At 31.6% G+C, this 136144-nt stretch overlaps 3 protein-coding genes and 1 long non-coding RNA gene across 5 annotated transcripts; 2 read left to right on the forward strand and 2 right to left on the reverse strand.

Moving 5' to 3' along the window:
• Positions 1-31415: 31415 nt before the first annotated feature.
• On the reverse strand, positions 31416-43178 carry LOC127734761 (uncharacterized). Its single transcript, XM_052244771.1, has 6 exons — positions 42998-43178; positions 40075-40301; positions 39339-39535; positions 38678-38781; positions 36878-37001; positions 31416-34922 (listed from the first exon to the last, which is right to left on the reverse strand). Exons 1-6 carry the CDS (start codon positions 43144-43146, stop codon positions 34857-34859), a joined length of 867 nt encoding a protein of 288 aa, XP_052100731.1. The 5' UTR covers positions 43147-43178; the 3' UTR covers positions 31416-34856.
• LOC127734760 (protein rolling stone-like) lies at positions 42804-63400 on the forward strand. Of its 2 annotated transcripts, none has more exons than XM_052244770.1 (5): positions 42804-42902; positions 54855-55071; positions 55858-56077; positions 59188-59292; positions 59891-63400. In XM_052244770.1, the coding sequence occupies exons 2-5, from the start codon at positions 54868-54870 to the stop codon at positions 60271-60273; spliced, it is 912 nt and encodes a 303-aa protein (XP_052100730.1). In that variant the 5' UTR covers positions 42804-42902; positions 54855-54867; the 3' UTR covers positions 60274-63400. The 2 variants fall into 2 exon arrangements, with proteins under 2 accessions (XP_052100730.1, XP_052100729.1); XM_052244769.1 differs by lacking the exon at positions 42804-42902 and adding an exon at positions 53160-53362.
• A 13154-nt stretch (positions 63401-76554) lies between these two features.
• LOC127734762 (uncharacterized) lies at positions 76555-94780 on the reverse strand. The gene is made up of 5 exons (XM_052244772.1): positions 94601-94780; positions 89531-89636; positions 85135-85238; positions 79701-79899; positions 76555-76922 (listed from the first exon to the last, which is right to left on the reverse strand). The coding sequence occupies exons 1-5, from the start codon at positions 94726-94728 to the stop codon at positions 76848-76850; spliced, it is 612 nt and encodes a 203-aa protein (XP_052100732.1). The 5' UTR covers positions 94729-94780; the 3' UTR covers positions 76555-76847.
• Positions 94781-119896: 25116 nt separating this feature from the next.
• Positions 119897-123146, forward strand: LOC127734766 (uncharacterized). The gene is made up of 4 exons (XR_007997746.1): positions 119897-120861; positions 121234-121303; positions 121577-121638; positions 123016-123146. It is a non-coding gene; the product is annotated as an uncharacterized LOC127734766 (long non-coding RNA).
• The last annotated feature ends 12998 nt before the right edge of the window (positions 123147-136144 follow it).

The following is a 136144-nucleotide window of genomic DNA, read 5'->3' on the forward strand; positions in this document are numbered from 1 at the left end:
AACATTTTAAAATTGGTGAAGAACTTGTCTGTGAACTTGATCATGCAAAACAGCAATCAAATAAAAGGGTTTCTTTGTTGTGTACCAAGTATATTTGACATTTTCGCTCTCTTTTTTCTTTTTTCTGTTTTTCTGCTTCTTCAACAGGGACGTCAGAAAGAAACAATCAATTAAACAATCTAATTTAATGGGTAATATCCATCCTCACACTTCTACCAGTGAGCGTATCTTTAGTTTGGCTGCATCATTTTTCCATGTAGACTGCTTCCAAATAATAAAACCAGATAATCTCCAGAAAACTTCAGCATGATATCTCAAAGTCCCCTTCTACAGGCATAGGCAGGAAGCCTGTAGCAGTCGTAGGTCGCTTGCGAACATCTTTTTGCCGCCCGTCCTCGCGAGTCAGCGACGGAGGCCATCTCGACATCGATGACTGTCGTCCCGTTTGGAGGTAACCAGCTAATTAAAGGAAACACCACAAACAGCAAAATTACTTAATATTACTTACATTGCCTACATTTCTTCCAGTCCTTCAATTTCTGTTGGTTCTTCTCGCCATCCTTGGTATAATTGGAAATAAAAGAAAGTCATTATTATTCAGAATCTACACAAATCACAAACTTTTTATATACAATTTTTTTAAACATTTTAAAATTGGTGAAGAACTTGTCTGTGAACTTGATCATGCAAAACAGCAATCAAATAAAAGGGTTTCTTTGTTGTGTACCAAGTATATTTGACATTTTCGCTCTCTTTTTTCTTTTTTCTGTTTTTCTGCTTCTTCAACAGGGACGTCAGAAAGAAACAATCAATTAAACAATCTAATTTAATGGGTAATATCCATCCTCACACTTCTACCAGTGAGCGTATCTTTAGTTTGGCTGCATCATTTTTCCATGTAGACTGCTTCCAAATAATAAAACCAGATAATCTCCAGAAAACTTCAGCATGATATCTCAAAGTCCCCTTCTACAGGCATAGGCAGGAAGCCTGTAGCAGTCGTAGGTCGCTTGCGAACATCTTTTTGCCGCCCGTCCTCGCGAGTCAGCGACGGAGGCCATCTCGACATCGATGACTGTCGTCCCGTTTGGAGGTAACCAGCTAATTAAAGGAAACACCACAAACAGCAAAATTACTTAATATTACTTACATTGCCTACATTTCTTCCAGTCCTTCAATTTCTGTTGGTTCTTCTCGCCATCCTTGGTATAATTGGCAATAAAAGAAAGTCATTATTATTCAGAAGCTACACAAATCACAAACTTTTTATATACAATTTTTTTAAACATTTTAAAATTGGTGAAGAACTTGTCTGTGAACTTGATCATGCAAAACAGCAATCAAATAAAAGGGTTTCTTTGTTGTGTACCATTAGTATATTTGACATTTTCGCTCTCTTTTTTCTTTTTTCTGTTTTTCTGCTTCTTCAACAGGGACGTCAGAAAGAAACAATCAATTAAACAATCTAATTTAATGGGTAATATCCATCCTCACACTTCTACCAGTGAGCGTATCTTTAGTTTGGCTGCATCATTTTTCCATGTAGACTGCTTCCAAATAATAAAACCAGATAATCTCCAGAAAACTTCAGCATGATATCTCAAAGTCCCCTTCTACAGGCATAGGCAGGAAGCCTGTAGCAGTCGTAGGTCGCTTGCGAACATCTTTTTGCCGCCCGTCCTCGCGAGTCAGCGACGGAGGCCATCTCGACATCGATGACTGTCGTCCCGTTTGGAGGTAACCAGCTAATTAAAGGAAACACCACAAACAGCAAAATTACTTAATATTACTTACATTGCCTACATTTCTTCCAGTCCTTCAATTTCTGTTGGTTCTTCTCGCCATCCTTGGTATAATTGGCAATAAAAGAAAGTCATTATTATTCAGAAGCTACACAAATCACAAACTTTTTATATACAATTTTTTTAAACATTTTAAAATTGGTGAAGAACTTGTCTGTGAACTTGATCATGCAAAACAGCAATCAAATAAAAGGGTTTCTTTGTTGTGTACCATTAGTATATTTGACATTTTCGCTCTCTTTTTTCTTTTTTCTGTTTTTCTGCTTCTTCAACAGGGACGTCAGAAAGAAACAATCAATTAAACAATCTAATTTAATGGGTAATATCCATCCTCACACTTCTACCAGTGAGCGTATCTTTAGTTTGGCTGCATCATTTTTCCATGTAGACTGCTTCCAAATAATAAAACCAGATAATCTCCAGAAAACTTCAGCATGATATCTCAAAGTCCCCTTCTACAGGCATAGGCAGGAAGCCTGTAGCAGTCGTAGGTCGCTTGCGAACATCTTTTTGCCGCCCGTCCTCGCGAGTCAGCGACGGAGGCCATCTGGACATCGATGACTGTCGTCCCGTTTGGAGGTAACCAGCTAATTAAAGGAAACACCACAAACAGCAAAATTACTTAATATTACTTACATTGCCTACATTTCTTCCAGTCCTTCAATTTCTGTTGGTTCTTCTCGCCATCCTTGGTATAATTGGAAATAAAAGAAAGTCATTATTATTCAGAATCTACACAAATCACAAACTTTTTATATACAATTTTTTTAAACATTTTAAAATTGGTGAAGAACTTGTCTGTGAACTTGATCATGCAAAACAGCAATCAAATAAAAGGGTTTCTTTGTTGTGTACCAAGTATATTTGACATTTTCGCTCTCTTTTTTCTTTTTTCTGTTTTTCTGCTTCTTCAACAGGGACGTCAGAAAGAAACAATCAATTAAACAATCTAATTTAATGGGTAATATCCATCCTCACACTTCTACCAGTGAGCGTATCTTTAGTTTGGCTGCATCATTTTTCCATGTAGACTGCTTCCAAATAATAAAACCAGATAATCTCCAGAAAACTTCAGCATGATATCTCAAAGTCCCCTTCTACAGGCATAGGCAGGAAGCCTGTAGCAGTCGTAGGTCGCTTGCGAACATCTTTTTGCCGCCCGTCCTCGCGAGTCAGCGACGGAGGCCATCTCGACATCGATGACTGTTGTCCCGTTTGGAGGTAACCAGCTAATTAAAGGAAACACCACAAACAGCAAAATTACTTAATATTACTTACATTGCCTACATTTCTTCCAGTCCTTCAATTTCTGTTGGTTCTTCTCGCCATCCTTGGTATAATTGGAAATAAAAGAAAGTCATTATTATTCAGAATCTACACAAATCACAAACTTTTTATATACAATTTTTTTAAACATTTTAAAATTGGTGAAGAACTTGTCTGTGAACTTGATCATGCAAAACAGCAATCAAATAAAAGGGTTTCTTTGTTGTGTACCAAGTATATTTGACATTTTCGCTCTCTTTTTTCTTTTTTCTGTTTTTCTGCTTCTTCAACAGGGACGTCAGAAAGAAACAATCAATTAAACAATCTAATTTAATGGGTAATATCCATCCTCACACTTCTACCAGTGAGCGTATCTTTAGTTTGGCTGCATCATTTTTCCATGTAGACTGCTTCCAAATAATAAAACCAGATAATCTCCAGAAAACTTCAGCATGATATCTCAAAGTCCCCTTCTACAGGCATAGGCAGGAAGCCTGTAGCAGTCGTAGGTCGCTTGCGAACATCTTTTTGCCGCCCGTCCTCGCGAGTCAGCGACGGAGGCCATCTCGACATCGATGACTGTCGTCCCGTTTGGAGGTAACCAGCTAATTAAAGGAAACACCACAAACAGCAAAATTACTTAATATTACTTACATTGCCTACATTTCTTCCAGTCCTTCAATTTCTGTTGGTTCTTCTCGCCATCCTTGGTATAATTGGCAATAAAAGAAAGTCATTATTATTCAGAAGCTACACAAATCACAAACTTTTTATATACAATTTTTTTAAACATTTTAAAATTGGTGAAGAACTTGTCTGTGAACTTGATCATGCAAAACAGCAATCAAATAAAAGGGTTTCTTTGTTGTGTACCAAGTATATTTGACATTTTCGCTCTCTTTTTTCTTTTTTCTGTTTTTCTGCTTCTTCAACAGGGACGTCAGAAAGAAACAATCAATTAAACAATCTAATTTAATGGGTAATATCCATCCTCACACTTCTACCAGTGAGCGTATCTTTAGTTTGGCTGCATCATTTTTCCATGTAGACTGCTTCCAAATAATAAAACCAGATAATCTCCAGAAAACTTCAGCATGATATCTCAAAGTCCCCTTCTACAGGCATAGGCAGGAAGCCTGTAGCAGTCGTAGGTCGCTTGCGAACATCTTTTTGCCGCCCGTCCTCGCGAGTCAGCGACGGAGGCCATCTCGACATCGATGACTGTCGTCCCGTTTGGAGGTAACCAGCTAATTAAAGGAAACACCACAAACAGCAAAATTACTTAATATTACTTACATTGCCTACATTTCTTCCAGTCCTTCAATTTCTGTTGGTTCTTCTCGCCATCCTTGGTATAATTGGCAATAAAAGAAAGTCATTATTATTCAGAAGCTACACAAATCACAAACTTTTTATATACAATTTTTTTAAACATTTTAAAATTGGTGAAGAACTTGTCTGTGAACTTGATCATGCAAAACAGCAATCAAATAAAAGGGTTTCTTTGTTGTGTACCAAGTATATTTGACATTTTCGCTCTCTTTTTTCTTTTTTCTGTTTTTCTGCTTCTTCAACAGGGACGTCAGAAAGAAACAATCAATTAAACAATCTAATTTAATGGGTAATATCCATCCTCACACTTCTACCAGTGAGCGTATCTTTAGTTTGGCTGCATCATTTTTCCATGTAGACTGCTTCCAAATAATAAAACCAGATAATCTCCAGAAAACTTCAGCATGATATCTCAAAGTCCCCTTCTACAGGCATAGGCAGGAAGCCTGTAGCAGTCGTAGGTCGCTTGCGAACATCTTTTTGCCGCCCGTCCTCGCGAGTCAGCGACGGAGGCCATCTCGACATCGATGACTGTCGTCCCGTTTGGAGGTAACCAGCTAATTAAAGGAAACACCACAAACAGCAAAATTACTTAATATTACTTACATTGCCTACATTTCTTCCAGTCCTTCAATTTCTGTTGGTTCTTCTCGCCATCCTTGGTATAATTGGAAATAAAAGAAAGTCATTATTATTCAGAATCTACACAAATCACAAACTTTTTATATACAATTTTTTTAAACATTTTAAAATTGGTGAAGAACTTGTCTGTGAACTTGATCATGCAAAACAGCAATCAAATAAAAGGGTTTCTTTGTTGTGTACCAAGTATATTTGACATTTTCGCTCTCTTTTTTCTTTTTTCTGTTTTTCTGCTTCTTCAACAGGGACGTCAGAAAGAAACAATCAATTAAACAATCTAATTTAATGGGTAATATCCATCCTCACACTTCTACCAGTGAGCGTATCTTTAGTTTGGCTGCATCATTTTTCCATGTAGACTGCTTCCAAATAATAAAACCAGATAATCTCCAGAAAACTTCAGCATGATATCTCAAAGTCCCCTTCTACAGGCATAGGCAGGAAGCCTGTAGCAGTCGTAGGTCGCTTGCGAACATCTTTTTGCCGCCCGTCCTCGCGAGTCAGCGACGGAGGCCATCTCGACATCGATGACTGTCGTCCCGTTTGGAGGTAACCAGCTAATTAAAGGAAACACCACAAACAGCAAAATTACTTAATATTACTTACATTGCCTACATTTCTTCCAGTCCTTCAATTTCTGTTGGTTCTTCTCGCCATCCTTGGTATAATTGGCAATAAAAGAAAGTCATTATTATTCAGAAGCTACACAAATCACAAACTTTTTATATACAATTTTTTTAAACATTTTAAAATTGGTGAAGAACTTGTCTGTGAACTTGATCATGCAAAACAGCAATCAAATAAAAGGGTTTCTTTGTTGTGTACCATTAGTATATTTGACATTTTCGCTCTCTTTTTTCTTTTTTCTGTTTTTCTGCTTCTTCAACAGGGACGTCAGAAAGAAACAATCAATTAAACAATCTAATTTAATGGGTAATATCCATCCTCACACTTCTACCAGTGAGCGTATCTTTAGTTTGGCTGCATCATTTTTCCATGTAGACTGCTTCCAAATAATAAAACCAGATAATCTCCAGAAAACTTCAGCATGATATCTCAAAGTCCCCTTCTACAGGCATAGGCAGGAAGCCTGTAGCAGTCGTAGGTCGCTTGCGAACATCTTTTTGCCGCCCGTCCTCGCGAGTCAGCGACGGAGGCCATCTCGACATCGATGACTGTCGTCCCGTTTGGAGGTAACCAGCTAATTAAAGGAAACACCACAAACAGCAAAATTACTTAATATTACTTACATTGCCTACATTTCTTCCAGTCCTTCAATTTCTGTTGGTTCTTCTCGCCATCCTTGGTATAATTGGCAATAAAAGAAAGTCATTATTATTCAGAAGCTACACAAATCACAAACTTTTTATATACAATTTTTTTAAACATTTTAAAATTGGTGAAGAACTTGTCTGTGAACTTGATCATGCAAAACAGCAATCAAATAAAAGGGTTTCTTTGTTGTGTACCATTAGTATATTTGACATTTTCGCTCTCTTTTTTCTTTTTTCTGTTTTTCTGCTTCTTCAACAGGGACGTCAGAAAGAAACAATCAATTAAACAATCTAATTTAATGGGTAATATCCATCCTCACACTTCTACCAGTGAGCGTATCTTTAGTTTGGCTGCATCATTTTTCCATGTAGACTGCTTCCAAATAATAAAACCAGATAATCTCCAGAAAACTTCAGCATGATATCTCAAAGTCCCCTTCTACAGGCATAGGCAGGAAGCCTGTAGCAGTCGTAGGTCGCTTGCGAACATCTTTTTGCCGCCCGTCCTCGCGAGTCAGCGACGGAGGCCATCTCGACATCGATGACTGTCGTCCCGTTTGGAGGTAACCAGCTAATTAAAGGAAACACCACAAACAGCAAAATTACTTAATATTACTTACATTGCCTACATTTCTTCCAGTCCTTCAATTTCTGTTGGTTCTTCTCGCCATCCTTGGTATAATTGGAAATAAAAGAAAGTCATTATTATTCAGAATCTACACAAATCACAAACTTTTTATATACAATTTTTTTAAACATTTTAAAATTGGTGAAGAACTTGTCTGTGAACTTGATCATGCAAAACAGCAATCAAATAAAAGGGTTTCTTTGTTGTGTACCAAGTATATTTGACATTTTCGCTCTCTTTTTTCTTTTTTCTGTTTTTCTGCTTCTTCAACAGGGACGTCAGAAAGAAACAATCAATTAAACAATCTAATTTAATGGGTAATATCCATCCTCACACTTCTACCAGTGAGCGTATCTTTAGTTTGGCTGCATCATTTTTCCATGTAGACTGCTTCCAAATAATAAAACCAGATAATCTCCAGAAAACTTCAGCATGATATCTCAAAGTCCCCTTCTACAGGCATAGGCAGGAAGCCTGTAGCAGTCGTAGGTCGCTTGCGAACATCTTTTTGCCGCCCGTCCTCGCGAGTCAGCGACGGAGGCCATCTCGACATCGATGACTGTCGTCCCGTTTGGAGGTAACCTGCTAATTAAAGGAAACACCACAAACAGCAAAATTACTTAATATTACTTACATTGCCTACATTTCTTCCAGTCCTTCAATTTCTGTTGGTTCTTCTCGCCATCCTTGGTATAATTGGAAATAAAAGAAAGTCATTATTATTCAGAATCTACACAAATCACAAACTTTTTATATACAATTTTTTTAAACATTTTAAAATTGGTGAAGAACTTGTCTGTGAACTTGATCATGCAAAACAGCAATCAAATAAAAGGGTTTCTTTGTTGTGTACCAAGTATATTTGACATTTTCGCTCTCTTTTTTCTTTTTTCTGTTTTTCTGCTTCTTCAACAGGGACGTCAGAAAGAAACAATCAATTAAACAATCTAATTTAATGGGTAATATCCATCCTCACACTTCTACCAGTGAGCGTATCTTTAGTTTGGCTGCATCATTTTTCCATGTAGACTGCTTCCAAATAATAAAACCAGATAATCTCCAGAAAACTTCAGCATGATATCTCAAAGTCCCCTTCTACAGGCATAGGCAGGAAGCCTGTAGCAGTCGTAGGTCGCTTGCGAACATCTTTTTGCCGCCCGTCCTCGCGAGTCAGCGACGGAGGCCATCTCGACATCGATGACTGTCGTCCCGTTTGGAGGTAACCTGCTAATTAAAGGAAACACCACAAACAGCAAAATTACTTAATATTACTTACATTGCCTACATTTCTTCCAGTCCTTCAATTTCTGTTGGTTCTTCTCGCCATCCTTGGTATAATTGGAAATAAAAGAAAGTCATTATTATTCAGAATCTACACAAATCACAAACTTTTTATATACAATTTTTTTAAACATTTTAAAATTGGTGAAGAACTTGTCTGTGAACTTGATCATGCAAAACAGCAATCAAATAAAAGGGTTTCTTTGTTGTGTACCAAGTATATTTGACATTTTCGCTCTCTTTTTTCTTTTTTCTGTTTTTCTGCTTCTTCAAAAGGGACGTCAGAAAGAAACAATCAATTAAACAATCTAATTTAATGGGTAATATCCATCCTCACACTTCTACCAGTGAGCGTATCTTTAGTTTGGCTGCATCATTTTTCCATGTAGACTGCTTCCAAATAATAAAACCAGATAATCTCCAGAAAACTTCAGCATGATATCTCAAAGTCCCCTTCTACAGGCATAGGCAGGAAGCCTGTAGCAGTCGTAGGTCGCTTGCGAACATCTTTTTGCCGCCCGTCCTCGCGAGTCAGCGACGGAGGCCATCTCGACATCGATGACTGTCGTCCCGTTTGGAGGTAACCAGCTATTTAAAGGAAACACCACAAACAGCAAAATTACTTAATATTACTTACATTGCCTACATTTCTTCCAGTCCTTCAATTTCTGTTGGTTCTTCTCGCCATCCTTGGTATAATTGGAAATAAAAGAAAGTCATTATTATTCAGAATCTACACAAATCACAAACTTTTTATATACAATTTTTTTAAACATTTTAAAATTGGTGAAGAACTTGTCTGTGAACTTGATCATGCAAAACAGCAATCAAATAAAAGGGTTTCTTTGTTGTATACCAAGTATATTTGACATCTTCCCTCTCTTTTTTCTTTTTTCTGTTTTTCTGCTTCTTCAACAGGGACGTCAGAAAGAAACAATCAATTAAACAATCTAATTTAATGGGTAATATCCATCCTCACACTTCTACCAGTGAGCGTATCTTTAGTTTGGCTGCATCATTTTTCCATGTAGACTGCTTCCAAATAATAAAACCAGATAATCTCCAGAAAACTTCAGCATGATATCTCAAAGTCCCCTTCTACAGGCATAGGCAGGAAGCCTGTAGCAGTCGTAGGTCGCTTGCGAACATCTTTTTGCCGCCCGTCCTTGCGAGTCAGCGACGGAGGCCATCTCGACATCGATGACTGTCGTCCTGTTTGGAGGTAACCAGCTAATTAAAGGAAACACCACAAACAGCAAAATTACTTAATATTACTTACATTGCCTACATTTCTTCCAGTCCTTCAATTTCTGTTGGTTCTTCTCGCCATCCTTGGTATAATTGGAAATAAAAGAAAGTCATTATTATTCAGAATCTACACAAATCACAAACTTTTTATATACAATTTTTTTAAACATTTTAAAATTGGTGAAGAACTTGTCTGTGAACTTGATCATGCAAAACAGCAATCAAATAAAAGGGTTTCTTTGTTGTGTACCAAGTATATTTGACATTTTCGATCTCTTTTTTCTTTTTTCTGTTTTTCTGCTTCTTCAACGGGGACTTCAGAAAGAAACAATCAATTAAACAATCTAATTTAATGGGTAATATCCATCCTCACACTTCTACCAGTGAGCGTATCTTTAGTTTGGCTGCATCATTTTTCCATGTAGACTGCTTCCAAATAATAAAACCAGATAATCTCCAGAAAACTTCAGCATGATATCTCAAAGTCCCCTTCTACAGGCATAGGCAGGAAGCCTGTAGCAGTCGTAGGTCGCTTGCGAACACTTTTTTGCCGCCCGTCCTCGCGAGTTAGCGACGGAGGCCATCTCGACATCGATGACTGTGTCCCGTTTGGAGGTAACCAGCTAATTAAAGGAAACACCACAAACAGCAAAATTACTTAATATTACTTACATTGCCTACATTTCTTCCAGTCCTTCAATTTCTGTTGGTTCTTCTCGCCATCCTTGGTATAATTGGAAATAAAAGAAAGTCATTATTATTCAGAATCTACACAAATCACAAATTTTTTGTTATTTTTTTTTTAAAATCCACCATATAGATTAGAGTTAAAGTTCTAGTTAGATATACACACTTTAGTTGAGTAGTATTTGAGAAAAGATTGAGGATGAAACATTTTATTTACTTCATTCAACATATTGAAAAACAATATATAGAAAAACAGGAAGTTGGCGAATGAGAGATCTATAACATGCTCACAGGTAATACTAGTCACTGTTGAACTGCAGACCAAATATGAATTCATTCTGTTCAGTATCTTTTGAGACTGATTTTACAAAACAAGTAAAATTATTGAATTGACATTTCTTAAATATTTTATACTTTCAAGTTGAACATTTTTTAATAATATTTTACAACATTTTGACAATGATTGGTTCTTTTTCAGTTGCTCTGGTACTTTTCAAATGTTAACCAGTGAACAAACAGATTACTGATTCAATAAAAAGTTATACTGAAAAAAAAAGTACTCCAACTGTTAAACGTGAAAGTTCTTTAAAGCAAGACTATAATGTACTCAGTATATGATAATAGAAAATGAAAGGATTGAGTAAATGTACATGGGACAAAATCGCACACAATACATAGGAAACATAGAAAATTATCAATGAACACGGCTTTTATTCCTGTTCTTCATCTTGACAGTTGATGTAGGGTCTTCAACAATGAACAAATCATTCATACCCTACAACAAGGTCAAGACGGCCCCTAGCGTCGACTTAAGCGGTACTATTGATAAAAATAAACCAGTACTTTTAGTAACATTCCAAATATCTGAATTGAAAAATAATTATCTCTCCTAAGTAAGTCTAACATATCATCCTCAAGTTTGGCTACAAAAATTGTTTGGTTCCTTAATTTATGCAAAACAATGAAAATCTTTGAAAAAAAATATGTTTATAGTTGCACAAACCCTTTAAGCTTTGCTATCAATATTAAAAAATTTAATGATCGAAACCTTTGATATTGAACTTAAATGTTGTTAACACATAAAATATGTTTGAAACAAACTCATTTATACTCAAGATGTCTACAGTCAAAGTCTGAGTCAGATTTTTTAATGAACCGAATAGTTCAATGCAACTAACAAACATCATGTGATTTCAGTCTGCAACCTCACTCAAAAGGTGCTACCACTGATGGACCTTCTTACTGTGGTCATTAGTGACACATCATTTATATATGTTGTCAAAAGTCTTCGTGTTTCAGTAAAGGTGCAGTGTTTTGTGTGGTCGTCTTGAGAAGAAATGAGTAGTATACAAATCTTTTAAAATAAAAGTCCTTCTTTGAAAGTATGAATATAAGGACATTATATTATAAGCAAGATGTTATATGATGTAGGATACATTTGGACATGTTATTGCTGTAATAGGGGGTCTCCATGCTGTTACTCATAATGATTTGTGTTTAACAATGACATCCTACATCATATACTTCGTGTTTTGGAAAAATGCAAACAAAATCTTTCATTGATGTAAGCATATGGCTAAGGATAATGCAATCATTTCAATTTCTGTTTTTTCTTTAGTTATGCTATTGATAAGGAAATTAATGCCAAGGACTCGCATAAAAGAAACAATTTGAGAAAGCGAATAATAATGTCATATAGATTTTTGTTTAAAAAATGAAGAATTAAAAAAGGTATTCACATGATATGTGAGCAGTGCAATCAGATAGAAATCTACCTCATGCAAGTGCATGACTGTATACATATACATGTACATGTGTAAGACTGATGGATTTTGGAACATTCAAATACGAAATAAAAGATGACTTTTGGTTTGTTTTGTAGAGTTCTTACACCAACTAAATTTTTAAACAGTTACAGACTTTAGTAGAGATTTTTTTAACCCAAAATAAGTTAACAGATGTATTGATATATTCATTTGCATAAGGTTGTTTTCTATCCAACGCAGTTCATGTTTTATAATTCATTTTAATAAAAATATAAATGAAAAAATGAAAAATAAAATTCAAATGAAAACGAACAAATTGGTTTTCCCGTTTGAATGGTTTTACACTAGTAATTTTTTGGGACCCTTTATAGCTTACTGTTCGGTGTGAGCCAAGGCTCCGTGTTGAAGACCGTACTGTGACCTATAATGGTTTACTTTTATAAATTTTGACTTGGATGGAGAGTTGTCTCTTTGGCACTCATACCACATCTCCTTATATCTAAAAACTTTAAATAGGGGTTAGAAAATTGACACAACTTAGAAATAAGATTGGGAGACAGGCAGCAATAATTTGCTTCACTGTAAGACATGTAAGATAAGTATTACTGGAAATTCAGAAATTATTGCAAGGCTTTTATTAATGTGAACAATGCGACTGGGTGAGTATCACAATAATAAGAACTCACATTCTGATATCTGATACATAAATCTGTATGCTGTTTTTCATGGAATCGCAATAATTAATCTTGCATTTTTGTCCATTCTTCAAAAATCACAATAATAATTACACGCAATAATTTCTGAATTTACAGTACCAAAAATTTCAATTGAAATACAAGTTTACTAATTAATCTGGAAGAATCAATCTGTTTATCACACATAAATAAAAATAAACATCATGTGGTCAGAGTTATCTCCCATTCATTAAATGTCAATTTGTAAAAAATTTAAAGTACCTTAGAAACTGGAAAAGAAACAATCTGAAATATCATAGGCCAATGAGAAGGTTTCTTATTAGATGATATTAAAATAAAGAGCTGTGCCATGAGCGCATTGATACGCCCGTTGGTTTTTCAAGGAATAAAATTCCATTACTCCTCAATGTCATATCAGAAATTTATAAAAAACTAAAGGGAGCTTATTCTAATAGATATAAACCAGTCACCAAAGTTTCATGATATCTGCTCAAAGCATTTTGAGTTATTGTCCGAAAATTGGAAAATCCCCCTTTTCTATGAATAAAATCTCATATCTCATGTAAAATCTAAAATTTATAAAAATCGAAAGGGAGCTTATGTCAATAGTTATAAACAATTCACAAAAGTTTCATGAGAATTGGTTTAAGTGATTTTGAGTTATTGTCGACATGTTGGTGACGGATGGACAGACAACAGTTTACCATAATATGTCCCTTAAACGGGCATATAAAAATCATGTGATAATTTTTTTTAATTTTTGTACAAGATAATTTTATTTCTTGATAAATATTTGCCATTTTTGTATTTACTTGAAGTATCGCCACAAAAAATTACTTACCAAGTTCAATTATAACCGTATTCTTACCATACCTCTCAGAAACTGCAAGAGCAGTGTAACTCATGTACAAACATTGCTTACTCTTTATGTCTGTTTTCCCACAATTTTGGGTTTCTCTGAATAAAAATATTGGTTTTACAGTTAATGTTTAAAACTGTGACAATTTTATATTATTTTTCAACTAAATTATTTTTTTCTACAACAAGAGTGCACACGCTGAAATGTCTCGCCTTCTTTACTAATCATTGATATTATGTTGATAGTCCTAAATATAAAGCTTTATTACAACTGTCACATAAACTTAACATTAACCAAGTAAACTAAACATTGACCAATGAACCATGAAAATGAGGTCAAGGTCAGATGAACCATGCTAGGCAGGCATGTACAGCTAACAATTCTTCCATACAACAAATATAGTTGACCTATTGCTTATAGTTTAAGAAAAACAGACCAAAACACAAAAACTTAACACTGAGCAATGAACCTTGAAAATGAGGTCAAGGTAAAACAAAACCTGTGTGACTGACAAATAGATCATAAAATATTTCCATACACCAAATATAGTTGAACTATTGCATATAGTATTAGAAAAAAAGACCAAAACTCAAAAACTTAACTTTGACCACTGAACCATGAAAATGAGGTCAAGGTCAGATGACACCTGCCAGCTAGACATGTACACCTTACAATCATTCCATACACCAAATAAAGTAGACCTATTGCATACAGTATAAGAAAAACAGACCAAAACACAAAAACTTAACTATAACCACTGAACCATGAAAATGAGGTCAAGGTCAGATGACACCTGCCAGTTGGACATGTACACCTTACAGTCCTTCCATACACCGAATATACTAGACCTATTGCCTATAGTATCTGAGATATGGACTTGACCACCAAAACTTAACCTTGTTCACTGATCCATGAAATGAGGTCGAGGTCAAGTGATAACTGTTTGACGGGCATGAGGACCTTGCAAGGTACGCACATACCAAATATAGTTATCCTATTTCTTATAATAAGAGAGAATTTAACATTACAAAAAATCTTAACTTTTTTTTCAAGTAGTCACTGAACCATGAAAATGAGGTCAATGACATTGGACATGTGACTGACGGAAACTTCGTAACATGAGGCATCCATATACAAAGTATGAAGCATCCAGACCTTCCACCTTCTAAAATATAAAGCTTTTAAGAAGTTAGCTAAGGCCGCCGCCGCCGGATCACTATCCCTATGTCGCAGGCTTGACAAAAATGACAAGTTTATATGTTTTATTCAACTTTTTTTTTAAGAATATTATCCAGTTTAACAAAGACACTGATGAGTCATCATCACCACATCTTCATTGATCAGTAAACATCACCTGACAGTGTGCAAGAGGTTGTAGGTTCAATTCCCAACAAGGTCAAATGACAATTTCAGTGATAAAAAAATAGTTGTTTGGAGTCAGAATGTTTCTGGTTATGGTGTCCGAGATCTTCCTTCAGACTTTTGACTTGTGAACTTAGCATGCCAAAGGTCAATTGTGAGTCTAGTACATGCAGGTTTACTTAACATGTTCTTGTCCTGAATATGTTTGTAATATTTGCCACTGGATACAAACACCAATCCCTATATGTTTCACCTAATTTCTAATGATTGATTAAACACTTATATTTAAAGCCACTTTCAGCACGCTTGGCTACATCTCTGGCCTGTTTTTAATGGTAGAGAAATCCAAAGTTCCGCTGCCCCTACTTTCTGATATTTTTATATCTCATGAAAACAAAATTGCTGACTATACCTGTATTAACTGGAGCTACAATTGGGCAAGTTTCTTTGCTGTTTCTCAGCTATCCTTTTCACTAAGGCTACTATGGGGGAAGTTGTTATATTGTCACTCAGCTATCCTATTTGCCAGGCTTTCACTGGGGGAAATACCATTACTCCATACTTCCTAGATACATCAAAACACATTTATGTAAGATGACCGCAAGTCTCATAAACTTAGAATCCAAAAATTGAAATGAGATGTAAATCATAAAAGTCAGTGAAGTTGAAAATTAAGTTAGAATGATCTGTTTGAGGAGGAAATATTTTACTCACCTCACTGCATTTCAATACATTACATTTTGGGGTGAAGCTACATGAACCTATGTTAAAAGGTTTTCAATTGGTTTAAATTGGGCAAAAACAACAAATGGGAAAAAAATCCCCAAATAGTAAATAATTTCCTCAAATGGAAGATACTTTGAAAGTATCAACCTACTTTCTTATTTCAAAAGGTATACATTCATGTCTCATATCTTTTCATTTATTTTTATATAAAAATTTGCAGCAGTCTTTAGGATCTAGTAATTACCATTTGTATTGATCAGTTGATTATAAAAAAAAATTATTCAACAGTAGAGTGGAGTAGGGTCATTTCTGTGTTCTTTTAATTTTTTACACTAATCAATTTACACTTTAAAATTACAGTATTCATACCGGTCTACTCGATTCGCATATTCGCTCATTTAAATATGTCAACTTTTATTGGCCAGGAGGATTTTGGACTTAAAATGAATATCCTGCCTGGACTGGTAACAAAAAATACATAATCTAGACATAAACAGGAGGCATATGAATATTTTGCCGAACAAAATACAAACAAGAAAACACTTTTGAACAAAAAGCCCAGCAACAGGGGAAAATGAAGATTCCGTCCGAGAAAAAATTCCCTCGCCAGAAAACCAAATGGTCTCCCCAAAAAATATATTTAAAAGTGTTCTTTACATATATAGTCTTCATGCGTTTTTAACTCGTTCTCGACATTCAAGCTGAACATTCATGATGTGTAATTTATTAATAAAAATTAAATTACAGTTACATGGCCATGGTTGTGGTGTCAATAAAGAAAGAATAACTATAAAGACTGACCTGACTCAAGTTATACGTCCTTGCCTGACTGATAATATATGGAATTTCCAACCATAAAGTCAAAATATTAAATAGGTGTTAATTTTTAAAAACCAGTTCAGTGTTAGGTGTTAAAGTCAAAATCATGACTTCCCTCGTATGAAAAATTCGAACAATAGAATTTACCCGCCAAAAAATTAACCAATAAATTGATAGCGGCTTAATGAACCGTGAATCGGAAAATAAAGACGTACGGTGAAATCAAAACTTCTAGATTTCCTGACGTCAGAATATATTTGCATTGTAATTTCCCAAATAGAAGGTAAACATGGCCTTGAAAAACTGACCAATCGACTCAATGAACTACAATGCATTGTGGGCTACTACGAGTTTACTACCACTTAAAAACACGTGGAATTAGTGGGAAAACTGTCAACTAATATAGTGTCTGGGATTCTCATAATAAATGTTTTTGTTCTGCGAATGTAAATGTGTTTAATTTAAAATATATAACATAATCTTCAATTTGCATGCTAAGATTAAAAAAAATATTGTTTACTGGCTTCACGATTCGACTTTCTTTTTCGCCTTGTAAAAGTAGTTGAACAGGTTTTGTCTATTGTTATGCATGATTGTACCTGTGCATTAATTTCAATTGAAACAGTGAAATTCAAATGAAGTGACCGGTCCACTATCCAGTATAACAATCATTTGAGCTCAAAACGGGTTGAAGGAATGGGTTACACGTCTATCTATATATATATGCTATAATATTGGATTTTTCGTATCCTATATAATGCCATTTCAAAAACATTGCTGCTTCGAAATGCACAAAGAACATGGCATTGAAACACTGCTTAATTTCAAGCATGTTCCCGTTGTGGCATTATTGCCCCGGCAATATGGATGTAACGATAGACGCAGACTTATATCTGCACTGGATGTGTAAACTTTTTTTCAGGACCTGATCTAAAAATAAGTACATCATATTCAGTTTCTCAAAAAATTGTGTTGTAAAAAGCGGGAACGGTAAATAGCTTAACATATTTTGTATACTTTGTCCATCGGTGAAGTCCGTCTAGCGCGTCTGTTGCTAATTTTATCCCAACATATATAATAGGTATTTTTATTTTGGCTGCTGTCCTATTGACTTTCGTGCAATATCTTCAATCATTTAAGGATCATACTTGGTGCCATGTTGCCCATTTAGGTTTTCTAAAACGTGCTTTGTATATAGAAATTAGAAGATGAGGTATGAGTGCCAAATGAGACATCTCTCCATCCAAGACACAATCTAGAAAAGTAAGCTATCATAGGTTACAGTACGACCTTCAACGCTGAAAAAGTAAGCTATAAAGGGACCAAAAATGACTAGTGTAAAACAATTCAAAAGAAAAAAAACAACTACCTAATTTATATACATAACGAGAAGAAAAAGTTTATTGGTCGTTTTTATAGTCTTTATAGTAAATGATGGTTTGACCATGGAAGTATATATGTCAATATAATACTTCCATGGTTTGACTTATATTGTTTAGCATTATTAACCAATATATAATTGTATTATTTATAAATAAAACTGCACCTTTTTCAGTAAAAGCCAAACCAGTCCATTACAGACTTACACCTGGCCATTATGAATGAGCCGGTATAACTTCTGATCGAACAGGGCCATTATGGATTTTCAGTTGTTATCCATTTAAATACATATTATGTATCCAATAAATGAGACAAATATAATAGGTTTAGATCCAACGCTGCAATTTTCACAAAACATATCAAAGTTCACGTCCTTGTCGCACATAACCATGGATAGCATCATAAATGATTTTATTAAGATTGGCAAATATCCGAGTTCGTTAAAAATATCAAAAATTCCATTATCTACACTGGGACTACATTAGAAGAAAACGAACTTTGCAAAGACGAAAACAAAACGAAACTACACTGAGCTGCTTGCAATGATCTGAGACTAAGCAATGATTGAGGAAAATATTGCTTCATTGCCTTCAGAACACAGGGAACAGTTTGAAACAGAAAAAAAGTCCAAAAAACTGAAATATGCCAAAAAATACTTATAGATTTTGTTAACATTGTCAGACAAGAATAAAGAAATGTCTTGAGCAGTTTTGATGAAATATGTTAGATGATATAGGTTTGATACATGTTCTGTACCTGTCAAATTCTAAATATAAAAATATTACACAGTATTCTATAGTGAATATCTCTTTTCAAGATAATGGAAAACCAATCTTTCTGAAAGTTGTTTGTATATAAAAATAAGGAGATGTGGTACTATCTACCAAAGTTCAAATGAAGTGGATGTAAGCAATTATAGGCAACTGTAAGGCCGTCAATAATGAGAAAAACCATACCGTATAGTCGGGTATAAATGGCCCCGAATGATGATTACACGTGTTTGTTTCTTAAAGACAAATTAATAAACACTTACCCGTCCTCGATTTAAATGACTTTTTAATAAAAAAAAAAAAGAAGGTACAATATCATAACATCAATTTTGTGAAAAGCTGGGAAATTTTAGTGACCCCAACAGATATTTGACACACTCTAAGTCTTCCCCTTTTTTACGAACCCAAAATTCAAAGATCCTTTATTTTTTTAACTATCTGAATGAAAGTTTATCTTGTGGGTTATTGCTTTTTTCACTGTTGTTACGTTGCTGTCTCGTGGACGAATGTCTGAAATCTTCGTGTAATCATCAATCATATTAATGGCTATATTTTGGGTAATTCAAACACTCTTTTCTTCGAATAGAAACATACCTTCGTTAATCTGAGCATGGAACGAATACTTTATATCACGGACTATAAATGTGGATACAAAAAAAGGAAAAACTAAGCGAAATTGTTTATCCCGCAATGCATGAAAAAATGTATTGTATTTCAGTAAATAACACGTGTTCTCGGTTGATCGTAAACACGTAGTATAGTCCATCATGCATTGTTACTCATTAAGTGGATTGGTCAAAAACCCATGTAAAAAAAATTGCGTCATACGTAAATAAACAACAATTACATGTGCGAGTACATAAGTATGATAATTTATGCATATCCATATAAGGTAGTGTTCCCGACCTGTTAAACTGGGACTTAATATTGATCCCTAGACTAAAACAAAAGACAAAATCAGTCCGTCAATAGTCTAGGTCCATGTCAATTTGTTAAAAAAAGGGGGCGGGGGGGGGGGGGGTATTCAGCTGCCGCGTAGACAGGTGCGGTTCCAGGATTTGGAAAATGGGACCCCTGGCAATCCAATGTTGGGAGTGATACATTTACATGTAGAAAGAGTATATATGCATTTATGTGAAAAAATGTGAAACATATCAAGGAAAAAAAGAGTTAATTAATGACAAAACGGAAAACAGATGTAACAATTAAACAGCAAATAACGACAACCATCCAGACTTGCGACAAGCACATGAAGATTTGGCATGTGAGCGCTCAACCTCTCTCTAACTTGGAAAATGGTATATTCACCAGTGCGCCAATAAAAAAAGTATACAAACATTGTGAAACATTAGTCCGAGTTAAAAGAACCAACCATTCATTATTTTTTGGGGTTGATTGTTACTTTTGTTTTAGACGGGAAGTAAGATCGTTTTATATTAGAGTCGAGAACAAATGTTGTCCTAAGTCTCCCCATCACTAAAAAAGACGAATAAATGAATGGTCGGTGCATTCAAATATGTTCTCTATGTTATTCAAATATAAGGTCAATGTACCTACATTGTTATATTGTTAGTAGTGCAAATGAAGTTTACACTCATTAAAATATTTAAAAGTATGTCATTGTAATAATCCTGAAATATTTTCCGCTCATACTTTTTAGGGATAAATAATTGTAAGGTTATCATCAGTCAATGTACATTTGAGGCATACTAACAAATAACTAAGCCTCAATGTCGGAGCAGTACAAAACAAATAGTCCAAGGTCAGTAGTAGAGAATACCATACCGATATTTTGACTCTCCTCTCTAAATTATTAGCTGTCTTTTATATCTGTGTTCAAATTAGGGGTCATCCTGGTGGTACTCCAAGCTTGAAATCCCCAGTCCCCTGTTTGTATGCATCTGTATTTAAAGAGAGGCGAAACGGGTACCGAAGGGACATTCAGACTCATAAGTGGAAAATAAACTGATAACGTCATGGATAAAAAAGAAAAAGACAAACAGATAAACAACAATACAAAAAACACACAACATAGAAGACTAAAGACGTTACGCACGATATTGCGTCTCAAATGGTAACGTCATTTTTTTAACGTTTTACGGCGATTAATGATTATCATGATTATATTGGGAATATTTTTTTTATTTCGCTTGCAATTTCTGTTTTGCACATCAATATTGATACTTCTTAATGTTTGGTTGTACTGAATATGCATGAAATATTTCCCACTGAAAGTAACGTAAGCAACAAACAACAAAATATATCGTATTTGGGTAATGCATAAGTCTATATGAAAAAGAAGATATATACGGTATGATGAGTGTCAATGAGACAACTCTCTACCAGAGACCAATTGACATAAAACGTATTAAAATGCAATGTTTCCCCATTTTGATCCGAAAAGGAAGAAGATATATATTTTGATTTAATTAAAAAATGTTTGTCGGGAATAACAAGTTAAACGGGTCTTGCTTATAAAATTCACTGTACTTTCTTTAATAACGGAACAATTAGATTAAGAGATGAAACGATTGTCAGAAAAAAGGTTAATTCTATTCATCTCATATGTTTACAAGCCTTGTATGATATGGAGAGGTATATATAGCCACGCTTCAGGTCCAATTTTATTTTTACTTTCAAGTTCTCTACATATGAATCTTATTGCAAAGAAATAAAAAAAATCGCAGTTTTACGCTCCCCAAATTTGAAAATTTGAAAAAGATTATTTTTTATCCTCTCGTAATACACAAATTTTTCATAACTAAAGAACCTCATCTAAACGAACAACCCCAGCCATCGGATTTTTTTTTATACTTTGTGGTCTTTTTAATAGTATCTGACTATCAAGAAAATTCTATCTGAGGAAATATATACAGATGATCCACCATAAATAGCGTCCCGAATTTACAACGTTCAAAACGTATGAAAATCGTCCAGTGGACAAACTTGCAAGACATTTCATTTCTTTGAAAACGAAGTTGTTTTGACTACGCAAATTATCAAAAAGTATGTAGCTGTGTTGTAGAGTTAAAGTACAATCACGGAAAAGCACTATTTAGCATACAACAAATCTAAATTTTCAATAAATAACGTCGCCAATGACAGTTTATTTGTAAAAAGCGGCGAAATCCGACATTGGACATCTTTCAAGACATTTGCCAGAAGCCGTTGCCTTTTTATATGTGGTGGAAGTGCTGCAAAAATTCGATTTTGATATGGTCTATACATGTATTTATGTGAGCATAATTTACACAAACGAAATTTCATATAATCTTACATTTTGAAACCTATAAATTTTGATAACTTAAGATTTTCCTAAATCTGACCATAATGAACACTATTTGTTTTTGCCAAAGAATAAGTAAACGTTGGTTGTTACAGGAACGCATATTCAGTAATATTGTAATACTTTATATATAAAGCATATCATTCATTCGAATTTTCGCGGATATAACACTGTTTTGAAGAACACAAACACCCCTGCTAATTTAAAAGTTATTATGCGTATAGTCTGTTACGTCTGACACGCATATTTTGGACGTTTTGTCAATATGTTGTCCTTATTTTAGACTATTGTAAAATATGATAAAACAGTTTGTAGTTTTTTTTGGAATAGTTTTTACTAGTCTAGTCTATGGATAAAAATTTATATAACTTCACTGTTATGATTTTATAGAAAAGCTGTTTATTAGTGTGGACTGGTTGATTACACGGTATTGACGCAATAACGTGCGTAACGTCTAAAGACTGAGCAAAACGAACCCCACCAAAATTTTGGGGTAATCTCAGGTGCTCCGGAAGGGTAAGCAGATCCTAAATTATATTAAATACGCCTACCTATTAGTCCATGTGTTGCTGTTTGCTGTTTATCTTTTTTTGTTTTTACCGGATTAGTCGTTATTAAGAAAGTAGGTAATTAAGTGACATCTGATAACAGGGTATCCCAGTTATCTGTTTTTCTGCTTGAAGCTAATCTTTCAAAGTCATTCTATCACCGAATTTCTGCTTACCATGAGCAACATGACGTGCCACTCAGGGGTGGGGGGTGGGGTGTTTCCAATCATATGTCCCCATTCAAAAGCATTGATCGTCAAAAAAGGAGGGTTTTCCCGAGACACTATTTAAGTTGCGTTTTTGTCTCCCAGTATTATCCTGCGTTTACAAAACCTTAATTAAGAAAAAATTCTTCGTTTGTTAAAATTGAATAAAATTTGGTTGGTAGATTGCTCCATAAAGATGTTTACACAAGTAGTAAACGCTAACTAGCTTCACAGTAGGTATGGTGTCCGGTTGAGATTGTGTTTTTTTGATTGAATCGTTCCACTTTTCGAAAGCAGACCTTGTTTTCGAGAGAAATTACATATGATAAAATCAATTTACTTTTATTCCGCAAGTATATCACTTTTATTCAATACTCCCCAACTTATTTTCAATAATATTCAAGTTTTAAACATTAACTACGCATAATTGTCTTCTCTTTCATTTGAAAATAACGAAAATAGTACTAATATGGTACAAATTAAATCCTTGTCAATTACAAAAAGATAAGAAGACACATGCTGTAAATTGTTAATTTTTCAAATCATAGTTCGATAGTCCGAACTCACAGGCACTTGTCTCAGATTTTTTTTTCCCTATATACCTTAATATAATATTAAGGTATATAGGGAAAAAAATCTGAGACAAGTGCCTGTGTCCGAACTTAGCAGCTTTTGAATAACTGCAATAAAAGCGCTGTCTCTTTAATATATTGGTAATTCTCTAGTATTTGATGATAGTTTTGTCTTGTGAACTTCCTCTTCTAAATGAATGAGATATTTAATAAGATATCCAGTGGCTGAGCAACAAAAAAATAACCGCTGGGTAGCTTTCCGATGGATATAAAAATAAGTAGATGACGTATGATTGCCAATGAGACAACTATCCACCAAAATGAAGTGGATGTAAGCAATTATATATATATAGGCAACCGTACGACCTTCAACAATGAGAAAACACCATATCGTATAGTCAGCTATACTGAAAGGCTCCAACATGAAAAATATGAAACAATTCAATTGAGAAAACTAACGGCCAAATTTATAACAAAACAATTTACGAACAAATATGACCGACATGAACCAACGACAACCACTGAACTACAGGCTCCTGGCTTGGGACAGGCACATAAAGGATGTGGCGGGGCTAAACATGTTTGTGAGCGCTCAACCCTCCTCTAACCTGGGACAGTGGTAAAACAGCACAACTTAAAAACAAACTATAAAAATCAGTTGAAAAAGGCTAAACTCATCAGACCGATACAAAGCAGAACAATCAAACAGAAACACAGACACGACGTGGCAGGGTATTTATCCATCCCTCATCCCTAACAACAAAAAGGACACTTAAGTACAGAGCTGAGAGTACTCGCAGTTACTGGCTGTTTATCCATTGGATAGGCTATCCAGTAGATAACTTTATCCAACGTTTTGAGCAACTCAGTCCGGAGCTACAGACGACGTACGACGATGACGGACGCCAAGTGATGGCAAAAGCCGAAAAGGCCAGGTGAGCTAAAATGTCCGAGTTCCGTACAATGCATTGTTGTTGATGATGCAATTTTGATGGAATATTACAAATTTCCTATTTTTGTCAAATTTTGCATTCAATGACATCATTGGCCAATACAAAAAAAATCATTCAAATGGTTTTGGTTTAAAATAATAATCGTCCTATTCCTTTTTAAAATAATCTTCAATTGGCCATATAATGTGTGAGAACAATTGGGCATTTATGAGTACTATATAATGCAACGTACAAGTAAAAAGATAAGAAAGAACTTTATTAAGATTTTAGAACTTTTTGAAATTCGCCTTATTAGTGTGAATTAAATTCATTGCGGAATTAATCTTAGTCCATAAATATTTTCAGTCACAGAAGCACTTCGTAATCAGGTTGCCTGAAGAGGAGAACAATTTAAGACAGAGAGTTTTTTGTCACAGATATCAATACTGATATATCATAAAGTAAAACAAATAAATATATGAGGGTCTGGGTGGTTGTTTACAAAAAAGGGAATAATGGGCGAAAAAATAAAGAATCGAGAAAAATGGACTCAAAAAATAAAGAATAGAGAATAATGGGGTGCTAAAATATAAAGAATAGAGAATAATGGGCAAAAAAAATATCAAGAATAGAGAAAAATAGTCTAAAAATTAAAAGAATGCAGAAATGAAGAACCCCACATCCAGACCATCATAAATATATGTACATGCATCAAGTTACGTTGAGAACCATATTGCAAACAATAAGCATGCATAAAACAGTCCCTATTATCAAAAGCCGATCAATTTGAAGAGATAAATGGTCCGTGTATAATGTAAAGGAAAGGTCACATGATGAATGGTTGGTTGCGTGAACCCCTGAGGGTTCACGCATATTTATTAGTTAGAAATATAGTCTATGGAGGAATATTCGGAAGCTAAATTATTCTTCATTCGGAACACTTATTCATCTTATCTGTATTAGCCTCCTGCAATTAAGAGCACCTCCATACGGGTGTATCTGCGATATTTTAAAAAACGTCGCAATAAAGAAATTGTCACAAATCGCTTATTCTCTTATCTGATATATGATAATAAACTAAATGTATCTATAGATCACTTTCAAACATGTATGTTAAAGCTATATTTATGCATCATAAGTGTTTACTTGAGCAAAGTTGACAGTTGCAACGTTTGATAAACAAGTGAAAGTTAAATGGTCAAGATTTAACGACCTATGGTATCGAACATCAGTGCCAGATATAAATGGTGTTGTGGTTTCTACATAATGAGTTCTAGTAGGCTTTGGGATTTGTTGATTTGTAACAATAAATTTTATGCACATGTCATTTTGACAAATCAGATAAACAAAAATGTCCGTTTAAAAAACTGAAAATAAAACAAATAAAATAAAGACTGTTTGTTACGAAAGCCTATTAGGGTCACAAAAAAAATATTTTTATCTCGTAATTACGAGAAAACTATCGCGTAATTACGAGATAATCATTGTTTTATCTCGTAATTACGAGATAATTATCGCGTAATTACGAGATAAGATTTTTATCTCATAATTACGAGATAATCATAGTTTTATCGCGTAATTACGAGTAAACTATCGCGTAATTACGAGATAAGAAGTTTTTTATCTCGTAATTACGAGATTATTATCTCGTAATTACGAGATAATTATCGCGTAATTACGAGATAACTATCGCGTAATTACGAGATAACTATCGCGTAATTACGAGATAACTATCGCGTAATTACGAGACAACTATCTCGTAATTACGAGATAAAAATTCATTTGGCCAAGTAGATTAAGAGGAGAAAGATTTTTGTAAAAGATTAAAAAAATTTACTTAATTGCAGAAATGACTTTAAAGGGCAATAACTCCTTAAGGGGTCAATTGACAATTTGGTCATTTGACTTATTTGTAGATCTTACTTGGCTAAACATTTTTGTTCCTTCAGTTTATATCTTTCTATTATAATATTCAAGATAATAACCAAAAACTGAAAAATAATCATTACCAATTCAGGGGCAGCATCCCAACAACGGGAAGTGTGATTCGTCTGAAAATTTTTACCCTGTCATATTTGCTCTAAATGCTTTAGTTTCAGAGATATAAACCATAAACTACATTTTAGTTTTCTCGTAATTACGAGATAATTTTCTCGTAATTACGCGATAGTTATCTCGTAATTACGCGATAATTATCTCGTAATTACGCGATAGTTTTCTCGTAATTACGAGATATTTATCTCGTAATTACGAGATAAATATATTTTTTTTTTGTGACCCTAATAGGCTTTCGTAGTTTGTTAATATTCCAAGGAAATAATCATATTCTTAATAATAAAAAATATATTATATACTTTTTTAAATAAGGAAAAAGATTTAACAATTGCATGACGTTAATCTTTCATGAGTCTTCAAAAAATATGTTAGGCAAAAGAAAAAAAATACAAATACACAAAACAATTTATAACTCTAGATTTTTACACTGAATAAGCATACAATGGATTCTGTAAACATTGGAAAGTTAGAAAGAGTGTATTTGATCTTACGTTCGGGTATTTGTTTAAGCAATTATTTATCAATATAAGAATTAAGATTGAAAATACATAATATACTGAGACCAACATTTTTTTAATAAATATATCTGAATTTATGAAATTGTGTTTTAAAATTAAAAATTATTATGAAATGCGGTTCCTTCAACCAACATACGTAATAAATCTCAAGACTTTAAACCGTTTTTGCTACTAAATAAATTTTTGTTGCCTATAATTCAGAATTTTATCAGTGTTTCGGGATTTTTTGCTTAAAATTGTTTAAGCATGGGTCCCTTTTCAAAAGTCTCCCAACTACTACCTCGCAAGGTATTCTTGTTGGCATGCGTTTATATGCTTTTTTGACCTCGTGTGACTCAATTTTATTAATGAAATCTTTTGTATCTCGAATGTAAAAGTTAAGCCTCTTCAATAATGGTTTTATAATTCGATCAAGAAATCTCTCAATGCGTCTCGTGGGAGAGTTACACTTATTGATAATTGGTCGGTAAGGCACATTTAATGTCTCCTACTATCTGACCAGTTCGCAATGCCTCATTAATTATGTCTAGATTTATTTAATGAATTTTTGAAAGAAGGTACATGTGTCCATGTTTTGAATCATTGTCATTCTTTAAAAATACGTCTGAGAATCCATTTCTTTTTATGCCCCCTACGTAGCGGTGGGGGGCATTACGTTTTACCCTTAACTGAGTTGGTTTCCGTTCTCTAACTTAAGTTTGCCTCAAACAAATGTTATGAAAGTTATACACAATGCTTATTACCACAAAATACAGATCAAGTTTGAAATTGGTGGCGTCACTTTAACCGTTCTAGAGTTATGCCCCTTTTCAAATGAAAATTGCTGATTTTTTCATTTCCGTTCTCTAACTTTAGTTTTCCTCAACCAAATGGTATGAGACTAAAACACAATGCTTATTACCACAAAACACAGATCAAGTTCGAATTTTGGTTGTGTAACGTTTACTGTTCTAGAGTTATGCCCCTTTACAAACATAAAAGTTTCCATTCTCTTACTTAAGTTTGCCTCAACCATATATTATGAAACTTATATACAATACCTATTACCACAAAAGTCAGTTCAACTACAAATTTGGGTAGTGACATTTTTACCGTTCTTCAGTTATGTCCCTTTAAAAATTTATATGATATGCATGCAGGGGCATCATGTGTGTCCCATGGACACATTCCCTTTATATTTTCATCTTACTTTATAATTAACACCACTCTCATATTGTCGTGATTTACAATAATTTAAAAAGAAAATATCATCTTCCACACACATGGCCATGAAAGCACTGAGATATAATTTTTAATTTAGTTGAATTAATAAATAGCATAAAAAAGTTCTATGGTTCACGTATTGTCTTTTTTTTTTTAAAAAGCAACTTGTTTAAACTTCAGATAATTAAGACCAAGAGAGGGAGACTTCTAGTCGAGATTGCAATGTTCTGAAAGCAAGGATTTGAAGTTATTTTGTGCAGGATAACATGAAACTCTGTAAATCTTTGTCTGTCTGAAAAACTTAACAGGACACGGGATGGCTCCATAAAAGTTTTTAAAATGTGTATTGCCGTTTATCCGAAGAGGCTTCAGTTTTGTTGCAGTGTGCACATGGAGTAATGTTTTGAAGTAAATAGTGATTTCTTGATCATTAGCAATGCACGTGTGTGTTCGTTACTTCTGTGCAGGGTTGTTGCTAGGAAAAGACTGAATACGCAGATGCATAGAAGTTGCCAAATCAATTGCTACCGGTGGACTATTGTAGATGTTAAGCCAGGAGACAATGATATTAAATTAAATCAAGCATATTTTGTTTGCAATGTCAATTAAAGGATACACGTAATTTACATAGGTACTTGGAGACAGGACATTTTTTTAGACCTCCCCCTTTTTTCCAAAATCCGTCATTTTGTTGTTTTCTATTGATTTCAATTATTTTCGCCTTCTTCTGTATTATATGAAAATAAATATACTAGAAATAACTTGTATTTGCTATTTACTATTAATTCCAGGTTTACTATACACAGCGGTCACTGATATAAACTGAAAATAGCCAAATATGATTTGCAAAATGTGTCAGATATGCAAAAGTCGGAAAGCATCAAGTCCACTCCTTATAGGAGTTATTTCCCTTGAAAGATGATTCTTACCCACTTCTGAATTTTTTTCTGAAAACTATACTAAATAGAAACTGTAATTAGAAAAAAAGATCAGCAATACAAAATCAATTTGTTGGAACCCCCCCTTTTTTTTGACGATCAATGCTTTTGGATGGGGACATATGGTTGGAACCCCCTTTTAAAAATGACTGGATCCGCCCCTAAAACCATACTTTTAACCCATTTTTTGTCAGTATTGCCTGGGACTATTATACTCACAGGTATTGCTTATTATTAAAAAAAAAAAAATAATTGATACGGAAACTTGGACCAGCAAAAATAAGAATATTTTGGCCAAATTTCCATTCAACACAACGGTGAGCAATACAGGCGCATTGGAGCCGATGGTTTGATTTTATCATTCAAATTCAGATATGAACAAAAGATTTTTTATTTAATGTGGCTAAATAAATATTTTGGGTAAGGCTATGGCTTTAATCTAATTTTGATGGAAAAATGGAAGAAGATACTGACTTACTTCTAGACAACAAGAACATAGAAGGTCCTTTATTTTTAGCTCACCTGGCCCAAACGTCGTCGTCTGTGAACTTTTACAAAAATCTCTCTGAAACTACTGGACCAAATTTAACCAAACTTGGCCACAATCATCATTGGGGTATCTAGTTAAAAAAATGTGTTTGATGACCCTGTCGCCAACCAAGGATGGCTAAAAATAGAGCATAGGGGTAAAATGCAAGTTTTGTCTATTATTTTGAAAATCATTATGAATAGAGAAAATCTGACTGGGCAAAAATGTTCAGATTGTTGAGCTTTACCAATTGTTCATGGATCTCAAAACTGTCAGGTGACTTCTTATAGGAGTTATTGCCCTTAAGGATGTTCCCTACTCTGTTTCAAAATATCAAGCTTTTTAAAAGACTGTTATAAAATGATAGTATATAAATAAAGGAACTAAAAAAGCAGAAAAAAATGAAGGGTCCATGTGCTTGTTTTCGAGATATAAGCCATTGAAAATTTGGCGGGAAATGATTCTCTCTAGATTTTTCATACATTCAACATTGGTACCTTTTTTCAATCAAAAACTATGAAAAAATAACAAGGATTTTATAAGATTTTCAAAGATGGCATTTTAAACTATATGTAATCAAATTATGGGAAAAAAAGTAGGGTTTAGTGGGCAAAAAATTTTAATGGCACTACATGGATAAAACTAGAGGATTCCGAATATCTGGCAAAAATTCAAAAACAAGAGGAGCAAATATCCTTAAATGACAAATTTTACCAATTTTTATCATTTTTGCCTTTTATGTTGAAAACTATTATAGATAGAGAGAAACTTTAAGTTGCAAAAGTGATCAGCATGACAAGATCTACAAATAAGTATGCATGATCGAAATCGTCATTCGACTTCTAATTAGAGTTATTGCCCTTTGATGACGATTTTTACCAATTTTTTTGCGGTTTTGCCTTATATCTTAAAAATTATAACAGATAGATAGAAACTTTAAATAAACAATGATCAGCAAGACAAGACAGCCGACAACGAAGACCTACATTTCAGACAAATGGAGGAAATTTTCCGACAACTTCTTATTGGAGTAATTGCCCTTTAATGACAATTTTTACCATTTTTTTTGCGTTTTGCCTTAAAGGATGAAAATTATAATAGATAAATAGAAACTTTAAATAACAAAAATGATCAGCAAGGCAAGATTCACAAACAAGTGAAATTTTGCTGATATAGTTAGTAGACTGTCACTCTTCATAGGAGTGATTGTCCTTAAATGAGGATTTTTAACCCTCTTTTCTGTTTTGAGCAAAAACTAAAGAAGATGCTAGAGAGAATATAAACAGACAAAATGATAAGCAATACAAGATCAACAAAAAAAAAATTTTTGTCATGAATTCTATTCTTGTCTACAATGTTGAAGAGTCCATTGTTGATAATGCACATAGACCTAGGTGAACGACACAGGTTCTTTAGAGCCTCTAGTTTTTCTTCTCTACTCCCACGCCACTGTTGGGTGTTGATGCCAGCTCTTGCAAGTTTGGTAGTCCCCGTTAAATTTATTCAAATAGTATGTTGACACATGTTGAACTTCAGATTTCTTATCTGGTTATATTGTATTGGTTGGTTGATGTCCCATTGACATATATCCCACCTCTTTAATGAAAATGACACTTTTACATATCAGAAAATTCTTCAAATACAAAGCCAAGAAGCTTATCAAACAATACAAAGTGTATCAAGTTCAAGATGATGATTCAAAAGTGTGTTACTTTGTAACTGTATGCATTTTTCAAAGATGGACAGAAGTTAAAATATAGAAAAATAAACAGATTTTTTTTAATGAAAAAAAAAACCAAATATTTTGCCATGTACATTATTCTTTTTTAGCCAAATAGCAAAAATTCTAGACAATTTTTAAGACTTTACATGAATTTCAGAAGAACACTATTGATAGCTATCCCGTCGTAAATAATTAACACAAAGTTAACACTTTATTTTTTGGTTTTTGGTAAGTCACTCAAACTTTCAACAGATGCTTCATCTTTTTACTGTTATTTATGTTTGTTCCATGAATTTTGCATAAATATGTACTTTTTATACTTATGAACCTGGAAAAAGAAATATAATTGAAACTAAAGTAAACAACTATCAGCATTTATTTATTTATTTAAAATAAACTTTTGTATGTAGTGTATAAATAAAAACAAAAAAACATATATATCTATAGACATTACATTGTACTCCAGGAGAGCTGAAACTGTTTCTGGTGAGTTTACTGTTGTGTGATTCTAAGCTTATAATGTTGCTTTCAGATAGACATATACAATAAAATAAAATGCCGATTAGTATTGACTTGATGCATCTTATATCTCACATGTTATTTCGTTTAATAAGTACCTTTACATAGGGACTTCAAATATGAACCCAAATATAATTAGATTAGAATAACAGTTTTAGAAAATTTCAAAATTAATTGCCAGAAATCTCAATCCATAGCCTCAAATTTGTAAACAAAAATATTAAGGTCACTTTTTTATTTATTTGCTTCATATATATGACTCAAAATACAACATATTTATAAAAAAAAAGATAATAATAACAAAACAATGTAAAACTGTCTCAACTCTCCTTGCATATTTCAAGGTCTATAACAGCACTTTCATATCAAATAAAAATATATTATCAGTATAGTAGAAAACAATAAGAAACCAGTGAAGTTACATAAGCAGACATTTGTAATTCGCCGTTTCAGAATCTTATTGAATTCTGGGTAATATTTTCAAAACTGTACAAAAAGGCTGTGATTGGCTTACAACATCCCAAACCATTGTTGTTTTCATTTTGGGGTACGAAACAATGATTCTGAAATGGTGAATTTTAGAACTTTTAAAGGCATATAAAAAAAAATGTTCTATGCAGTAATGCCTTGCAACTACTTAAAATATATTGCAGAACAGTAACAACTGTTGTATAACCTACTTCTTCAAGATTTTTGCAAGGCTCTGCACTTTCCTTTCATATAGTTTTTTTTGTTAAATTTTTATTTATGAAACACTTTTTTTTCAACAAGTATATCTAATCTTATTTCCCGAGACCACTCTATACAGTAGTTTAATCAGATAGGTTCTTCAACAAATCGTTTTTTTTATTTCTTGATAAAATTAGCCAAACTATAAAGAAAATATATCATAGAAAAAATTTTTTTTTCTGTTCTTTGAAATCACTACCGGTACTCTGCATGACGTCATATGTGAAATTTATAGAAAAGATACTCTTAAAGTACCGTGTTTTCTTACATGCAGAGAAATTAAACCAATAATGGTAATAGTGTGAGGAGTTGGTTTTTTGGTATTCTTGCAAATGCATCACCCATACAAAACAGTTTAGAATAATTTTTATTTTTTACTATCAAACACTAATAGTAACATATATATAAATATGTTATTAAAATAAACATTATACAAAACATTTAGAAATGAGATATTAGCAAATTAAAAAAAATCAATTACATTTGCTAATTTGAGTTTATGAATGAAATTGGAATGTTTATCAGATTCGAATGAGGAAAATATTTCCAAGGCAAGAGATTCATTTTATGCTTAATTCAAATTTATTTACCAATTTATTGATACCAGTACCATTATCAAAATAAGGAGAGGTGGTTTTGTACATTTTGTATTTCAAAGCAGTCAATAAATATCATAAAGGGATATTCATTCTCAGCAGCCAACCGTTTTTTTTTTTGTGTTTTTTTTTTAAATTGGAATGAGCTTACAATTTTTTCCAAATGCATATTATTGATTTTGGTACTGAAATTCTTTCTTTTATAAATTGAAAAAAAAAAGTATCAGTTTTACATATATATAAATATTATGCAATTGGTTTACTGTTTTTTGTTATAATATGATCGTTGCTATAATCTTCTTTTAACAAATCAATGAAATATTAGTAGATCTTAGATTCAATCTGATAAAGTACTCATTATTTCTATGAAAACACATGAAAACTTCAAATAAAAGTTAAAGAAATAAAACTTGGGAATACCAATATTCTACCATTGATTTTTTTATGTATCTTCTTTATTTGCTGCAGTATTTTGGATATTTCAGAGAAAAGTAATTTAAATACATCTTGAAATTCCATGTTATACAAACTTTTACTTTTGTCTTTTTTGTTTTAAAATAAAATAATTTACAAATAATGGGGATACTTCAATTTGGAGTAAGACCTTTAATGATAAGAATAAAACAAATTCATAAATAATACATAAATAAAATGGTAACCAAATGACCTCTAGAAGTAAACATAAGGTTATCAACAATAGAAAAAATTATTAGATTATATTCTAACTTCTCGCAGCAATAACAAATAGAGCAGATACATATCCTCTTTTCTAAAACACATTCTGAATTATCAAGGAGATTAGCACATATTCCCCAGAATAAATCATATAGCTCAGGTTTCATGTACTTTTGTCTTTAGATGATGGGGTTTTTATCTAATTCAAAACTTTTAACATGTTCCCTGAAGTCAGTATCCCCTCTCAAGTAACTGGTCAAGATTGGATAAAATTTTCTTTCAGATGTCCACAATATTACCTCCCCTTTGTAACTTGGTTTAGGAAAATAATAAGTCTTTAATTAATGCACAAAAAAAATCCAACCCAAATAAGAAATAATCTTATTGGTTAGCCAATAAATATGCAAAGTCTCCTATGGTCCCTTTTAGAATTAAAATACCAAATAGTTTCATTTACACATCTTGGAACATTTGGCTTAACCATTGTTGAACAGTATGGTCATGCATCAACTTTTTTCTTTAGTTCAAAAACTTGCAATAAGTATTAAAGGGATCAGAATCAAAACAATTTCCCCCCATTCTAATGTGATCACACATGACCAAATGCAAAGGACAATTGTTAAATTGCATCAATTTATAAAAATCATAGATTGAAGGGTTCAGTTTGGTAGAAATTTGCCTTCGAAAGTACAAAATTCTACTTTTTTTAGTGAAAAACGAGGAATTTATGACATAAGAATGCTCTGAAAACTATCAGAAATATTCTCTGTGCTTTTTATAAACAGTCTGACAATCTTACAACAGTTGTTCAACTGTCAAAGTAGATCTGGTGGTTGAATTAAGCTGAAAATAAAATACATTTATGTATTGCATTTTTGTTGGCCCTCATGATCAGTACATACAAGTTAAATAGTTTCTAATCACTTGTTTAAGTTGAACAGAATTAAATACAACATGTATTCAAATGTTCTCAAAGAAATAATTTTAAGTATGTTAAGTGTAAGCAAATAAATTTTTTTAACATTTTTTCATAATTCTATTCCTTTGGTTAACAGATGCACTTCCAAATAATGTTAAATATAGGATTATTTGAATTGAATTTAAAAATGCATCATAAAATACGCCATAAACTTTAAGAGGGATAGCCTCACTAAATCATCCTCTAGTAATAGTTTTAAACAAAAGATGTTTTGTTGATGGTAGTTTTTTCTATTCTTTCAAATCAAATGACGTGTTATCTGTACATCTAGTTAACCATTTAATTTCTAGATCCTGTGTTCTGTCATTTTTTCATATACCATCGTAAGTCCTGGTCATATCAGTCTTGCCACATTTTAGGGTAAAGGCAATACCATCCTATAAAAGAACATATGAAATCTTACTCAGATATGATCACATTTTTTGTATTTCATAATTGACTTTTTAAAATCAAGGAACAGTATCCCCATCCCTAAGCAATCTATACATTTTTCCAATACTTGCATTTATTTTCTCAGAAATTCACAACAAAAACTATGTTACACACATCTAGAAAAATATTATGCATTAAAAAATGCAGTGGTATTGGAAGATTAATAAAGGCAATACAGTTGAACATTTGATTTTGACAATATGAAACTCTCTTTCAACATCAATATAAACGATTCATTGAAATTTGTCCAAGCCGACCAATAGCAGTATGACAAAGGGAAAATGTCCCTTTTTTCATGTAAAAAATTTCATTTGTCTTGTCTGAAATCACATAATATTCAACTGAATAAAAAACGACCTTATAGCCCTTTGATTCCATAAAAATTTCATCAAAAGATGTTTTAATTATTTCTGTAATGTTAGGACATGCAAACAAATGAACATCAGAATACCTTGTTAAGTTATTTAAAGACGACTCTAGAAATATAAAAGGCTTGATCAGAAATTGCTTACATCCACTTCATTTGAACTTTAGTGGATAGTTGTCTCATTGGCAATCATACAACATCTCCTTATTTTAATATTGAAAATATGTCTGCTCTATGTTAGGAATAATGTCAGTGGTTGTCTTTATTTCTATCTAAGTGAATTTTGTCCTTCACATATGGTGACTTCACTTGTTTTTACTTGAAATTTTGTCAAAAACATTACCGTTGGTACTCGAGTAAAAGTCGATCCGACTACAAGTCGGATGCCCTTTTTAGCTTAAAAATCTAAGGATTTAGTCTTGACCCTCATATAAGTCGATCATGTTTTTTTTCTTTTTACCAGCAGCAGACTGTTACTGACCATCGGTAATATCAATGCAAAATCCAGGAATTATATTCATTTTGTGATCCATTCATGAAAGAATGTTTGTTTGTTTAAATTTAAAAGATGTTCATCATGACAATTAATATTGTTGTTAATAATAAAGATGTATTCATTTCTTGTTTTGTTCACTGTTTGATTTAGCCATGTGTTGTTTACGTAATGCATCAATGATTTTGTAGAATGTGACTAACCACCTATTGTTAGAGAAAACCTGAATAAATTAAAAGTCAAACAACACTTGATGAAAATGTTTTTCACAGAATTAATGCATAGTTCAGTAATGAGCACACTTCATAATTCTTTTTAAATTGTTATGATTAAATGATTAAAAAAATCAAGCGAAGCTAATTAACTAATTAAAAGAATTCCAACTCTTTAGTATCGCCTATTTACATGTCACTGATATTTTCCACACCTATAGTGAATACAACTCTTTTATTAGTAAAATATGGAGAAACAAGAATGTGTCCATAGTACACAGATGCACCACTCGCACTATCATTTTCAATGTTCAGTGGACCGTGAAATTGGGGTCAAAACTCTAATTTTGCATTAAAATTAGAAAGATCATATCATAGGGAACATGTGTACTAAGTTTCAAGTTGATTGGACTTCAACTTCATCAAAAACTTCCTTGACTAAAAACTTTAACCTGAAGCAGGACAGACAGACGGACAAACGAACGGACGCACAGACCAGAAAACATAATGCCCCTACTACTATCGTAGGTGGGGCATAAACAAATTTTGCTCTGGATACTGTCTTTTGATTATAAAGTAGCATCTGTCCAAGTTTTTCAAATAATTCAATGAAGGCTTGATAAAGTTATTGATGTCTTAAAATCTTTAACCACAGACTGAATCTAAATGTTGACGCCGTTAAAGACGACAGAAAGTAGGATGTCTTGCTTCAGCAATTTCCGTTGCAAACTGGCCAAAAACCAATGACTGAACCTAAATGTTGACAACATAGAAAGAATGAAGAATTTTTCTTTGCAGACAAGATGAAAAGAAATATAAAATACTAACTGTTATCAGAACAGGTAAATCTATCCAAAATTCGGAATGTGGCAGTACTTCTGGGCCTCTGAATCCGTAACAAAATTTAAATGTACAGCCAAATAAAAAGTATGTTGACACAACAACTACAAATCTGAAAAAGAAACAAACATTAATGATTGTCTGATTGCCCATGACAAGTGAAAGTAAATGTAAAAAATATAAGTTGAAAACATGGAAAAATACCGAATCTAGCCTCAAGTAATTCTCTTTTTATCAAAAAATCATCGTTCATCTCAATCAGCCTTGACAATATCGTCTATTTCACTGAATTTTTGTATACTCAGTATTTTTCCTGTCTAACCAAAGCCAATTCAATACTGTTGGCTAATAAGAGTATGATTCAGTTCTTGATGCACATTTTTTTATCGACCATTCATATGAGACCTAGCTATTTAAGGATCTATTAAAGAATGCACAACACAATAATATAAAACTGAGATCATCATAATATCATCGATGTTGAAATCTCAAACAAATACAAAATTCAGGAAATTAAAAAAATATATAAAAAAAGTTTAATAAGGCCTTCTCCTGCTCAGTCACTAATTTATTTCTATAGTTATTTGTGGATAAAAACGTGTCCACATTCTGTTTTCTTATGCAGTATTATGCATATCAAAACCAAATCAGTATAGATCCCAAACTCAAGACGGACTTGACAGCTTACACTGGGGGAATTTTTCAGTGGTACAGTCAAATCTGCCTTAATGGTCACTTCGTTTCAGCGGTCACCTGCCTCTAACAGTCACTTTCAAACCCTCCCAAACGTTTTCTCTATATAATTTAACTCGTTTCAGCCGTCACCTGTCTAAGGCAGTCAGCAGTCACCTAATTTTCACCCGAAATCGTCAAATCAACTTTTAACAATGGTCACTTTCTGGTTTTAAACAACAAAAATATAATCATGACGAAAATATGTGTGTTCAGTATCGAGGTCAAAATGAGAATTAGAACCCGTTTGCAACTGATATCGCACATTAGGAGGTGAATTAGTGAAATTCTGGTGTTCCACTCTGTTCAAGTTCCACTGAAAACTGCATCATCGACTTATTGATCCTCGAATATAACTATTTCAAATGTTTTCTTAAAATTTAGAGCGCTGGAATCCGCCATTTTTTATTTGTCTTCTTACACTAACGATACAAAACAATTTGCCCCGATCCCGGCCATGTGCGATGCCAGAATCAGATTTTTTTTTGGAACCTCATTCAAAAGGTCACCTCTCTAAATTGAGCGGTCACTTTTGATACTTCCCATGAGTGACTGCTAAATATAGGTTTGACTGTATTCAGAAATGAAAACCTGAACTCTACAAAATTAATTTGCATCCATCATGACAGAAATTTCGTTAGCAAGTACAAAATTGACAAGTGGTTTTCTCTTTCGGACAAATAAATATCATGGTCTATTGACCAAATTTTTGAAAGTGGCAAATTGTTAAAAAAGTTAAAGTCGAACCCTGCTTAGTTTATGTTTTTGAAAGTGAAACCCAGAAAGCCACTTTGATCAAAATTTAATATCAGGTTCACAACTCCTGTAGAAGAATCTTCAATTTTCGATGAATGCTGAAAAAATATTTTTTGCATATTAAGCAAATTATCAAAGTGTGACATGGATGATGACAGAAGTTATCCAAATGCAACATTACAGCTTTGGTGGGAGGAGACACAATAAATATAACAGCTATGATATCAGATGTCATCCCTATGTGTTTCTACATCTTCTATGGCAGGCAAACCATAAACATTACAGGGATCTTAGACTTACATAATAATTAAGATAGACCCTAGACTTAGACTGTTATCTTCTGGTACTGGTTGTGGTGGCGCTATGGCTGTACAGGCTCCTTCATACTGAACATGTACAGTAAACTGAAAAAGAAGTGTATTGGAAATGCTTTTTTTATTTCAATGGTTGTTCATTTCACAAGATAAAATCTACTATTTAAATGAAATTTTTAACTTTTGATTCCAATTTTGTCTAATATTAGTGTGATTGAAATACTATGCTTTAATAAGAAAAACCTTCACTTAAAGGTTTCCAATAAAGAAATAAAGGTGCTATACAGAAATCACAAAATTATACAATATTTGAAAATGTCTCATTCCAAAATAAAATAGTTCTGACAACTTTTCTTAGTTTCCAATGAAAAAAATCATTGAAGGCATGTATGAGTATAAATCTACATTCAAATTAAACAGATCTCTGACATGAAATGGAAACTCTATCCATGAACCAATACAGTTTTGATAGACATTTTAAATAGTCTGTTCAATTCCAGATGTAAAGATTTTTTGAATGGAAATTAATTGCTCTACTTGGTTCTTGAATACAAGATTGAAAATATCATACAGTAAAAGGTAAACAAATTTATATGTATATGTTTGAATGTGTTTGTGTTATATCAGAAATAAAATTTATACAATACCTTGCATTTACTTTCATCAAAAGTAACATTAGTTATATAGTTAGAAGGCAGTGATGCTGTTTTACCGGGATCTACTGTTTTCCATTTCATATTTCTATTGCATTGGAAATACACCTCTGACTGTAGCACACATATAGTCTTGTTATCTTTCATGGTGTAGTTTGCCCCACTGTCAAAATTTGCTTTAAAGTCAGTACCTAAAAATCAATCAAATTCATAACATATTACATTGACATTTAAATTGAAAATGTGTCCATAATTTCATGATTAAGATAAAGTAGTGAACATATCCCTTGCAGAAAACTGAATCTTTACAGATGATTAGACTCAGGGCTACCAAAAAAAATAACAAAAATTCAACTGTACAAACCCTTATGAAACAGATTTGACTAAGATTAATGTAAAATTTATTACCAAATTATTGGTATCACATGTTAGTTTTGCCAACAAATTTAAAAAGATTTAAGTATGTTAAGGTTCCATTTTTATGTTACCAACTAATGATTCCACATCTGTTTTCTGACAAGATTTGACTACAAATAGATATACATGTATAATATTTTGGATTGTCACTGGAAAACCAACGGTAATAGATAAGCCGAGATATTTTCTTGGAATAGGCCATCTATGGATCTTTTTTTCTACTGTAATTTTGAAAGAGTGCAACGAATTTACTTCTTTATGATTTTTATCAATAAATAAAAAAGATTTGTATAAATCAAATACAGTAATTTACCTGTCTTTCCTTTTATTGTTGAATAGGGGTTTTTGTTAGGTATTTTCCCTACACTGTAATTTTTCGTTATTTTTGCTCCAGTTCCATTGTAAGTCTGCACACATATACTAGAACTATTTCCACATTCCATACTAGTTTGTAGTCCATGACAGAATCCCATGAATACAGTACAGTTTCTATATGGATTCCAACCAATGCCTTCTTTCTGTGATGTAAAGGACCAGTAACTAAAACATATTAAAATTTTAAAACTTTGGCACAGAGAATTTTAGATATAATGATAAGTGATAACTGAACCTACCAAGTTTGAATTAAGCCTACCAAAGAATTGTCCAATAAAAGAACTGGCGTATAGCATAAAATGTACATGTACTGTAAAATTTATAATGAAAAGTACATTCAGATATGTACCATTTTTATAAAAAAAAATATAGTCAGTTATGATGTTATCAAAAATGCCTTTTAAACCAATTTCTCATGCATTGCAGTGGGTATTATTTGGTTCAAATCTTTTCATATTCTTTTCCTTTTGAGAGCTAATTGTGGTGGTTTATGTTTTTGGGATAGTATACAATATTTTTTTAAATGACTTTAGTATATGTTTTGAAAAATCCACAGCTTGACCTTCAGAAACACCAATGAAGTCTTCATCAATCATGTTATCAATGCCATACACATCTTTAAGTTTTCATGAAAAAAACATAAGAAGAAAAGCAAGTTGTTGCATTTCCAACAAGAAATAATTGTAACAGGATGCTGTTACAAAGTCTCCCAAACATATCCCCATAAGTATAAACCTCTTAGACTCTCCCTATTGAATAAATTGAAAAAAAAGTTCAAGGTCATAATTGACCATTGACCTTTTGACCTTTCAGTAGGCCATATGTTTCAATGGTCATTAATGAAGAACCCCATGTGTCTATCACTAACTGTTCTCAGGTTATAAAGAAGAATAAGAAGAAGAACTTTGATTGGAAGACTTAATTACATAACTTTACAAATAACAATTTTAGATTTTTTCATAATAAATTATGTACTCTGGATTTCACCCACATCACCAGAATTTGAATCTCTTATAAGGATTCCTAGCTAGCTGTATTGGCTATTAAATTCTGCATCACAAAAAATTTTCAGGAAAATATATTTTTTCTGTATACTTTTACAAAATGATTTGATAGAAAAGAATTATGATTTGTTTAATTCGGCTTTGAATAGAATAATGATAAAAATAATTTTTAAACTCCATAAACAATTAAGTCTTTGGGGGATGACCATTTGCTATTCCTGGGGAGGAGGATTTTATACGGATCGACTATTCATTTTCATGTAGATCAGCAGCTAAGCATGCTTATTTTTTCTGCAGCTTTACTGAGCCATAATTTATTTTCACTATCATACAAAATTATATCCTGCATTTTGTGCCCGCCCCCCAGAAAATGAAATGGTCATTCCCTTAAATGCCATTTTAAATTGCTTAAAATTATTTTTGACTAGTTGGCTACAAATACCTGAATCGAGTGCAAGACTTTAGCTAAAATTTTAATATATATCTATTCAAAAAATGTTGGCTTTGGCAAGTATATTTGATTATAGAGCTGCTTTGGCACAAAACATACAAAAGTTTTGTTTAATATCTTAATACAAGGATCTATTCTCATAATAAATAAATTACTTCTATTATAAAATAACGTCAAATAACTGATGCTTTGTTTTATTTCTTAACAATTGTAGAATATTTTGTTATATTAAAGTCCATGTATTGTAGAAATGGATGTCTGTGATATATTTTAATAGCTCATCTTTAAAATTTGACTTTTTTGGGACATTGCATGCTAAGTACTTCATGAGATTTTACTTTTTTCACTGGAAACTTTATCTGTTGACATATATAATGTGATTGTTTTATAAAAATTTAATAAATTTAGTTATGTTGAGAGATGCACATTATGGCAAAATTTAAAATTACAAATTGTTTTGTCTCTTAGAAAGCGTGTAAGCTAGATTTCTGAAGTCCGGAAATAATTACGAACTTTTGAAATATAAAAATAAGATGTGCACTGAACACTGGTATGAATTCCAATGAGACAACTGAGACTCCATCAGAGACCAAATGACATCAAACTTAAAAGTTTACAACTATAGGTCACCATTATAACTCTTTAATATTTAACTCTTTGAAGGCTATTTAAGTATTTTACTTTTCTACGGAAGGCCTTCCTAAAAACGCCTTACAGCAAAAATATTAAAATAGCCTTTTAAGACATCATACTTTTTTGGACTAAGATTTCTGTTGCTTTTTCGCAAAATGGGTGCAAATTGGATATTTGTTTTGGTGCAAATTGGGTACTGAGAGAATACTACACAGTGATCATGTTATACCTTTTTTTTCGCTTTAGATACTTCCGAGGCGTCCAGCAATAAAATATTAAAAAACCGCACACGACGTGATAACTTTTTGGACTAATACTATCTTTCATTTTAATACCTTTGCAAAACATGAAATGAATTTATAACCTGCTTTAAAATGTAATTTTTCAGTTCATGTTTTGTTATGGTAATTTTCCTTGAAATTTTCTTGCAAATTTATTGTTAAAAATAACACAGGAATGTTCAAGGGAGGAAGATTAAGTGTATGTAGGAGAACAATGCTTAAATCAGAAAAAAAACTCCCTCCCCCTTTTCAACTGCAATATTAAAGGGAGATAACGTTTTCATCAATGTGTAGTCATGTGATTTCTAAATGAGGTCATAATGGAGTCAGCGAAATTGTAAACAGAGGAAAAAAGTAGTGTAGAAACCTGAAGTCGTATATTTTGCTCAAGATAAAGGTAATGCCTCATATTCAAGTACGTTTTTAAAAATAGAAAACAAGGAAACTGAAACCATATGAAAATATTTAAGATTGCTGTGATTGTTCGCCTACCATTGTGATAGATTCCCAACTTTAAAATTGGAAAACGTATCATTTGGACAATTGTCACAGTTTGAAGGTTTTGTCACAAAAGAAATAAGCAGCATTGCTCCTAAAAGATTCATAAAACACTTGGAAAACATTTTCATTGTCGCCACCATTTTTTATCATGTGACGTCTCGTGGTAGTTTTATATAGCGGGAAATTTAAAAAGGAATAAAAAGAAAAATTGTGTTTTAATTTTGAAGCTATTTGAACTTTGTAAAAAGATCTAATAAATCATAATGTCCATTTAAACATTCATTGTTTTTGATGCAATAATACAACTATTTTACCTTCTGTTGTCAACATCTCCACTTTATAAAGCCATTAAAGGTGATGGCCATTTGATGAACTAAGATTTCTGTTGCTATTTCTGTTGGTATTCGGGGTGGGACTAAAAAAAATAGAAATGACCACAATAACAACAAATAAAAGCCTTATTCTGAAAGGAGACTTTCACTGATTTTGGTTAATGACAAAATTAGGGGATGGAAGGATACAGAGCCAGAGGCGGATTTAAGGGGGGGGGGCCCTTTTGAGGGAAAAATTTTGTTGATTATTTAAGGAATCACTGAAGCATGAATGAAGTGGGCCCCCTCTTAGGCAGTCAGTGCCCCCCCCTTATGAAAATTTCTGGATCCGCCACTGGGATATAATTGTTCCTCCTGAAAATACTACCAGAAGTTCCTCTAAAATTTGAAAAAAAAGTGTATTTTGAAAAAGTCAAATTTAATAAAACTATAATTATTTATAAAAACATCAAAAAACACAATACTTCTGAACAACATATAAAAAATGCAATTTTAATGATCGATGTCAAACAAAAATATTTTCAAATATTATTTGATCCTAGGTTGTGCATTATTTTGCCTATCCTGTTACCATTTACATGATTTACATAAGAATTCTTTTACTATAGTATAAGGTATGGACAAAATTTTAAGCAGCAAGATTGTTTTTCATGAACAATGAAGTGGTTTTCAAGAAAAAATAACTTCTATATATTTTCTTTCTGTGTATTGATACAAATGTAGATTGTCAGTTAATTTTTCCATGTTCATGTTGTACCGAAAAAAGCCTCTTAAACTTAGCGTGAAAATGTTGTAAAAATAACTACCAGCCAGGTGAGTCTAAGCATAGATATAATAGCCATAGATAAAGTACTGAACCCACATCAAAAGCAGATGATATTTGCCGAAATTTTTTCACCCTCTTATTATATACATGTCACGCTTGGTGTTAATTAGCCTTCATTGGCAATTGCCGTCTATCGATATCTAATAAATTGTGAATTGGGAGAGTAATATGTCATTCTTCGGACAAGTTCGGTAGTTATCGTTATCTTCCGGTACATCATTTTTTTTTTTGAATGTTTATATACGTGCTTAAAATACAAGTCAAGGTGATCGATGTATAATTACATTGTTCTTATAAGTCCTGAATATTCATCAAATATTTTCCACCGAACGTTGTGAAATCAACGATCATATAATAAATCACAGTAATAGAAAATACACAACTAGTTTCATACCAAACCAAAGAAGTTATAAAAATAAAGTACACAAAAAGTACGTTGACAACTAAACGGGCAGACTTACGGAGGGTTATATAGCCGTATTTATAGTACGAATAACACCCCTAACACAATTCTAAGAAGGATATATATTGTTTACTTCAAAAATGAAATCGACAATCAGATTAAACCATCCGCTATTTAATTGCAAAACAAGCAACAACAAAAATGTAAGCGGAAAAGTATTATATATATAAAAGAAAAAAAATCAGAGACATAATAATTGTGCTATTTCCCAATTATTTAATGTATTCAGTATGTCCACCACTTACGTTTTCTTCACCAAACGGCGTTTTAAAATTTATAATGTATTCATTTTTTTCTCTTTATTTTTCAAAAACTTCGTGTTACCGTTACGACAGAAAGTTTCAACACTTTTTTTGTGTTCTAAAATATAATAATTTCTTTTTTCTGGTCTAAAATGTGATTATACTGTTTTGAATCTCGATAAAAAAGAATTGTCTTTAACTCGCCATAGAAAAATTCGACCAGGTTCAACCTCTTAACCACGTATACCATCAGTAGTTGATATGTCTCCTCTTGTCAATCATACAGGTCTTATTTCCCGAGTGCAACCGATGCAAGTGCTATGGCAATTTAATTTTACGTGCCTGTTAAGTCCATTTTCCATAATTTCTCTATTCTATTATTTCAACAACAGCATAACCTTTTTATTTGTTGACCGATTTCTCCAAATAAATTACAATCCGAACAGTTTTTACAACCAGACGCTTTTCATTGCTACCGCCTCACAGCATATTTTTACTTGAGACAGGTAACGCATATTAATTATCAGCTGATAAGACGCGTGCCCGATAATTTAAATATAATTATGATAAGAAATTAGTCTATTGGGAGGATGTCGGCAGATATCATCTACACCACTTCACGCCGTGCCGTGCGTTTGATATTTCAAAGGAAACTACATGGGGCTCAGTGTGATATATTCTGAGTACTTTATCTATTGCTATTATATCTATGGTCTAAGATACCGAATCATAATATTCAGTATTTTTTAACTCTTTCTAATAAACCCAACATCAAATACATCGTACACTTCCCTCACATATTGATTTACTGTTGTCATTATGTTGTTGGTAACAGGAAAGTACCTTTAGGATATATACATGTATATACAAATGTATACATGATATACATGTACACTATATCACTTAATGAAGTTCTATCCTGTAACTTGTATTTTCTGTCCTGTTACCAATATTAAAGCAGTATTTTGTATTGTGTGTGCCAAATTGCAGGGATAAAGATGTTGTATTGGTAGCCATTAAATTAGTTCAAATAGTCAAACATTTTCAAAGATCTTCCTAAATAAAATATATTTTTATACACCATTTGAAGAAGTTTCAAAAAAATATAGTCTTTCCCAAGACAGTAACCTTAATCATAGTAACCATGGTAAGAGGATAGATTATAAGTACTTAACAAAAAAGACACATCTCTATATTTTTAACCATTTTGCAGATTCCAAGGCAATCCCAAAAATTAAAAAATATAATTTGAAATATGTAGTAACCTGATACTGTACACACATATATTTTGCTAAAAAAAAGAAATTGGATTGATTAGACTTTCATGAAATAGATGTACCAATAGTGACCATTTATTAATTTATACTGATCTACAAACTCGTAAATAAAAAAAACTTTATTATAACACTTAAAACACCTTTTTAGCTCACCTGACCTGAAAGGTCAAGTGAGCTTTTCTCATCACTTTGCGTCCGTCGTCCGTAAACTTTTACAAAAATCTTCTCCTCTGAAACTACTGGGCCAAATTTGACCAAACTTGGCCACAATCATCATTGGGGTATCTAGTTAAAAAAATTTGTCCGGTGACCTGGCCAACCAACCAAGATGGCCGCCATGGCTAAAAATAGAACATAGGGGTAAAATGTAGATTTTGGCTTATATCTCTGATACCAAAGCATTTAGAGCAAATCTGACATGGGTAAAATTGTTTATCAGGTCAAGATCTATCTGCCCTGAAATTTTCAGATGAATCGGATAACCCGTTGTTGGGTTGCTGCCCTTGAATTGGTAATTTTAAGGAAATTTTGCCGTTTTTGGTTATTATCTTGAATATTATTATAGATAGAGATAAACTGTAAACAGCAATAATGTTCAGCAAAGTAAGATCTACAAATAAGTCAACTTGACCAAAATGGTCAGTTGACCCCTTAAGGAGTTATTGCCCTTTATAGTCAATTTTTAACCATTTTTCGTAAATTTTTGTAATCTTTTACAAAAATCTTCTCCTCTGAAACTACTAAGACAAATTTAACCAAACTTGTCCACAATCATCATTAGGGTATCTAGTTTAAAAAATGTGTCCGCTGACCCCGCCCGCGAACCAAGATGGCCGACATGGCTAAATACAGTACATAGGGTAAAATGCAGTTTTTGGCTAATATCTCTGAAACCAAAGCATTGATAGCAAATCTGACTAGATAAAATTGGTCATTAGGTCAAGATCTATCTGCCCTGAAATTTTCAGACCAATCAGGCAACACGTTGTTGGGTTGCTGCCCTTGAATTGGTAATTTTAAGAAAATTTTGCAGCTTTTGGTTATTATCTTGAATATTATTATAGATAGAGGTAAACTGTAAACAGCAATAATGTACAGCAAAGTAAGATCTACAAATAAGTCAACATGACCAAAATTGTCAATTGACCCCTTAAGGAGTAATTGCCCTTTATAGTCAATTTTTTACAATTTTCATAAATTTTTGTAAATTTTTACAAAATATTTTCCACTGTAACTACTGGGCCAAGTTCATTATAGATAGAGATAATAGTAAGGAGCAAGAATGTTCAGTAAAGTAAGATCTACAAACACAATTTTGTCATGAATCCATCTGTGTCCTTTGTTTAATATGCACATAGACCAAGGTGAGCGACACAGGTTCTTTAGAGCCTCTAGTTTCATTAAAATTAAAATGTTACGATAGGTTTCTGAAATTTTTCTTTATTAAATTGAACCACCTGTTTCTGTTTAAATTAAAATTCTATGTCATTTATTTTGTCGGTAACAAATAATAGCATTCTGGGCATATTATTTTTGCTGGGAAAAATATTACATATAATATGTAATATTTTTCCCAGCAAAAATCATATGCCAGAATGTTTCTTCCTGGCATTTTGAACTTGTATTCCATGACATTTGCATCCCAGTCGATATCAACAGATCTAAAGAATCTTAACTGTCAGCACAGGCACTTGTCTCTGAAATTTTTCTTTCCTATATACCTTAATATAACATGTTATATTAAAGTATATAGGTATTTTTTTTCAAAGACAAGTGCCTGTGACTGTCAGGCAGTAATGTGTTCAGCAAGTAGTTCTTAAGGAAAAAAAACACCAGTGTAAAATTTCAAAATTGTGGTTAAAACATTTTATTTTTAAAAATGAGAAACCACTGTTTTTTTTTACTAGGATTTCTAATTAGTTGGTATCAATAGATATTACTCCCAGTATGTAGGTATAATTTGCTATTCTAAACGGTTAACTTCATCCTGTGTCAAAAACTAATGGTTGCCCACCATTTACAAAACGTCAAAAATATTTTGTGGATGGATTTTACCAAAACTTTATAATTTATAAAGAACAGATCATGAATTAATTCCTGGTGTAAAACAATTACCCATGAACATGATAGTTGCTTACAATGTAGGATGTACATGTGTTGTAGCGGGGCCCCTGATGAAATGTCAGTTTTCTAGTCTTTAAGATATCTTACCGGTATATGTTTATTAGATATATTTATAAATGTGAATTATATTAGATTAGATATTTATTGTATTGTCTGTTTTATTTAAATCAGTGGAGATAAAAAAATAAATAGCATTTTTATATGATAGCATAAAATTTTCGTTCGTTTATTGCTATCTCATCGTCGTCGTCGTCCGAAGACATTTGGTTTCTGGACAATAACTTAAGTATAAGTGAATGGAATTCTATGAAATTTAAACACAAGGTTTAATACCACAAAAGGAAGGTTGGGATTGATTTTGGGGGTTATGGTCCCCGGTGCATTACATTTGCGCGCATTACCATTGCGTTTGTGCGCAGCTTTTGATTACATTTGCGCGCATTTATTTGACAGGTAAACTTAGGTAAACTCAGGTAAATACTGGTAAATACAGGTAATGATATTTATTTATTAATTTATTCAATTATTTACAAGTACAAGTACCCCTTCTGTAAGTACAGATAAAAATGTTAAAACATAGCTAATCTAAACAGTAAAAGTACTGATAGTACATGACTTTACATGTTGTTACATGCCGAAAATTTGAAGCCAATTGCTTTGAGAAATGAAAGTCTGTTAACTTCTACATCCTGGTATTTTCTGAATTGCTCCATCAAATAATCTGTTTTCTCTTTTTCACTTCTACGCACTACTGCTGGTGTATCAAGCCCTCTTAGTTTGATGTATGTGGTGGTCTGGAATTTTAGAATAGTGTCAAGAAACACAAAAATACATGGATGTGCAGAATAAAATGGCTCATTGTAGTGAGCATGAAATGATTATGGGCCATTTGTAGTACGCCTGGATTCTGCTGATGGTAGTGATGCCCAAAGACTTGGGGAATGTAAATTTCTACTAGATAATCTGCAAACTTCACACAACGCTGATCATTTGGAACATCTTCAAACATTTCCTTTTTTAAGAAATGCCAAACTAAAGAATTTCTTCAAACACAATCCAATTTCACATTCTTTGTTCTTATATTAAACACTTAGAATTCAATATGAAAAATATATAACTTGAATTAACAAATATTTTTAAAATTAATAACCTACATACCCGGTAGTCATATTTATTATGAAAATTAACAAATTATAGTAATATTTATATTTTTATATTATTCATATGTATATTACCTTTATTTTTACCCGAGTTTACCTGTAAAATAAATGCAGAGCAAATGTAATCAAAAGCTGTGTGCAAACGTAAAAAATATTAATCCCCAAATGCACACAAACGTAATGCGCCCATGGTCCCAACTGTTTAGGAATTGGGGGCCAAAAAGGGGCAAAAAAAAACATTTTACTAGTTTCTGGACAATAACTTGTGTAACAGTGAATGGATTTCTCTGAAATTGTACCACAAGTTTCCATACCACAAAGGGAAGGTTAGGATTGATTTTGAGGGTTATGGCCCAAACCGTTCAGGAATTAGGGGCTAAAAAGGGGGGGAAACAAGGTTTTCTTGGTTAATGGACAATTACTTAAGTACTGGTCTATGGATCTCTATGAAATTGAACCACAAGGTTCCTTACCACAAAGGGAAGGTTGGGTTTGACTTTGGGGGTTATGGCTCAAACCCTTTAGGAATAAGGGGCAAAAAGGGGGGGGGGGGAGGTTTTTCTGGTTTTTGAACAAATACTTAAGTATTAGTCACTGTATCTCTATGAAATTATACCAGGAGGTTCATTACCACACATGGAAGGTTGGGGTCAATATTGGGGGTCATGGCTATAATTGTTAAGAAACTAGATGCCAAATAGGGGCCAAAAAACAAGACTTTTCTAATACTGTCTAAGCTGGTTCTAACATAAATTATTTTTGATCTATATAAAGAAACAACAAATACTTATGTGGCAGGAGATACACACCAAACAGGGTAAATTTTTATATATATAGTCTGTAAACTGATTTACCAAGTATTGCGCAACAGCAAGAAATCTTCAATTGAAAATAAATACAAATCGTTTAACCATTTTCAATGAGGACTAATTTAAAGTCTTGAATTGTTGAGGGTTCTTACCATGTATTACTATTTGGATATTGGGGCCCCGTTTTTAAATAGGTCTACATTGAGGTCCAAAGGGTCCAAAATTAGACTTTGTTTGATTTCATCAGAAATTCTTTTGGTTCTATGATATGCTGAATCTAACTGTGCATTCAGATTTTTAATTTTGGGCCCTGTTTTAAATTAGTCCATATTAAGGTCCAAAGGGTCCAAAAATTAAACTTTGTCTCACCTAGTTAAATCATTCTGAACTAAGTGTGCACAGTAGTATGTAATAACTAGGTAAGACTAGGTAAGACATGTGCAGTACTGATAAATACGTAAAATAATATACAAACTAGCCGACATTGCGAAGGCTTTATATCCAGGTGAAACGTGCACTAATAATAAATATGTAGAATAAATTTAGAAAAATGAATATTTTAATCAACAAAAATATATACTCCCTAAAACCTCATTATATATTCAAACGCCTGTGGCAGTAGCAAACGTACAATATGTCAATACACACTTAATTAAGCTACGCCTCCATAGCATATTCATCATTACATGTTCAAAGGGAAATAACACAAATTTAATAATACAAAGCAGACCTCGCCAACTACACAAAAAATAAATATGTTTCTCCCTAAAGTAGTTTTGATTGTTTAAAGCTAATCGACTTTAAAAAATTCACTGCAATTATGTCATCCTATGATACCACTTTTTAAAATAATTCTACAAACAAAAAAACATATTGTAATTATTATTAAACATTTTTAAATGCCAACTATTAAATAAGAATTAAAATCTAATAAACCACAGTTCCCATAATTCAAAATATAGTGCATTACAGATAGCAGTTACCCCACCACCCCCTCTTTTTAACAGGTTGATACATGCTAAGAAAAATACAGATAAAATATTTCTATCTTATTTCCTCTCTTCATTCATTTTCAGTTCACTTCTACTTATTAAACTATATATATATATGTCATTAGATTTTTGATTGCTGAATCTAAACATGTATTTAGATTTTGGATATTAAACCATAAAAGGTTAATGTCCATTTTCAAATTTTTAAATTCTCAGACCACATTCATTCTGTATCAAAAACCTATGCTGTGTCAAATATTTAATCACAATTCAAATTCAAAACTGTATCAAGCTTGAATGTTGTGTCCATACTTGCACCAACTGTTCAGGGTTCGACCACTGCGGTCGTATCAAGCTACTCCAGGCGGGGTGCACATTTTTTTGGTATAGAATTGTCCAAAAAAATTTCACTCACTTCACTGACACTAATTCTTCCATTTGAAGCAATTATGAACCCCTGTTCTTTAAATTTCCTCCTTGAATGTATCACCTTTAAGCATTGCATGGTAAATGTATATTGTTTCCTTCTCTGTATCTTTGTCTAATTTAAATGGTTCCTGGACTTAATATTATCATTAAGTCCCAAAATGATTTTATAGAATACATTTTTTCCCTCTATCTAACTAATTATGAAGTCAAAAATATGTCTTAAAGGTATAATGCGGATTCATTTATTTTATGGGTATCAATTTTCGTTGAATGAGAAAAAAATGTATGTTCATGGATATTTGAATGAAATTTGCTGATTTGTCAAAGTCTGCAAACAAACCTTTAGAAAAATTGTACTTTGATTTACATTTGAAATGGTGGCTCACTATTACCCATGAAAATGGTATTCAAGGAATAATAATGAATCCACAGTTTAAGACACCTTGAATGTTGAAAAAAAAACATAGGTACTTGGGGACAGGACAATTTTTTTTTAGCTTCACCCTTTTTCCCAAAATCTTATATATCAGTGACTGCTGTGGATAGTAAATTTGGAATTGATAGAAAATTGCAAATACAAGTTATTTCTAGTATATTTATGTTCATTTGATACAGAAAAACACAAAAAATAATTGAAATTAATAGAAAAAAAAATAAAATAACAGATTTTGGAAAAAGGGGGAAGCTAAAAGAATTTGTCCTGTCCCCAAGTACCTATGGAAAAAATATGATGTGTCATACCATGGAAGTATCATATTGTCAATATCATACTTCCATGGTCATACTGATATCATCTGTCCAGATTGAATTTATAATATGGTGACTTCCAGCATAAAAGACAAATGTGTTATCTATAGATGATTTATCCTTTTAAATTACTACCCTTTGAATTAAATTTAACTAAATGTACATATATTATTTTAACTTAACATTAAAATCTAAACATCTATAATTTTCGATGACCATAAAGAATGTTGAGAAACACTAGACGAAAAGATAAATCCTCTGTTATGTTGAGCACTCATTTGTTGTGTTAACAAAATTTTTAAAAAAATGTAATAAATTGGAATTAGGTTTAATGTACATGATGTATAGAATGATGTAAACTTGTGATTTGTTTAAATATGAACTTTGATCGTCTATTATAACAAGTATTACTTATAATAAACTTTAACTTTAGTTACTTCCTAGATTCCAGAAACATGATTAAACTGTATATATAGTCTTTAATAAACAGTCTAAAGTATGATATTTCTCTAATATATATTAAATAAAACAATACTTATATGTTAAATTTAAGTATGCAATAATATAAGTTTACATTTGTATTTAATTCCCTGTGAAATTGTATCAATATTTATTGATCTTTCAATAAACTGCTAGCATTTCATATCATATGAAATAGTAATTACCTAGACTGTTATTTAAAATTAGGCTATATGCTTCAGTACATTAACTTCAAAATATTTACCTGATCTTGTCATTGTTAACTATTTAAGTAAAAAGGTTATTTAAAAGTTATTCAGTGATGGCATTACCACATTAATGTAACAGATCTGGAATTACCGTAATGTGAAAAATACACATGCTTGTCTGACTAAATGAATTAAAGAGGAACCAGAATTTTTGCTGCAATATATTGGTACAATACTACATAGATACCATACATATAATATTTTAAGAAAGATTTGTAAATATAAAGGTAGGTGAAAATTTGTGTACTAAAATATAATTGAATTTTTATATGCAGTATAAATATTTGCATTTTTAAAGTTGTGCTTTTAGAGACATAAAATTTAGGTATTCCAGATAAAAGAAATTATTAATTTTGGACATATTTTTGTAAGAATTATAACATGGTATAAAGTTTTGCCATAGAGAAAAATGTAAAATCACAAAAATACTGAACTCCCAAGGAAATTTAAAAAGGATAGTCCCTAATCAAATGGCAAAATCAAAAGCTCAAACACATCAAACGAATGGATAACAACTGTCATATTCCTGACTTGGTACAGGCATTTTCTTATGTAGAAAATGGTGGATTAAACCTGGTTTTAAAGCTAGCTAGAGACATTTAATAAATTTATCTTGGTCTTGTCTTGGAATATATATTGCCAAGGGAAATTTAACAACCATCAGTCAATCTTAACTTTTGTTTTAGTAAAAAGCTAGTAGCTATGGTAGCCTGATTAACAGTCTTCTACTGCATGTTTTTAGCCATCATCCTTCCTGTCAGTTATAACTTATATATCATGGTTATGAAAGTTATCAATAAAACATCAGTTTTGATGTGTACATTTCAGCCTAATACTTGAAATATTTAGCGATCATACTTTATTACACATTTAACCTTTTGAAACTTGTTTTATAAATTACTACATACATCTGTGTATATCTAAATATATACATGTACATGTATATGGTATATTAAAGTTAAGTATTTTTGAAACACACAATAGACTCATGTTTAGCCATTATGAATTTTGTCAGTTGCATGAAAAGTTCAGATGTCCGAAGTTTACTTTATGTTAAGTAATAATTTTCTTAACCTTTGATATTCATTTTATCCATCATGTTGATAGATACAAGTACTTTAACACATGGTGAAGTCTGTTATTGCATTGAATATTCCATACACATTACACAAACATGAAAAGGAAGTTTGTAGGAAATAATCGTAATTAAGATCTTAGATTTTTACACTGAAATTGTGCAGTTTTTATTAATTTGAAAGTTTGCTTATACAACAAGGAAGATTTTAGTTTGAAGTTAGCAAATAAGGAACTTATTGATAGTTCCTTGTTTCAGAATCTGATGCATTCTGGGTAATACTTTCAATAACTTACACCAAAACGTTGTGATTGGCTGACATTGTCTTAAACAATGGAATTTCAACCAACAATGAGTAATTTTCTTGTTTTAACACACTAAAATGGTGAAAAAAAATAGAAATATAAATATGTTTGCACTAATGCCTGTGGCTTGAAGACATATATGTTTATAAACATGATATATATATACAATGACCTATATTTTGTAATTATTATCAAATATTTTCGGACAGCTAAGTTTTCTGTGTTAGCGCAGGGTGTCTTTGAGTTTAAACTTTGGCCAAGGACAAGCTATTTTTTTCAGAAAGAAGGAAGTTCAGTAGTACATACATATTGTTACGATTTCTTATTCCTTCATTTTAGTTGAAATAACAGTATGTTCAAGATAACAGCCAAGTTTGTTCAGGCAACCCATGGGGGTGTACGGACCCTACAGAGAGGAATGCAGACCTACACAAGATATGCTTACTATTCATTGAATGATCGTAAAGGAACACAAGATGGGTCCATGTCTCAGAAACCATACCAGCCACGGTACAGTTTGGATTACGACAGACCAGAAGATTTTGTTAAATCTCAGGTAAAACAGACAGGTTGCTGTATTTATCAATGTAATACTTAACAGTCATCAAATTTAGCTGTGTTCTTCAGGCATTTGGCCGGCAAAAGTCTGTCCAGTCCGGTCAAAATTGGAATATTTTCAAGTAGACAAATAAATGATTTGAAGCTTCCAAATCAGTTTACATAAAAAATCTTATGAGGAGGACTGTATTTGATTTGAACAAGTATGAATAAAAGGTGATTTAGGGTACATACATTAATGAGACAGTGACCCAAAAAACAAAAAAATATGTATAGAGGGCCAAGTGCCACTGATTACATTTGTATTCCTCATTTATCCTTATTTTCTTATTATAGACTAAATGAAAGTTTGAGCTTCTTTGTCACGCCTAATTTGATGAAAACCAGTATATTTTGAAAACAAATAAAAAACAATTAGCCATTTATCATGTGTATTGTATCAAGATGTCTTTATTGTTGGAAAAGTAAAATACTTCACACTATGCCTGCCTTATTTTTTATACAAAAAAAAGATATTCTTTCTTTTTCATCTAAATAATATGAATTTTTCTTCTTCATCTCAAGTACTGTGTGAAATGTCCTACGAAGCTTTTAAAAGCCTTAATTCATGCACACTTATTTCAATAAAATAAAAAAAATCCTAGAAAATACTGCATGTACTTTTCCAACTTGAAAAAAAAGAAAAATGAGATGAAAATGGAATAATCATGGATATAAATTGAGCATGAGCCTGACCAAAAAATATAATGAGGATTATTTTTGAAGTTTTTTGTTTTCTTTACAGTGGTGCAAAAATCAAAATGACTCTGTCAACTATGCAATCTACAGAACGTTAGTGGCCTTGTACTTCCTGTTTGTGGTGATGTACTCGGCAATAGTTGGAACTCTCAAGATGAAGATGTTTATAATGTTAACTTACTGGTCTCTATATACCCTAACAGCATGCCAAGTCCTTAGGGCAGTAAATGTGTGGCATTACATCTCTCTGAAAAAGCAGAAGAAAGGTAATATTATACATTTATTTCCCGTGCCAGAGGGAGATTTGAAGATTTGTTCACCCAAGAATGTTCATATTTCACAAGGGCTCTGCCCGAGGGAAATATGATTTTTCGAGGGTGAGCAAATCTTCATATCTCCCGAGGCAAAGGGAAATGAATGTTTTATTCCACTGACTATGCTTTGTTTACTATCAATACATTAAATATTATTTTGCATACATTTTTTTCTTATCCGCTTGTCAGTTTTGTAAGTCAAACTAAACACGACATACCCATTGATAAACAGTAAGGATCAAAATTTAATTATAAGTCTTTTTGTTTTATCGTCTGAAACAAATTTGAAAATGATAATGATTTTTGCTATCGCTATTTTAAGAACAATAAGAAGTTCAAAACGTTATGTACATTAACCGTGCGTAACGTCGCACGAAGTAATCCCGACATTTCAGAGGGGAATATGATCCTCAGAATGGAATATGAAGATTTGTTCAATGACACGTGGGATAGTCTCAACCAATCAAATATTGATTAAACTACCAATATGTTTAAACAGTGGAATAATACCAATAATAATACTGTCGATTCATTTATTTTCATGGGTACCAATTTTGATGGATTGTGGAAAAATTGTGTATTTTATTTTTAGTGAATATTTGATTTCATGGTTTTGCCAAAGTCTGCATGCACACAAGCCTTTAGGAAATTTTTACACGTTGTACTTTGATTCACCTTTATCCACGAAATCCATGAAATTGGTATCTCACAAATAATACTGTAAGTTCAGAAATTATTGTGTGCATTTATTATCGCGATTTTTTTTAGAATGGATAAAAAAGTTGAGATTCATTATTGCGATTTCAGGAAACATTGCAAACAGATATATTCTATCAGATATTAAAATGCGAGTTTTTATTATTGCGATGCTTACTCAGTCGCATTAATAAAAACCTTGCAATAATTTCTGAATTTACAATAATGAATCTGTTCCGGACCATATGAGTATTTGGACCATATGAGTATTATACTCGTTTGGTTATTAATGGGCCGGACCATACAAGTATTTAGACCATATAAGTATTCTTCAAATAAATTCCTACTTCCTTCGCAGGAGCACATAGCTTATTCTACGAACCAAAAACGGCACAAGTTACTAACTGAATTCCTTTATCTTTTCATATTGTTTGAATCTTGGTGTATCTGTTACATGTATCTTGCCTTCGCTAGAATGAATCTAGAGTGTTTTATCTTGTCAACATTTTTGTTCCTAAGTGAAACCACAGACGTTTTGGGCAGGGACATTTTTAAAAAAATATTTTTTAGTGTTAAAATTATTATTTCAGAAACAAAATTTCTTCTATTCTCAACTTATTTTCTTCAATTATTGTGTTCTTTCTCATATTCATACGGTTTTTCTTTTCTTTTAAGATTGTATAAAAAGAAACAAGAATGCATTAAACAGATAAAACAATTTGAAATATCAAAGAAATTTTGATTTAATAAAAACACCAAAAGAAAATAAAAAAAAAAAAAAAAAGAAATCAGTGTCCAATGTCCAAAGTTTCTGTGAGTTAAGCAATTGACCTCTTGTTTAACAGTTAATTTAGATATTTCTTGAAGTTATTTTCATAAGTCGACATATTGCGTTTCGTACAAATTTATGGACAAATCATTAATGACCTTGTAAAAATTATTTTACTATAATTCTAACTTGAAAGTAAAATTCACTTTATTTCATTTATCATGTAATAATGATTAAAATATGATTGAATAAGTAAAAATTTCATATTTAGACACTCTTAATTTATGGGACACCTTTTCATTGTTTATCGTGTTCATTAAACGGACCATACGCGTATGGTCGGACCATATGAGTATATACCCATATGGTCATGACCATACACATATGGTCCAAATACTCATATGGTCCGGAACAAATCCACTGCAGACACAAACTTGAAAAGAACTTAACATGTCTGAGGTAAAAAGAGCTTTGAAATTTATCTTTATCAACATGATCAAAGTTACTACAAAGTTTTTAAAAATCTTAGTATGTTTTATGCCAGTTATTGTCATAGGTAACAAAATAATGAATTCAATATGATTTGTGATATATACCAATTTTTGTGATTTATATGAGGGTGTGGATGGGGGTTTGCAGAATAGAGAATAATGGGGAAAAAATATAAAGAATAGAGAAAAATGAACCAAAAAAGAAAGAATAGAGAATAATGAGGTGCTTAAATATAAAGAACAGAGAAAACTGGGCAAAAAGTATTAAGAATAGAGAAAAATGGCCTAAAAAATTAAAGAATACAGAAATGAAGGACCCATGATGTTACATAGTTAATTCATCATCACACTCTATGGTCTTCAGGGAGATAAAGTCTCAGTGTGATTTTGTAATTGATAACATGTGAACTGTTTTAATAAATAATTTAATGCTAAAATTTATGTGCAAATTTATTAGCTCTAATGAATTCCAGTATCATTGTTTATTGTGATAAAGTGTAGATTCAGTACATTAATCCTATTCTGATATGAGTTAAATTTTAAATCTTTCCATTACGCTCAATATATTTCATCATTGTTCAATTCTTTTTCTTATTTATACAGTAACACTGTATTTTTTATATATTTAAACCGCACACTAGCTGGGGTATATAGTTTTTGACCTATCCAACTGTCATCTTGGTGTCTGGATGGTATCAAATACTTTATATCAGATTCCAACTTTACATTGATATATGGTTAAAAATAATGAAAGGAAGATCTTTATTGGTGTTGAGGTCACAAGGGTCAGGGGTCAAGGTCATAGTTGCTAATAAAATAGACAGTGATTTTGTGCAGGAAAGTTGTTTCTGGATGCTTAATCAAATGCTATATATTGGATTTCAACCTTACCATGGAATATGGTCACATAAAATGAGAGGAAGATCCCTATTGATGTTGAGGTCATTACCTCTTAGGTCAAGGTCATAATTACTAAAATAAACTCAAAAATATGAAGCCATACATTACATAATAAGCAAAAAAAAAAGATGACCCTCATCTTGCTAGATTGTTGTCTCATGGATATATAACCAGAATTAATAGATACTTTCATGTTTATTTTCCAGAATTGCAGATGATAAAAAGATTGAAGTGGCAGTGGACTTTGTATAACATCTCAGTAGGTACAGCACCAATAGTAGCTACATTATATTGGGGTATAGCTTATGATGGTGAGTTGGATTCATCAAGTCTTTTCATAAAATATGATATAAAAAATTAAATGTGATTTCAGAACTAATGGTTATTGGCAAAAGTTTTTTTGTTAAAATTCAATTTAACATAGATATACATCTGCAGTGTCAGTTTGCTCAGAAAAAAAATGTCTTTGCTAATCCATGCGCAAGACAAGGAAATTATGACAAAACATTTAAAGGCAGCTGGAGGTTCTAAAATGAAATCAAATATAAAAACATAAAAACTTGGTCAAAATGTAGTTTTTGTCTCCCCTGTGACGAAAGTCAGCGACACTGTTGTCTGCAGTGTCAACAATTGTTAAGTTTTCTCCTTAAGTCAGTTTGATAGGAACTACTTGTGATATTTTTTACATATCAGTATGACGACTATTTGCTCTGCCCCCTAGTTTTTTTCTGAATTTTTGCCGACAAGCGGGACATATATCTGTGTCAACAGATTATAACAGGAAGTACATGCACATCCCCTAAAAATACCCTCCAAAAAACGAACAAATTTACTTTAAAAAAAAAAAGCAGTAACCATTTTCATGATATAACGAGTTAAACATTCATGTATAATTTTCTGTTCTTTCAGGATCTGGATATAATTTCATCAATGTAAACACACATGGAGTCAATGCTGCATTTATCCTGTTAGATACATTCATAACCAGAATGCCTGTCAGACTACTCCATGTTTACCAGAGTTGGTTGTTTGGGTTTACTTACATAATATTTACCATAATTTACTGGTTCTTCGGAGGATTAAACCAGTTTGGTCAACCATTTATTTACTCTGTTCTAAATTATGGGCGGTCACCGAAAACAGCATTAATATATATAATGGCTATAGGTTTTATAGTTTGTCCATTAATACACAGCTTTGTATTTTTTCTGTACAGATTCAGGGTGTTTATTCATAGATATTTGACCACTATGGATAAAAGAGAAGCACTCGTTCATAACAGGGAAAAATAGACTTCAGTATTATATATTATATTTTTTTCTAGTTTGTCTTTCACACGTATATTTCTATAATGCTCAAATTGGAGCTATGCAATTGCTCATATTGAAGCTACATACTTGCCTTAGCTATTATTTTATTTGTTTTTGTTTAGTCAATATAAATGTTATTGTTCATGTTCATCTAAAGACATGTTTAAAAATCAAATGAATTGAATCATTGTAGAATTAGAAGATCTGTTTAATATAGTGGTTTGCTGTGAGTAAGGAGTAATTTTTGGTTCGTTTAGGGATGGAAAATCCAATTCATTTTTGTGTTAACATTTTCATTACAATAATTGTAGCCATTTTCAGCTGCAGTATAAAAACACTATATTAGGTCAATGTCAGAAAAAATATCAACTTTTTTGTATTTGTCACAAAACAGTTAGGGGCTCAGTAAACCTTCCCAAGATTCTGAGTCTCATACAAAAATTTTTATATATTTTTAACATTGACCTAAATTTTATATTTATTTTTCACTTCATGCTAAGGTTGCATTACATAGTAATTCATCCGTCAGTCCCTTTGTTTTTCCTTGGTACATACATCACAGATATTTTTCTATCTCTTGGTTTCTCAGTTGAATCTCGTTATTTATTTATTTTTTTCATATTAAGAACAAGAGATTTTTTTTTCATAAGACCAAGAGTGTTTTTCATAAGAAGTTTATCATTTTGTCATGCATGAACTATTGTAATAAGTATGCCATTGTTTTTATTGAAATTCCAAAATATGTATGCTCAGTATAATTTTGTGTTATGTATTGTGCCAATTTCTACCAATATACCAGAATTCTGTTGAATTATTTTTGTTTTTCTAAACTTCAAAAAATAACTTCTGTCTACTACAGGTAATTAAATAAAAACAAAAATAAGTACCTCTTCAATGTCTATTTCTGAAAAAACAGCACATATTAATTTTGCACTTAACCAATGGCCTTATAAAGTTAGACTGTTTAAACTATATGTTTTGCAATAACTAAGCTGGTCTTTTTTTTATATACAATTCAATGCAATTTATGTAGTTGTCATTCCTGTGTATGAAATTTTTATATTATAGTATTGTCTGTTATATTTTACCATTATTTTTTTTATACATAGGTATGTAGTATGATGTGTAAAAATGATAATCTTATTTTGCTTATACTAGAAGGTCTTCTCGCAAAAAAACTCATGACAATAATGATCACAGGTTATATACTCTTTTGTCAAGAATTTACAGCAATTATTCCCTGGCTTATATATTTTTTTATGAAAAGATTAATAAATTTTATATTTAGAAAGGAAATATGCTAAAGTCTAAAATAAGTTTGAAACTAGAGTTCCTGGACATAATAAAAAATTATTATTGAATAGACATCCATGAAATTGAGGATACAAGAGTGATTTGAATGATGTTTTTTTTTAACAATATTCATTTTGACAAGAAATAAGTGATAATTACTGTTGAAGGAATTCGATAAAACAGCTTTCATCAAATGCAAGAAGGGAGATAACTCTTTTCTGAACTTTATTGAAATGGATGCTTAAAAATCCATGAATTGCTAATTTTGAATTAAAAATAATGGTCATCTGTGAGGGAACCATGATCCCCAAGTGCAATTGGCCAATGGAAATATAGTTTGGCACTGCAACAAACTTTCTGTGCATAATATTTTTTCAATCAAATATTTGTTTCTGAACAATAGCTTCATGTTTGTGCAAGAAATAAATTTGATTAAATTAAAACTTATGTAAATCTTTATCAAACTGCTCCTACAATAATAATAATAATACTTTATTCAGAAGCAATACAGCTTATCGAACATACATTTTTACATCAAATTTTAAATGCATCAGTGTAATATTAATAACAATAATTATACAAAATACACATATGGCGGAGAATGACAATAAATTCATATGATAAATAAGGAATAAAACTACAAAATGTATGTATTACAGATTTTTTCGATGTTGAACAAAAATTTACATAAATTATTAAGTTCTTTCACATTGTGAACTGATAACAACTGTATAAGTTTAAAAGTTGATGGTTTTTGCCAATAATATTTCTTTAATATATTGTTTTCTTATATCACTATATCTATTACATTCTAAAATAAAATGGTATTCGTCTTCAACAATATTGCTATTGCACATAGTCTATTTTCTCTATCTACATTGTAATATTTGCCTATCTCAATATTGAGGCTATGGGCAGAGATACGATATTTATATATATAAGGTTTATATATTTGATTAACAGGTCTACAAAGATTAGACTTAAATTTGAAGATTGAACAAAACTAGTGATCTGGTTTATTTATTGATTTCTGAAGCAAGCTGAACAGAATGAATGACCTTTTAGTTGACATAGTCAGATGATACTGTTTTTTCATTCCTGGTTATTTTTATATATAAGTATTGTTTATTTATGGTTTGACCAAGATATTCATATTTGGGATGGCTGTTTAATATATATATAGAGCTCATTATAGAAATGTTTTGCCAAAATCAAATGTTATTGAATTTTTTTCAAATTAATCATGGTGCTGTGTTTTTTAAAAGAACTAAACTTCTCATGTTGAATCATTTTTATTTCCCTGTTCATCATATTTGGCATGCATTGTTTTGACTCATTAGATTTCATTCAAGATTTTTCATCTTTCGTGTATTGCTGATTTATAACACGCAAGTTTTTGTACATTTCCTACTATTAATGCACTGATTTAAAGGAAATATGATATACATGTTATTTTTTAACCCTTTTTGCTTAATACAACAAAAGTTTGTCATAGATCTTGAAGGTGTTTTTTTTACAATGGGATGAAGTTACTTGTAATTTTATAAATTCAAAATCATTAACAAGCAATGAAAACTTATAAGTATTGTACAAGTTGCAAAACTGTTTTTCTTTATTATAAAGCATTTGTAGTTAGTAGTAAGAGTACATTCCTGTATTTTTGCAGTTTTATAAATTAAACTTTACACAGATCATTCATGCTTCCATATTTCTAAATAAATATAAAATCATTTTGCATAATGAACAAAATTTCATTTGTGATGGCCATTATAAAAATGTGATATTTAGGAATCAATTAAAATGAGATATTTTGTGATTGTTTGTTTTTTCTTTTGAATATTAATAAAAGAAGATGTGGGGTATAGATTATTGAGATAGCAACCCAATGACAAAAATAACCAAAAGACATCAAGAGGGCAACATGGTCTTTAATAATTACAGTAAACATTGAGATATGACATAAAAACAATTGCTGACGAGGTTCCTGACTTGGGACAGGCACATGAAAGGTGGTAGGACAAAACTTTAACTAGAGGCTCTAAAGACTGTGTTGCTTACCTAGGTCTACAAGCATCTAAAACAATGGAGTCTCTCCAAAATTGTAGACTAGAAAAGAAATCATGACAAAAATCTTGTTATGGCCCCGCAATAAACTTGTCAGGCTATATAGTTTTACTTTTATCTGTTCCGTCATTCTGTCATTCCGTAACAAACAGGTATACAAACTTTTTTCTAAACACCTTCACATATTGAGCTGAATTTTAGTATATGAGTCTACTATGATGAGTAACAGATTGAATTTACATTTGGTTCCGCTCTGCTGATTTTTGCCAAAATTACAGGCTTTGGACTTTGAAAATTTCATAAAAAAAGCAGTTATAGGGACTTTCTTATACCGCCGCAAAAAATTTTGCGTTCGTATTATGGTATGGCGATGTCTGCGTCGTCGTCCGAAAATATTTTGTTTCGCAGACAATAACTTGAGTATAAGTATTTGGATCTCTATGAAATTTTAGCAAAAGGTTCCATACCACAATAGGAAGGTTGGGGTTCCTTTGGGGGATTATTGTCATAGCTGTTTAGTAATAAGGGACCAAAAACAAGCATTTTCTTGTCGTCCGAAGACATTTTGGTTCACAGACAATAACTTGAGTATAAGTGTATGGATCTTTGTGAAATTGTAGCACAAGGTTCCATACCTCAATAGGAAGGTTGGGATTGATTTTGGAGGTTATTGTCATAGCTGTTAAGTAATTAAGGGCCAAAAAGGGGCAAAAAACAATATTTTTTATTGTAGTCCGAAGACATTTTAGTTCGTAGACAATAACTTGAGTATAAGAGTGTGGATCTGTATGAAATTTATGCACAAGGTTCCATACCACAATAGGAAGGTTAGGATTGATTTTGGGGGTTATTGTTGTAGCTGCTAAGTAATTAAGTGCCAAAAACATGCATTTTTCTGGTTTGCAGACAATAACTTGAGTTTAAGTGTATGGATCGCTATGAAATTTTAGCACAAGTTTCCATACCACAATAGGAAGGTTGGGATTGATTTTGGTAGTTATTTTCGAAGCTGTTTAGTAATTAGGGGCCAAAAACAAGCATTTTTCTTGTTTCAGGACATTAACATGTGTATAAGTATGGATCTCTATGAAATTTTGCCACAAGGTTCCATATGAAAATGGGCCAAAAAAAAACTAGGATTTTCTGGTTTCTAGACAATAAGTTGAGTATAAGTGTATGGATTTTTTTTAATGCTCCTGTCGTAGCGGAGGGGGCATTAAGTTTTACCCTTGTCTGTCTGTACGTCCCATAATTGGTTTCCATTCTCTAACTTTAGTTTGCCTCAACCAAATAATATGAAACTTATACACAAAACACAGATCAAGTTTGAATTTTGGTGGTGTCACTTTTACCATTCTAGAGTTCTGCCCCTTTCCAAATGGAAAAATTGCAAAATTTTTCGTTTCTGTTCTCTAACTTTAGTTTGCCTTAATCAAATGTTATGAAACTTATACGCAATGCTAATTACCACAAAATACAGATCAAGATTGAATTTTGGTGGGGTCACTCTAACCGTTCTAGAGTTATGCACCTTCATAAATGGAAAAATTGCAAAATTTTTAGTTTCCGTTCACTAACTTAAGTTGCCTCAACCAAATGTTATGAAACTTATACACAATGCTTTTAACCACAAAACACAGATCAAGTTGAATTTTGGTAGCCTCACTTTAATCTACTAATATTTCATTGATTTGTTAAAACAAGATTATAGCAACATTCATATTGTAAAAAAAAAACAGTAAACAAATTGCATAATATTTATATATATGTAAAACTGATACTTTTTTTTTCAATTTATAAGAGGAAGATTTTCAGTACCAAAATCAATAATATGCATTTGGAAAAAAATTGTAAGCTCATTCCAATTTAAAAAAAAAAACAGTTGGCTGAGAATGAATATCCCTGTATGATATTTATTGACTGCTTTGAAATACAAAATGTACAATACCACCTCTCCTTATATTGATAATGGTACTGGTATCAATAAATTGGTAAATAAATTTGAAGTAAGCATAGAATGAATCTCTTGCCCTGGAAATATTTTCCTCATTGAAATCTGATAAACATTCCAATTTCATTCATAAACTCAAATTAGCAAATGTAATTGATTTTTATGCCCCCACCGTAGCGGAGGGGGCATTAAGTTTTACCCTTGTCCTTCTGTACATACGTCAGTCTGTCCGTACGTCCCAAAATTGGTTTCCATTCTCTAACTCTAGTTTGCCTCAACCAAATGTTATGAAACTTATACACAATGCTTATTACCACAAAACACAGATCAAGTTTGAAATTTGGTGGTGTCACTTTTACCGTTCTAGAGTTATGCCCCTCTACAAATGGAAATATTGCTGAATTTTTCATTTCCGTTCTCTAACTTTAGTTTGCCTCAACCAAATGTTATGAAACCTCTGCACAATGCTAATTACCACAAAACACAGATCAAGTTCCAATTTTGGTGGCGTCGCATTCACCGTAGAGTTATGCCCTTTTGCAAATGGAAAAATTGCTAAATTTTTCATTTCCGTTCTATAACTCAACTCAACTAAGTGTTATGAAACGTATACACAATGCTTATTACCACAAAACTCAGATCAAGTACAAATTTGGGTAACATCACTTTTACAGATTTTGAGTTATGTCCCTTTATAACATTATATGCAAGCGGGGGCATCTTCGTGTCCCATGGACACATTTCCCATTTATTTAATTGTGCCACAAGGTTTTATGCCATAAAAGGAAGGTTGGGATTGATTTTGGGGGTTATGACCCTAAACAGTTTAGAAAAAAGGGCCCAAAAACAAGACTTTTGTAATACTTTGTATTAATTGCTTATTTCTTGACAATTTTAATGGGGTTTAATTCAAAGTCTTGAATTGGTGGGGTTCTTTAATATGCTGAATCTAACCCTGTATTTAGAAATTGGATTTTGGGCCGTTTGTGAATTGGTCCATATTAAGGTCTAAAAGGGTCCCATTATCAAATTGGTCCACAGGGTCCAAAATTAAACTTTGTTCATAAAAAAATTGAATTCTTGGGGTTCTTTGATATGCTGATTCCAACCATGTATTTAGATTTGGATATTGGACCATAATTGGTAAATGTCCAATTTTAAAATTATTTAAGTACTTAGACCACATACACCACCATGGCCAAAAGAAAGAAAAAGACAAACAACAGTACACAAAACAACATAGAAAACCAAAGACTGAGCAACACGAACCCCACCAAAAACTGGGGGTAATCTCAGGTGCTTTGGAAGGGTATGCAGATCCTGCTCCACATGTGGCACCCGTTGTGTTGCTCATGTAAGTACAAATCCGGTGATATGTCTAATTTTGTAGGTCACATTCGGGGGGAGGGGACAAGATTGTAGTTACGACTTGTGGTGTCATCCGTAAAATTTACGAAGGGATGATTTCAACTTCACCACTTTGAACTATTGGTTTAATAGCTTCCTTGTGAGCAGAAACCCTCTATCAAGGAAATCATGATAGGAAACACAAGCTCTGGAATATTGTATCCAACTGGGAGATATATACTCCAAATGCACTTGCTGCTAGAATGTTGCTACATAGAAATGGAAAGTTCACAATTGGGAAGCTGAAATCATCTCTTTTGTCGTGAAGTTTTGTTTTCAACTGACTCTCATTGTCAATTTCTAGATGTAAGTCAAGATATGACACAGACTTAACTGTATCTGTTGTATCTTTTATTTCAAGTTCGATAGGATAGATGCGTTCAACATAGGTCACCAAATTTCGAATTAGTTATTGAGAGAACATTATCTATATAGCGGAAAGTGAAATTAAAGGATACTGCTTACTTCTTTTCTTTCTTACTAAGAAGTTCCTGTATGAAGTGATATGAATAAAGGAACAAGTCGACAAGAAGAGGAACACAGTTGGTTCCCATGGAAATGCCGATTGTTTGTTGAAAAACACAAATATGTTGTCAATCTTGAAAACCTTAGCTCATATTGTCCATTAAAAATAAATATAACATCATATGATTATTTAATTTAAGAGAAGAAGTATGGTTTGAAATTTACTGTTCATTATTAGATTATAAAATGGTTAAATAGAGCTATAAATCTGTCATCCCATGCTGATACAAGGACAGATAAATTAACTTACCGGTAATAAACAAATGTTTAAAACAAAAACCTGAGTTTGTTAATATGGAGAGATGATTTTGTCCAGTTTCTGATATTACCACTCCAGGACAGGAACAATGAAGTTAATTAAAATTTTGTTTATTTCAACATTTTAATAACTATATAAATCATGGATGTTGAATATTAAAATGAATAAAGGAAAGTTTGTGATGTATTAATTCCCTACACATTAGCTAATGTGTGTATTTATTTGAATGTTTTGTAATTCTTTGTTTGTTATATTTCAATGTATTTCATTAGGGCCTCAGGAAAGATTAGTTTTACAGCTAACTGTGTAACCCTCTTTAAATAAAGAATTATTTTTACATGTATTAGTATTATTATATTAAAAAAATTGAAAAATTTTATTTTTCTTCCTATGAAAACTACACACAATTTGTATTACATATTTACATTTGTAATTATAACAAGGAATTAATTAAATCTAGAATAATCTTGAATTCTTGAAAATTGATAAGAAATATTTGATGAAGATTAACCCAATCTAGGAGGGTTAGCCATGCATGCATGGCTAGGGGGGTAAGTTAGTTCATACTGAAATATCAGTGAAAGTAAAATTAACCTTAGCCATGCACGCATGACTAACCCTCTTTAGTAAGGTTAGTTTTCATCATACATTTCTTATTAATTTTGCAGAATTCAAAACTATTCCAGATTCAAATAATTCCTTGTTTTAACTAAATACTCTCATTTATGAATATGGATAAGTGTAGTGTATTTACTATTAATTCATTCATGCAGCAATTACCACCTATTATCAAGAAAACAAAACATGTGGTATTCATCAACTAAAACACTTATAATTTGAGTGACAATTTTATTTGAAAATTTTGTGTTTCCTAAGTGGTGTGGCTAATAAGCTGATTTTAAATCCATCATTATTTTGATGTGATTTCTTGTGGATAACTGTAGGACTGTATTAATTAGGAATATTTTGTAAATTGTTTTTTTTCATTTTTTTTGTAAATTTTTTGAAGAAGTTCATGATAGGTTTGTTTGTTATTCTGAATAAATTACTTTTCGGAATGCTTTTTTATGAAGCAAACCCCCTTAAAACCTTAGCTCATATTGTCCATTAATAAATAAGTTAGTTAAATTCTTGGTGTACTTGGATATGTTGAATCTGTCCAAATCGAGGTTCAAAAATTGAATATATTGGGTTCTTTGATATGCCCATTTCCATTATCAATTTTATGAATCTAATAAAATTGAGAATGGAAATGGGGAATGTGTCAAAGAGACAACAACCCGACCATAGAACAGACAACAGCAGAAGGTCACCAACAGGTCTTCAATGCAGCGAGAAATTCCCGCACCCTGGGGCGTCCTTCAGCTGGCCCCTAAACAAATATATATACTAGTTCAGTGATAATGAACACCATACTAAACTCCAAATTGTACACAAGAAACTAAAATTAAAAATAAAACAAGACTAACAAAGGCTAGAGGCTCCTGACTTGGGACAGGCGCAAAAATGCGGCGGGGTTAAACATGTTTATGAGATCTCAACCCTCCCCCTATACCTCTAGCCAATGTAGAAAAGTAAACGCATAACAATACGCACATTAGAATTCAGTTCAAGAGAAGTCCGAGTCTGATGTCAGAAGATGTAACCAAAGAAAATAAACAAAATGACAATAATACATAAATAACAACAGACTACTAGCAGTTAACTGACATGCCAGCTCAGACTTCAATTAAACTGATTGAAAGATTATGTCTTCATCATATGAATATCAGGCACAATCCTTCCCGTTAGGGGTTTAGTATCATACCATCATAACATAACCCGTGTCATGCCAACAACTGGTTTTTAAATAAATGTGTTTAGTGCCGATGCAAAGACCCTATAAGTGAATCAATATTAACGCCAAAATATGCAATCTTTAATGACCTGACAACAGTATCGTAACTATATCCCTTCTTAATAAGTCTATTTAAAGGTTTTGTTAGCTTCAGAGGTGAATACTGACATTTTTGTGCTTTATAAAGAATATTTCCATAAAAAATTGGATGTGAAATACCTGAACGTATAAGAAGTCTGCATGTTGAGCTATATTTACGAATGATGTCCTTATACCGATGATAAAATTTAGTAAATGTTTTGACTAGTTTATGATATTGAAAACCCTGTATTTAGATTTTGGATTTTCAGGGCCCTGTTATCAAATAAGTCCACATTGAGGTCCAAAGGGTCCAAAATTAAATTCTTGGGGTTCTATGATATGCTGAATATAACCTTGTATTCAGATTTTAGATATTGGACCATAAAAGGTAAAAGTCCAATTTTAAATTTTTCAGTTCTTTTATATCATTTATTCTGTGTAAAAAACCTATGTTGTGTCAAATATTTAATCACAATCCAAATTCAGAGCTGTATCAAGCTTGAATGTAGTGTCCATACTTGCCCCAACTGTTCAGGGTTTGTTATCTGCGGTCGTATCAAGCTACGCCCTGCAGAGCATTTCATTTCTAAATGCCTTCACATATTGAGATGATTTTTAGTATGTGAGTCTACTATGATGAGTTACAGATCGAGTTTAAGTTTGGTTCTGCTCTGCTGATTTTTGTCAAATTACGGGCTTTTGACTTTGAAAATTTTGTGAAAATAAGTTATACCGACTTTTATTGCCTTCACATATTGAGCTGATGTTTAGTATGTTAGTCTACTATGATGAGTTATAGATTGAGTTTACATCTGGTTCTGTTCCACTGATTTGTGCCAAAATTAAGGGCTTTGGACTTTGAAAATTTTGTGAAAATAACAGGTATACCAACTTTCATTCTCAAATTTACACTCCTAAAAATGGCTTCCTATCATGTCATTCCAACACATCTAGTTTTTTATTCATCTTGTATTGCTGACTAATATTTGAGTTAACAGTTTCTCTCTATTTTCTTTAGTTTTAGCCTGTAACACAAAAAACGGTAAAAAAATATCGTTTAAGGCAATCACTCCTGTAAAGAGTAAACCAATGCTTTTGGCAAATTTGACTTATTTGTAGACCTTGTCTATTTTTTTTGCTGATCATTTTTGCTATTTAAAGTGCCTATCTATCTTTTATAGTTTTCTAGATAGTAGGCAGAAACGTAAAATATTGATAAAAATCGTCATTACACAGAACTCCTACAATGAGTTGACTGATGATTTCAGCTATGTGACTTAATTGTAGTGTGAAGTCGTGCTGAACATTTTTGTTTATTTAAGTTTCTATCTATCTATTATAGTTTTTCAGATATTAAGCAAAAAATGGTAAAAATCATTATCAAAGGGAATAACTCCAATAACATCTTCGCTAGCCAAGGGTTACGATCCACTTCCCTTGGCGGATTGAGATAGAATTTCGGAGACACAAGGTAATGATTTTCATTGGTTGCAGTCGAAACTCACTGCATCCAATCAAAAAGCGCCTATAACATGATCACGTGTAAATGTAAAAAGTGTATGTAAACAATTGCCACGTGCTTATTGTGCATTAAGTCTTTACATCCCTAAACATACGACTATATTTAGTGACAATTTGAATGTTTTTAATCAACTAATAGAAGTTTCTGTGTATGTTTCTTGCACAAATGCATTAATGTCAAAGTATATTTCCGTTTCCTGCTTTACCAAGTGTGTAGAATCTAGACACTACCGTGTTTTTACCTCCAAATTGAAGAGTTCAAGTGCTACCATTGGTCAAGAATAATGTATTAGGAATGGACGTGACTTTAATCTACCGATAGATGGCGCAACATTGGTATCATAAATGTTGGCTTAATCTGCCAAGGGTGGAGAGGAGGGAAGTGGATCGTAACCCTTGGCTAGCAAAGATGCTCCAATAAGGGATCATCAGACAATGTCAGGAGTATTTACTTATTTGTAGATTTTGTCTTGCTGATAATTTTTGGAAAATGACGCTATCAGCGGCATGTTTCCGATACCATTGACCAGAACTAACGGAAGTTGATTATGCCTCCGCCTACCGCACTCGGTTTCATATTTACTATTTTACATACTAACTGGAATCTGCTTGTATTACGCTACACTCGAACAAAGTCTTTGTTAAATAGCCTGGCATCCCGGCCCAATCTAGCTGTGCGTCGCAAGGGCCAGGTGGGGAACAAATACCACGTGATCGATTCAGTGCCAGTTGACTCTGAATCTAAAGTGAGGCTGAATAAATATTTGCATAAATTTTGATGTTTGATGTAAACCAGCGATTTCAAATCAATGATTAAGAAACATTGCTTCTGATTCAATAAATTTTGCTCTCAGATTGACGAGTCCCCATTGTCAGTAATATAATAAAATAAATATATACTGATTAAACAGTATAAATAAACACTAGTATGCGTAATCAAAAGAAACTTTGAAAAATGTTGCATATTTAATATATATTTTATCAGGAAGGATTATATATGGGGTAAGAGTCAACGAAACAACTCTTTATAATAAAAAAAATCAAACTTAATAAATATTGTAATGGTCTTTTTATAAAACAATTTAAAACAAATTACTTAATTAGGTCGTAAAAGTGAAATCCAATTCACACCTTGGTCATGTGAAATCTTAAACTTTTAACTTTCTCACCAGTTGATTACTGATAAGAATTAACCCTTTTCTGCTTACTAATTATCATCATACTAATAATTAGATATGATAACACTGTACATCAATTCATAAAGAAAAATAAATACAGTCTAATTTTTACTAATTGATGTTAAACAAAAATTGATTGGATACAGATGTAAAACAAACATTGCGCGACAAAATTAGTATTAACCTATCATTGACAGGCAGGACATTGATACACGCCTGGCTATACTGACAAGATTAGCCAGGACCCCAGGCTATTTGTTAAAGTGTTGTAGTCGGACGGGAACCAGTTTACATACGTTATTTTATTTACCAAAAAGATATCTTGACCTGTCCATATGTTTTTTGTTATTAAATGGTATTTGGAGCCATCCCTTTGTTATATTTTTCATATTTATTCGAGCTTTCACTTTTATGCACATGTCTTACAATCGTAAACAATCGGTATGTATACATGATAAATAGATCCGTTTTGTTATGGTGTTGGACTTTTTACCCTCCAATGATCAGCAATCGCTAGACAAAATAGTTCTCCTAAATAATGTCAGCCTTTCATGCCATTTCAACTTTACAATCATTAAAAAAGTAATAATCGGAATCATTTTGATATCCATTGGATAGAAACTGGTCTTTATCGAGATTTACGAAGATTTTAATAATCGGAAATTAGTAATACGGTTATACCCACGCGGTGCGTATGAATCTTTGTTCACAAAGTTATAGCAGCAGAGTCTGTAACTGTATCATTATTAATTAACTCCACTGTTATTGTACTTAAAATGATGAAAACTGCATATGCAATATAAGATGTCAACTCGGCCAATACAGATTTTTTTTCCGTATTGGCCGAGTTCTGATCCGGCCAAAACAGGATTTCGGAACGTCTCTAGTTTTTAGATCGTAAGTCACGATAAACTCAAACTGAAAGTAAACAGTTGTTTGTACGACGCAGTTTTTATTTACTCACCATAAACAAGCTGAAACGTTCAGTATGGCATATATTTTAGGTTAAAGACGGTCCCATTCATTTGAAAAGCATTTTGAAAGTAGACGATGGAATTATTTCAGGTTTAGGGAACGAGTAAATTATCACAAAGTTCATTTCTTGACGACCTCATAATTTCATCATGTCGATTTTTACTGTTCACTTTCGCTTCTCATGTTTTGTAAACGGTCTTTTATTTTTAAACCCGAACCAGGAATATGCATACTGTAATTGCGCAAATCTTCGTTCTTTGGTCAATTGGCTTATGGATAGTTGTATCAATTTCAACTCTTACATTATTTTTTTTTTTAAATATATTTGCATTACACATGCAATGGCAGTACCTTTCCAATTACTATTTATGTGTTGTGTCTAGATTAAAGTTGTAACACTTTATAGTGACTGGAAAGGGTAGAAAAATTCATCAGATGAGAAAAGGCTGAAGATGCATGGAAACGGCACCAAATCATTAGATATTGCATCTTATGAAAAGAAACTGAGATTTGGATAGTTCCACTTCAAGGTAAAAATGTTTATCTCTTGTGAAATGAAATAAAAAAATATTGTAACACTGTAGTTAATTAATAAAGATACTATTACATGTATTTCTGTATTGGCCTTATTGTTGGTCCTCGGCCAGCAGTATTGGCCTTCGGCTTCGCCTCAGACCAATACACCAAGACATGGACCAATAACAAGGACAATACAGAAATACTTACGCAATAATATTATAGAATGACAGTATGGTTCAATAGCGGGAATCAGCCCCTCAACTACTTTTTACATAAATATTAACTTCTGGCTTCAACTCCTTGTTCGTCTTGTCTGGAGATCTTGTTGTAGTTCCAGTTAGGCAAGCATTTTAGAGACGTATCCCGTCCATCCTCTCTTGACTTGTAATTTCTGGTGATAGATTTTGCCGCTTGACGTTGTATCTTTTCAAGCTTGTTTTTTTTTTTGTTACCGTGTAGGGGTCCCATACTATGGCTCCATATTAAATTGTAAGATCCATTCCTAAAGGTCTAGATCATTGTTCTAATCTGACACAAATTTCAATAACTGGAATGCTACCCGAGTTGAATATATGGTGACCTACTAGAACAGCATTATCACTATTGGAATTGTGTTTAATACCATGATTGTTCAATGTCATTAACTTAAATGGAGACAGACATTTGACCTGAAAGGTGGTGTGGGAGTGCAAAATCAAAAACTAACTGACTATGATATATGGTTAAAGAATGAATATCAATTACATGGGTCAACATGGTCAAGGGCAGAGTTGTTATGAAATAATAATATGGCAGAGAAGTGGTTTCAAGTTTCATATAAAGCGACCTGACTGACATGAAATAAAAAATCAAAGGAGTATCCCTATTTGTCTAATCTTCAAGGTGAAATAAAACTAGTAAAACGATATTATACTATTGTCTAAATCTACAGAAATATAATTTGCTTCAAGTAACAGAAATAACTAGGTCACTAGTAACTTATTTAATGAGTATGTGGGGTATAAGAGCTTGATAACAACAGGCTCTTCATAATCATTTGGTTTGAAAAGGATACTAGTAGTCTATATTCTTGATTTAGAAAAATGTAATTGCAAGACAAAAATCACATTACTTAGAATACTTTAGATCATTCAGGTAGTCTTTATTTATATGTACAAAAGAACAGCCAGTAGTCATTGGATATTGTAGATCATTCAAATAATCTTGACCTATTTATTAGTACAAAAGAACAGCCAGTAGTCATTGGATATTGTAGATCATTGTGGTAGTCTTGACCTATTTATTTATAGAAAAAAACAGCCAGTAGTCATTGGATACTGTAGATCATTCAGGTAGTCTTGACCTATACATTTGTACTAAAAAAACAGCCAGTTGTCATCCTCACATAACACACACATATATATACGAATATCAATTATATGCTTATGAGACATGTTGGAATGTTAAACTAATTACGGTATATATGTGAAAATCAAGACTTGCATAAAAAATATCACAATATTAGAGACAGTGGCGTCATTTTTCCTCAAAGCTTTCAGCTCTTTGATTACTTGTTTAAGTCTATCCAACTAATACAGTTTTACAGATATAAGCGAAAATGCTAAAATTGCTAAAATTGTCATTAAAGGGCAATAACTCCAATAAGAAGTCGTCAGGTGATTTTGACCATGGGACTTATTTGTAGATTTGTCTTGCTGATCATTTTTAGTATAAAAAGTTTCCCTCTATCTATTAAAGCTTTTCAGATACTAGGCAAAAATGAAAATAAAATAAACACAGAGATATGTCTCACCTTTTTGTTATTTTGATTGTAAAATGCAAATGTTGAAATTCAAATAGAATTACTTTAACATGTAAGTTATGCAAAATATTCAAAGACTTAAATTCAATGAACCATGACTGAAGATACAGAGCCAAACAATCTTCATGGAAATAAGATGTGCCAATGCTAATGCAACTGCATACCAAATATCATTGACCTACCACTAGCAGTTCCCCATAAACTGACCTAATCACAAAAATAATACATGTAAACAAAGCAAAAGTTTCAAAGTCAATAGACCATGATTGAGGGGGCAGGGCCAAATAATCTCCATGGAAATGAAATGTGCCAATGCTAATACAACTGCATACCAAATATCATTGACCTACGGCTAGTGGTTACCCATAAACTGACCTAATCACAAACTAATACATGTAAACTAAGCAAAAGTTTCAAAGTCAATAGACCATGACTGAGGGGCAGGGCCAAATAATCTCCATGGAAATGATATGTGCCAATTCTAATTCAACTGCATACTAAATATCATTGACCTTCCACTAGTGGTTCCCTATTAACTGACCTAATTACAAATTGCCTGATTTATCCGTATGTTAGAATGCTTGCAAGATTGAACTACTTAACCAGCTAAGAAATCATGTTGTCCTACATGCAACATGGATTGATGTACTGCATAGAAGATTTCATACTGCAGCCTCATAAACAGTACAGGAAGACATGATATTTGTGCAATGCCAGTTTGAACTTTCTGAGTTGTCACTTTTGATAAGTCAAATATATTTGGTTTACAGTTATTAGATTTTTCTCATCTCATTTCTATGAAGATAATTAGGGCCATTATTGTTTACGATTATTTAAAAATAACCATTGAAGTTGTAATATATACATTTATTGTATTATGTTTCCATAATTCTAATTTTCTATTTTCAATACATACAATAAACACTAGAATATCAAAAGCATATTCTTCATCAAGGTTTTGCCAATATTGTTTCATGACAATCTAATGTTACTGTTATCATGGTTATCGTGTCATCAAGTTCAATTAAAACACTCTTCCTTTCATATTAAATGTCAAACACAATGTTTTGTTTTTTAAAGCTACACAAAACCATGGATAGCACAAGCTTACATCATTTAAATGGTTACTAATCACTGGTAAAAATTCATAAATCTTCATTGTGTTTATCTAGATACAAATCAATGTCTTTCATGTCTGCATTCTGAATATCTTGAACAGCCTGTAAACAGAAATATAAAGAGTTTTGTCTGCCTGGATAAATCTAAAACATCATGTATCAATACATATAGGAGAGCATAACATTATAATCAGGGCAAAAAATACACCAGCAACAAAGATAAACTAGAGGTACTTGTGACCAAAGATCACATAATGAGACCCCTGCCCGTTGCAAATTCCATTCTTTGATAAGGGAAACAAAATGAATTTTGGCATGTTTTGGTGAAGATTCTGAGGAATTTTACTAAAATTCTGACTAGGCGTTTTGGAGGAGATTGACAAAAAGTATTTTAAGGAAATTTTGAATAAAATTGTAATTAGGGGTTAAGGAGGAGTTGCAGGTATAACCCCCAATTGCAAAGATGTACTATAGTGTAGATAGGTCTAATGTCATTGTCATCTCAATGATAAATCCCAAAATTATTTAAAAATTTAAAAAATGAAATTGGTGCAAAAGTACATTATGTGATTAAAATATAGTGTAAGTTTCACATAAAGCAGTTCAGAAGCAGTTGTGATTCAAAAGTGGGACAGACAGACCGACTCCCCTATCACTATATACCGCTGCTTTAGCAAGATATTAGTCTGTTGTGATTTGAAATTTTGAGTTTAAACTGACTGAACTTTAAGGGACTGATACCTATATGTATAAACATGGAAGACCTCAGTTGGCAAAGTATTACTTGGGTGTAAAAAGTTTGAAAACCCAGCTCTTACTGTGTTGGGTAATACAGGGCAATTTTATTTTTAAAACTTATTTTTATACAGGATTTGCATAAAAACATATACTGTAGTTTATATTTTTATTTCTAAACATATACATAATTTTAGTCTTAGATATATGATTTTTTTTATTAGTTGTTATTGGCTTTGAACTAGCTGTCAGTAACTGCGAGTACTCTCAGATTTGTACTTAGTGTCTTTTTGTTGTGGGGATGTATAAGTACCCATCCACGTCCACTTTGTGTTTTTGTTAGATGTATTTCTATTTGTATCCATCTGATGAGTTAAGCCTTTTTCAGCTGATTTTTATATTTTGTTCTAATGTTGTACTGTTACACCACTTTCCCAGGTTAGGGGAGGGTTGAGCGCTCACAAACATGTTTAACCCCGCCACATTCTTTATATGCCTGTCCCAAGTCAGGAGCCTGTAGTTCAGTGGTTGTCAGTGGTTCATGTCTGTCACATTTGTTTTTCGTAAATTGTTTTGTTATAAATTAGGCCGTTAGTTTTCTCAATTGAATTGTTTTATATTTTTCATGTCAGGGCCTTTTATAGCTGACCACACGGTATGGGTTTTTCTCATTGTTGAAGGCCGTACGGTTGCTTATAACTGCTTACATCCACTCCATTTGATCTTTGGTGGATAGTTGTCTCATCGGCAATCATACCACATCTCCTTATTTTTATATAACACAAACAAGTTGTTTGTAGTGGTTTAAAATATAAACAGACAAGACATTTCAATAAAAGATATGACAATATGACCAATTCAGACAGAATGGCAATCTAATAAATTCTAAAAGAATTATGAGAGAACTGTTCATATTTGTCCATGTATACATGTTGGTATATTATCATTTAAGAGACTAGCTGGTAAATGTTGTCTAATAGGAACGATTTTTATAACAGTATGGTTTTGGTTGGTTCAAAAATTGATCTTACGACTGCAGAAACCAATGTCAATAAAGTATTCCTACGTTAAAGAGATAAAGGATAAAATTTTACGGTCAGTCATTGAAAATCATTCTAGCTGAAGAAATTGAACACAAGAAATCTTTATGAAAATACTAAATTGTTCAATGATTTATGAGTATTTTTTCTCGAAACGACTTTTTGTGAAAAGAGTCACAGTCTTAAAAAGACTTTTAAACATAAAACTTGTGTGTGGGTTTTATTCCCTCCAGTATCACCATGATCATGATGTTCTGTACTATGTAATTTTATCTTTCCATTAGTGCTGACAATTGTGAAGTTCTTTATAGCGATTTTCAAACAATAAAAGCATAAACAAATAATTTGTTCTAATGACGTTTACAATTACTGACTGTACTTGTCAGACAATAATCATTATAAATAAAAGGAGATGTCGGTTTACTAATTGTATTTCAATTGTAAAAGTAACAAATTATAAAACAGACCAGAATCACATATAGAAATGGCTAAAAGACAAGATGAAAAGAAAATTTACATTAACACCATAAATAAACATGTAGAATAATGTTTTTGAAAGATTCTAAAACTCAACTTCAAGGGAGAACTATGAGACTATGAACATAGTATATTTGTATAAATCATAGAATTGTTTACTGTCAATTTATTTCCATGTAATAATGGCACAATATACAATATATATTTGTATAAATAAAACAACTGTTTACAGTTCTATTGTTATCCCTATTTGCATGGCACAATGAACAATATATAATTGTAAACATGTATCTTTGAGTTTTGGGATCTTCCTTAACCTTAGCCTATATGGTTGTTTTAGTGTTTATACAATTTTAAAAAGACTAGTCATGAACACTCTACTGAACAAACTGTAAATAAAAATTGTGGGGAACACACATGAGATTAAACTTTACAGACAGTGTAGACATGCTAGAAGACAATAAGATATCCAATAAAATAAAAACATCATTTTACTGCATGACCTTCACATAACCCTGAAATTGTGAATTTCAAACTCTTTCTATTCATTCAACAGGCACGACCCCCCTTTTTCTAAATATTTTATTTTGTGTTGTCTCACATGTCTTATACTGTGCTTTATTCTAACCTTTGACCATTTATCTGATATTTTATCTATTTTCTGTTTTGTTTTTATCAACTTTTTCTGTTTCTTCTCATGTGCATCTTTTAACATTTTGTTCACCGATTCCAGTTCTGTGACCATCTTCTCCAGTTTCATTTTATGTTTAAGTTTAACAGGCATAGTATGGGCAACACTATCCTTAACTGGATCACCTGTAGGTCTCCTACAAAACATATATAGTGATAACTGATTAAACAAGACCAACACTATGTCTGGACGCTCGTTGCAGGGTTCTGTTTGAAGAACAGCCTTCAATGCCATAGAGATTGGAGAATCAAAATGCGTTAAAATGGTAGTAAACAAAATTCTAAGACCGAAGAATGATTATTTGCTATATAGCACTGAAGCCAAATATAACTACATATGTCCTGATTAATATATACATTGTACATGTATTAATGAGGTGTTTTTTGCAAAATAAGTTACATACATCTTTTAAAATTAAGAATGGAAATGGGGAAAATGTCAAAGAGACAACAACCCGACCAAAGAGCAGACAACAGCCGAATGCCACCAATGGGTCTTCAATGCAGCGAGAAAATCCGGCACCCGGAGGTGGACATCAGCTGGCCCCTAACTAAAATTGTGTGCTAGTTCAGTGAAAATGGACGTCACACTAAACTCCAAAACATATAAATGAACTAAAATTAAAAAACATACATCTCTTTGAGACAACCAAACATATATATCTGACAGCTAGGTAACACCATTTTTAAATCCTCAACACCCTTTGTAAGCAACCCCTTTTATTTCATAAAGCATAGGATCTAAAATTCCATTTACAAGTTCAGGTTAGGAATTTTCATAAGGAATCTAAAGAAAACTTCACAGCCATCTCAAACTTCAAATAAAAATTGATTGCTTTTGGTTGATGCTTCTTTTGACTTTCCTTTACCTCAGAATGGGTACAGGTAATCAAAAAGAGAAATTTATTTGTAAATGGTACATAATAAGAAAATTAAATAAGGAAAAATATGTGTTGTTTATTGAAATAAGTGAAAACAATTATGTTGGCCCCTCTTGGACTTGAAACAATCTCCATCTGTAATCCCTACTAAACTCCAGTTGAAAGGATATGGTCCTAAAATTCCATTACAACTGGTTGATAAGAACAAAGGGCATCAGATGGAAACCATTGTCCTTAAGACATTATAAATTACAACACTACAACAATATTAAACATCACAAACATTTTGGGATTGTATGTAACAAAACTGTGCAAAATTACCATTTTTCAATTATGTAAGACATTTAGGATGCTGATACATGTATTACATTGCAAATGAAATCTTTATACTGAAGCATAAAGCAATCATGTTATGAAATCTGCACCAACCAAAATGCATGCATATATATCTCAGAAAAAAGCTTAAATGATTTAGTATTACATAGTACCAATCTAACATTTGTCATCATATTACTCTACTATATTGAAAACTGACAGTTAGTTTGGTCTCTTTGGCAATCATACCACATCTCTTTATTTTTATATTGACAAATTAAATGTGACAAGGAAAAGGAACAAAACTTTATTTTTATTCATTGTTTATTTCTAACATTTTTTGGAAATCACATGTACAAATTAAGGAGAATTTGACAGCAAACCAGGTTTCCTGTATTTTGGTTACATGTATATGTAATCATTGTTAAACTTAAGAGGGCAGCTATAGCTAGAACTAATGAAATTGATGTATTATAATGTATGGTGCTTTCAGGCTTGCTTGACCTGCCACATTCTGTGCCTATTTTCCAATCTATCAAGGATCATATTTCCTAAACCGAAAAAGTGAAAATAGTCAATATCAACCTTGACTTCCATTTTGTTTTCAGTAACAACATAGTAAAATTTGAAAAGCATTAGCTGAACAGTTCATAAGTTGTTGCACGGAAATATTCCCAAATAACACAAAGTGCCATTTTCAAATCTATCAAGGACCATAACTCCTGAATGGTAAAAGTGAAAATAGTTGGTATTAAACTTGACCTCCATTTTGTCATCTGTAACAACATACTGGTAATTAAATTTGAAAAGCATTGGTTGAACGGTTCCTAAGCAATTGCAAGGAAACTGTTGGCACCCACCAACCTGCTGGGCTACACACTTTCATTAAATGAAACAGAGTTCCAATGTTCCACGTGTTGCGTACATTTTATCTGTCCAAGGGCAATAACTAAAAAAACCTTTTTTGTTTGTTCTTTTAAAACTTTTTATAAACATCTTAGAGAAATGAAGGCTTGAGAGCAAATGCAATGCAATTTCTGATACAATTAATATTTCCAAGGGCATAACTCTTTAAATAAACTGCTTCGCCAAGTGCAGCTGGATACGACCGCAGAGGTCCAACCCTGAACAGTTGGGGCAAAAATGGACACAATATTCAAGCTTGATACAGGTCTTAATTTGGATTGTAATTAAATATTTGACACATTATAGGTTTCTGACACAGAATAAATGTAGTCAAAGAACTTAAAATTGGTTATATGATTTGAATTTATATTCAATTGAAGATTTCTTGCTTTTGTGCAACACTGTGCTGTTGCGCTATACTTAGTAAATCTGTTTTCAGACTATATACAAAGAATTAGCAATTGTGACCCCCAATTTTTCTTTGGAAAATTGACAATTTCTTAAATCTTGAAGAAAAATATTGACACCCCCCCAATAATTTTTTTTTACCCCCCCCCCCCCCCCCCCCCCCCAAAAAAAAAAAACATTTGAAGAAAATTTTTCTTTTTGTAAAATGTGGTACATTTTAAGAGACATCAATACACCTAAACACAAGTTATTGTCTGAAAACTAGAAAAATGCTTGTTTTAGACCCTTTTTGGCCCCTAATTCCTGAACGGTTTGGACAATTACCCCCAAAATGAATGCTAACCTTCGACTTGTGGTATTGAACCTTGTGGTACAATTTCAGAGCAATTAATTTTCTAATACACAAGTTATTGTCCTGAAACTAGAAAAATGCTTGTTTTGGGCCTCTTTTTGCCCCTAATTCCTAAACGGTTGGGACCATCACCCCAAAAACAATCCCAACCATTCTTTAGTGGTACTGAACCTTTTGGTAAAATTTCATAGAGATCCATACACTTAAACTTAAGTTATTGTCTGAAAACCAAATGTCTTAGGACGCCGATGATGACGACGACAACATGATAGCAATATATGACCCCAAAATTTTTTGCAGTCGTATAAAAATCATTAATTGGCTCTAATTTTCGAAATTTTCCCAGACAGTGCTGATATAAACCTTTGATATAAATTTCATAAATTCTAGCAAAAATTGTACATGTGAGAGCTTTTACAAAGCAATTTTCCATATAATTAATTTTTCCAAGCGGCATAACTCTTTTAAAAATAATTGATCGGCAATGAATTTCAAACTTGTCCGAGACATTGCTTATATAAACCTATGATATAAGTTTCATCAAAATCTGGCAAGAACTGTACTCAAGGCAGCGCTAATAAAGAATATTCCATATAATTAATTTTTCCAAGGGGCATAACTCTTTTAAAACTAGTTGATCAGCACTTGATTTTTAAACCTGTCTGAGACATTGCTGTTATAAACCTATAGAATAAGTTTTATAAAAATCTGGCAAGAATTGTACACATGAGAGCGCTAACAATGTAATTTTCCATATAATTAATGTTTCCAAGGGCATAACTCTTTTAAAAATAATTGATCGCCATTGAATTTCAAACTTGTCTGAGACATTGCTGATATAAACCTATGATATAAGTTTCATATAAATCTGACAAGAATAGTACTCAAGGGAACACTAACAAAGCAATTTACATATATTTATTTCTAAGGGGCATAACTCTTTTAAAAATAATCGATTGACACTGATTTATAAACCTATGATATAAGTTTTATGAAAATCTGGCAAGAATTATACATGTTGGAGCTCTAACAAGACTGGACAGACGGATGCCTGGTATTTCAAAGTCCCCAGCAACGTGTCATGTGCGGGAAAATAACCTGATAGAAAATTTAAACTAGTAAGATTAAGATTACTGATTGTATCGAAAATTTATAGAAAAAAAACTGAGAGAGACTTTGGATTCACCTGTACAAAACTTCTTTCACTGAAATTGCATTTATTGTGCCATAAAGTAAATATAATTGGTAAGACATAAGAGTTCAGTATCCTTGAAATAATCTCTTTTTCATTCAAAAACAAATTCATACTCATAACCCGTTTTTAAATATAGGTAAATAGTACTGATGCAGATATTTAAATAGTAAGCCTTCTCATATTCTATTAAACAGTGCTGTAAATATCTAGTTCAACTATTAAAGAAAGGAAATCATTAACAAATCAAATTGAAAAATGATATGTAAAAATAAATTGAAATACAATTCCTTATGTTTAAATTGTGCATTACAATTTTCGTTACTTTAACAAAGATAAATAACCAGTAAAACAATTACCATATCATAATCAATTATAGTTTTATATTTCAAAGCTATCCTTAAAAAGTAAGCTCATCTTAGATGTACTTTTTCTTGTTACAGTCTTACAGAATTATTTCTGATATTTTACAAAATAACCAATGGTTCTGCCACAGATGTTAAGAACAAAAATGAATTTATAATCATCTTTATATAAAAAATTTCCAACAACCTGACATTGCAAGATAAAAATAAGAAGAAGAAAAAGAAAAAGAAGAAGGAAGGAGAAATAAGATGAAGAGGAAAAATAGAAGAAACACTAAGTCTCCAAAACGTCACTGGGACCTGGGAGATTTAATAAGTTGTGTGCAACAGCACATTTTATGGTGCTGCATAATTATGTAATATAATTGACACCAATTTTTTTCCAAACAAAATTTTATTCCTTTATAAGGAATTCATCATGTTCATTATACATATATATATCATATATATAATGATATCATTCCTATAATTCAGACCAAATTGCATCAAAAAATTATTAACCGGATAATCTGATCACAGAGAATAAGGTCTAGTCCATATGACATGTCTGATGGACATATACAGCTTTCAAAGAATGCACATATCAAATGTTGGTAACTAGCTGTGGAGTTGCATTAATTTGAACATTCTATATTATTTTCAAAAATATAAATCAGACAAAAGTTAAACAACTTGTGGTAGTAAGCATGGTATGGTCTACTCCAACTTCTACTGTTACGATAGGCAACCTTTTTCATGAAAGCTTAACCTCACAACTACAACACAAAAATGAGGTAAAGGCCTAAAATAATGACAGTATCAGATGGACATTAACAAATAAATACACAAGCCTAATATTGTTTACCTATATCATATTACCAATGTACAAACTTTACATGACCAAAGCAATATGTGCATAAGAACACAAATCTTGAGCACTTGTTACATCAAAAAGTTCTTTTGTAGTATCTTACCATGCTGAAGAATTGATGTCTCCATAAGCTTTATCAATCAATTTATCTAACTCATTCATTAATATTGGGATCTTTTCTTCATCAAAAATCTGCTTGACCTCCTCCTGTGACAATAGAATAAATTCATATTAAATCCTATTTTACTGAATTTGTCTGTTTACCATACAATTATCTTTCTCCTATAAATATAACATATGCAAGTTAATGATTACATTTTCACATAACTAGAAAACAGACATGTCAGCAAGGACCCTGCTTCCACATTTGTATGTGATGCAAAGAGACTGATGCATACATAGCAAATAAAATTGAGAATGGAAATGGGGAATGTGTCAAAGAGACAACCAGACCAAAGAGCAGAAAACAGCTCAAGGCCACCAATGGGTCTTCAACACAGCGATAAAATCCCGCACCAGGAGGCGGACATCAGCTGGCCCTAAACAAAAATGTGTACTAGTTCAGTGAAAATGGACGTCACACTAAACTCCAAAACATATAAATGAACTAAAATTAAAAAACATACAAGACTAACAAAGGCCAGAGGCTCCTGACTTGGGACAGGCGCAAAAATGCGGCAGGGTTAAACATGTTTTGTGATATCTCAACCCTCCCCCTATACTTCTAGCCAATGTAGAATAAACAAACACACAGCAAATGTTCATATACATGTATTGTCAATTTTCATAAATTTTTACACCAGCAATTAATTCAGGGTGTGTTCTTGATTAATATGTGTATACATGTATATATTTTTTTAAATCCAAGCAATATATTTTTTGGTGGGCAATAATTTTGAAACAGAGAATCATTTCATAATTTAAAAAAAAACAAAAAACACTTTTTTCATTTACGTAAATCCTAGCAAAAAACATGATTCTCAGAATTAATCATTTTTTAACAGAAAGTAAGCTTTTAACACAGTTTTGACATGAAACAATTTGGAATGCATATTGTGCCAGTATTATATATATCAATTTTTGATGACATCCTACCACAAGAAGATGCTTCTCAAAATTTGTGATATTTTAACAAAAAAGTAAGTTTCTACCCTTTTTTTGATTTGTCAATTACTTTGAACATTTGTTGAAATAACTAAATACACCTATATATCAGTTTTTGTTTAAACCCTACTATAAGAAGACATTTCTCAAAATTTGTGCGGTTTTTTTTTTATAACAAAAAATTAATGAGCCGAATTTCATCAAAATATAATATGCACAACAACTGTGCAAAACTTCATTGGCCTCCTTCCTATACTTTTGGAGTTTTTGCAATTAACCAACATTTTAGACGGAGACAGACAGACATACACAGTGAAAACTATAGTGCTCCAGCAACCTTTATGCCGGGCCCTAAAAAAAATTACAAACATGGAAAAGCATACAAAGCCTCCGGAAAAACAACAGATGTGTAAATTTAAAGCTATATAATAGAGCTTTAGAACTGTTACTGTGAGTGTTACAGTAGAACCTGGATACCATTCATATGTTTTGATTAATATTTACTTGCTGTATACTGTGTTGTTACCCACTCATTGCTATAAAAGCCTTATGGTGACCCTCAAATTTGTTCTTGGTTTTATTGCTCCCTCAATGATGTTTATAAGCTATTTATTTATTATCAAAGTACTCATACAGAAGGAGTGAAAGAAATAACTATATTTTACTTATAGATATATATACATTTGCATTTCGATTCAATTTTATTTCTTTATTTTTGTGGGGCTACATGTATTTATAGTAAGTGCCAACACCTATGATTTGCTAAAAAATCATTACCAGTTATGTTGTAAGGTGGAAAACAATTTAGCAATATTTTCGCATTGTTTCAAAACATTGCTTATTTGCTATTCACACACACACACATGAATGGGAAAAGCTTATAGTGACAAAAATCTTTTTATTGGTAACAATGACCTTGACCTTAATCATGGTCGGTGACCTCAAAATCAATAAGAATTTTCTTCCTCTCTTTATATTTGACAACATATCCCAGTAAGGTTGCTGTCCCATATGCCATGTATGTACCGGGTAGTACGTAAATACATTTGATTTAGTATACTGAAACCGATTTTCTGCACAACTTGCAGTCTATTTTTAGTAACTTTGACCTTGATCTTATACATAGTGACCTCAAAATTGATAGGGTCTTCATCATATGTGACCACATACATGTTTATACATGTAATCCCCCCAATAAAATAGCACATGACACACTATGATATTTGGTAAACATTCTAAGGTCATGATGAATGTACCATTTTTTGAAAACATTTTTTTTTAATCATATATATATATGTCCTTTAATACTTTTAACATAGAAGTATCAAAATCATAGCTGCTTTGGGCCATTTTCAAAATGTTCTGATAAATATTTACTTTTCAAAATGAATAAACAACCTCATAGCTGCTGAGGCTAATAAACTTATTGTACCAACTATATAAAATTACATTTATTATATCAGTGCACATAGTGCAGCCACTGGCAAAACAAAGTAAATTGTTACTATGGTTTGTATAAATTTTGTAAGAATAGTTCATTTCTTCTAATTAGCATGATTATACACTGTATATACTGCTCAATAAAGCTGAAGTTCTAAGGTGTTCTTCGTTTATATTGCATAATATTACCCAAGGTTTTTAATACTGAATCTTTCATGTTTTCAATTGCTCATACTTTAGTGCACATGTACTTGTATTTTAACATGCTGAAATGAATATGGCTGGCACTTTTATTTCCAGCAATGTCTCCTAATCTGTCTAATTGAATGCCAGCCAAAAGTGAAAGGATGAGGCAAAAAAGGGGTCTACATGGGTTGTTTGTGAATAGAAGTTACAGATTCCTGTAGTAAAATGAACAAGAGACTCCTAAGAGCCTGATTCGCTCATCTGGATTTAAATGTGTAAATCTTGCATCAAGATTATTTTGCTGTTTAATGTATATTAATGCATGTTTTAACATGCCCTTAAAATATTCTCTTTATCTATCATTGTTTCTGCTAAAAACTTTAAAATTCAATAGAAAGTCTTTAAAGGGCAATAACTCCTATAAGGGATCAATTGAAGAATTCAGTTCTTATACTAATTGGTAGATCTCACTCTGGTTAACATTTTTGCTGTTTAACATTTCTCTTTTTTTGCCGTTTAAAATTTCTCTTTATCTATACTATTTTTCAAGATAACAAACCAAAAACTACAAATTAGGTTGTCTGCTTTGTTTGTAAATTTCTAACTATAAATAATAAAAAACCATTTAGGTTAGTAAGTTATAAAATATAAATTCATTGTACTTCAATGTTTTTAATTGGTTGATAAAGAGTTTGTTTAGATTGTGAATGTAACAAAGCATTGCTTTCAATTTTTTTATAGCTTCTATGAAGCATGATAAGTATTTTAATAAAAAGTTTGCTTAAACAGGAAGTTCTATATTTACTTTCAAAGTAGAAGTACATTGTAAATAAATATTAAAACTTGCAATTTACTCAATTAAGTAAAAATAATCTTCTTATAAAAGTGGGACCCCAAAAGTGAATGTAGAACTGTGTTTCAGTTTCACTGAAATGCACTTTGTTCTCCAATGAGTTACATACTTATCTTATAAATGTATACTTAGGCCAAAAAAATAATTAAAATTGCTTGATTTTGCCTGCCTACCCAAAAACTTTTATGTCACAAATAATTTCAATTTTTTTATTTAAATTTTTTTTTTGTGCTCTAACCTTGTTTTCTTGTTGAAAACATGTAACTTATGTTGTTGGCTAAGAAAAAATAAAACCCCTATCTACCTACCCAACCCTACAAGGCATGGGTAGGCAACATCTAACAAGGAATTTGTTAAGGTTGGGCTCAAGTTTCTGTTAATGTTATGAGAGTCCAAAATTTTTGGTCCCGGCAAAACAATGCAGAAATGTTTTTGTGGCACTATTGCTAGAAGACCTTAAAAATTGAGACAGGAACTAACTCAAGTTTGATTCATTTCAAGTACAAAAAAGTATGGCATGTGCCATCAACATAAAAAAAAAACTTTCACTGTTACAGGATCTTTTCAGTTGGACATCTCCAGTCAAGAGATTTGACTCAATATATCTAAAATGTTCATGCATTTTTGTGCTAAGCAGATCCTCAATAAACTTTCAAAGTATACAAAATCAAATATTAGTTCTCTGACAGATACAAAAAGTGCTCACATGTTACAACTTATCATTGTCAAGTAGCTGACCAAATATAAAGTCATTCTGCTTTGCAGTTCCCGAGAAAGATATGACGAATATATTTCTTGGAAGTTGGAAGATTGTAATATAGCCCCAATCCTAGAGTGGGGCTACACATGTACATGTATATCATAAAAAAAAAAAAAACTTATTCAAGTCATTATCTAACATTAATTATCAACTCACATTAAAATTTGATTCAACTTGTCGTGTTAACTCTAAGTACATAGTTCTGAATGCATCGGGATTCTTCTTATAAATTGGATGGAAATGGTGTTGAAATCTAGCATACCTAAAAAGTACAATAAAACATGTATAGGCAGTCTTCCCCTGGATTTTGAACTCTAAACATACATGTATGTGTAAATAAATCAGTATACATGTATATTGACATCAGTCTTCATTTTTAAGCAACAAAAGTGTCAATTATTGACCAAACAGACAGTTGTCAATTTTAAGAATAAAATTTTATAAGTACTACATGTACTTAAAAAAAAATGCAATTAAAACAATATTGATGAAATTAAAGAATACAAAATTCTTAAAATAAGATAATAGACTTGATTTTCTCTGGTAAACATCAGATCTAGATGTACCAAGGTTTGTATAGTATTTAGTAAGAAAGACTTTTTAATGTATTTCCTTGGATATTATATACATGCTAAATTCTTTTGAAAATAAAATAGAATCCTGACACAATAAACTTTGATAGTGAAATTATAGAAAAAAATTATGATAAACTATGAAATTATTTCTTTTCCAAAGGACCTCAACATAATTCATTGCCTTTGAGTGGCATTGTGCTCTCCAGTTATTTGCTATTTATCTGCAAACAAGGGGTAGTCTAACATGAATAGACACCAATTTATTACTTATAATTAGGCATCCAGACAAAGAGGGGATTTACTCCGATTTAGTATGCATAAGTCATAAAGAATTTATTTTAGTCTGTATCAACATTATTCATTTAATATCTGAACAGGTACAAATGTATCAATGGACTCAATCGATTGTTCTTCCATACATAAACATGATTTAAAATAAATACATGAAATATATATATATATATAAACATGTAAAATTTATTTATAACTTTCATTAAAAACTGTTCTTAAGAATGTAATCTGTTTTAAATTTCCTGCACACTGGATAAAATATTATACAATAAAAGTTCCAGTCTGAACTTTTGTTATAGAATAACAATTGGATAAACTATTATGTTGAAACTTTAGAGATACAATACATAGGAATATCAAAATTTCAAACAGTTTGAGGGCTGAATTGCAACTATTCAAACAAGATTTCAAAATTTACAAAATATTTAGGTATCCCTTTTTTTTAAAATAGGGAATATTAATTATACATGTACATTGATGTAACAGAATTTCCAAGAATAATAATTATCAATGATTATGTAAGAGAATTTCTTGAATAATCATTATTTAATGTAAATAATTCCTGGCCAATTATTAATAAATAAACCTTCATGGACAGGTATTTACTATTTAAAATACACGCGGGTGTAGAAAATCACATGAAATCCATGTATCTTTTAATATGATCATTAAAAATTAGTCTATTGTATAATTTCCAGTCATCCTAGGAACAGATTTTATGGGGCTTTATGTTCCAGGAAATTGTTTTATGAAGAAGGAATAAATATTATATCATTTTAGTTCTCAAGAACTTTTGATATTTATACCATTGTGTTCCATCTGGAACATATATTATGCGGAACAAATATACAGTTACAAGATGCTGTCAGACATAATGTCAACCATATTGTCAAAAATCGGTCATACACCTATCTTGAGTTGTTTTTTTTATGAATGAGTTACACCAGTTAATCTGAGGTCAATCAGCGTAAACGACATCATCGGAAAAAACAGTTCTTTCTGTGACATAACAACATAAGCATTGTGACATATATATATATATAGGAAATTTACAGGAAAGTGCACAAACTCGAAAGTGTCTTCTTCACAACTTACTGAACCTAGCTAGAAAAAGATGAAACATAAAACCAATATAGTTAAACATATATTTATACTCCAAAAATGTGTTTTAAGCACCAAGACAGTACCAGACTCTGAAGCCGCCATGACTAGAGATTGGAAAGTCCTGGGTGAAATGTTCTGTGGTTTTATGCATTATAAAACCACTTTTACAGTTAATAATTGACTTACAAACATGATAAAGATTCACTTTAATCACTTATAATAAAATAACATATAATAAACAATATTTTTATTATCATTAACAGAGATAAACCAATTTTTAGGCCACCAGACTTCTACAGACTGACCAGATCAGTGTTCTCCCCAGAAATTTTTTAAGGCGCAAAATTTCAAGGATGTGTAACTCTATTTCAGAGTGAACTATTGTGACCTGAAGCAATCGGTCATAAATCATTATAAGCAATAATGCACAGTATTAATATACAGGATAAAGAATAAGAATATATATATATGAAATAAATTCATTTTAAACACAAAAAGCATTTATATCACAGTCAATTAAATAAGTCAAAATGTATATATAGTTCAAGAAAAATCCTCATGTTCTTCTGGGCCTTCCATTTCTGAACAGCTTCAGAAATATTTATTTCTTTACTCTCTGTTCCTTCTATAGAGATATAGTAAGAAGACAGTTTGTAATTTTGTTGGGCAGCCTATTCCTCAGTTTTTATCCTCTTTAGGTTTAAAAACATCATCTGTCTTTCGCTTAACCCATTTTTTCTTTGCAAAGAACATGTTGATTCAGCAATAAAATTGATTATGTTTAAGATGTTTGGAATACAACTTTTTAAAACAAAAAAATTGTAATGAACCAGCTGACTAGTGTCCGTAGTTTGACATTACGCTTCTGTGTGTATAATTGTCAAAACGTTTCTTTGGCAGGTAGATATAACTAAAACATGACAAATTCGTCAAAGTTAAAACCAGTTAAATTCTTTACTAGTGACATTATACAAATGCTGCAGCGATTCCGTACATATATTTCCTGATGGACGAATTAATGATCGATGTTAAAAAATTATTTTATTTCTAAAACGTGACAGTTGACAGGCGAATTTTACTTGCAAGCAACAATTTTTCACCTTCTAATAGAATAAATCACTCCTCATTATCTTTAATAAAAGTTTATTTTACTTTTTTGACTTACAAATACTCTCATTCATAAATTTCATCGTAATTTTCTTTAGTAATGTGTATTCAAATTTATCACTTGTATTCATCATGTTCATTGGTCGTGTTTAAATAGATTCTTCTTCTCGACTAATGAAAAATTTGTTACTTAAATGGCCAAGTATCGCACACAGACGATGCGTAAATACAATGTATTTGCAATCTATTTCTTCAATTTTTCCACTGAAGTTTTTAAAAAGTTTTATTTTCTACTAAAAATATCTATCTTCTTGATGATCATTTACGCTATAACATGATTACATTGTCTGATAAGGCTGGAACAGGTAAATCAGAGACTTTTGCTAGTTATCAGTTATTGCGCAACATCGACCGACCTCTCAGCGGTAATCAGCAACTTGACAATTTTAACCAACATTTATAATTAAAATGTGAAAATTAACATGCTGCAGGATCAAGTATTAAGGGACAGCGGCCAATTAAGGCGCTGCGGGATCAACGAAAATATTTTGAAGGCGCTGCGGGACCGCAACGTCATATCGGCCTGGGGAGAACACTGCAGATCTAATACAGGATCTTTCAATTGGTGCATGAAAAAATTTAGTCACAAAGCAAATATCTGCACATCAAGGCCTTCTTCACTTGTGAAACTCGTTTTATCCCATAAATAGCAAAAGGTGAACATTACCCTAACTCTAGCCCTATCATTTAAACCCAACCATTACGGTGCAGTCCAGTGTACATTGTATCTGCAAACCTAAGACTTTTGGCTTCACTATGGTAAATTCATAAAACCAATAATCTGATAATATTGTGAGAACAAATTCATGACATACATTAATTTCATGAAATCTTTTTAATGTATGATTTCAATCTCAAGATTTTGAGTTGTACATGTGCTTGTCCAAAATTAGAGAAATCCCTGTCCTGACAGTTCTTCATATGTCCATTGGTGTGACGAATATATTTCTATAAATTTCAGGACAGATCTTAACCATGTTAACCTGCTGAACATTTTTACTCATTATCAGATTTGCTCTAAATGCTTTAGTTTCAGAGATGTAAGCCAAAAACTGCATTTTACCCCTATGTTCTATTTTTAGCCATGGCGGCAATGTTGGTTGGCAGGCGGGGTCATCAGACACATTTTTTAAAATAGATACCCTAATGATGATTGTGGCCAAGTTTGGTTGAATTTGTCTATGTAGTTTCAGAGGAGAAGATTTTTGTACAAGATTACAAAAATTTACGAAAAATTGACTATAAAGGGCAATAACTCCTTAATGGGTCATTGGACACATTTTTTAAAATACATGTATATATCCTTATGATGATTGTGGCCAAGTTTGGTTGAATTTGTCTATGTAGTTTCAGATGAGAAGATTTTTGTAAAAGATTACAAAAACAAAAATTTACGAAAAATAGACTTTAAAGAGCAGTAACTCCTTAAGGGGTCAATTGACAATTTTGGTCGTGTTGACTTATTTGTAGATCTTATTTTGCTGAACATTATTGCTGTTTACAGTTTATCTCTATCTATAATAATATTCAAGATAATAACCAAAAACTGCAAAATTTCCTTAAAATTACCAATTCAGGGGCAGCAACCCAAAAACGGCAGATAGATCTTGACCTGATGAACATTTTATGCTTAAACATATCAATTTTAATCTTTCCTGTCCCTTTCGGAAGAGTAAAACAATTACAAAAAACAATTTCATTTATGTTACATCAATTGCGGATATGACGAAATCAGGTAATGCGTGATATCACTGGCCGCACGGACATGGGGATTCTCTGTACCTAGAGCAAACCCAAACTCTTCATTACAAGGACCCGCGCCGTAAAGTAAAAGAAGGTAGTCCAGATAATTAAAATTATCATGCAGTCTGCTGAGGCCGTGAGGGTATTTTTCTAATTTTTTTTTTGTATCCCTCTGACATTGATGACATCAAAGCAAAATTTAGTCTCACTATACAAATCCTTGGTCAAAGCAAAAAAATTAAAAAGCCTTCCAGGACGTCATAATTATTTGGACTAAAAAGAATGATAAGAAGGAAGAACTCTTTCCCCAAAAATCGAACAGCTGAAATCAGAAATGCTTAATTACATTGAATCAGACCCGATTCCTATCTTCTTGACTGCAACTGATAGTGCATATCGTAAAATTTCCAAATGTTTTCCATCAGATTCCTCTGGTAAAGTAACAGAATCTGGCAATCCAGACTCATTTGACATAATTATTAAGTTTACAAATCCCGCTTTGGTAATCTGGTGCTACGACTTGGCTTGGAACGGGAGGAATTACACCCGGTAACAGAAAACCAGTCAGAATAATAACGTTATGGATGTTGATAAATTATGTCTGTACGGTCCCGATACTCAATACTATCACATCGTTCATAAAGCAAACTTTATATCACGCGTGGTTCATCTGGCTTAATTCATATTTACAAACGTTGTATATCTAGAAGATCTTGACATAGGCCTTATTTTGAACAAATTCAAGGCCTGTTTAATTGTCGTTGTTGTTAATACTGGCATCAAGGACGTATATAATATGTTATTAATTATACGTCCTTGCTGGCTTAAAGCTTGTATCTCTGATTAATTGATTGATTGATTAATTAGTGTTTAACGCCACTTTCCGCACTATTGGGTTGAAGAATCCACAGTGTCCGGAGAGAACCACCGATCTTTGGTAGGAAAACTAACATTCCTCTAGTCAATTTGGAGTCGAGCGCACCTGCCACGTACGGGATTCGAACTCAACAGCTCAAAACCTGACTAATGATACAGTAGTTCGACTACTTTTTCTCTTGACTAGACCACTCAGCCACCGAAGCCCCTAGTATTGCAAGTTAACAAATTATCTGTCATCTATTAGTTAGTTTAATAGATCCATGTACCTGTTGAATTGGAACAATAGAACTTTTACATTGAATAAGTTGGGGTCTGCAGTGAGAATAGTTTTTACTGCAAAATTTTAATTATCTTTTCATGTCATCATGTGATTCACTGGTTTAGTTTTTGAATCCAAATTATTTTCAGCCTTGTCTTAGAAGATGAATGTTCCTGTATGTATTTTTAGAAGATGTAAATTAACATATAGACAATAATCTGATAATAGAGCATTGACTTGACATAACAACATAAAAGAATGAGGCTTAAAACGGGGAAAATGCGAGGCTCTGCTGAGTATTTTTCACCTTTTTGTGATGAATTCTTATATTGTTGTTATGTCAAGTCAATTTGAACTATTATTGTTTCTACTGCAATCTCTAAATGTTTTTGACTTGTTTAGTGTTATTTATTTTGTTTCTTTAAGGATTTACTTGGGTCAGGTTTGGGAATTTGTGTCAGATGTTTGGACTCCTTGGTTTTTTTCCTACGATACAGGGTAAAATATTTTACCAACTTGCTTCTTATGTTGATGATGGGCATTTTAAGAGATCATGGTCTCTGTCATGGTTTTGTTTATAAGCCTTCTTCATTTCCAAAGGAGCTCAATTCAATGTTTTCAGACTCAAAGGGATTGAGGTCACACTTCTAAGATTCTATAATTGCTGTTATTATTTTTAAATTGTGATATTCCTATCAAAACAAATTTTACTACAATGTAATATTTTAACCCTGTCACTGTATATTTAAGCAGCAATATCCCGTAAGAAAATGTCTTTTATGAGGGTATGGATGGGGTCCTTAATTTCTATATTCTTTTAATTTTTAATGAAATTTCTTTATCTTTAGAAATAACGCTTATTCTGTAAAATTCTCATGAAAATGATTTTACTATTAAATTTTTCTGTAATCAAAAGATTTCTTTATTCTGTACATAGTTCATTAGTTCATTTTTGTAATCAGTATTTTATTACCTTATTATTTTATTTTTCAAAGTTATCTTTATACTTTTGCACCCCATTTTTCTCTATTCATTAACCTTTTGACCATTAAATTCTCTATTCAGCTGCTAACCCTATCCAGGCCCTCTTTTATGCAAGGAGTGAAATTGAAATTTAGAATTTTCAACTGCACTAAAGACTAGTGTTTGATCCCCCATTTTTTTGTAATTATTTTTGTATACAGGATAACTGAAAGTCTAGAACAAAAGAAAAGTAACTCTTCTTGTGGTTAAAGTAATAAAGTCAGTTTTTTTGTTAAGTTACTATACTGAAGTAATTTTTAAACTTTTTTTTCCATTTAATAATAATCTGTTGAACTGTTATCTAAAAGTGCAAATACAAATTGTCTGTCATTATTTTTTCATTGAAACTTGTTAGATTTTTATAAGCCCGTTTACGGGACGTATTATGGTATACCGTTGTCCCTCCATCCGTCCGTCCTTCGTCAAAATGTCAGACAATAACTCAAAAATGCTTAATCCAATTTGCATGAAACTTTAGTGAATTGTTTATATTTCTATTGATGTGAGCTCCCTTTCAATTTTTATAAATTTTAGATTTTGCGTTTCCAAGTTATGGGGTTTTATTCATTGAAAAAGGGGGGATTTTTCCGTTTTTGGACAATAACTCAAAAACTCTTTTACCAATTTGCAAGAAACGTTGGTGAATTGTTTATATCTATTGACGTGAGCTCCCTTTCAGTTTTTATGAATTTTAGATATTACGTTTCCGAGTTATGAGTTTTTTTCATTAAAAAGGAGGATTTTGCAGTTTTTAGACAATAACTCAAGAATGCTTTCAGCAGTTTTCATGAAACTTTGGTGAATTGTTTATATCTATGGACATAATCTCATTTTTGTTTTTTTATAAATTTTAGATTTTAGGCTTCGGAGTTATGGGATTTTATTCATAAAAAAAGGCCTAATTTACCAGTTTTCGGACAATAACTCAAAAGTGCTTTGAGCAGTTTTCATGAAACTTTGGTGACTGGTTTATATCTATTTAAACAACCTCCTTTTAGTTTTTTATAAATTTCTGATGTGACATTGAGGAGTAATTGAACTTTATTATTTGAAAAAGCGACGGGCGTATTGTCAAAGTGTTTTGGATACTTTTTTTCTATTTGAAGGAAAATAACTCTTATTTTTTTTATATTTGTGTTAATCATTACTATAAGTTTTCTGGTGACGTTATAATCAATAGCCTCTTTGCGGAGAACTTGGTTTACATTTGATTAACTCTATTTGATCATTTTTATTACCAGTAAGTCCACAGTTTAGGATGTCAGTAAACATGATTTTACGAAAGTTATCTTTTTTGTATAACTAGTACTGTTTATCCAATATGTTTCAAATCTCCAAATATCATTCCTAGAAGTCAAAATGACATTTTGTGGTTAAAGAGGTGCAATAGACATAATTTTGACAGAGTAATGTATATGGTCAATAAAAAAAACCCATCCAAACTTCTCAAAGATCAATTTATGGGGTCTTCATCAGGACATCAAAATCATATCTAGGTATATTGAAATTTCACATTGCATGTGTTTTATGTTTTAACTAAGCTAACCAGTGGTTATATTACTATTTAACTGTTTTGTCAAATATCATACATTATTTTTCAAGAGTAATACAGGTTCTTGGAGCCTCATGTTTTATTGCTTTATTGTTCTTAGATTCAAACTTTTCCCTTTAGGGGAATGCTTTATTATCTGAACAAAATTCACTTACATAATTTGGTGAAATACCTTTCTCAGGTTAAAATATATATTTGTACACAGCCAGTTACTCAAGTGTGAAGTGAGTAGATGTGAGTGAAAAGTTTTTATTACCTGTATGATCATGTGATTAAAAGGTTAGAATTTGGCTCCAAATTAGTTTGATCTTTACTTGGACAAAGACTTGAAAAAATTTTCTTAGAATTTTTTGGGGACATGGAATGGATGTTTAAAGGTTTATGAGGAGTTTAAGGTATTATAAATTTAGTTATAATTATTTACTTGAATGTGATCTGTTTTGGATTTTAAACTTTTAATTCTGAAATTCTATATACTTTTGAAGAATCAAACGATTTCACAAATTTTTCATACATAATAAGGTTGGATGTGAAACAAAATAATGACTTTTATTACTGTTTTTTTTTCAGTTGATCTTTCAAATGTCTGCATGTCTACAAGTTTTACAAAAGTAACAGCAATTAACCTGTAACCATGTACATGTAACATGATATGGAATCACATCTAAGTACTCTCTACAACATAGTGATGAAAGGAGGTAACATTCCTGTATCTGTGCTTACATGAAGAGTAAGCAATGTGTACTGTAAGTCAGCTATCTCTAGTTACCAAAACGTATGGTAAGAACCTCATCTATAATTATACATGGTGAGTATTTTTTTGTTGGTTAAAAAATGTGCTTCAGGATACAATAATTTTATCTGAGATCCTCATTATGAAAAAGGGATGCAGGCAGCAACCCAATAAAAATAGATAACAAAAGACATCTAGAGGTCTACAACTATAGACAGATGTTTATACAATAAAGCGAAGTTGTAAATTGTTTCAAGTCTAAAAGAGTTCCGAATAAAATGAACAGAGACTAATAGAGAACTTTTGTGAAACCAAATTCTGATAGGCACATGAGCATGTAGCAGGGTTAGATAAGTTTTTATTTATATCTCAAAGCTCACCCTTAGTAATAAATCTTGAATTTATTGAAAGCATGTTTAAAGTTCTAGACCTGTTGATATGAAATCTCGTGCAATGCCTAAACCAAACTAAGAAAATGCAGAATTTTTTTTTAATGGCTTCGAACTTTAAATTAGTTAATTTATGTTCTTTAAAAAAAAAAACAGATGAAATTATTGAACATCCAATTGGTTGGCTTGCTTGCTTTGTTTGTTTGTATAAGTGTTTGTTCAAGCATTGTAATTAAGATTGACATCTGCAATCAATAGATAGGCGGGGCTTCAGCTTGTATACATTATACTTAAATGTTATTGGATGTTAAATATAATGTATACAAGCTGAAGCCCTCCCCATCTATTGATTGTAGATGTCAATCTTAATTACAATGCTTGAGCAAACATTTATACAAACAAAGCAAGCATACCAACCAAACCTTTAAACTACAAGCATTAGGAAAATTGCTCTAATACATTTTCTCTATTCTGTAGCATATGCAGACCACAAGCAAACTATAAGGACAGGAACATTGACCAGTATATTCATTATATTAGTCCCATTAGTCCTTGTTTTGAGACATACAAATCAAAACAAAAACATACAAAAAAAAACAAATTTCAATAGGAATAATGTTGAAAATTATGTCAGAAATCAACTTTTAATGTCACAAAATTGAATGACTGTTTACATTGAACAGATTGAAAATATATATTTGATATTGGATAAATACAACATCACAAGCAGTTTTGTGAGTTAAAATATGTATTTTCAACTGTTGGAAGATAATTTTTTTACTCAGGTAAATTAATCAATGAGTGATGGATTTCTCTTAGAAGAAATTTAAAGGTCCCAGTGAATTAACTACACAGAGAACAATAGCTACTGTATTTAATCAATGGGACAATAGAACTGACAAAAGTTTAAATAAATTGACCAATAGGAGATGACTCTGTGGAAATTTTCATTTGGTTCATAAGATTATTTATTTTTCTGTTGCTCTGGTACTTTTTCAAGTTTTTACAAGTGAATGGAAGTTGTTTTTTTAAATATAAGGGAGATAACTTTGACCACATGTATTGAAATTTTAAAATTCAGTGGTTGGATATATCTGTGGCATTATGATTATCATTTCATTCTGACTAGTAAACTTTTCTTTCCATTTTTTTTGGCATAGCAAATAGTACTTTTCTTACAGTAAAGCAATAATTGCCTTCTTTATAAATGTTTAATCTTCCAATTTTTTATACTAAGTTTTGTCAAATAATGTCAAATATAAAATATTCTCCACCACTTTAACATATCTCAGCAAAAAGGACTTTTATTTTAATTTATACTTATTTTATTAATTGTATTTCAATACTTGATAAATTTATTCCAGTGAGTTATTTCACAAGTATGATTTTTTCAATTCCCATGGGTTTTTGATTGAAACATAATTTTATTTTCTCAAGAAAATATATTTCTTTTCTCAACTGTTCCTTTTGTTACTGTCTTTGATATTCATAATCGATAATTAAGATAAAAGAAATACAGAAATTGGTTATATAACATAACCCTTTGCCATGCTTACATCAACAAAAGATTTTTTTTTCATTTTCCACAAAAATAAGGCAATGATGTAGGATGCCATTCTTCTAACAAAACAAGTAACAGCATGGAGACCCACATCAGCACACTAACATGTCAAATGTGTATCCCACATCAAAAAACAAATACTATTATATAAATGTTCAAATAACTTTTCATTAAAAGATTTACTCATTCCTACTCTGTCGTGACTATTTCACTAACACTGTGCACTGATACCCAAAGACTTCTGACAAACAAAATATTTATTGAAGTTGAATGGCACTAGTGATGACTGGGTTGAGGACATGGAAAGCCTTTGTCATTGTTGGTTGTTTTATGGGCTTTGACTTCTTGAGTGAGGTCTCTCTCTCAAAAAAAACCCAACATATGTTTGTAAGTTGCATTGAAATATTCAGTGCATTATAACTGCTAAACATCTGATTGACTTTGATTGTAGACTTATTTTTAGTTTCTGCAGAGTATAAATGAGTTTGATCAAAACACAGCTTAACCTATTCTACTTGTGTTATGAAGATTTGATTTCAATATTTAATACAGTTTTCACCATTTTTTACTATTGATAGAAAGGCTTAGGGTTTATGCATTAAACTATACTTTTTCTTCCACAAGGAGATTGTCACTATTCCTCAACATACATTGAAGAACTGACGGGTACAACAAATTTGTAAAGCTAAGCTTGAGGTTGATATGTTAGTCACACTTAGGAGATAAAGATACCTTTTTTCTTTGAGGTTGAAATTGTTACAAAAATTACTTAATTATATTGTGTATTTTAGCCAGCTTTCACGTGAGTAGCTAAAAAAAAGTAGAAAAGTTTGAAAAATACATTTAGAATATTTATCACTGAAAGGGGCATAACACTATGATTTAAACAAAATATGATAGCATTTTATTTTGTCTAAACATTAATTTAAATTGAATAATGAAGTTATAATTTGCTATTAGCAGCCAATTTGGTTAAATTTTGTAAAAATGAGCTCAAAAACATTGCTGATATATTATTGTTTTCCAAGACAACAATTCAACCTCATTTTGGTCTGTATGCATGCACACATTTAATTTGGCCCATAGTAGTAAATGGTTGCTTATATGCTCAGTCTGTTCAGATATTAGAGCTATTTTCCTAATGCATGTAGTATAAAGGTTTGGTTGGCTTGCTTGCTTTGTATAAATGTTTGCTCAAACATTGTAATTAAGATTGACATTTGCAGTCAATAGATAGGCGGGGCTTTAGCTTGTATACATTGTACTTAAATGTATTGGATGTTAAGTATAATGCAGAGTAATAGGTATACAAGCTCAAGCCCCACCTATCTATTGATTGCAGATGTCAATCTTAATTACAATGCTTGAGCAAACATTTATGCAAACAAAGCAAGCAAGCCAACCAAACCTTTAAACTACAAGCATTAGGAAAATAGCTCTAAAAAGAAAGGAATGTAAAAAGGGAGCCACCACGAAGAACGGTTTTACTGACTGATTTGGTCCACAAAAATTATTCTTTCACAAGTAAAGCTCAAATTTTTATGCTTCCACTACTGACTAGCTTGAGAGAATTTTCTTTGAAAAGTATAAATTTTATATTGTATTTTGATAGCAGTCATATATCACCTGAAAATTTTATGGAAAAGAGAAATAAAAAACTGTAATCATTTAAAAAAATAACTATATTTAGATTTTATAAAGGTTTAAAAGTTAATTTAAAGAATTTTAAATAAGGTTGTAATGTTGATCCATTTTATTTTATAATTGTTTATGTGTAATGTTGTATATATATTTATATTTCATTTTAGAGTTCACCCACAGATGTTTAATGTTTTTTGCAACCCAGAAATTGTAGCAGTCATAGACCTTAAATATGGCTCCGTTGTAGCAGACCAGGAAGAGTGGCATATAGATTTCCGTAACTCTATACAATGGTATCAAGATCAATCTACTCTGAGCTTGTTAAAGGGTCTGTTTGATGGAAGTGACACCTGAACGTTCTCAAACACACTACTAATTTATAAATTTTATTTTTGTTACAGTCCAATGCAACCTAGAGGATATTTCAGTCATAGAACAATCTACTCTAAGCTTGTCAAAGGGCCTGTTTGATTGAAGTGACAACAACTCTCTCCAACATATCACTTATCTTTATTATTTGTTTCCATTACAGAGTTCTTACAGAGATGTATAGGTATACTGGTACTGTATTTATTATTTCTGACTGTCTTTATGTGTCCTGTTTGTGTTATTGTTTTTGTCTTAGCATGTGGTGTTAATGTCAATGGGATAAAACACACAGAAGAAATCAACGTAAATACGTTTCTAAGTATCCATTCTATTTAAATCATTATAAGTTCTAATGCCAATTGAATTCTTATCAGGATAATTCAAAAATAACCATAGACATTATAAACAATCATGTTCAGTAGCCATATGCAGGGTGGAAACATACTTGCTTAGTGAGAAATCATTGATTTCTGAATTAAATGGTGTAACTTGAGACTTTAAACTCCCTGGAACTCAAAAATATATCCCACCTCACAAAATTTAATTCATGAACCATCTGAATTTCCCCCCTTTTTTTCATGAAGCATCACACAAAATTTCAAGTAGAAGGTATCAATGACCTAGAAAATCTGATACAGAGACATTTCATCATATATCTGGAATTGGCTTATATATACATGTACTAGAATTTCAACAATCATTCTTAAGTTTCAAACAGTCAACAGCATAATGATCATCAGTGATAAACAACTGAAGTACTGAACATCGGATGACCGCAAGTTCTTGTGGATGGTCAGAAGCACTTGTCTCAGAAAAAAAAAAATCACATCTGTATACCTGAAAGTGAGGTTAATGTACAGAGATATATTTTTTTCTGTGACAAATTCAAGCCTGGATAATGAATAAATGACAGGGAATTCAATGTCACGGTAATAACTATTATATTGTAGTGATACAAATCAGTATACTCTGGTTTGTTGTTATATATTATATTAATGTTTGTATATAACAGTTACATGTATAAAATATAATTTTCATCCATTTGTATATCATTCTATTTTACTATTCTAATAATAGTGTAGTGTAAGTGCATGGTGGACACTCTCCTGTAATAATATGATTTTTCTAATAGATTGGATTTGAGCAGGCATTCATATTTTCCCGCAAAACATTCTTGATATATTCTTCTGCATACGTTAACACAATTTTTCTGTACGTGTGCATAGACATTATCAATGATTTTTTACTTATATATATATTTCTAATGACAAAACATTTTCATATTATTAATTTATGTTCTAAACAAAAATATTTTATGAGTATTCATTTAAGAAATGAATTTATAACAAGAGATAAGGAATGTTATTTTGCACTTGATAATGTCTGCGTATTTATAGATCGGTTACCAGTCAAACACAAAAGTTACGTAAGTAGAAATCTCGTTGGCAACAATACATCGGAATGCCCTCACGGTCATTGCGATGTAAAAAGAAAGATACAAAGGGGGGAAATCAAAGCCATTTTAATTAAATTGTAAGCTGGGGGTGCCAGGCGGCCCCAACCCCTTAGAAGCAGAACGATTATAGTAAAATTCTTATTGAAAAAAAGATGTTTTATAAAATTATTTGTAAGCATGTTCTTACAATGCTATACTGGTGCTACGCCACTGCGTGGGGTGAAGAAAGACTGACAACCTCATAACCAAAAGAAATGGAGTACAAAAGTCTACAAAACACTATACTGAATACTAAAAAGTGTACAACACCAACTCAACCAAAGACCAGGGATGAACTCAGGTGACCCAGGACAGAAGGGTAAGCATTTGATATTTTATTTACAAATTGACAAAGTTTAATGCTTTTTTTTTCATTCATTTGCACTTTCTTCAATTCTAATTGTTTATACCTTTGTGACAAAATAAAAATGGCACATAATATTCAAATATATTTTTCAACTTAAAAGGTTATTCTTTGTTAATTTGTATTGTCATGTATAACAAAATTTTAACTTCCATTAAAATAAAATAAATAAGTACATACTGGTATTTTCTTGAATAAAATCAAAATTTGGAAATGTTATTTCTCTTGAATTTACTGTATTGCAATGATATGAAGATGATAAAATCCAAAAGAAATTTGTAAACTTTTTTCATACATTAAATATTTGAATTATCGAATGTGTTAAACTGTAAATCACAAGATTTTTTAAAAGTATTATAGGGTATACTTCTGCAAGTTTTTACATTTAAACTGTTAATAAAAAAATTAATTGATACACCTTTTTTCACAGAAAATATTGGTTATTTATTTAAATAGTCATTTGAGTCAGGTTGGGGACGCAATGGCTTATGGTGACTTAGTCATCAAAACTGCATGAAAACACTGATATCTTGCATGATTAGAGAAAAAAAAAATCACTGAATGAAGGGGAGGTAATTCATATGAAATGATGATACCAATTTGATAGATGTTCAATTATAATAGATCCAATTGAGCTATACGTTTGTAAAGTAAGACCCACTGCCTGGGACCATGCTAAAACAAGTCATTCATATATACTTTACCTTATGAAAGTTGAGGCAGTACAGTATTCTTCCACATGGGTCTTTTAGTATCATGGTAATGTGATGCTATGGTGCTTGCTTGCTATCTGAAATAAAATCAGTTGCCTAGGTGAAATAACTTAACTCTATGAAAAATAAATTTAGTATCATTTTCTAATTTATATTTTTCTGAAACATATTTTAATAATTTTTGCATGTTAACAATTTTTTTTTGTAATTTGATAACTTTCACACGATTATTTCTCAATTACATCAAGTAGACTCCATTGAAAGCTTTAAAATGATCCAATGCAAAAATTCTCAAAGTATTTTGTCAATATTTTATGGTAAAGGGAATTCAAGTTTCTGCTTGTAAATTTAGAAATTTAGATATTTATGTGAAGTATTTAGAAATTGAAAAAAAAATATGACTGGGTTCAGATTATTTAAATATTATATTTGTATTCTAAATATGTACAGTATTTAAATCAAAATTTCAATCCAGTAATTTTAATGTCTTTCAACTTTTGATGATTCAAAAATGCACATATTAAATTCTGAAATAGTTATTAATATATGAAAAAGTCTTCATTTATGATTATAATTAATATTCACAATCAAAACTTTAAATGATATTACTGGAAGATTAATTTTTTATTGTAAAAGTTTTCATTTTATTTATTATAATAATGCCTACTCAACGGAGTTCTTTTTAAAATACTCTATTACATGTTATTATGAAATATAAATTAAGAATACTCTTCTAAAATATTTTTGACCATTATTCTGAATATATTTATATAAGTAGTAGTTCCTACATATTAAATTCTTTGTCAAAGAGTTCTGAAATAAGTTTCATTTTATTTTAAAACATACCAAAATGTATTTCCTTTTAATACTGTTCAGATTGAATATAGCTATGAAATTACAATTTCTTTTGGTTGCAGTGATTTTTTTGTGTTCAGTTCATGAGTATAAGGTTGGTAGTATTTGAACAATAGAAATAAATCATGCATTAAATAGTGATATATAGATTAAAATTATTTTGTTTTTAAACTGGAAATTTAATAAATTAAAGATCAAGAAGAAGATTAATTTAATTTGATTACAAAACACATAAAGTATTCCCCATTAATTTACTCTAGGACTAAATTTTCTTCTGAAATACAGTAAAAAGATTTTTCCATAATTTTCAATAGTTAAATTATGCATCTATTAATGTGCAACAACGTGGAAAGCAAAAATAGAGGTTGGAGATTAACCCAGGGTATACTGGTAATGCCTACTTTATATTAAAGGTGTTAAATTTTTATCATAAGTGATAAATGCAGAGATTGTGATAGTTGCAATGACTTCAGATGAAGTTTCTTATAGGTTGTAATACATTTCTCTGTATTTACTCCACTACAGACTGTTATTTGATCCAACTCTGGACAGATTTTTTTTGCACATTGTCTTTTATGTCTATCAGTGCTTTTTTGGTGGTTAAAATGGGTTTTCATAAAAGTATGAAAATGCCGTTTTCCTAATTATTTTTTATTTTCAATACATTGTGGTTGTCAGATTGTAGAATAACATAGTACTTGAAATTCATTTAAACTCGTGGTCAAGTACATTCAAAGTTTTGTCGCAAAACATTCTTCATCTTCAGTGTTTTGGTGTAGACTAAGCAAATATCAAATTATCATTTCAGAAATACATTATTCTTGAAGCGCTGCGTCTTTACTAACATATAACACAGTTACTTATTGGTGTATAAGCTTGCTGCAGGGTTTGTTATTTCTTCTGTTTGTTTCAATTGTTCTTTGGTTTTTAGATATTTAGGGTATAGTGTTTATCATTCGAAGGAATCTATATATGTAATTCTGAAATGAAAAATATTTGATATTTTTCCAGTCGTTTCGATAAAAAAAAAATCCAATGTTAGTGCATAAAGCTGCTTTGAACTCTGAATCTTTACAAAAGTCATACTTAACTTTTTTTATATCTTATCAAAATTTTTAAAAGCAAATATGTGAATATTAAAAATCAAAATCTAAATTGTATTTGACATATTATAATGGATTGGAAATGTAAAAATTAGAAAACATATTTTTGTACATTAAGTTGAATTCAGGTGTAGGCAAAAATAATCCAAAAAGTTAAATTTACTTCAGCTTCTTTAAAATTGTTTCTGGGTATCTACTTCTTTAAAGCACTGATTGATATCAAGGTAATCATGAAGTAAAAATACATTTTTACTACAGTCAAGCCATGACTAAACTTCTGTTGTTCAAAAAGTATTTATCAACAATTTTTGAAGAGGAATCAACATAAGCACAATGGTTATTAATTCTTACATGACTGAAAGTTTGTAAAAGTATTTAATTTTTTTGTGATCAATAATAAATATCTATAATATATATATTATAATAACTTAATGTTTTGAATTAAAAAAAAAGAAAACAATTGAAAATAATAATTTCTAAAACCCAAACAAACTTCATTCTGAGTTATCTGAAAATATCATCATCTCCAAGAGTTATTTCAAGTTATCAATCCTGAGATTGTACAGTAGTTATCTCTCTATATTTCAAACATCTCAACCTTGGGTTAATTTTCAACTGTCACCTCCAACATTAGGCTAATTCATTCAGACATTGAATAATTACTTTAAATACTTGTCATTTTGACAAATTCTCCATACAAGCCTGAAGATTTTTTTTTTTTCAAAGACTTAAATTTATGGTTCACCTGACTGAATCCATTAAAAAATTAGTAAACATGAAATAATGAATCCACTGTATTCTAGATTTGCTTACAACAGACTCATCAAGCTCCATCATTTAGCTAGAAATGTTCTAGGGAGATAGACAACTTGCTTCAAATTTTGACAAAATATTTGATTTCAAATATTTTTGGAAATATTTGATTTCAAATATTTTTGGGAACAGGCTGTTTTTTATGTTTTTAATATCTGTTTGGCGTCCTATTTAACTAAAATAATTGTGTTTAATTCTATTTTAATAAATACAAAGTAACTATTTTGTTTATTTTTATGACAAAGAATAACTGACAGCTGGTAATAATGTTTTAATTTTACTGGTTGTTTCCATTTAACAATTGCTCATCATGATTTGTAGAACAGGTTTGTAAAGTTCAAGCTAATCTTTTTAAAATTTTCCTGTTTAAGGTGGTACCAAACACCTTGACTAAAATTAATTTGGCTCGTTTAATTTTCATAAAATTTTGACAAAATATTTACTTTGACCCTTTGACAAAAATATAAAAAGTTAAAAAAAACTTGAACCACACAGTTTATCGGAAAAATTTCATTGGATATATAGCAGTTTGACAAACACCAATTTCGATCATTGAGAAGCTTAATATTTCCTTAACAATAGAACGTGATTAAAACGTTCAGCTGATTTTTAAAGAGTTATCTCCCTGTAGTGTTATGTACTACCTTAATAGAATATTTCTCTTCAAGCCATTCTGTGATCAATGAATTAAATGATATCAAACCTTTTTTTCTATCTTACAGAATTTTTGTAATTTTAAAAAATAATGACAGTGAGTAGGATTATTTTCAAGATCACAAAAAAAGAAGCTGAATTCTGGTCCGTTTATTTCTTTTCATCTTGTTTACATGAAAAGAAGTAGATTGTACCACACAAAATTTTTCAAATGAATGTGTATTTACTATTTGAATTGTCATAAGTTTGTTGAAATATAAAAGTTATTTTATACAATTCAGATCTTTTATTGAAATAGTTATAGATTGATCTTAACCGTATCATATTTTTTTTAATTGCAACATAGATTAATTTGCTCCTTGGAATGAAACCATTTTATCTTTTTCAAATTACATTGCAAAATATTTTGCAATGATGGGTATTTGGTAATAATGATATATGTAAAACACTTGCTATCATAACATTTTTTTTTAAATGAGTAAAACCTATTTATTGATACTTAACTGCAGCTATTTTTAGTTTTATCCTTTTTGAAACTCATGGCCAGTCCAAGAGGAATCTGCAAGCTTTACTTTTAACAGGGATCCCACATTTGCCTCATTAGTTCAAAGAAGTTTCCCTTAGTCCATAGTTATGCATATTTATCGAACTGCTTCCAATATAACTGGGATCCTATTCAAGACTCCCAACAATTTTCAGGAATTGCATACAATCAGTTCTATAATGACTAAGCAGTTTTAGATTTAAATTGAACCCTGTTGCAGACTTTGGGAATTTTCTTCCAAGTACTGCCCACATTCAACATGATGAATATTCTGTTAAGGGAAACAAGACTATTTTAGATTTAACTTGGAATCTGTTACCAAAAAAAGAGATGTTTCTTGTAAGTATGTATATTGACTGCATCTGGTTTTGGTTTGACCTATCCATTTAAGGAACCAGTGGTTCCCAAGACTTACCTCGTGTCAGTCCATCTCTATTTATGTCAAGCAAGAATATCAGTGACTTTCCGGCTTCTTTTCCAACAGAAGTCATTTGAAGCAGTCATATTAAAAACAAATTTTGATATGACCAATCAATATGCTATCAAACTTATTTTGGACTTTATGAATTGTAAATTTTGGAACTATTTTCTTATAATAGTTAAAAAAAAAAGAAATATTTATTGAAGTATCACGTGCAATTTGAATTTTGAAAATTATTTTTATTATACAGAATCAGTATTTTTATGCACCACCTAGGGGCATTATGTTTTTCGGTCTGTGGGTCTGTCTGTTCGTCCGTTCGTTGGTTCGTTGTCCCTCTGTTTGTTTGTCTGTCTGTTCCGCTTAAGGTTAAAGTTTTTGGTCAAGGTAGTTTTTGATGAAGTTGAAGTCCAATCAACCTGTTCACATGTTTCCTATGATATGATCTTTCTAATTTTAATGCCAAATTAGAGTTTTGACCCCAATTTGACGGTCCACTGAACATAGAAAATGATAGTGCCCACTTCAGGTTAAAGTTTTTGGTCAAAGTAGTTTTTGATGAAGTTGAAGTCCAATCAACCTGAAACTTAGTACACATGTTCCCAATGATATGATCTTTCTAATTTTAATGCCAAATTAGAGTTTTGATCCCATTTCACGGTCCACTGAACATAGATAATGATAGTGCGAGTGGGAGTGGGGCATCCGTGTACTATGGACACATTCTTGTTATCATTTCTACTATGCAGATAAGAAACTTTTGCAGCATATATTGAAGATTATTTATTGTTGAAGTAAAGGTATGTTTGCAACGTTCATTGGTCAATATTACAGAGATGTTAAGGACGATGAAACATAATAAATGATTCTCTATCTTTCCTGTATCTTTTCTTGTCTTTTCCATTTAGACCATGAGGTTCTAAAGTATGGAGCTGGTGAATCCAAAAGTTTTCTCTTCTCCTTCTTGCTGTAGTGTCCCACTCAATGATCACTTCTATGAATTGAAAAGTACCATTGTCAAAAGGATGTTTCTTTGAACGAAGATGTCTGGTGAGGGGACAGTTTTTTTTTGGTTTTGTACCATGATTGATGGTTATTTAGCCAAATGTTAAATTTGTCCATTGGTTCTCCCATGTACTGAATGCCACAGGTGTTACATGTTATAGTAGATTGACATGTAACACCTGTGGCATTCAGTACATGGGAGAACCAATGGACAAATTTAATATTTGGCTAAATAACCATCAATCATGGTACAAAACCAAAAAAAAACTGTCCCCTCACCAGACATCTTCGCTCAAAGAAACATCCTTTTGACAATGTTACTTTTCAATTCATAGAAGTGAACTTTGAGTGGGACACTAACGCAAGTAGGAGAAGAGAAAACTTTTGGATTCACCAGCTCCATACTTTAGAACCTGATGGTCTAGATGAAAAAGACGAGAAAAGATACAGGAAAGATAAAGAATAATTTATTATGTAGCATCATCCTTAACATCTCTGTAATATTGGCCAATGGATGTTGCAAACTTACTTCAACAATAAATCATCTTGAACATCATTTTAATTTTGAGAATTTATTTCTTAAGCAACAAAAATTCACTTTACAATGAGCTGCAAAAGTTTCTTATCTGCATCAGATTTCACCTGGATAAATGCATGCTATGAAGCTCAGTTTGTCTGGTGAAATATCGCGTTTATTTTTTATTGCATTGTAAATATTTTTAACATTTTATTTTTACATACTAAATAGTGTGTTAAAATTACATTACATGTATTAGGCAATTTATATATATATATTTATATATATATTTATAAGTACCATTTTGCATCATATTTGTACTTTTTTTATTTCAGTGTTTCTTGTACCATCGAAACTTCACAGAAAGATTGCACACATATTGAAGTTGTGTACCTGCTATTTAATATGGAACTGCTTGAGGAATTTTTCCCATTTTATAAAATTTGTGAAATTAATAATTTTTTATCAAAATTTACTAAGATGATACCAAAGTTGTGTAATCAACTCCTGCATTTTTAATCTAGATCTTTAGAACTTCACACAATGATTTTGATATTTTTTTCCCCATTTTTCCCAACTTTGTAACTAATAGTCATTTTTCACCTAAAAATTTCAAAAGACGGTAACAATTTTTGTTTTTTAACCATTTCTTTGGATATTTAGAGAGTTTGCAAATCTATTGAGGTTGAGCATCACCCCCTATTTTTACATTTTTTATTTCCATATATTTAAATTTCAGTAGAGAACATTGTATAAGGAAAATCTGCACAACTCAGCTATTTGAGGCTTTGATTGATTAATTTTTGGAATTTACATGACTGCTATACCATGAGAATAGAGCACACATTTTCACCTATGTGCAAGAGTAGTAAACCATAAAAGAAAAGGTATTCTTTTAAACTATGCTTCAAAATATTAAAAAATGTTGGTGATTTATAGAAGTTAGCCATTTGCTATACTATACTGTCTTTTTTATTACATTTGTATACGTATTTACATATCAGATGTCTACTAACTGATATATAAGCTATTATTCAGAGCTCTGTAAATAAAAAAAAAATGTAAACATAGTTCTAAATAATACTTTTAATGGGTGGAAGAAATTGTGGGGTACTGAAATCATTTGGTAATTTTTTATAGTACAAGTTACCTATTTAAAAGCACATCTGGTAGTTTACAGTAATTTTATGAATTAAATAGATTATTTGTATTTTACATCAAGAATTACAGAATTACTCCAGTTGCCATGTTGTGAGATGCTTTGGAACATTCTGGTGACAATTGTATGTTTTGATTCAAAGGACATTTCATTAATTGGATAAAATGGATTCAGTGAATTGATCAGCATAAAAACCTTTGATTAAAAGCATAAAAAAAGCAGCCAGGATAGAAGCTCCAAGGAAGATGGTTAAATAAATCTTCAACAAGTCTGAGGCTTTACCAAGAAAATAAGAAGGCAAGTTTCTTTAAGTCAAACTATTTATATCCATTCTCTAGAAATATTTGATAAAAAGTGCATATTAAGACAACAGACTCTTCTTATCTTCTGAATACAAAAGGCCATTGATGAATTAATTTACCAGTTTGATATATCAAGATACCAGGTACCTGAACAAGATATCTATTAAAATATCAATCTTAAATTCTGAGATGGGAATTAAACCAAGGGGAGACTACTACAATTAACAGCAAGATTTGTTCATTCAAAGGGAAATAACTCATTGTAAAATATGTAGATGATTTTTGTCCAGTTGAAATTCAAATCATAAACTTTTGACTTTTTTTTTTTCATTTTTACCTGCGTCCCTAAAGATGGAAGCAGGTCTAGTAAATGCTGGTTTCCATCCATCCGTCTTTTTCTCGAAGTTGAAACGCAATGATTTGATATTTGGTCTGCAGCTTGATAATGCTGAGTTGTATTGAGTAAGCAGTTTATACATCTGCTGTGTAGCCACTTCCTATTTGCCGATAGTTTGATATTTTACAAGGAAAATTTTCTTCAGTGCTTTTTGGCATCAATGAAAGGGACGGATCAATTATGCTTCAGTAAACATATAATCTCAATCAATTGCATGCAGCAACACAGGTCAAGACTCTGTATTTGTCTTGTTTATATTAATTTTACAAACTGGTGTTAATAAACTATTTTGTACATGAAGTTAGATATTAGAACAATGTTTAGTAAATTTAAGGTTGACAGTTTAATGGATTTTTATGCCCCACCTAGGGGCATTATATTTTGGGTCTCTGCGTTCGTTCGTTCGTCCATCAGTCTGTTCGTCCGTCAGTCTGTCCCGCTTCTGGTTAAAGTTTTTGGTCAAAGTAGTTTTTGATGAAGTTGAAGTCCAATCAACCTGAAACTTATTACACATGTTCCCTATGATATGATCTTTCTAATTTTAATGCCAAATAAGAGTTTTGACCCCAATTTCACGGTCCACTGAACATAGAAAATGATAGTGCAAGTGGGGCATCCGTGTACTATGGACACATTCTTGTTAAAATATATAATGTGTCAATTTTAATTCCATTTTAGGTTTTTTTCATGAGATGTTTTTATGGTGTGGGAATAAGACTTGGTTGTCTTATACAGCTAATATGTAGGTAGGTACCAGTATGTTATTCCTGTTTCCAAAAAAAAAAATGTATTCAAAAAATTTCTGCTCTAGGCTTAAAGGTTTATAAGAGTTTGGTCAGAAGTCTACTCTTTCTTTTATATGCACCATTATATAAGTATAAGGATCTGAATTTATAACCAAAGATTTGGTGGGTTGTTTGATTGCTGCCTTATCCATATGTTCTAAAAATTTATTATTTATATCTTCCATTTTATTGTCTTGCCTGCGTTGAAAGTCTCAGAATGCGAGACATAATGATTACAATCCCATGGCGGTGGAGTAAACTATTTTTATTAAGATTTCTATTTCAGAGATTCATTGGTCAATGTTAAGTTTCAGTAGTAAGGTCCTTTTCTGAGATACTATAAGCAATAGATCAACTATATTTTGTGTATGGAATATTGTTAGGTGTAAATGTCTGTCTGGCAGGGTTCAACTGACCTTGAAATCATTTTCATGGTTCATTTGTCAATGTTAAGTTTTCCTGGTTGTTTGTTTTCAGATACTATCAGCAACAAGGTCAACTATAATTGATGCTTGGAATGATTGTAAGGTGTACATGTCTATCTGGCAGGGTTCATCTGACCTTTACTTCATTTTCATGGTTCATTGGTCAATATTAAATTTGCATGGTTCTGTCTGTTTCTTATATACTAAAAGCAATAGATCAACTATATTTTGTATATGTAATGATTGTTAGGTGTACATGTCTGTCTGGCTTGGTTTATCTGACCTTGACCTCATTTTCATGGATCATTGATAATGTTAAGTTTATGTTATACTTGTAGTAAAACTTTATCTTAAGGACTGTCAACATAAAATAAATTATGAATTGTAAAGCAAGAGAAACATTTCAGTGTGTGCACTTTTTTTATAATATATATACAGTATACCATCAGTGATCCTTTTAAACAATATTGATGACTTAATATTTTATATTTCAAGTTAGCGTCACAGCTTGTCTGTAAGGATTGAGGCTGGGAATGGCCATTGGAGCTGACTTTTATGGTAAGAACCAATACATAGATTTAAGAACTATTTTATCCAAGAGCATGTAAATGCCCTAGATTTCTATTTTGAGCTAATTTTAATTGCATTTTAATGTGCTCTTAAGTTATAATTGTATGCCTAATCTGGAAAGAGGTATCAAGATAAATAAGTGAAGTTAAAAATTATAATTAGAACATCTTATTATCTCTAGATCTGTGTTTCATTATCTAAATAATTTTCATATATAAAAATAAGGAGATGTGGTATGATTTCCAATGAGAATTCTATCAACAAGAGACCAGATGACATGAATGTAAGCAACTAGAGGTCACTGTACTGCCTTTAACAATGAGCAAACCAAAATTGTTAAGTCAGAACCTCCTCTTTGGTCTTGTCGTAGCATGCTTGCCTCGAGTGCAGGCAGTAGTGGGTTAGAACCTTGGCCGGATCAAATCAAGGACTTGAAAATTGGTATTTACTGCTTCTTAGCTAAGCATGCTGCATTTAGGAGTAAGAGCAAAGACGAATAGGCTCGGAGTCAGAATAATGGGTACGGGGAGGATGACATGTTCCTCCGCACTGTTTCCTTGTGAACTAGCATGTTAAAAATCCAGCTCAGCATGTAGGTCTGCAACAAATCAGTGTTTATATTCATGAGGGGCCTGATGGGGGGGGGGGGGGTCTAATCACGATTCACAGAAAATAAATTTCCATGATCACGGATCAGGAAAATATAAAAAAAAAAAAATCTAGAAAAACGGATCACGATAGCGGAAATGCGCCGATCACAAAGAACAAAAATAACCCATCAGGCCCCTCATTCATATATCACATTATCATGTTCTGCATTTAATTTGCCATTGACAGCAATCCATCAATCCAACTGTATAGTGAGCTATAAAAGTCCCCAACATTACAAAGTATGAAACAATTTAAACAAAAAAATCAACGACCTGATAAAAAAGAATAAACGAAGGACAAATATGTCAGACATCAACAAACAACTTGATTTTTATCCTTTTTTTGCTTATAAAGACTGGTAGCTTAAAATTTATGTTAATGAATCATTTCAAAACAATGAAAAGAAATGTTATATGCATCATAATGTAATGCACAGTTAATTATTCTTTTGCATTAAATATTATTTCAATTTTCATTTAAGAATGTCTATTTCATTTCAGGTAACATTTATTGTGGCTGCATAAAATGATTAGTTGATATAATTGTAATGGTGAAGAATGTAATTCAGACAATTTTTGTGTATTTTTGAGAAAATGTTTATATTTTTTTACAAAAAAAAAAAAAAAAAAAAAAAAAAAAAAATAGTGTAAAGATTCTCCATTTTCAACAAGATTGGAAGTTAAAGGTTAACTTGTATTTGAAATTCAAAATTCATTTTCTTTTTTCCATTAAAACCAATGGCTATATTCTGTTATCTCTGCTCCTGTCTATTATTGTCTTGACACTTTTTGTCATGCTTATGGATACTGAACTGGTTTTTGGTATGTAGTTTTGCAATGATGAGTTTATAGTTCAGATCTTATTAATTATTTTTGTTTCACTGTGACAAGAATTAATTTTACTTTGAAAATGAAGTGAAATGGACTAATTTTTTTACAATTTTTCATAGAGAACTACTTTAGATATATTAATAATGGTCCATGTCTAGTCAAAACATTTCCAGTAGGTTAAGTATGGAGAATCTACAAAAAAAAAAAAAGAAAAAAAAAACAATGTTATTTTATTGAATGTATTGTTAGATATATATTTTTTCCAATTTTTTGTTATTTTTAGCTGAGTTTGTAACTAAGCATAAACAATTTTAAAGAATATTTTACAAGAAGCATAGTTGAAGAACACCTTGGTGAAAATAGATCGATTGATTGGTTTTTGGTGTTTAACACCACTGTCAGCATGATTGGCTATATATATTTTTGCAGCCAGTTGTTATTGATGGTGGATATGGGTGTGTTTTGAGAAAGCCACAGACCTTTGGCAAAAAAACTGGCAATCTTGGTCAATTAAGATTGATCAAATGCCCATACTATGTGTATGGTTTGAATTCACAACCTAAATGTTGACAGGCAAGTGATACAGTAGTTGAACTACTTGGACCACTCTGTCACAAAGCCCCTAGGTGAAATTTTAGTACAAAATGTACTTTATAGCTGACTGTGCGGTAGGGGCTTTGCTCATTGTTGAAGGCCGTATGGTGACCTATAGTTTGTTAATTTCTGTGTCATTTGGTCTCTTGTGGAGAGTTGTCTCATTGGCAATCATACCACATCTTCTTTTTTTATATTAATATGTTATTGAAATGTGTTGGATTTTTGTTATTAAATTATTTTCTAATTTTGTATATATTATTTTTTTGTATTTTTGGTAAATTTTGCAAGGATCTGCAGTCCTAGCAGGGTGAAATTTAGGGAAAAGGGAGGTAATTTATTATAACCCCTGTTAAACTCCACATACTTGAAATTCCCTTAGTGTTAGCTTTTTATTTTCTTGGGTATTCACATTTGTATAACTTTTTTTTAATATCAGATGTATACTAGTTAATATTGACTATTATTTAGAGCTCTGTAATTAAAAAAAAAATGTAAGCAGAGCTTTGGATAATAGATATGTAGGGTGGGAGAATAATGGGTCACTAAAATGATTTGGCGAAAATTTTCAAAAAGGTAAGCAGAGGTCTAGATAATAGATTTGTAGGGTGGGAAAATTCATGGGTCACTAGAAATGATTTGGTAAAATTTTCAAAAAAAGTGATTAGTTTAAAAGTGCATCTGATATTTTTTATATATGTGTATATAACTTTATTTCTAAAACCAAATGGACAAAAAATAAATTGACAATAAGATGAGGACAGCCAGAAGAGCAGCTCCATGGAAGATGGTTAAATGAATCTTCAACGAAGTCTGAGGCTTTACCAAGAAAATAAGCAGGCAAGTTTATTTAAACCAAACAATTTCTATACATTCTTTAGAAATATTTGAGTTTTTTTCGGGGACTCTGGCTTCCTCCACCAATAAAAACTGACCGCCACGAAATTGCACAATGGTGTTGAAAGTGGCGGTAAACAATCAATTAATTAGAAATATTTTATGAAAAAAGCATATTAAGATGAACAGCATCCTTATTTTCTGCATGCAATACACCATTGATGAATTAATTTACCAGTTTATTTTAAGATACCATGAACATGAAAACAATTTTCTATTAAAATAGCAATAGTAAATTTAACTGCAAGGGGAGACTAGTACAATTAACAGCAAGATTTTCTTATTCAATGGGAGATAACTTTTTGTTAAACATGCAAATGATTTTTGTGCAGTTGAAATTCAAATCGTAAAACTTTGACTATATTTTTCCGTCTTTTATATTAAATTTGAAAACTGGTGTTGATGTTATACTGTTGTGTAGATGTAGTAAGAAATCAGAACAATACAAAGTAAATTTTAGGTTGACAGAGAAATGGATTTTTTTTTATTTATGTGATGTGTCAATTTTTATTTCTATTTAGGTTCTTTCCGTGACATGTTTTCATGGTGTGGGAATAAGACTTTGTGGTCTAATACAGCTAATATGTAGGTAGGTACCAGTATGTTATTCCATGTTAAAAAATCACAAATGTATTATAAAAAATATTATGTGCTCTAGGCTTGAAGGTTTGGTCAGAAATCTACTCTTTTCGTTAATCAGTATTATTATATGAGTTAGATTTAAGGATCTAAATTGATTATGTAAAAGTTTGTTGGGTTGTTGGATTGCTGTCAGTGAATCTGTAAAAAAAAAAATCTTAATTATTTCATGGATCTGTTTATATCCCTAGTCAAAATCAGGGATTTTATGGAATCACTAATGATGCAGTTCGGTGATTTTACAAATTCACTAACATATATAACCCATTTCTATACAATATAGATACAGTGTACCGACAGTGATCCTTTTAAACAATTTTGAATAACTTAAGCATTTTATGTTTCAGGTTGGCATCACAGCTTGTCTGTAAGGATTGAAGCTGGGAATGGCCATTGGAGCTGACTTTTATGGTAAGAATCAATACATATATATGTATTTATGAACTATTCATCCAAGAGCATGTTAATGCCCTAGATTTTTATTATACACAGATGTTAATCTTACATTTTGATGTTTTCTTAAGTTATAATTGTATATATGATCTAGAAGGAGGTAAATAAAGAAGTAAACAATCTTGAAAAGTCCCCATATATAAAAATTAAGAGATGTGGTATGATTGTAAATGAGACGACTACCAACCAGAGACCAAATGATGTGGCTGTAAGCACCAAAGGTCACCTTACAGCTTTCAACAATGAGCAAAAACTATACTGTATAGTAAGCTATAAAAGGCCCCAACATGACAAAATGTGAAACAATTCAAACGAGAAAACCAACAGATATATGATAAAACAATAAACAAAAAACAAAAAACAAATATGTTGGACATTAACAAACAGATCTTTTTTTGCTAATGCATACTGGTAGTTTAAAATTTTTGGCAACAAATCACTTCAAAACAAAAGAAATGAATGCATCATTATTGTAATGCCCAGTTAATAATTCTTTTGCCTTGAATATTGTTTCAATTTTAAAATTTTCATATAGTTTTGATAAATATGTTCAAGAATGTGTATTTCTTTTTCAGGTAACTATTACTGTGGCTGCATAAAATGATTGTGTGTGATGTTATTGTCAACAACAGTAACGAAATGTAATTCAGACAATTTTTGTGTATGTTTAAGGAAATGTTTATGATTTTTTACAAAAAAAAAAAAAAGTGTAAAGATTCTCCATTTTCAACAGGATTGGAAGTTATAGGTTAAATTGTATTTGAAATTCAAAATTTCATTTTCTGTTTTCCATTAAAGCCTCATGGCCATATTGTGGTAGCTCTACTCGTGTCCATTATTGCCTTGACATATTTTTTGTCATTCTTATTTGAAAATGAAGTGAAATAGACCAATTTAACGGTAAGACCTTATTTGGAAATATAAATATTGGTCTATGTCTAGTCAAAAACACATCCAGTAGGTTAAGAATGGAGAATCTAAAAAAAAAAAAAAAGAAAAGAAAAGAAAAAGAAACAAATGTCATTTTACTGAAATGTATGTTTTGGGTTTCCATAATTGTTAGATATAATATCTTTTCCAACTTTTTGTTATTTTTAGCTTGAGTTTGTAACAACTTTTAAGAATATCTTTCATGACAGTTGTTTTCTATTTGTTTGATGTGTTTGAGCTTTTGATTTTGCCATTTTATAAAGGACTTTCCGTTTTGAATTTCCCTTTGAGTTCGGTATTTTTGTTATTTTACTTTTTTCAAGTAGCAAAGTTGATGAACATCTTGATGAAAATAGATTGATTTTTGGTGTTTAACACCACTTTCAGCACGATTGGGTAAATCTTGGCTGCCAGTTTTTATTGGTGGAGAAAATCAGAGTGCATGAAGAAATCCTGACAAAAAACTTGCAACCTTAATCAATTAAGATTGGAGTTGAACACATGGTGAAAATTAAAGTACTTTTAATATGTTATTGAAATATGTTTGGATTTTTTGTTATTGAATTTTTAAAAAATTTTAATGATACTATATTTTGTATTTTTGTTAAATATCAAGAAGGATGCGGAGTCCCAACAGGGTGAAATTTAGGGTAAAGGGAGGTAATACCCCTGTTTAACTCTTCATACTTGTAGGGAACATACATTTTTATTTACTTAAATATTCATATTTTTAAAAGTTTGTTTTTGTTAAATATCAGATGTTTACTAGCTAAAATTGACTATTATTTAGAGCTCTGTAAATAAAAAAAATGTAAGCAGAGGTCTAGATAATAGATTTGTAGGGTGGGAAAATTCATGGGTCACTACAAATGATTTGGTAAAATTTTCAAAAAAAGTGATTATTTGAAAGTGCATCTGATATTTTTTATATGTATAACTATATTTTCTAAAAACAAATGGACAAAAATATAGATTGACAGTAAGATAATGAGGACAGCCATCTTGGCACCCAGGAGAGCAGCTCCATGGAAGATGGTCAATTAAATCTTCAACCAATTCTGAGGCTTTAACCTGAAAATTATGTAGTAAGTTTAAATATTCCACAAAATGTATAGAAATAATATCTTGAATATATTTATAGTTAAGGCATTTAAAATATTTATTTTCTTAAGGGTTCTTTTTTATCAGTGTGATTATGTGGATATCTACATCATGTTACATTTTTTTTTTATCATAACTATAATCATTTGTATTACATGCATTTATTTGGTTTCTACATTTGGTATCACATAGATATAGGAAGATGTGGTATGAGTGCCAATGAGACATGTCCGTATTAAAGATGATAATATACAGCAGTTTTAAGAAATGAAAAAAAATAGCATGATTTCGTTAGTCTTTTTAGCCATAGTTGATCGGTAAAACAACTTTATTTTATTTTTTCATTTTTATTTAAGGTTGTTGTAATTACAAGGTTTTCATGGTGTTGGGAGTAAGACTTGGATATCTGACACTGTTAACATGTTGGTATGTATTCAAGCTTTTTTTTTTGGAATAATTTTATAGTATTTGACATCAATTTTATAAAAGTTTAAAGTATCAAAAAATTAATTATACAAGCTGATGAAATACATGTTGATTTTTTTATTGCAAATTTTAAATCAGAGCTTATGATTCAGAATACCAAATATTTTTTTCATGACATTTTTTTGTTTTCCAAGTTCTATTTTAAATTTATTACGATGATATAGAGATTTTTTTGGGAAAGATTTAGAATAATTGACCAACTTTGTTTTCCAGGTTAGCATCACAGCGTTTCCATAGGGTTATTTGCTGGGATTAGTAATTAGAGCTGTTTTAAGGTGAGAATTTATCATAAACTTACAACTTAAATTTATTTATGTTATGTGACGGTGAATACCCCTAAATATTTATATATCAATCCTATAAATAGATTTCAATATAAAATATGCCTTTTAGAAGTGAATCAGTATTCAATAATATTTATTGTCTCATTTGTCATTTGATAACACGTACCCTTTTAGCAGGTCCTGAATAAGAGATATGAAGGGAGATAATCTTACAGTTTTTTATTCAGATAAAACCAGTGCTGTCATAAAATAGATGTATGATAACTTCCTTTCATTCATTCATTGAATTTTTTTTGCATTACAAATTTTAAAAGAATGTATTCCTTCATTTTATCAACGACAAAAAATATTGGAGCAAGAGTCAATACAACAACAACCAAACAACAAAATAGAAATTAATCAGTATTTCAGATGCAGCTTCAAATTTGTTTGATATTTCAAATGATTGTTATGTATTTGGCATTGGTCATATTAGAGTCCAGAAAATTTAACTTGGTGTAATGAGGTTTTTTATATTTACAATAGCTGACCATTTTTAATACTGTGGATTCATTATTATTCATTGGATACCAATTTTGTGGATTTGTTTAAAGGTTAACCATGAATTTAAATGTTCAACGAAATACAAATTTTATATAAGCTGGTATGCAGACTTATACAAAACCATGAAATCAAATTATAATACAATATAAAAATAAGGAGATGTGGTATGATAGCTAATGAGACAACTATACACCAAAGTTCAAATAAAGTGGATGTAAGCAATTATAGGCAACCGTATGGTCTTCAACAATGAGAAAAATCCATACCGTATAGTCGGCTATAAAATAAAAAGCCCCCTACATGAAAAATATGAAACAAATCAATTGAGAAAACTAACGGCCTAATTTATAACAAAACACTGTTCCTTTTATCAATGAATATTGGAACCCACAAAGATTTATGAATCCACAGTATCATATACATACCTGCCAACTTTTCAAAATCTGCAGGGGGGATTTTAAGCACAATGCAAGATGAACTAATGCTCTTCTTATATTGTTATACATGTTTTTAATCTACTACTGTTTGTTTGAAAGAGTATTTATATGCTTAAATACCCAGTTTACTTATTCTAATGCTAGCTGTTTAATGAGGTGTTCAGTTTTTCAAAATTCAGGTTAACACCTCTCATGTGGAAAATCCTCCATAAATCCTGAAGGTTGCCAGCTAGGTCTGCTTGATATATTTTGGAGTAATCAATAAATTTACTTGCACTAATATCTGTTTATTTAATTGAAAAAATGCCACTCAAATTTGATTATACACTCAAAAATTATATTAATATGAAGAATTAATATTTAAAATTTAACTTTATTTCTTTCACAGATGAACGTGTTACTGTTGTTGCCTTGTATGGTCAAATCCTCAGACAATAATCCTGCAAACCTTCAGATGAACTGTTGCTACCGTTTTAGTAGAATCCATAGACCGCAGTCTTGGAAGCAGAAAAATGAATTGTTAACAAATTTTGTTTTTTTTTGTTGTATTGAGTTATCTAAATTGTAAATATTTTTTTCATTGTTTTTACTTGCATTCAATTATTGTATTGTGATTGATGAAAAAAAAAAGCTGTGAAATTATTGTTATTTGAGGGGTCTCAAACGTAGGCCATATGCATGGTTTCACAAAATACCTATAAGACTCATTAGTTTACATTTTTTTTAAGTTATGTACATGTAAGTCTTACAAGTGCTTTGTGAAGTTAGAAACCAATAAAGTAGGACTTTGATGGCCAAACACTACAGGGAATATAAAAAAAATCCTGTTTAACAATTTAAGTACTGAGCTTTTGCAACATGAACTTTGTTACTGCAAATACAAATGTTTGGTTGGTTGGTTGTGTTTGACTCCACTTTCTTTACATTTATACAAATTAATGGCCGTCAGTTTTATTTATTGGTTTTGATTGTTTATTATAAATGCATTATTCAGCATCTGAGGTCACTCAAGTGAAAATAATTACACAGTTTTTGCAGTTTTGTTTTATTTTTTTATTTTAATGTGATTGATTTTTATGTTTTTTCTCATCCATCATTATTTATATTTTTTCAGGACATATTCTAAGGTTTGTTTTTTGAGGATTGTACTCAATTTCATAAGAATTATTAACCCCACCCAAGATTAATCGGGAAACTGTAAAATAAGTTTTTGATGGATGGATGGATAGCTGGCTGTTTAATGTCCAGTTGCAAATTAAATGCATGTTCAGGATTAAAACATGATAATGTGATATGGATATAGACCTTGCTTAGTACAAGACCAGCATGATGAGCTGGATTTTTAATATGCTAGTTCAGTGTAACTGTCCACTGGATAGCATGTCATCCTACCAAGCATCAAATACTAGTACTGATTTTCAATTCTTTGTTTTGACCCAGCCGTGGATCAAGTCCCATGACCTTCTGCACTCAAGGCGAGCATGAAATGGGCTGTTAAAGAAGATTTGTCTGTCTGTTGTCCATCGTCATCTCTCGTCCACAGCTTATATACTGTTGGAAGGTTTTCATTAAAACTTTCAGATTATCTTCTGTAACTGATGGCAGTTTCTATTTTATTTTATTAAAATGAAATTTTGGAGTTCTAATTGAAATGAATGGACCTTCTTAATATTTTGATTAACTTGGGAAGGAAGCTTCTAAAAAGACAATTTTAACATGTGAAGAATAGGTCAGTTTGAATATTTTTTATTGTGTTTTTTATCTTTTTGTAATCTTGTTTTAAATAGTTGGATCTCATAATGACAAAATTTTCATTACATTAATAAGAATTCAGAGTAAATTCTACTTTAAGAAACTAGTATATTACCACTGTAGCTTTTAATTAAACTTTATCAGGCTTTGTTGTAACAAGATTTGTGTTTTTATCTGGTTTTATATTATTTTAGTGGTTTTATGTGATTTTATTTGTTTTTATTTTCAAATCTTGTTATATCAAACCTTAATATGATTGAGTTTGTGGGGGTAATTGTTAGATTTCGCTTATACATGCAATACAAAATATTTATTTACATTATGAGATCTGACATTTTTATGCTTTTAACTCTTAAGAAATACAATAGAACATGAATGAATTAAAATCTTGATGTTTTCCTTGATTGACAAAATTGCAAGATTTATGGATGCAAGTTCAAAATCTGTTCTAACTTAATCTATGTTCATATCAGCTGAACCATCCTATCCTTCGATGTGAGTAATAAAATGTAAGAAATGTTAAAATCCATTCTTCAGTTGGAGAACCTTAAGAAATTTAAAAAATAGTACACAATGTCAACAGATACTGAAGATTATTTGAAAGTTTAGGAAAAGTCCATTTAATCTTTTAATTGTGGGTTAGATTTGCAGATGGATAAGCAAACAGATGATACACTTTCTCACCACAGCAGTTTTCCTAACGGATAAATAATAAAATAATAACTGTATACTAGTTATCTCCCTTCCTAAGAAAATAGTACTGGTCCTTGAAAAAAAAAACTTTGCATAGAAAAGAAACCTTATATTATAAAACAGCTTGGGGTTAAAAATGAGGAGTTAAATGCAGTTTACTATGTCCTTGGTGATCTAATAATTCTTGCACGTCAAGATATTTAGTTTATTTTAATTACCCAGTAAATAAGTTGAGTACACCTCAAAAATGAATTTGATTCATGTATTTTTCAACTTTTTTTATTGTAGTTTTTACCATAGTTTTCCTTATGTATAAGAGTTATAATGTTTTTGAATGCCTTTTTTAAAAGTTGAGACAAACTGATGATTCTTACTTTGATAGGAACTAATGATAACGAAATTTGGTAAATGTATATATCTCAAAACCAGTCCTTTTCCAGTCTGAGAACTGGTATCCATGAAATAAGAAAGAATCCTCAGTAATGTCAGATATTTTGTATAATTGTAATGTCTTCCTAATGATACCTAACTAATAATGCAGATCATTTTCCTACTTTTAATTGTAAAGTCGATATTCAACCGTGACCAAAATCTTATTACTATTTATTATATCTGTTTCTTTGATGTTTAAACACACCTGATGAAGTGGAATGTGTATTTTTGGGTATTGTGTATCATGATGCATGACAATAATATAATTAATTGATAAATAAAATTTATTGAAGAAAACCCATGTTACATATTTTATGCGAGTCTGAATTACAAATGAAGGGCGAAGAGGTTTCTGTGATCTAGCATATGAGGCAGATGATTTATATTTCCATTACTTGGTATCCATCATATCGATCTTTAAATTTATAGAAATATTCATGAAACTTCTTTGCTGGTTTGAATAAGACTTTGTCAGAATTGTTCATTGAATTTGATGACAACCTGATTAGCTGCCAATGCTTTAATGATCTAACTTATTGTCTTGCCAATTATCACATACAAAACATAGGGATACTTATCTGGTGTTGAAGTAGTCTGTATAAAACTTCATTATCCAGACAGACGCTAGAAGAGCTGAATACCTAATACAATCTTGCATGCAGACATACCATATGGTCTGAGGTTTTCATCTGTCTTGATCCCATTTTTGAGATTCAATGACCACTTAAAAAAATGTATAGTTTCTTTATAACATGAATTTGACTGCTTTTATGTGTAATAAGGACAATATATTTGGTATATAAATAATGGCAAGGCATGTATGTCCTTCGGAAAAGGATCACCTGACAGTGGCCCCATGTCATGGTTCAGTTTTTGTCTAGCCTTGACGGAGTCAAAAAGCGAGACATAGGTATGCTGTTTGCGACAGCGTCAACAATGTATTAGTTTGTGATTAGGTCTAGTTTATGGTGAACCACTAATGGTTGGTCAATGATATTTGGTATGCAATTGTATTGGCATTGACACATCTCATTTTAATGAAGATTATTTGGCCCCGCCCCCTCAGTAATGGTCTATTGACTTTGAAACTTTTGCTTAGTTTACATGTATTAGTTTGTGATTAGGTCAGTTTATGGGAACCACTAGTTATTGATCAATGATATTTGGTGTACAGTTGTATAAGCATTGGCATATTTCATTTCCATAGATTATTTGGCCCCGCCCCCTCAGTCATGGTCTATCGACTTTGAAACTTTTCCTTAGTTTACATGTATTAGTATGTGATTAGGTCCCTTTAAGGGGAACCAAAATGGCATTAGTGGAAGGTCAATGATAATTGGTATGCAGTTATATAAGCATTAGCACATCTCATTTCCATGGAGAATATAAGTTGGTCGTTTCCCCTCAGTCATGATTTATTTTCTTTGAAACTTTTGCTTAGTTTACATGTAATTAGATCATTTTAAGATGAACCACTAATGTTAGGTCGTTGATAGTTGGTATGCAAATGTATTGGCATTTGCAAGTCTCATTTCCATGGAGATGATATAGCCCAACCCCCTTATCGAGGTTCATTGGCTTTGAAACATTTTAACATAGTTTACAAGTTAATGTTTGTGTAAAGGTTTGTTTAAAGTGAACGACTTATGATAAGTCAATGGTATTTGGTTAATTGCAGTTTTTATTAGCATTAGCTCATTTCTGTGAAGATTGCTTAGCTCTGTCCTTTCAGTAATGGTTCATTGACTTTGAATATTTGCATAACTTGCTTGCATGTTAGAGTATTGCTATTTTAATTTCTACATTTGCATTATCAAAAAAACAAAACGGCGAGACATATTACTGTCTTAACAGTTTACATGGATTCGGTATTAGTAATTTTTTCCAACACTTTAATTAATCATCAATATATTCAATAATAGAATGATTGTAAGGTGTACATGTCTCTCTAAAAGGGTTCATCTGACCTTGACCTAATTTTCATGTTTTTTTGTCAACATTTAGTTTTCAGAATTCGGTCTGTCCTCAGTCTCTTTCTCAGGTATTATAAGTCAATACACACGTAGGTCAACTATGTTTGGAGTACAGAATAAATAAAAGGTGAACATGATTGTCTGGTGAGGTGTCTGACCTTGACCTTATTTGGTTTGGTCAACATTAAGATTTCATGATTTGGTCTAAGCTATAGTGAGTGTATGGCATGATTGTAAGATGTATGTTTCCATCTGACAGGGAAAATCTGAAATTGACCTTATTTTAATGGATCATTGATAATGAAAATTTTCTGTTATATTATTGGTCTTAAAGACTTTCGACATAGAATTCAATTATCATTGGTTATACAGGCAGGATAATTCAATGTCCCGACGGTGCATTTCATAAAGGAAATTGGGACAAATTTTTGATCACATAGAAATCTTCATTGAACACATATTAAACTTTCGGCAAATGACGGCTGGAATATGATCTATGCGTGGCTGTAAAACCAAAAAATGTACCAGTTTGTCTCCCTTGCAATTCAAATTGTATTATTCTTAAAGGATCCTCAGATATTTTTGTCGATCTGCAACATTTTGTAGTTGAAGCTGAAATATCATCAACAGTTAGGTTCAGTCTAAACAGGAACAAATATTGGCTGAGGTTAAATTTGTTTCTACAAGAATAACTTTGCCAAACCTTCTCAAATTGTATGAAACTTTGGCAGAAGCTTTTTTATGGTAAGGGTAGGTAAGGGGTCTACATTAAAAGCAATAAAATTTTTTTAAGAATTTGCCAAAATGTGGTTCATGTGTTGCTTTTTTCTAATATATAATAAAAATTATGGGTAACAGAGCCTTTTCTCAAGCTACAGCTTATGTAAAATTGTCAAATTTTGTAAAGATTATAAATAAAAAAACCAATTTGATAATTCTTATAGTGTGCTATCAGAAAAAAAAAAAGACATGGGGCCATGCCGCCATGGGACTCGTTTTCTTGTTATAAAACTAAACTGGTAAATTCCTAAACATACCTGTATAAATGTTAAGTTATTTGAGTTATCTCCCCTTATTTGTGAAAGTTGAAAAGAATTTTACCATTCAAAAGATTTTCTGTATTTTTTTATCAGTCGTTAAAATAAGATAAAGCGCATATTTTATTTTTTCAATTGAATAATCTTACAAATCTATTTCATTCCTCTCTCAAAATGTGTATATTTTATTAAGGATCTGGAATGATGATTCAGTTCTCCTTTCTTTTTCTTTCCAAGTTGACCGAAGACATCTACCTTAACACCTGAGTATATTTTTTTTATAGGGGGTTCCTATCACTTTTGCTCTATTTTTGTGTGTGCATATCAATGTAGTTTTATGACCCTGTTCTATCATGTAATGGTACTAATTGAATATCAATATTTTGCATATCTAATATTTTGTGCTCGGTCAAGTTTCGATATATAGAATTTTTGTTGTATCGACAATTAATGCATTTGGTTGTGCCTTATCTAAAGCTAGACAAGAAACAATACCAATCTTATATTTTATGATGCCTAATTATACAGGATTTTGACTGACACTGGTTAGTTATCTGCAAGAGTTGCACGATGCCCGGGGTGTCACTGACTCTCCCCCTTTTATTATTGAACAATTATTGTCTGATATGTATATAATAATCATAATCATATTGTATTGTCTGTATTTGTAACTTGATTGGTATGCTTGTAATGAGCCCTATGATTAGGGAAATAAAAATATTCTATTCTATTCTATTCTTTTCTATTCTATTCTACTAGTGATAAGAACTTCTGATCCCTCAGGAAAATATAATTCCAGTTTTTTTTAGGGTTTGTGCTGCTTAATCATTACTTTTCTGTTGTTGACTGTTATTTATCTATTTTATTGCTCCGGAATTTGCTATAGGTTATAGGTTTTTTTTAATCCTTTTTACAACTTTCAGTTATTTAAACGCTACAACCCCCCCCCCCCCCCCCCTTTTTTTTTCCAGTGTCAGTTGAAATAATAATCCCTAAATTAAATCTACACAAACCTAACTGGTGGTGTTCAGCCCCGATAGTCCGACACCCAGATTGGTCCGACACCCAATTAATCCGACATCCCGATAATTTGTCAACCGTCCCATTAGTTCGACACCATTATAGTCCGACAAAGGTTAATCACTGTTGAAATAGAAAATCTACTTCTTTGATTCGATGTCGATGTTAACGCGGCAATAAAACTGCTCCTTTTTATGAGTACATTAAAGAAACAGATATTACCATTATGGAGCCTGTTGTCAGCTGGTTGTTCAGTGGTTGTCGTTTGTTGGTGTGGTTTATAGGTGTTTCTCGTTTCTCGTTTTTTATATAGATTAGACCGTTGGTTTTCCTGTTTGAATTGTTTACACTAGTCATATTGGGGATCTTTAATAGCTTGCTGTTCTGTGTGAGCCAAGGCTCCGTGTTGAAGGCCGTACTTTGACCTATAATTGTTAACTTTTTATACATTGTGACTTGGATGGAGAGTTGTCTCATTGGCACTCATACCATATCTTCTTATTTACATTTAATATAATAGAAAATAAGTGTATTAAAAAAAATTGTACAATCGATGAAAATTATTTCTATACATGAAGAATTTATCATGGTTGAAGCTCCGAAGACATTCGCTGTCAGAATATATTTGCACTTAATATTCATAAGCAAACACAAATACTAGCACTGGTATATCATTCACGTAAGAATTGTCATAAAAAAAGTGTCTACATCAGCGATTAGATTTGTGATTGCATATTAATAAAACGTCAACACGCAATTGTCTTCCGCGTTCTTTGTTGCCTTTTGAAAAACACAACTAATCTGTGGTCTTTTCTATCCACTTTATAAATTACTTTGAGTATAGATTATCGGTCGAAATATTGATGGATTCAGCAACATAAGCAGACATGCTATTTGAAAATAACCCTAGAGAATTACACCACTTCTCTGTTATTGACACAGGAATAAAATAAAAGTTAAGACGCGGGATCGGTTCAGGAGAACCAATCTTTTAAAAAAAATAAGACTTTGTATAAGAGACTTACTTTAGTATACTCAGAACAATAACACATTAATATGATACGAAGATACCTTCGGGCCTGCTTTATATGGACTGAAATGCTGGGTGGGGCACTTAGGGAGCTACCATTTGATTTGTATGGGGGGGAGGGGGGGTGGGGGAGGGAGAGGGGCTAGGATGAAAAATTTTGTCCTGCATTTTTTTTTAGTTGTAATCTCTGTCCTGCCTTATTTTTCACTCTATTCGGTCCTGCATTTTTTTATTAGTTTATCCTGACTTTATTAACATAAATTGTCATCCTGCCTTTTTTTGTTGCCAAGTTGCTCATCCAGCCTTTTTTTTTTACTCAAAATTCCTGTCCTGCCTTTTTTTCAAATTTCATCCTAGCCCCCCCCCCCCCCCCCCCCCCCCCCTAAAAATCAAATGGTAGCTCCCTTACACTTGCAGCTTATATGGTGACCAATCTTCAGTTTGCTCTATTCATAAATGTCGCGTTGTTGGCAAATAACCACCAACTATCAATTTTTAAGCATTTTGTTATTCTTTTTCGTTGCATTTCGTCTTTTCTTTTTATGCAGTTATCTTTTGACGTAGAATTAGTATTATCATCCAAACGAGACAATGTATTGCATGCCACAATACTAGTATTTAATGAAAAGCTAATGCCAAATCATTGAAACATATTATGAGAAGATTGTCCGGCCTGAAATTTCTTGATATTTTGTCATTGTTCATATCCAGATAACATTCTTTAAATTTACCATAGTGTCTTAACTGCAAAAATGTCGGATATTCCTATTAGTTTTTTTTCTTGAACGTCTCTGCTTAAGCTTCATTTATATGGCATGTTCCTATGACACAAACAATATAAAAATAAGGAGATATGGTATGATTGCAAATGAGACAGCTATCCACCAGAGTTCAAATGAAGTGTATGTAAGCAATTAAAGGCCAACGTACGGCCTTCAACAATGAGAAAAACCCATACCGTATAGTCGTCCATAAAAGGCCCAGACATGATACACGTGAAACAATTCGAACAAGAAATCTAATGGCCTAATTTATAACAAAATGTACGAAAAACAAATATGACAGACACGAACCAACGACAACCACTAAAATACAGGCTCTGGACTTGGGAGAGGCACACATGTTTGTGAGCGCTCAACCCTCCCCTTCCCAGTGTTACAGCACAACATAAGAACAGACTGTAAATACCAGTTGCAATTGACTTAACTCAAAAGATCGGCACGAGAAATAAAATCAATTAACATAAAAACTTTATACAAATCATCGAAATAAGAGTACTCGCAGTTACTGAACGCTACCGACTGAAGTATCAATCAGTACATATCGAACAGATTTAGTGTAAAGACGGCATAAACAGTCTAAGAAACGCATAACTTTGTACAATGCCACAATATAAGTGTAAACAGTATCGACAGTATGTAGGATCAGGAGTTTTCATAACTGTACATATAAAGTTATAATTGATTTTCTCAAAAACAAAATCAAAGTTATGCCGATAAAACAATATTTAAAGATTTAAATACTTTGTTGAATTAGTTACCCTTAATAATATTAAGTTTATTCAAAGGATTAATTAGTTTATATGGATCGTATCTAAATTCACGACGGGCTTTACAATATCACCGTAACAATTAGGATGTGATATCTCGTTTGTGATAAGAACTCTACATGTACAGCAAAACTTCCCTTTAGAAAAATAAACAGAGGTTGGTCCGTTAGGATCGGAAGTTTTTCATGAGAATAGAATACTGATTTCATACAAAATAATAACCTTCTGATATGCCTGTTTGTTAGATGTAGAGAAAACACTGAAATTATCAATTTGATTGCCAATTTCATCGTTACTTGTTTTCAATATTGATTTTTACCAGAATCTTTTATCTGCGATTTAGGTAAAGAAGAATTTTGTTTCATTTGTCTGTCCTGGAAATATTTATACATGATCTCAATTTGTTTTCATGTTCAGACTAATTGAATATGAGTGACTTATATACAATTTTCCGCGAGTCATTACCTTCTTGGAGAATGTTAGTCACCGCTCCGTTATTAAGGAGGGTTTTTTTTTCTGAAGGTATATGCATTAGGTTAGAATGTTTGCAGTTTGCAAAATCAAGCCAATACTTTGTATGTTAAGATGAATACCATGGGCTGGGGTATCATTTTGTGAGCTTTGCTTGCTGTTACCTCTGGTATGACATTGGTGTTAATGAGTTTTTCAAAGTTTTATGTTTTGGTGGAAGATGTAGCTAATAACAGTTTTTTTTTCAAGTTTACGACAGCGGACAACAATTACAGACGACAAAGAGGGACACTAACTCTATATGAATGTTCCTTTGGGAATTTAGTTTAAAAATTGTATTGTATCCTTGGCTGTAATCCATAAATAAAGGGGCGCTGTTGCAAAAAAGTAAACATAGGTGTAAATTGACATTTTTTGGTTTATTTTTCAATATAAATGCAGTTAGAGCAAAACTGACTGGGTAAAATGGATCAACGGGTCAAGTTCTACCTTCCATGATTTTTTTATGAAATTGGACAACCCAATTAAGAGTAATTGCTCCTGAAATGTCCTTTTATTGCAAAGGAATAGGGTCAGTAACCCCAACACACGGCTATGTAAAGGTGTATTTTTTTTAACTTCAATTGTTTGAGTAAATTTCATGTGACTACATTGCTTTATTCATTTTTTGTAGGAGAAAAAAAAACAAGAAATATTGTGTATCTGCTTCATATTGATAAATATATTAGCCTGAAATTGGAATAGATTTCATTTTAGTTGAGCCAGTGACGTCTATGTCGCGAAATCGAGACATAGCGATCCTAGATTCCGGCATCGGCGTCGTCATCATTTAGGTTAAGTCTGTACGGGTGAAAGTTTATTTTAGACATCAATAGCTTTGTCAGACCTTCATTGAATTTTAGGAAATTTGAACAGAGGTTGTTTATGACCAAAAGACAGTATCCACAGCAAAAATTTGAATATATGTATTTTCATTTTTCTAATTTTGCTGATAAATGGACATAGTTTTCTTTACAGTTAACATTCAAATTCAGTCTAAGGTTAAGGTTTTTCAGTCATCAATACCTTTGTCAAACCTTCTTTTGTCGAGCATGCGACATTTTAATATGTCGCGAAAGCGAGATATATTGATCCTAGATTCCGTCGTCGTCGGCGTCGGGGGCGTCAACATTAACTTGAAGGTTTAGTCTGTGGTTAAAGTTGTTATTAGACATCATTAACTTTGTCAAACCTTCATGTAAATTTATTTAATTTGGATAGAAGCTTGTTTATGACCAAAAGACAGTATCCAGAGCAAAATTTTGAAAATATTTATTTTCATTTTTCTGTAATGTGCTTAGTTTTTTAACAGTTAACATTCACATTCAGTCTGAGGTTAAAGTTTTTTACACATCAATTACTTTGTCAAACCTCCATAGAATTCATGAAACTTTGGTAGAAGCTTTTTTTATGATTAAGAGATAATGGCTGAAGCAAACTTTTGAAAATATATGTTTTTCATTTTCAGTATTTTAACATTTACAGACAGTCTGGGATTCAATTTTTTTACTTGATAAATTTGTAAACCTACATGTATTGTTATGAAACTGGGACAGACGCTAATCTTCAAGACCAAGAAATAGCATCTAATGATTTTATTTAATTTCTGTATTTTACTGATAAATGGACCCACTTTTCATGACAACATTATATAATTAGCAAATCATGTGTCAAAATTCAAAATCAAGTAAGTGATTTTTTCCCATTAGATATTGGAGTCAAACAAGGTGACAACCTCAGTCCGAATTTATTCAAGATATTCATAAATGATTTGCCCAGATATTTGTCAGATACTAGAGACCCAGTTAATGTCAATGACAAAGATCTACATTGTTAAATGTATGCTGATGATATTGTTTTATTATCTACATCAGCTGAAGGACTATGAGAAAAGCTGGGAATGCTTGATAAATTTTGCAAAGATTGGTGTCTCAATGTGAATACTAATAAGACAAAGGTGCTGATTTTCAACAAGGCAAACATGTAAAACAGATATTCACATTTCAGAATATAAATCTGGAATGTGTTTCAAAATACACATACCTAGGTTTATATTTAAGCTCATCTGGTTCATTCAGTTATGCTCAAAATGAACTATACGAAAAATCCCTGAAAGCACATTTCAAATTAAGGAAAGATCTTTTATCACTTAATCCTGATGTAAAAACAAGTATTCATGTTTTTGACCACACTGTAAAACCTATTTTATTATATGGTAGCGAAATATGGGGGATGTTTAATTCTCTTTCCTCTAAATGTAAGAAGGAAGATATATCTTTTGAAAAATTATATTCAGGTTTACCCTGTGAGAAACTTCATATAAAATTTTGTAAATTTATACTTGGGGTACACAAGAAAACAACAAATGCTGCAGTGTTATCTGAACTTGGAAGATTTCCAATATATTTTAATATTATAAAAGGAATGTTATTGTACTGGTATAGATTAGAGAATTTAGGTAATAATTTTCCTCTATTAAAAGAGGCATATACACAATCAAAGACACTACATCACATGAATATAACATCATGGTATGGTTCAATAAATGTTGTTTTTAAAATACTTGGTATTGACTATACAAATGCCATAAATGCTCCATTTTGTGAATCCTTAAACAAATTTAAGAAATATATACAAACCAAGCTATCAATATTGTTTATTAGCTGTTGGAAAAAACAAATAGATAAATTTTCAGACAGTAAACTGAAAACCTACCTTTTATATAAAACAAATTTTGGTTATGAAAAATATCTAACATTGATCAAGAATTTTGAACTTAGAAGAAGTTTTACTAAATTACGTGTATCTTCTCATAGATTACAAATAGAATTAGGTAGATATCAGGGTATTCCCCGAATTAACAGAATATGTAATAAATGTTCTTCCAATACTGTCGAAGATGAGGCTCATTTTCTATTTGATTGTAACAAATTTGAGGATGATAGAAATTGTATGTTAGCTAGTATTGCACAATATAATTCTTATTTTAATCATATGAGCAGTCAAAGCAAAATTATCTGGTTATTTAGTGTAGAAAATGTTGAGTTACTTAAAATAATATGTAATTTTATATACAAACATCTTCCTTAGTGAAGATTAGTTAAAGGAAATCTATGTGTGTATATACATTTGATTGGACATAGAAAATTATATTCATCTGAATATCACAAACATACTAGCCGATTAAAAAAAAAAATAATTGTTAAGATATATTATTTATTCAAATGTTCTCTTATATCCTTGAGGCATCGTCCCCTGGTATCAACTGCATTCAAGTTACCTATGATGCTTCCTTGTTTGCTTTTGATACAGGTAGGAAAGAGACATTTACACACATTTTACATGCCTATGGCCCATAAGGTATCGCCCCCTGGTGTCAGCTGCCTTTAGGAAACCATAATGCTTTCCTATTTGCTGCTGACACAGGATGAGTCATGGACATGTTTAATTTCTACTTTCTTTTTGGCTAATTATTATATATTTAATTGATCCAACTTTTTGTGTACTATACATATGTGGAT

The sequence above is a fragment of the Mytilus californianus genome, unplaced genomic scaffold, assembly GCF_021869535.1.
Source record: "Mytilus californianus isolate M0D057914Y unplaced genomic scaffold, xbMytCali1.0.p SCAF_3, whole genome shotgun sequence".
NCBI lineage: Eukaryota > Metazoa > Mollusca > Bivalvia > Mytilida > Mytilidae > Mytilus > Mytilus californianus.

Bases quoted from the DNA above. Each gene is read 5' to 3' on its own strand.
- LOC127734761 (XM_052244771.1), bottom strand. From the start codon at position 43,146: ATGGTGGCGACAATGAAAATGTTTTCCAAGTGTTTTATGAATCTTTTA. The intron at 39,536-40,074 runs GTAAATTACTGT...ATTGATTTTTAG, and splicing joins AACAATAAAAGGAAAGACAG to GTACTGACTTTAAAGCAAAT. The intron at 38,782-39,338 runs GTATTGTATAAA...CTTCTTTTTCAG, and splicing joins TTGATGAAAGTAAATGCAAG to TTTACTGTACATGTTCAGTA.
- LOC127734760 (XM_052244770.1), top strand. From the start codon at position 54,868: ATGTTCAAGATAACAGCCAAGTTTGTTCAGGCAACCCATGGGGGTGTA. The intron at 55,072-55,857 runs GTAAAACAGACA...TTTTCTTTACAG, and splicing joins AAGATTTTGTTAAATCTCAG to TGGTGCAAAAATCAAAATGA. The intron at 56,078-59,187 runs GTAATATTATAC...TTTATTTTCCAG, and splicing joins TCTGAAAAAGCAGAAGAAAG to AATTGCAGATGATAAAAAGA.
- LOC127734762 (XM_052244772.1), bottom strand. From the start codon at position 94,728: ATGTCAAATGAGTCTGGATTGCCAGATTCTGTTACTTTACCAGAGGAA. The intron at 85,239-89,530 runs GTGAGTTGATAA...CTATTGTCACAG, and splicing joins AAGTTGAATCAAATTTTAAT to GAGGAGGTCAAGCAGATTTT. The intron at 76,923-79,700 runs GTTAGAATAAAG...TTCTGTTTACAG, and splicing joins TATCAGATAAATGGTCAAAG to GCTGTTCAAGATATTCAGAA.